The sequence below is a fragment of the Wyeomyia smithii genome, chromosome 3, assembly GCF_029784165.1.
Source record: "Wyeomyia smithii strain HCP4-BCI-WySm-NY-G18 chromosome 3, ASM2978416v1, whole genome shotgun sequence".
Taxonomy (NCBI): Eukaryota; Metazoa; Arthropoda; class Insecta; order Diptera; family Culicidae; genus Wyeomyia; species Wyeomyia smithii.
Genome location: NC_073696.1, coordinates 74,726,046 through 74,870,224, shown reverse-complemented (window position 1 = coordinate 74,870,224; position 144,179 = coordinate 74,726,046). Strand labels below are relative to the sequence as shown.

The 144,179-nt window shown below is 39.0% G+C and overlaps 2 protein-coding genes and 1 long non-coding RNA gene across 3 annotated transcripts; 2 read left to right on the top strand and 1 right to left on the bottom strand.

Annotated features, from left to right (window-relative positions):
- Positions 1 to 34,415: 34,415 nt before the first annotated feature.
- LOC129726846 (neuroguidin) lies at positions 34,416 to 116,122 on the bottom strand. The gene is made up of 4 exons (XM_055683994.1): positions 115,459 to 116,122; positions 59,666 to 59,894; positions 49,928 to 50,542; positions 34,416 to 49,790 (listed from the first exon to the last, which is right to left on the bottom strand). Exons 1-4 carry the CDS (start codon positions 115,465 to 115,467, stop codon positions 49,648 to 49,650), a joined length of 996 nt encoding a protein of 331 aa, XP_055539969.1. The 5' UTR covers positions 115,468 to 116,122; the 3' UTR covers positions 34,416 to 49,647.
- Positions 116,123 to 122,135: 6,013 nt separating this feature from the next.
- On the top strand, positions 122,136 to 126,043 carry LOC129731162 (septin-interacting protein 1). The gene is made up of 3 exons (XM_055690965.1): positions 122,136 to 122,231; positions 122,308 to 124,193; positions 124,256 to 126,043. Exons 2-3 carry the CDS (start codon positions 122,315 to 122,317, stop codon positions 124,840 to 124,842), a joined length of 2,466 nt encoding a protein of 821 aa, XP_055546940.1. The 5' UTR covers positions 122,136 to 122,231; positions 122,308 to 122,314; the 3' UTR covers positions 124,843 to 126,043.
- Positions 126,044 to 134,579: 8,536 nt separating this feature from the next.
- On the top strand, positions 134,580 to 135,211 carry LOC129731753 (uncharacterized). Its single transcript, XR_008729082.1, has 3 exons — positions 134,580 to 134,594; positions 134,649 to 134,962; positions 135,066 to 135,211. It is a non-coding gene; the product is annotated as an uncharacterized LOC129731753 (long non-coding RNA).
- The last annotated feature ends 8,968 nt before the right edge of the window (positions 135,212 to 144,179 follow it).

Genomic DNA, 144,179 nt, shown 5'->3' with positions numbered 1-144,179 from the left:
CAGTGTAGAGGAAAATTTGAGATACGGCACGAGCCACAACGGCTTTAGGCTGCTGAAATAAGTATGTAAGTTAACCCCAAAATTATTCATGATTTACTGCTATGAATTTAGCAGTTTTATTTTAGCAGAGTAGATTTGTAATAACCAACAATAAAAGTCAAATGAAATTTAATGATAAATTATGAATTTAAGCAATCAATAACTGACTTTTTCGATGATTTTTTGGCTTTTAAGGTTTTCGCAACAATCACTTGTGCATTTTCCTTTTCTTCATCGGACTTCGAACCAAAACCATCGAGGTCTTCTGCTGTCCCAAGTGCTTATTCCGCAGGATCGTTGATTACCGTGATCTCTTCATGATTTCCAGCTCCAATGGTTTTGGTTCAGAATACCAAACACTAACCGTAAAGTTTGACAAAAATTAATTGATTTTTCAGTTACATATTCAGGCAGGCGTTTATTGGCCGAGTACTTTTATCCTGACTAGAGAACTTTAACTACTCCGTTTTCTTCCACCAGCTCACACTGTTTCCGATGCTGCAAAAACGTGATCGGAATTATTTTCACCCATTGATTGATCATTGATCATTGGTTTTAGAGCAGTGTTTTCAGTAAAGTTGTTTTATTGATTATTCTCCATGTTATAGAAGTTGCAATTTTGTGGTTAATCCATTTAATAGTGAGAAACGTATTTTACTTCTCTCATTTTGGAATATAAAAATCCCCTTTATTCGGCACATCTTAAAAGAATAAAGTTGTTAGGCATCTATATTATCATACTTTAACCTAATGCAGTACATTATTGCAGCAATACTGAGCTCTCCAACAAAGTAAATGCAAAAAAGTAGGTTTTTCCAAACAAATTTTCATACGAATTTGAAATGCAATGCGCCAAGCGGAGACAAAACCAATCGAGTTCTTGTGAGTTTAGAATTATCTGGGGCCCCAAATGGAACCAAAAAACTTGGTTCTGGAAAATCGATCACTCTGTCCCACCATATCACCGGATATCACCAGATGATATCGGATATCACTTCGAGTGTTCACACTACAGTGAGATGGTATGGTTTGACATTTGCTTTGGCTATTGAAAATAAAAGAAAACAAAAACAGGTCAAAGCAAAAACAAGACAACAAGAGCAATAATTGGTTTTCGAACATGATATCCGCGATATCATGTAGCAAATATCTCAAATACCAATATAGTTCACTTACCTGAAATTATGAAGACAAATTGAAAATGACAGAAGCGTTAGTCACCTTTTCGACCGCTAGGTGCGCAACTTCTGATTTTGTTCTACACGACATGCGGAAAAGAGTAACTTTTGACAATAATATTACCCTAATTGTGAAGTGGACTCGGCCTAATATTTTATAATAATAAAGTTCGCCTATGTATGAGGCAATCCATGGGTGGTGTTTGTACGTTTGTCGACCTCCGACAACATTTTGAGTTGTAAAATGGCGACTTCCGGTGACTGGAAAACTGCCGAAAATGACCAAATAGCACCTAATATGGGTGTTTTTTTAACCAGAATGACGCTCAGAGGCCAGAAACTGTCTCCAAATGCCATTTTGAAATCCAAGATGGCGACTTACGGTTTCTGAAAAGCAGCGGCAAATGACCAAATGTGGGTATTTCCGCGATTGTTATGATGCACTGAAGCCACAAATCGACCTCAGACAACATTTTGAATTGTAAGATTTCGACTTCAGGACAGGAAAAGAGACGAAAATGACCAAATACCACCTAAAATGGATGTTTCTTTAACCAGAATAACGCTCAGAGGTCAGAAATTGTCTCTGAATACAATTTTGAAATCCAAGATGGCGACATCCGGTTTCTGAAAAACGAGATATGACCAAATACCCCCAATGTGGGTATTTCCGAAATCGTGATGATGCACTGAAACCACAAATCGACCTCAGACAACATTTTGAGTTGTAAAATGGCGACTTTTGGTGACTGGAAAACTGCCGAAAATGACCCAAAAACAACCAAATATGAGTGTTTCTTTAACCAGAATGATGCTCAGAGGCCAGAAATTGTCTCCAAATGCCATTTTGAAATCCAATATGGCGACTTACGGTTCCTAAACAACAGTGGCAAAAGACCAAATAACACTCATTATGGGTATTTCCAGGATTTTTATGATGCACTGAAGCTACAAATCGACCTCAATAGGCGGGACGAAATTTGCCAGGTCAGCTAGTAAATACATAAATATGCTGGTTAAAGCAAAGCTGCAAGTGATGAATACGAAGATTAGAACTCGAGAGCGAAAAATTCGGAGGTATAAAAAAAACAAAAAAATACTTTCAAAACGAAGAAAACTAAACATTAAATAATAGTTTTTGCATAACAGTTGTTATCACTAATTATGTTAGTTTTGTTGAATATCTTTTATATATATATATATATATATATATATATATATATATATATATATATATATATATATATATATATATATATATATATATATATATATATAAGATATTCAACAAAACTAACATAATTAGTGATAACAACTGTTATGCAAAAACTATTATTTAATGTTTAGTTTTCTTCGTTTTGAAAGTATTTTTTTGTTTTTATATATATGTATATATATATATATATATATATATATATATATATATATATATATATATATATATATATATATATATATATATATATATATATATATATATATATATATATATATATATATATATATATATATATATATATATATATATATATATATATATATATATATATATATATATATATATATATATATATATATATATATATATATATATATATATATATATATATATATATATATATATATATATATATATATATATATATATATATATATATATATAATATATAATAAAGCTTTTAAACCAATTACAACATTTTATGTATCCATACTTAAATGGCTAAATTGATAGAACATTCAAGTGTTATCTAAGCTAAAAGTTGCACAACAACCATATACGACTATTGACAACCATTGTGTGGTTTCTTCTTTTATCTTTTCCACGAGGTTATTGAAACATTCATTAAATTGTACGCTCGAGCTTGACGGCCGCACATTTCGTAGTTACTTCTCGTGATGGATCTGAGCTAGTGAAGTTACACAGGGAACCACGTATATAGCAACTTGGGATTAGTTCACCATTTACACGTCGTGACCTGATTATTTGAATATTTCTTCTTCGTGCCTCGATAAGCTACATCTATCAATATTTAACTCCCGGAATGGCGTTAGTTTTACATACAAACAATATACGCACGAAATCTGCAACATATTTTTTTCTGTGAAAGTATGAAATTGAGTCTACTAAATCTAGAATTGAGTAAATTCAGTTTCGTGTGTGAGAATGTCGGTCAAACGCTCACAGAAATTCAACAACAATGCACAGTGGTACAGTAATGCAATGTAGGCGAACATGAGTTTTTCGATGCGATTATGTGGTTTAGGGTAAAATTTTTTTCTAAGAACTTGTTTCTTATATTTAGTCTATTTTTTAAGTGCAAATGAAAATTAGGGTGGTCCTGAAACCGACTAAATAAAAAACTAACTTTTTTATTTGCAGAAATAAATGCATACATTCATCGGCACAGTTGTAGATCAACTAATTTTAAGCAGCTTTCGGTGTTTCTTCACAATATTTATACAATATTTGTTCTTTCAAATGATGCCAAAAAATATTATTTATGTTTGCCCTAAACGGAGACATAAATATATCAAAAGGGCTTTTTTTTAAATAAAAATAGTGAAAACTCTTCATCTGTACAATATATCGACAATGTTTTTTCGTCAAAATTGGCGTATTTTTGATTAAAGTTACCGAAAAAAACTATGTTTTTTAATTTGAATTGAAAAAATAGAGCGAAAAGACTGTTTTTGGAAACCAAATTTAATGTCTACAAAAAAGTTTTTTTTACAAAGTTACTTAGAATTAGTTGATCTACGAGTTTGCCAAAGAATGTTTACAATTATTTATGCAAATAAAAACAAGTTAGTTTGATTTCATTTCGTTGATTTTAGGACCACCCTAATTTTCATTTGCACATAAAGAGAGGACTATGTATAAGAAACAACTTTTTACAAAAACTATGGCTTTAAACCGCCAACCAAAACCGCGACGTGCCTTACTGTACCACTGTGCAATGAGTTTAGTTACCTTTTTCACCACAAGAGGGGGTGTTCCCTGTCTGTCTTCACGGAAATATATGGGAAATTCGAGAGTGAACTATATTGTTGTTTTAAGATATTTGCATGTAGCCAAAGTGATATCCGATAACAGCTCGATTGTATGGGATATCAGGTGTTTTGGATGGTAAAAAGGCCTCGATAGCACGAATCACTCGATATCAGGTGATATGCTGTGTAGTGTTAACGAGGTATAGTACACATATTACATAAAATGTAAAATAAATGTAAAACTCACCCACATGTTGTTAAAATATCTTTTGATCACGACTCTTTCTAGAAATTTCGAATCACTGGCCAATTAAGGGTTTGGAAGGTGAATTGTTTCATTTTACAATATTCGATCAAATCGATTGTGGAAATTCTGAGATAATAGAGCTTTGTTATTTTCACATTTTGAAAAATAATATTTAATATAATTATAAGATTATCATAAAAATTGATAGCGACATATGAGGTTGGCTCAATCATTTGACACAAAAACTGTCCTACACACGGAAGGTCCAAAATCTAGCGCGGTCCGCAGGTTTCCTCTGTTGGAAGGGTGCGAGGGGTGCGATTTAAAATCGCTGGTCGGTCCAGAACCCAGTAAATCGTTCTCTCTAAAATTCTGCATGCTAACTTTTATACGTGACTACTGAGAGTTCTTTCGATAGGCGTGTCGTTGATCACTCGAAAGAGCAAAAACAACAACAAATCGTTTATAAAGTTAAACCGCTAATATACTTTTGTGTCGGCTGTGCTGTGGTATTAAGGTAGTGTTGAATTGTTTAGTTTGATTTAGACTGATACTGGGGGTTTCGCCTGTTATTTGGCTTTGTTTTCAGCTCTGATTGCTCGAAATATGCGTTTAGTAAGACTCTACATAATTCGATAATACAACAGTTGGCGTGACATAATCACAATTTTCGGCATTCAATTGCTGTAAGAACGTAAATAATCTGTTAGAAACTGGCTGAGTTTTAACCATTTGAAAGTGTGCTTGTAAGACGTAATGCTACGTCAAAATCGCTCGAAGTGTAAACTCGTGAACCACGCATGATATGTACACTGCAAGCTGGTGAAAACTTTCGAGTATTTCGTCTGAATAGACAGGAAGCTGTTAAACTACTCAAAATATGTTCCTTACCCTACCTGTGTATTCTACAACTAGGTTTTCACGACTGATTTCGCTAGCGAAATTTATGCTTTGTCACTTCGCCCAAAACTGTAAACTATACTTAACTGATAGCAAAAGCACTCAGCTCCCTCAACTTGTTCAACTTCTACAGCAACTCAATAAATCAAACAAAAGTAAAAAGTTCCAAAAATAGTTTCCTCTAGTGACACTCCCTCGCGGTGACAGACAAACTTACAATCATCCGAACGGAACAATTGTGATTAAAATACTGAATTTAGCCACAACTCACCCATTCGTAACGCACCATTCATGCCCAATGGCAAAGAACACAACTCACACCGCTTGCGGTGATACTTTGACAGATTATAAACAAAGTCCCCGGAAGTGCTAAATAAGGAACTTTAATTGCTGTCCAATGATGTACGACCCCTTGTGCGGGTGATCTATGTTTGCCCAAAACCGGACAAAAGCGGTATCCTTTCTAGCAGTGGTTTCAAACCCCCGGTCAAATAGCCAAGCATATTGGAACAAAAAACAAACGGGACAAAAAATTGATAGCTTGAAACTGCTGACAGTTTCTGTAGGAGTATGTGTTTTATGTTTCGGTCCGACACATCCTTGCTTCCGTTGCCAGTTCAAGATAGTGACAATCTTTTGACTTACATTTCTGTCGAATGGAAAGCCGCGCTCCCTCCCCACACTGCAGTCAGTCAGTGTAGCGAGGCAACACATCATCAATCGCTCCCTCGGACACGGGACGATGAGATCCCACACAATATGTCGATTGCCAACTGAGGCGAAAAAGAAAATTCTTATGAGAGTATGAAAAAGATGACGCCAGGAAAACATTGAAAAATAACGGACTTTTCTCCTCCAAGAAAAACAAAATCAAAGGAAAGAGGGGTCAGTGGAAATGGTGGGTATGTTGTTTTTTTTGCGAAATTGATCACGAATGGGGCCGAGAGAAGTTTTGTGATGAGTAAAGCAAAGGTTCACTCGCTTCATATATCAATTCTGATGACGTGGTCAATAGTCTTATTTTCTTTTCTTGTACCGAGGTAAATCTTCTGCTCCTTTGAAGCTAAGCTGCCGAACGGTCGAGGACAGTTTTACGTTTTGATGAATTTGTTTTTGATCGGTGGATGATTTCCTCAAAGATAGCGGCATTGAAATTTTGATTGATGGAACGACGGCGGCACAATAAATGAGATGTTGCAGGAGTAGGGATACGTGCAGCGAAAAAGTTGTTTGTTGAGTGAATGTGTTCGGTTTTTTTTGCGCAGCTCACAAACTGTATTATTTAGGGGGAAATTAATGTAACGATTCTGATTGACCAAACATGGCACAATATTTACGAAGCTACTTTTCGTATTCGGTATTTATTTGCGTTACGCTCGCTGATATTTGACAGTTGTCTCCATGATGGCTGAATCTTTTTTTAAGCGTTTTTTGAACGTGACTTGCTAGACGAAAAGTGTCTTCTGCAAAACTGTGCATAACTTTATTACAAAACTGTTTGCTGAGTAACTCGAACCTCTAGGAATTAAGATTTCAGAGATACAGCACCTTTAACAAAAAAAAAAAATTAAAAACAAACCTCAATTTTTGGAGGTTCGAGGTATTCAGTAATCAGTTTTGTAATAAAATTCTACACAACTTTGCAAAAGGAACTATTTGTCTATCAAGTCACGCTCAAAAGTTAGGTGTGGCCCCCTTTATATGGTAAAAATTACAGCTGGTTTCATTGAGGCATATGAAAGACTACCGTAAACGAAAAAATTTACTAGAAGATACTGATAACATTGGTCTTCAAAATTTCTTATTTCCGTGCGGTTATAGATTTAGCCCCATTGTGGTGTCCGTTCGTTGGGCATAGAAACGGAAACATAGTGTACGCGTTGGCCTTTGTGCTATGAAGAGCGCACAAATGCATGTAAAAATCGGTTACTTCAGTTGGTCATATATTCAAAACTACAAATAACCCAGAGTAGTTTTGTGTTCTTCCGTTACTCAGAAAGGTACTCTATCGGATGGCTTCATAGAAGCTTGGATTCATTTACGCTTTTTCGAGTTTCAACTCAAATAAAAAAAGCCTCGAAAACTTTTTTTTTCAGTTTTTATTCATGAATACTGTGTATAATAACCAATATATCACTAGAAATTGTTCATCTTGATTTACCGCGTCACCTTCAATTTTATACAGTCATGTTTTAGGCCTTAGAGTTGAACATATGAATGAAAAACTGCTTTTAAAAAGCCTTTTTAGAAAACGTCTTGTAGCTGTGAAATTTCAATTTCTAGAGGTTTGAGGTATTCGGCAAACAGTTTTGTAATAAAATTTTACACAACTTTGCACAAGAAACTATTCTTCTAGCACGTCGCGTTCAATAGTTAGGTATGGCGCCTTCTATACGGCGAAATTTGTAACTTAATTCCATTGAGGCATATGAAGGACAGCAGTTAACGAAGCATTTTTCGAGAATAGGTATAGACTGTTCCGAAAATTATAAATACATCTTCTTTCTTGAATAAAACAAAAAATAAAGGATTTTTCGGGTCATTTTATTCTGAAATGTAGATAACTGTTTTCTTTCCAGTTTCAATTCAAGTTGGGATTATTTTTCGTGGGATACGCGAGTTCTCTAACTTTTCTCTTAACACTACTCATAAGCTTTTGCACAGTGTGTTCTCCGACCATTATTACCACTTTAAGCCAATCTTTTTTAAATTTTTCAACATTGTCCGCTGGTTTGACATATTTCCTCAGCTTTGCCTTGGTCGAAGCCCAAAAAGTTTCAATAGGGCGAACTTCAGGGCAGTTTGGAGGATTCATCTCCTTTGGGACTTATGTGACATTATTTGTTTTATACCACCCTAGTGCATCCTTAGAGTAATGGCAGGAAGCAAGATCGGGCCAAAAGATTGGAGGATTTTTATGCTGCGTAACCATGGCACATAAGAAGGTCCCTATATAAAAGAGTGGCCAAAATTACCAAAATGCGAATTTCATATTCAGGATGATTTGAGCACATGATTTTGTAGTATTTTATCTGTATTTTCATAATTTTTGAATGAAATCTTGATACAAAAAACGGTTCATGTTGAAAAATGCCTTCAAAGTTACCTATTTCAGAAACGGAGAAAAATAGTTTTTCTGAATATTTTGGAATATATAAAAACCTACTAAAAATATCATGGTATGTTCACATATGATTGAAAGCTTATTGAATTAGTTTCCTAAAGCAGGATGGGTAATGGATTTCAACCCTACAGAGTCAGTCGCAGGCCACATTGAAATATGCGTAATTTTCCTAATTTTGACCATCAAAAACATTAAATGTAAGCACGTGTAAGCAGAGCACCTGATAGTGTGTCTGAGAGCCCTACTTGTGCCCTTCAAGAATATGTATTAAAAGTTTGCGGAAAATTTGCGTTTTAGTAGAGCTTAAAAAAAAAGATGATTAAAAACTTTCCATTTTTTTGCAATTTTCGAATTTTTGGGTGATTTATCAACAAAGTTTTTTGTATATTATAGCAATATGGTTCAAAACACACTAAAAAAACGTGAAATTATTAGAATAATTAGTTTATAAGAAAATACGTTGTTTAAAACATATGTTAATAGTTTGAGTAAAATTTACGTTTTTGTAGAAAAAGATAATTTAAAATTTTTAATTTTTTTACGTAATTTTTTGGAGTTTTATGTTGACTTATCAACATATGTCATAGCAAAGATCATACGAGGTCATACGAGGAAGTTAATAATATCGATTTAGTGAGTTTAATCATACAACCTAGAACAGAAAATGTTATAAATGATTGCATTGAATTGATCAAGCACCGTTTTAAAACAGTTTTTTTACAAACAATACCATAGAAAACTGTATCAACATTTGGCTCTAGAATCTAGATTTGCTAAATCGTTTCGTCTTCAGTAGTTTTGTTTGAATTGAATAGATTTACAACTTTGCTGAAAAAACCATATCTCTTGGATGATCCTATCAAAAGTTAGTATCGTGCGCCATCTCTGCGGACAAATCGCGAACTAACTCTCAAAGCCATAAGAAGCGTTTTACTATTATGTGCATCTTTGCTGAAAACAGTAATCGGTTAACTCGTTTCACTAACGAGTTATTTACGTTTATTCGAAAACACAAGACATTTGTCTCAGTTTACGTGGTTTATAGACAGCCCCTTGTCAGTACAAAGCTTTTTTTTATGGCATAATCATCTGCAGTGGTAAACCAACAATTTGGCACAAAAAATGAATTTTTGCCGGAAATTTCAATTTTCCGACCATTGTGCATGGGTAACAACCTTTCTGCAAACACTCTTTCACGTAAATTTTACCATTCATTGTGTCATTCGTAATGCATGGACGAGATATTTTCCCACATTCACAAATGGCCTGCCAAACCATTACCTTCTTGCCGAATTTTTCGGTGTAAATGACTTCACTGGTCCAGGGACATCCTTTCCATTCGGTGATGTATAAAACTGCGGTCCTGGCAGAGTCTTATATGTAGTCCAGTTTTATGTAGGTTTCATCATCCATGATAACACACCCCATTTTTTTGGTCAGAAGTTTGTCATAAAGCTTCCGAGCTCTCGGTTTCACAGATTCAGCTTTCGTTTGGCTGCTTCTGCTTCCGACGGGTCTGCAGACCCACTCTTCCCTTGGCACGCATAACGTTACTCGCCGAGGTTCCAAGCTTTCTCGCCACATCTCGTACTGATACTGAAGGATGCCGCTTGTAGTATTCTTTAACCTTTTTGTCCATTGTGGGATCAACAGGCCCGGGTTTTCTACCACGTCTTAGGGCATCAGTAATTGTGCTCTCTTCACAATACTTCCGCAATGCGGTTTGAACTGCTCCGACACTTATACCTTCTTCTCTGTCTAATTTTCTTATAGAAAGACCACTCACGGTTCCCCATTTGTGCACAATTCGCTTTCTTTGCTCGGAAGAAAGGCCTCGCATTTTTAAAATTTCGCACTAAATGTTAGAAAAAATGACAGCATCTGTTTCTTTTGGATGTAAACAACAGGACGCAGCCAACGTTTGGTTGAATACTGCACGTTATTTGAAATGACGGTTGATCGTAAGTGTATTTATAATTATCGGAACGGTCTATATTAAAAAATTGGTAACCATGTACTGTTAACAATGATAAAATAAGGCTTGGATGGAAGTTTCACCTTAATCAATCATTTGATAGAATTTGCAATTGACTCCGTTCTTACTTGTGCAACAGTCGTATAAGCAGTATCTGACAGTTTTATCCTATCCTCTGGTGTGCCTCAAGGAAGCAATTTGTGCCCATTGCTGTTTGTACTATTTGTCAATGATGTGATGATACTTCTCGCGAATGGTGGAATACTCATTTATGCTGACGATTCGAAAATCTGCATACAGCTTTTTTTATCCTGTATGCCTGAAGGGCACTGGGTACTGAAATGCCACTGCGACAGTCTTGCTGATTGTCTTTTGTGGCTGGCCCCGATTGCTGTGCACAGGTTACGGTTTGCTCATACTCTATGATGGAGTAGAACTGTTTTGTTGTAAACCTGTACCCCATTTAAGTACAACAAAGTTGATGAAACTAATGACCTGGATTAGAGCTCCATAATTGGTATGGAGTTAAAAAGTAGCTTCCTAAGAAGTTATACCTAGAAGAAGCAAGATCAAAGCAAATGCTCAGAACTCTCTGGTTCAGATTTGCAGAATCGGCAGGTGTCGTTCAAAACTACACCGATTTTCTTTAAATGATAAAAAGCGGAACAGTGTGCGGTAAGGAGTCCCGTGATTATCCGTAGTTCATTACGATTAAGACTAAGTAACTTTCTGGCGGTTCCGGGGTTCGGATAGATTACCTTTTTAGCTTGTCTACAAATCTGTGCCTGTTGCTATTGGGATGCTACTTCTAGCCTTTTCCAAGTTAGTAGTTCGCTTTTGATAGCGGAATTGGACGTACCCAGAAACGACTCGGGGCCAATAAACCGCTGAGCTGATCCCTGTCTTGCTAGGTAGTCAGCTTGTTCATTACCCTCGACTCCGCAATGTCCGGGCACCCAAAACAGAAAAACTGAGTTCGGCCGGGAAAGTTCCCGTAGAGTTTCAATGCATTCCCAAACAAGTTTGGAAGCGCATTTGACGGACTTAAGTGTTTGTAGTGCTGCTTGACTCTCCGAGAATATATCGATTTTCGCATGTCTGTAGTTGCGTTTCAGACATGCTTTTGCGCAGATATATATGGCATATACCTCTGCTTGAAAAACGGTGGCCAAATGTTTCCCTGATACCGGGTCCGTATATACCGGATCCCGCTAGGGATCTCGTTTTCGAGCTATCCGTATAAAAACTGACGATGCCAGGAGGAAGATTAGGCCCTCCATTGTTCCACATACAGCGGTTTGTTTCCATCACTCTATACGTAATATCGATGTTGGTCCTAACGTCCATGCAGTCGGAGACTGTAATTAATAGCGGAGTTAGTTTGAACTTCCTAAGTATGCGAAGGTGGCCGATTTGGTCCCCTTCGAGTATAGTTTTCCTTCTTTGCAACCTTAGAGCGCCAAGCTCTGCTTCCTTTTTCACATGAAGATGTAGAGGCAGTAGGTAGAGCATTGCTTCCATGGCAGCAGTTGGAGTTGTTCGCATAGCGCTGGTAACCGAAAGACATGCAAGTCTTTGAACTTTTTTGAGTTTGGCTTGCGCAGTCACTTCGGTCACCTTAGGCCACCACACAAGGGCAGCATAGGTGATTCTTGGTCGGGCAATGGTCTTTTAAGACCAGAGTGCCAAGTCTGGTTTCAGTCCCCAGGTCTTACCGAACAGAGTTCTGCAGGCCCAGATCGCCGAGATCGCTTACTTAAGGCATGATCCAGTTGTGCAGACCAATTCAGTTTCTTATCCAGAATAATTCCGAAGTTTTTGACTTCATTGCTGAAGCCCAGTCTAACTTCATTCAGTGTTGGAGGAGTGATGGAGATTTTCCTTCGTCTACTGAATGGAATTGAGACTGTTTTTAAGGGGTTTATGTTTAGACCCTCCTGTAGACACCATAACGTGGTGGCATCCAGAGCCGCTTGCACTCGACTCGACAGAATTGCGTCATCTTTACCTCTAACGATGAGGACGAAAGCTAAATGAGAGCTCCTTGCGGGCATCTCTTGATCACTGACATTGTTAAGACGAATCTCCCAAGGTTGCTGTGATCACTCTGCTAGAGAGCATTGCGTGTATCCAGCTCCTTGAGGTGTGGTCGATTCCCTTTTTGGAGAGACCCGCATTAATTGATGCAAAGGGCGTGTTATCGAAGGCCCCTTCAATATCAAGAAATGCACACAGCGCCGTCTCCTGATAACTCAGGGAGTTTTAAATCAACCTCACGAAGCTGTGAAGAGCAGTTTCTGTTGACTTGCCGCTTTGATAGGCATGTTGGTTCCCATTCAGCGGGAAGTCTTTAAAAAACTCATCACGGATAAATTTATCCATTACTTTCTCCATCAAGTTGAGAAGTGATGAAGTCAGACTTATGGGTATGAAAGTCTTAGGTAAGGTTTTATCCTTCCTTTCAACTTTGGGGATAAAAACTACCTTCACCTTCAGCCAGTTATCCGGAATATGGCCCAGGATAAAGCTGGCTCTGAAGAGGTTTATGAGTTCGGACATGATAGCTGCGGCCGATTTTTGTAGAAAGATGGGTAGTATGCCATCTGGACCTGAAGACTTCATAGGGTCGAGTGAGCTTAGAGTCCAACCTATTGAAGCTTCCGTGAACAGTCGGCGGACCAGCAGGATGGACTCCCGAGACGCCATATGTCTTGAATTGTCCCACCGCGACATATCACTATTCAGTTCTTCGGTCTCTGTCGATCCCGGAAAGTGGGTGTTCATGTGAACCTCCAACGTTTCCTTGGTAGTGACAGTGTGGCATCCCTTTCTCTTTCCTTACTTGTCCTAAACCGTTAGTATGGTCTTTGGACATCGTCTTTTGGAGCCGCATGACTTCCGGCAGAGTTTGGATTCTTTCACAGGAACTAACTCTGGATTTCCGTTTAGCCTTTCGTAGGTCGGCGTTGTACTTAGTGAGGGACGCTCTGTAGTCGTCCCAGTTAGATGTGACTTTTGCCCTGTTGAACAACCGCCTAGTTTCCCGACGAAGGTTACTGAGTTGATCATTCCACCAGGGTACGTCACGGCATACTGATCGCTGTGTTAGTGGACAGTTTGCATTAAAAGCAACCATGATTCTGTTTTGTAGATCATTTGCTGCCGAATTCAGGTCAACTGAATTTCGAATGTTGCTGTAACTGAAGTTTGTGAATCGATCAGGTGTTCCTTAAAGGATTCCCAATCTGTTTTCTTAGAATTTCTGAACAGCTCTCTTTTCAGAGGGTTAGCCTCTATATTAAAAACAATATGTCTGTGGTCCGACAAACTTGGTTCATCGGAGACATGCCAATTTTTAATACTTTCAGAAATAGAGGCGCTAGACAGAGTGAGATCAAGGACCTCCTGTCTGATAGCGTTGATAAAAGTGGGGTTATTCCTTACATGACATACAGTGACATCGTTAAAAGTAAGGTGTTCAAGTAGGTACTCACCCCTAGTGTTGGTATCCGAGCTACCCCAGATCGTGTGGTAGGCGTTGGCATCGCAGCCGATCAGAAACGGCTTGTTGATGGCCTTGCAGTACCGCACGAGGGCAGCAACTTCGGGTGGTGGTATATCACCTTGGTCGCCCGGGAAGTAGGCCGACGCGACAACCATCTCCTGCTTTCCTCTGGTTGTCGGTACTTCAACCGTGATGGCAACGACATCGCGTTGCATAAATTCTGTAATAGGAAAATTTTTTAGTTCTCTATTTAGCAGAATTGCAGTTTGGACTGCGTATCGCAGTAGATTAACCTACCGTTAGGAGCGTTAAGTCCGAGAACTTTGGATTCGTTGATCCATGGCTCCTGGATGAATGCAGCCGGTACCTGCTCTTTGGCGAATCTCCTGCAAAGAACACCCGAGGCGCCTTTTGCGTGATGGAGATTCGCTTGCACGCAGCGAAGGCTGCTCACTTTGCAGTGAAGTTGCCGTCTTTTTCCGGATCGGAAGATGCCCAAGCAGCAAAATTTGTTTCGATTATGAACTTTGTGCATCACAACAACAAATTCTTATGCGAAACTAGGTTGCAGCTACATCAGTTTCTTATACAATGACAAAAAAAGCGCAGGAGGTGGGGCCAATGGCAACATTTTCGTTGTTTCAACACAAGTTTCAAGAATGAAACCGCAATGTGTATGAAATAATGCATGGAATTTGATAACAACATGGTAAATGCTGCATGGTAAAATTTTAGCTGCGAAGATGCATCGTAGCAGCAACTAGGGCGCAATAGAAACTTCATGGCATTGTGGTAAGATTGTAATATGGCAAATAGTCAGAATGAAAAGAGATTGTCTGTATAGCGATTTATCTTTGATTATTTCCAGAAATTTGAGGATTCGACTACAGTTATCAATTTCTATTTACTTTTCTCGTTTGTACTGTTTACGTCATTTGCTGTAGAAACACTTGCAAGTTCATGACTCAGTTTTAAATATTGCTTCCCTTATCATGGTCATTACCAGTTTTAATTTTGCTTCTTCAATTCATCAGTACCTCAGCGTGATAATGAATTCAAAGCAATTTATCACATTTCGTTTTAGAGACCCACACTTTTTGAACGACTTCTACTCCAAGTACCCAAAAGTTACAACGCAGTAAATAACCTCATCTCAAAAACAAATATAAGGCGAACGATCGAGCAAAAGTTGCTGTTACATGACTTCAGAACATGACAGCAACTTTTAGAAGTATTTTTGTGTGTTTGTTTTTTGTATCTCGCAAGCATCACGTTGGCAACCTATATGCTCCACCCACTAGATCTATTCAGTGAAGGTTAGGTTTTCAAATGCCGTTTACACGTTTTAACGACAAATCCAACCTCGCGAATTACGTTGTTGGTGTGAAGATTTTTGAAGCAGCGATGCAACTTTAGTTGTTGCTTGTTTCTTTGCAATTTCATCGTTGTAACAAAAAATGTTTCTTAAAACCTCGGAATTTCATTAGTGCAACAAATGATCATAATTAATTTTTTTATTATGTTTCAATTGTTGCTTGGGTGATCCGGGTATTGGCTGACGGCTGCCAACAGCGGCTTGGCTGGTTGATGGAAGTTGCTCTTCCTCACTGTTCGGCTTCGGTTGCAGCAGTCGACTGGCAACAGAAGTCGTCCCGCACTCTGTGGCGGTTTTTGAATCCGGGGGGTGCGACTGTTCGGTGGTTGATACTTCACACTCTTGCGAGTCTTCAGCGGAACCGTCCGACCAGCCGCGGGGTTGCGTTTGGGTGGTGACAGGGTACTCCCGGAGGAGTTACCCGCACGTACCTTCCCTGACATTGCGACGGAGTCTTTCCTGCCTGTGACGTTCGGCCTTCCGCTTACCTTTCGGATGCTACTTCGCCGAAACCGTAGTGCAGTTCATGGTTTCCACTTTCGATGAGCTTGGCGATTCTTCGTCAATATTCAGAACTAGCTCGACCAAGGTCTTTACCAATTTGCGGTTACAGACTCGCCACATTTTGGTAGAGAGATGGTCGTTCTGAATCTGGAGTGAACGAAGGATCTTCTCGTCCGGAGAGTTCGCACTGTCCGCGAAGTAACCGACATAGCGTCTGGCCTTCGACAGTGGTATACACGAAGCTGTGCTCCCTCCCACGGTGCAAGGGAAGGTACCTCCCTTTCCAACCACTGTACTGTGTCGTTGTCGGCACAGGCAAGTTGCAGAAAGCCATTTTTTAGATGGCAACCGTTAAACTTGGGCTTGGTGGTTGGATTTTCCGCGTCAGCAATGTGATCGAGGATGGAGGTCCGTCTGAAGCTGGCCTGTTGAGAGTAGGTAGCAGGGGTGGGTAGCAGAAGTAACCGCAAGGCTTATAGCTCCCGCCATGTCCCTAAATGTGGCCGTCGGGAGCGGCTTCGGACCCGATGACCCCAAACCAGTGCCGTTCCGCAGTTTTTTAGGCTGTGGACACTTAGTACTGGTGTTTGGGGACACCAAGTCGTCCGACCGCTGACGTTTGACGGCGACTTGGTTCATTTGAGCAAGCTGCTCTGTCAGAAGGAGGGCCTGCTTCCTGACTTCTTCATACGAGAGACCGGAGCGAAGATTTTTGCTCAGTCGCCGCCTTTGCGCGTTTGAAAGTCGCTTGACAAGGGGTGCCGATGATTTGGGTTTCCCTTCGTCATCGGGCCTTGTCTCTGGACCGGAAAGAAAGTCCATTTGACTTTCGTCCCTTGTGGAGAACCTAGGATTAGGGATGAAGCAGAGGGTCCTCCGTCCAGCGATTCGCTGTCGAGGTTGAAGTCGTCCTCATGCTCCATATCCTCCGTTCTGCCCGGTGCGTTTGTTTTTATGGGACTGCGCTCCGATAAGTCCATGGGTACCGGCAATGAAAGGCTGCCGGTGGCCAAATTTTGTGAATTGATGTTATCCATAAAATTCCCACGGGTCGCTGGGTAAAAAAGAGTCTGCTGCATCAGTGACCCGCGTGATGCAGTAAGGGCTAATTACTGTGAAGGTTGCCCTGGTACTCCAGGCACAATGCGAGGATTTAATTCCGTGCAGCTCTTTATTCCGTGCACTTCGTATCACAATGCGAACAAAACATCAAATATGAGAAGATGTTTCAAAAAGTATGCTTGAAGGTGATTTTTTGTTAACGTGCTTTTCGAAACATCTTCTTATATTTGAAATTTTCCACAATTTGAAACACGTACACGCAATGAGAAGCTACACAGAATTTTATTTTATTTTTTATTTTAGACGCACTGTCACAAAACATAAACTACGAAGCCATATGCAGTCATCGATCAACCCACAACCAAACCGAAACATCGAACGACCTGTCGGATAGCTCAGGCCTCGCTGCTGTAGAGTCATTCGTGAATTTTTAAGTCGCTTGATGACTAACATCCAGAAAATTCAAAATTTAGTCGATTCCACTTGAAATTTTTTTTTTTGTTCATCTATAATTAATTTGACACGGCACAAATACAATTTAATGTTTAACGGCGCCAAATATATCTGTTAGCTTACTTTCTAAAGTATCTTAATAACTAAAAGCAAATTTTTTATCCTCGCTGCCGACTACGAGCTGAAACTAAATCTAACTTAAAGCTATAATAGTTTGCATTAAAAGCACTGGTTTACTGTATGATGGTTTTCATAGGTAAGCACATGTTCCGCTGCTGGGCCAATGTATTACGGACTGGCATATTGGGTTGTCTCCCTCGGGACCTGAGAGTATCGTGCGGGTCTAGTAATTTTTGAAGCAGCCAAAACCGCTTGCCAAGATACACTTGACCGACAGACTCCAATCGGTTATGACACCGTCGATCTCCACGTCTCGTGCGGGTATATAAACGCGATACTCGCGTGTGAAAACCTCAGGGCGAGCAATAGCGTTGGCCTGTTCCAGGTCGCTGACCACGACACGGAGCTTGTTGGGTCTGACCTTGGAGATTTCGGTCACGGCCTTGTACCCCTCCGTCAGGTCTTTCGAAATCTGCAGGATGTTTAACGGTTTCGATTTCGGTCCTGCTTTTGGTCGAAAGAAAACAGTAAAACTGCCCTGAGATCCGTCCGGGTAAAGCCTGGGGCGAGGGGGGACTGGAGAATTAACAGAGGAAGGGTTGGCAGGAGGGACAGGGTCAGAGGGGTTCGGGGATGGTGGCACGGGAGGCGAGGGATCTACATCCATCGCGCTAAATCTAGTGCACTAGCGCCGACAGAACACGTACCTCTTTACTTCTCCTTTCAGCAGGGTTGGTTGTCCCAACGGTCGAAGCTGCAGCCGTTACCGCCAGCAGCACCAATACAGCAGCTCCAAACAGCCACCAGCAGCGAGCCGGGTGTGCGATCACTCAGCACAGCGACACAACTCGCTGTCAACTGTTGGCTTCTTCTTTTTCCTCCTTTGTGTAGAGATTCTCGTCCACTGCTGTAGCACAAATCACTTAGCAGCCAAATCGGCTTACGCACCAGCAAACAGCCACAATGCGAAACAGTTGCACAAAGGCGGGCGACCTTGAACCTTCACTCGACCAGGCAAACAATGCCAACACTTGCTCACGCGTCTTTTGTTTTATATTCTATCGGAGCGATCACCAAACACGTCCTATACTGATGCGTGTTCGGCACAGAATGAATAAAATTGGTTGTTCGAGCGACCACTTGAATATAATTTGGTAAAAAAAAAAAATAACAAAATTGACTTTGTTTTGAAACTACTTTATTTTTAATACTATCAATTGAGCTTTAGAGCTTGAATGACCGCACATTTCCTAGTTGCTTGAGAAGTTGCACAAAGAACTACAGCTTCCGCTTCGTATAGACCGATACCGGTGCCGGCTACGTCCTTACGGTCAGCTAGGGAAGGAGAGAAGGAGGAATTACAACCGTTGTTGCCAGAGACCGAGTTTAACTTTACAACTCTAACGGTTGTAACGGAAAGGAAGGTATTTTTATCACCGTGGAAATTGACGGATTTTTATACTTCTAGCCTTTCGTCTACACGCTTTTATTATACAGACTCTACTACTCTGCTTTACCAAGACATGTTAGTTACCCTACCAAGTACAGGCAATTATAACTGCCTGGACTGTGTGTGACTTTTTATGGAATTTCGGTCAAGGAGAGGAACGGGAGGTAGCCTGATTCTATTATGATTCGAACTCATGACCAATCGCATTTCAAAGCGGACTCTGTAACCTTGAGCCCATAGGCTTCCCTATTTTTAAAACAACTATCAATTGTTAATACAAACTAGTACCACACAATATTTAGATTTCTCGTCTTTCTCGCTGGTATAAATGTTTACTAATCTCGAACATTCGTCACGACGAACGGGAACTGGCAAAAATAACAAATGCTATACAACAACCGCTGTAAGAAAGTTATCACTCCGAAACCTGCTCGGGTGACTTTTCTGACACACATATATTCTAAATTTAATGAAATTTATGTCCGTGCCTCGTTACAGCATGTGTGGACCGCAGCAGATATTGCGATGCATTGTTGTGGGAAACATTCAAATGGCGACATGTGAAGATACATCTAGGTGTTGTACCGTGGTGGTCCGTTGATGATGATGGGTGTCATTAGGAGGCGTCCCCCAAGGAAAGGAAATGCCACATACGGTACTAAAAGATCGGATCTGTTTACGTAAACCATGAGCAGAGGAAAACATATACCCCGATTCCGGCAGCGGGGAAACTACACTCTAGAGACACAACATCAACAGTTTGGTTCTAGTAGCCTGTATTAAACAAGCGGCCATGTTTCAGTTATGGTTCTTTCGACAAGGTTTGTAGAGATGCTGGTCGCATGCATAAACCAGCTGCTTGCATCGTACACGCGGTAAAGGCGGCCACCGAGGACAGCGAAAATCTCATCTGCTCTACACATGTGTTGACTCACGGTGCCAGCGCTGGTGTTTACCCTGGGACGTGGCTCAAAACAACGAGAAAATTAAAAATTCACTGTACAATTTTGTTCTAATTTTTTTTAATATATAATTTTCGAGCGCCTTTGCGATCACAAACAAAAGTATTACCGTAGGAATACTCATGCCAAGTTTCCTCATTGGGACCGAAACCTGTAGCAGTCAATGGTGAAATCCTTGAGCTTCTGTATATGATATGATACTGTTGTCCAAAAGTCATTACCATTAATACCATACGCTAGCGCCAGATAATGCCTAAGATACAAGGATTTTTACAGGCTTATAATGAGTCCAAAACTACGCGCTAAACTTAGACGAGAAAATCTACGGCCGCAACCGTATCACCCGGAAAGAAAAGACTATGAAAGGAGCTCTCGCATTAATGGCTTAAACTTTGTCGTTATCATCCTCGGTTGGTTGCCGACAGCGGGGAATGCACATAGCCGATACTAGAGGCTAATTTTTCCAGCCTAACGTGGAAAGTTTGTTTTCCAATGTTATCGTTTCTAACGCGACTCGATGTACGCGAGATTCAGCGAGTGATATGATTCATAAAGTATGGCAGCACCTGTCCAGCATATTCGAATTTCCTGGCAGCCGCAGGATTTGTGTCGTGTTTGTCTTTCCAGTCCTGTGTGATTTGATTGTTCACCTATCTGCCATTCTGAGATTTTATTTATCGAAAGTGATTTATATTCAAATTTTGTTTTGACGAGATTTGTTGCATCCTCTTCTGTCAAAAGCTTCAAAACTCGCAGACAATCTAGTTTCTAGCATCTTATTTTGTCATATTTCGACATTTCATCTATTGCTCTCTCAAATTGATGTTATGAAATTTTTAGGGAATGTTCCATGCCTTACCATCAGGAAAAAATTCTTTCATAGAACAGTGTAATATCACGATAAAACTAGCGTAAATATAATAGATAAATTTTTATTGAGTACATAAATAATAAATAGAAATAATCTTTTGCTCTTATACACAAAAAGGTAGAGATAAGGTAGATCCCATCCACATAAATGTCAAAATTTCGAAAATGGTAAATGGGTCAACAACACAAAAATGTTATTGCCATAAACTGAAAATTATTGCATTAACACGTTAAAGTGAAATGAAATAAAGACAAGTATTACTAACGTAGCAAACTACCAATACTAAGTTTTGTATATTTTGTGTATTCTCATGTAAACAGACATCAACAAACCGCGTGAAAATTCGCAGCTGAAAAAAACGAGCACACCATTTACCATCGAACAAAACTCCACTCGATCAAACTTATTACAGCGATTATAATAATAGTTGTTTGACAATCGTTATCCATTATTAGGCAATTTAGAATGAATAAAAATGATACAATAAAATATGCTATATCAGATTCAAGGACATTTCAGAACAACCCAGCGAGCGAGTATATTTTCCCTGTAAATCAGAGCCTAGAGCACAGTTAACACCTTGTGACACACCGGTGCAGAGCCATGAAATTGTTTTCCTTGGGAACAGACAGTCCGAATGCAGTTCTGCCGTTTGCCTTGCAGCTCCTAGAGCAGTTCGGATTACGTGCGGATCGAAAAAATTTCGTTCGTTTTCTAGCGTTGGCTCCGTTTTCGCTGGCGACGATGGTGGTTCCGAAGCTCTTTTTTGACTACAGCGACCAGCTTAGTCTGATCACCCGGAACCAGTCGGAACTGGTGTTTTGGTATCATAACACGTTTCGAGTGGTAATCTTCGCCTGGAGAGCAACCGAGTTCGAAGGACTGGTGAATATTTTGCGCAAGGCTCAAAACATAAGTATGAAAGAATTCACTGAGTGAGTGGCGATGACGAATCAATTATGGCGGTGTTTATTGTTTGGATTTCAGTCCGTGATAACCGCTCTAATCAGCGATGAAACCAAATGGTTTTGGAGTCGAATGCAACTGTTAATAAGCCCATTTTACAAAATGTGATTATCTATTTCTTGAATATGCGTGGCGTTACTGATAAAGCAGAATTTATTTTTAGTAAGAAACAGGAGTAAGTGACATATATTTGAAATATTCCATTTTCATTATGAGTACCAAACTCACGAGTTTTCAGGTTTTACGGGTTGGACATCAAGTACAACTTGCTGCATGACTCTATATTCGAACTGTGTTTAAGTGTCACATACTATTGAAACGGTGCATTATTTGGTGTCGCGGATGTGGTCATGTATTCTGCCGAAAAAGATATTGTTACCCTTCTTCAGATAGCTAAGGAGAGGCTAAACAATTCACACCAATTTAAGGGGACGGAACTGCGTCGAGAGCTGTCGGAAATTGTAGATCTGCATGACGATAGCTTAAAGTAACGATATGTCTGTAGGGCATAGAATTAAAACTTAGTAACAAGCTGTTCACTTCCAGGTGCATTGGTCATTTGGAAAACTACACAACTTTTGCCATGATGCTGCAGCTTTGTGATTGTGTTGTGATTTGGATCATGATGGTTCTCAGTCTAAGTATTGTGTGTAACATACAAAATTTGTTTTCTCAAAAATTCCGAGGATAATTAATTTTCTAGAGCTTCGATTCTAATGCGGTTGGTTTGCTGGTGCTTCTTCTCTTAACAATTGGAGAAACATACACCATCTGCTCTCTAGCAACTGAGCTCAGCCACGAGTTAAAGGTTTTTTATTTTTCTAGCTGTAGTTACAACCAAAACAAGCAAGTGCGTTTGTCTATTTAATCTAGAGCAATAGCATAGCGAATGCTGCCTTTCATACGCAAAGACACGAAGGCATTGCGGCAGCCAAATTCTTTTATCTGGGTATTGAACGCTTTGCATTTCTGGTGCAAATGTCGTATTCATTTTTCATGGTGGTGTACGATCGGTTGTAAAAGACAGCTTATTTGTTCGTGTTAAAACTGTTATCATAGATCTTACCATAATGTAAAAATAGTTTCGAATGGAAGTAAAGTCAGTTCTATATATGTTGGATCATCGACAGTTTTCGGTGAAAAGTAGACATAAAAAAGCAATTATTTCCGAACGTTTCGATAGATAGGAGATAACCTAGTTTGTGTAGCAAAATCCGCTGAGGATGACCGAAAAAATTGTAATAAAGTAGGTCGAAACGTTCGGAAATAATTGCTTTTTTTAAGGCTACTTTTCACCGAAAACTGTCGATGATCCAACATATATAAAATCAAGCGGTGATGATCTCAACGGAACAAAGTCAGTTTTAGCACTTGAGCTTCTGCTTGATGACCGTACCATTCGTAGTTGCTCCTCCGTGATGGATCTGAGCTAATGAAGAACCACGTATATGACAACTTGGGATTAGTTTACCATTTTCAATGTACAACAATTCAGTAGCTTCCGCTTTGTTTAGATCCATAACAGCGCCGGGCACGTCCTTACGGTCGTTAGGATGAGGATGTTGTCGGAGACCGAGTGTACCTCTGCATCTCCACGACTGCGACGGAAAGGAGGGTTATGTCACCATGGTAAGTGACGAAATCGAACAACGCTGCGGGCGACTTTAACTCATTGTGAAGGCTTCGAGGCTCGTTGAGAGCGGCACGCGCGGAACCATCCATCACTCTAAGCTTCCAGGTGTTTCAATGTTTGTCTATTACAAACCATAGCACCCTTGAGAAAGTAAACACAATTTGGAAGACGAGGTTCTTTAGAAGGTAAACATTGAATAATCACGATATTTATCGATGGAACGAAACCTACTCCGATTTACGACACGCTTATATAAAAGCAACATGTGAGCAATCTCCGGCTGAACGGTCGGACCGAGGCCGAATTTATCGCTCGACGAGTCCGCCTATATGGTGAACGAGCTATATTTCCTATAAACGATGTTTTATTTTGAGAAGTTTGTTACCCGAATTTTTGCGCCTAATGTTTTCGCAAATCGATAGCTCATTTATAAGCACACTTCAACTTTGAGCAACTTTGTATGACGAACTTGGAAACCTCAAGCAAACCAAGACTATGCTATCGCTGCAAATCTCATATATTTGCTTCGTACATAACATCTTAATGGTCCACGGTTCTCCTGACAGATATGAAAAAGTACCGGCAAAAATTCCATTTAACTAAAAAAATGGTTGCAAGAAGAACTTTTCTCTCTTAGATTAGGAAGAGATAGCGTGATGTCATCCCCTTGGTGCAAACACTGCCGACAACTGTCAAAATAGGTGTTGGGCTATCTCGCGTTGAGTGAAAATTGGCAATCTTTTTCCGATCTCTCCGATTGTCGACACTGAAAAAACACCCAGGCTTGAGCTGTTAAAAATTAAATATCTATCAATCACTTCAATTCTTGCAACAATTGAAGCAATTTGAGTGCCCAGCTTCGAAATAGGGTGATTTTGAAAAACGGCTTTATTGAATATATTTAATTTTCAAAAATCGAGGTGGTCGATGAATTCGTGTATCTGGGCTCACTGCTAACTGCTGACAACGATACCAGCAGAGAAATTCAACGGTGCATTATGGCAGGAAATCGGGCATACTTTGGTCTCCAGAGGACGCACAGTGCAGCGTCAAAATTAAAAAAAATCTACTTTTATATTTCACTATATTAAGTACGCAGTGCTTTTTATTTATATTTGAAATATACTGCACGTGTATAAGTAGCCTCGTGATATCACTGATGCACCTGTAATATGCTTATACTGCAATATAGTTTTATCACAACATGTGCTCAATGATTTTTCTGAAAAAATATTCAGTTTCACTTATGTTTCCTCAGCTCGTGGGGGTTTTCATTGTACTAACTAAACTGGAAACTGAAAGAGCAAGTAAGTAAAAGACGTTGAGGGCAGAGTTCAAAGATTTATTGTCATACATACGAAAACAAACGCCATATCGATAAAGGAATTTTGTGTTTAAAAAAAAGATGTACAAAGTTCAATTGGACATTACAAAAGTATATATCAAAATACCACTCTGATTTTCTCACCACTCATCGTTTATAGTATCCATTAAACGCTAGCAGTGGTATAGCTGCCGAAACTTGCCTATTCAACCGCTATTCATGGTTTTTTAGACGATGTTTTGACAGTTCAAAATGCACTATGTTGTGAGTAATTGCAATCAAAAGACTTTGATGTATGATCTTGTCTCTGTCAGAAGATGCATCTGACTAAGTGACTATGTACTTGTATTTTTGTAGTAATCAAATAAATATCATAACGAAAAAAATTAAAAAAAAATGTTTTATTCTTGTTATAACTGCATTTGAGTCACTTTAGCGATTCTCGCGTAATTTTTCAAAGCGACCTATCTAACATTGAGAGACTCTCTTTGTTTACTTTCTCTTTGATCAATAATAATGTTTTTTTTTCATATTTCATAAAACTCAATGCATAGTAAGCTAGACAGTATTACTATCTCTCGATTAAGGGGAAGAAAGCTTAGAAAATATATATAATGACGACGTAATTAACGAAACAAAGTGAGAGATGAGAGAATCTGTCATTGTTACTTAGGTCCCTTTGAAAACTTACGCGAGAATTATTCAAAATTGAATAATGTATAAAAACCTCCGATTTCAATACTATGGACAACTTTTACAGAAAAAAACGGTTTCTGATATTAGATTAGGAAGTTGGCGTTTGGGACACTTTTGCCATTCAGTGAGTTTTATAAGGCTTTTATGCAAATAGTAGCTCGAAAGGTAATAAACAACTTTCCCTATTGCATCAATGTCATTAGTCGACAAAATCATTAAGTTATGATTTTTGTCCCGTCTTAACATACAATCAACGCACTGTGGGACGCTCCGATCGAGTAGAATTCGCCGCCACACCAAGTTAACCATCTATAAGACGTTGATAAACGAAAATTAATAAATAAATACACCGCTAAGGTGTGCAGCGGAGGGCTGGGCATGTTGTAAGGATGTCGGACGACAGCCCGGTTAAGATGGTTCTTGAAAACAATCCGTCAGGGACGAGACGGAGAAGTGCGTAGCGGGCAAGGTGGATCGATCAGGTGAAACTGCAGCCATGGACCGAGTGGAATGGAGACGACTCTTACGTACAGCAGAAACTACACCACGGCTTGGGACTGTTTGGTAAGGAAATTTTCAAAAATTCATTATTTCTGAAACTGTTGATCGTTTTTTGAACTTTTTGAATCAGTTTAAAGATAATTATTTCTATTTATAAGAAGAAAAAAGAGTAAATTTACACTAAGAAAAAAGAACTGCAAACAACTGAAAAATGCATATTTTACCTTTGTTTTACCTTTGTTATAATAAACAAAGGTTATAAAATCGGTCGAAAAACGCAGAACAGATCCATGATCCCGAGGGCCGAATCGTATATACCATTCGACTCAGCTCGACGAACTGAGCAATGTCTGTTCGTGTGTATGTGTTTTTTTTTTTTTTAAAGGTGGCGGGGAAATCTGCAAACAGACACCTGAGAAGAGAACTCAGGGTGTGGGGATGAGACTAGGGGAGAGATGCTGGGGTAGTTACACTCGCCAAGGCACCTACTGATCCCTGTCCCGACCCACTAAAACCCCTCCAGTCTCCAGCCCTGGTCTTCCCGGAACGACGGTAAAGTATTACGTCGGGGAGTGGCTTTTGTGCGTGATGCACCCTCTTTACTCTTATAACCTCCTAGCTAACTACCTGGAGACTGGTAATTAGCTACCACTGGCGTGTTGGTGGTTGACCCGCCACACACGTTGCAGCTCCAGAACAATCTGAGAGGCGGCCGCACAGACCGCGTTCCAGATGTCCGGGTCGTCGCACATCCTCCGGACTAGATTGTCCGGAGTAGTGCCAGGCCCGCTCACAGCCATCATGTTGCTCCTCGCTCTTACTCCGTTTCGTAAGAAGACATGCTCAGCAGTCTCCTCCTCCTCCACGCACTCGGGACACATGGGAGACACCGCGTGTCCGAACCTGTGCAGATATTGCCTGAAACAACCATGGCCTGACAGGATTTGTGTCAGGTGGAAGTTCACTTCACCATGTCGTCTCCCGACCCAGCCGGATATCTCCGGTATGAGTCGGTGCGTCCATCTGCCCTTTGTGGAGTTGGACCATTCCCGCTGCCAGCGGAGCATCGAGAATGACCTTCTGGTACCTCGTATGCCCCTTGTGTCACGTTGGTCGAAACACTCTCTGTCCTCCTTGATGGCGATGCTGATAGGCATCATGCCGGACAAGACACAGATTGCATCGTATGACACCGTACGATACGCACTCGCAACTCTCAGGCACATGAGCCTGTAGGTACTTTCCAGTTTACCACGGTAACTGTTAGTACCTAGCGCTCTGGACCACACTGGCCCACCATACCTAAGTATGGACGAAACCACGCTGGCAAGAAGTCTTCGCTTGCTGCCATAAACCGCTGAGCTATTGGACATCATACGAGATGTGTTTATGTGTGTGTATGCGTGTGTGTGTGTGTGTGTGTGTGTGTGTGTGTGTGTGTGTGTTGTCTGTATGTATGTGCCGCAAAATACTAACGCACCTTTCTTACAGAACGCAATATCCTATTTTAATGATCTTATACGCAAACGAAAGCTACTGTGCTCCCCCAGAATGCTACCGAGTGGATTTTTGATTAGTGGCTTAAATTTTGAAATATCGATCAAAGAGTATTTTTATATAAGAAATTTAATTTTTAAGGCAAAATTAACGGCACGGAGAGCCATGTGTTGTATACCAATTCACTCAGATCGACGAATTGAACAATTCTTGTATGTTTGTGTATGTGTGCCTGTACGTATGTATGTGTAAATATGTTGTTTATATGTGTAGTATATAAAAATCGACCCAAAAAAGAAAAATAACAAAAAAAACACTCTTTTTACAGAACGCTTATTCCGATTTTGATGTTCGCATGCTCAAATGAAAGCCCCAGAGCTCTTTGAAAATCATACTGAGTGTGATCTTTAATTGGTTGCTTGAACTGTAGAGTTTTGACCAAAGTATATTTTAGACGGGATATTTTACTTTCTGGATAATTTTGCTCTCTCACTGCTCTTTACTCTTCTCTATCCCTCTTTTTTCGTATCGCTATTTTTTTCTCAAAGGAAATCAACAATCATGGACAACTTTTCATAATCTTTACACTCTTCGTAGTTGCGTCTTAACTGGTGTAAATAAATTACCCTTAAGCTTTTTCTTGGAAATTTGAACCAGATTTTAGAAGAAACTGCAGTGCTTACTCAGCTCCTTTTCTTCCGAAGCTCCCGTTCTCACTTCTTATAAAATATATACTAAATTGTACGTTGAGCCAAGATTTGCGAAGAGAAAGAAACATTTACAGCTTTCGGGAGCCAAGCATTGTAGCAAAATCTGATCCCACAGTGTGCACATGTAACATTTTGAAAAGCTTTACCAAAGATGTATAGACCTATTTACGTACGAATGTGTTGTGTTGAGAAAAACACAAATGAATCGCTGTTTCGTTTGCAATGCTACGTTTTGAACAGCTGGAAAATTTTTCAGTTGAATACTTATTTTATGTTTGAAATTTGTGACCAGGAATCTAAAGTAGTTGGTGAACGTAATCGGCAAAATTAGGAAAAAGTGTTGGAGCAACTCTACATGGCTATACACGTTTACTAGTGTGCGCAGGTGAAAACTCACTTACCTCTATGAATGATATAATATGCTCATGTAAGATATAAATATTGCTTTCTAATTTAAGATTAAGTGCAAACAGAGTATCCATGTTATTCCGTTATCGTTATCGCAGCAAGATTTAAAAAAGGCTTTATTTCGGATTTTTTAATACAGCCTAGGCCTTCGAAAACAATAATGTTCTCGCCTACACTCTGAAAATCCAAAATTCTCAAAGATCGTGGAGAACCTTTATTTTCAGATAATGCATTTGAGATAGGATTAAATTGACAACTTTTTGCTATATTTTTTTCCTGTATAATTCTAAACTTTATTTCGAGAGCAGGTTTGTGAAAGTTCCAATTCGTAAAAAAACTTGATGCTGATTCATAAATCTAGGTCCTGCGATTTCTGAAAATAAAGCGAATGAGTAGAACCGCATTAAACTAACATACATGTTTGCTGTTCTAGTATGAAATCAGCATCATTGATACTATTACTGTTTCCCCACGTTCGATTATCTAAAAAAAATCAATTACTTCTAGCCAGCATTTAAAAATTGGTTTGTGATCGAAAAAATAAGACTCATGTACTCCAGTGATAACATTCATATTATTTGTAAAAACCACGTCAAGCTTTAATTCAATGATCGTCTTTGGTTAACTCTCTGAAAACTATCTTTTAAATTCATTTCATTTATAATTGAAATTGGACTTACGATGGTATACGATTTGTAAATGACTGGCCAAATATGTATAAAGTAATAGTTAGTATAACAAAGGTTTCTGCACCACTAGGTGGATTAATTTAGGTTTTTTTTATAAAAAACACTATTAATTTCGAATAGAATCGAAGACATTTACTTTATCAGCATTGCTTATTGTCTTAAAGAGCCCTAGAAGTCGTTTTTTTTTGTATGGACCTCACTGCGACCAGTAGTTTTTGGTCTTTTGTGGCATTGTCCGGACGTTTTTGCTGTTCGCACATTTTGTTTTTTTTACCCTTTCGCAGTGTTACTCATTGAGAAGTAACCTGCTCCGTTTTACAGTGCTTTATGTCTTCTCCTTCAGACTTAGTAACCTACTTCGTTCCTTATCGACCTTATCATATCCTCCTGCAATCCATCACTCTAACAGCGTATAACGTGCTATAGTGTATGTTATTATCGAAGCTTTAGACCAGTGGATATTAAGTCTGGAGAGAAGCATTTGTTTGGAAGAGCCTGAGAATAGAGCCATACCTAAAGTCTTTTGCCAAAGAATGGCTTGGTGCTCGAACCTATCACCACTCGCTTGTCAAAGCGGACTCTGTAACCTTGCGGCTACGAAGCTCTTCATAAAAGTCGTTCAAAAACAGTTTTCATGAGAAAATTTAAATAAAAAAATTACAGCAAAAAATGTTTTTTCTCAATTTAAATCGGTTATTTTCAAAGATAGAGAAAAACTTTTTTCTACAAAGTTGCTTAAAATAAACGGGGCAACAACAATGTAGACACATTTTCGATAGCGTTCGATAGCGCCAGTTGGGACTCCATGCTGCTTCGTGGAGCATCCATGTACCGGTTTTGTTGTTCAAGATTTTGGAAAATTGCTTCTAAAATCGAGTACTTCTTTACAACACGGAGTAAGGTCAGAAGTGCGTCCCAATTACCGCAAGGTTCTATCCTGGGCTCGGTGTTGTGGAACATCATGTATGACGGGGTCTACGGAGGTCTACGGAGAGTTGATCGAGGAGATCGAGTTGACGGCCGCGCAGTGTATACAAAAGGTCGAAGACTGGATGCGCTCCAGGAAACTGGAGCTATCGCATCATAAAATGGAGATCACGGTTGTGAAAAACCGCAAATCGGAGCAACAAGTGGTGGTCAGAGTCGCAGACTGCACCATCACCTCAAAGCGATCTCTGAAGCTCTTGGGAGTTATGGCCGACGACAAACTCACGTTTGGGAGCCACGTCGCCTATGCTTGTATTTAGAAGAACCTCGTCGATTATTGCGGCACTATTTCGTATGATGTCCAATAGCTCAGCGGTGTATGGCAGCAAGCAAAAACGTCTTGCCAACGTGGTTTGGTCCAGAGCTCTAGGTACTAATATTTACCGTGGCAAACTGTAAAATACCTACAGGCTCATGTGACTGAGGGTTGCGAGTGCGTACCGAACAGTGTCATATGACGCTATCTGTGCCTTGTCCGGCATAATGCTGTCATTACTGATTATGGATCTTGTTCGCCGTAACAGGTGCAACTAATTTCACAGAGCTACAATTTTGATTGTAAATTTTAATGATAAATTTCTATAAAAAAGAGTCAATCACTCTTTAGAGCATTAAAGTTCATTATTTTTCCAGCATAGCTTCCAAACATCATTGAACTATGGAATAGTGATTTAGTGTGCATAGAGATTTTTTTTACAAATTTTCTCCAACAGAATAACATAAACCAATTAACACACACGTACATAAAACTTTTATTCGCATATTTTGTAAAGGGAATATGAAATTTGTGAGTAATTTCGCAGCTGTAATCCTTTCAGATTTTTGTGCTCGCATTACAATAAACGAAAATGCCGTTATACAATCTCCATGCATGTCAGCCAAACCGGTATGCACTCAACGGTTTCACTCTGCAAGAAATCAATGAAGGTCATATAACATACAACGACAGATATTTTGAATCCGATTACGTACCGCGACACTAAGCTTCGAACGCAAATAGTACTTGGCAAGTATATCACCTGACGTGAAAATCAATATCAGATAACATTCATGTCAATGAATATTATCTGCCATTGTTGAATTTTCGCTCATATTAACTCATAATATAAAGTGGATAACATCACTCGGATACAGCAAAATCATTTAAATTAAAACATAATCACGCGTGCAAGATTATATTAAAGCTGGAAAGACGCCGCCAATCAGTACGGAGCCGTGGTTGGAAATGTACATCATATCATACTCTCGCGTATTTTAACAATTTCAAACGAAATTGTCCGAGAAATGCTGGAATGTAATGCGAACATTCTGGATTTTAATGAAGATTTGTATGTCTCCAAACGCTCATTTTAGAAATAACGTTTGTTTTGAAATAATCCAAATGGTTCTAATGAAGAGGAGAATGTGGGTATTCGGAGTAATATTAGATATTGATTTCTTGACGATTTCATAATATCCCGATAAAGGACAGAAATTTAGTAGCTCATGTAACAAGTTTCCTAGGAAAACTACTACTATCATTTGATTTTCAGCGAAACACCGATAACAGTTACTTCACATTTTATTTGCTCTTAAATCTATGTTGCAAAATAAAGTGTTCTATTCCAATTTACAGTTCAATCAGTTCAACCTCGATCAGGTGGCTGCCAGAATCTAACATCCATACCAAGGATGACGCTATTAAATATGCACTTCAAAAATAAATTTTACTGTTGAATCACAAAACGAAACAAAAATAGTCATTACGAAAAATAAATAAAGTAAAATAAATAGCCTTTTCATGACTGGCTGATAGTAAATAACCAAACTCGGTTCAATATCGTTCCCGCGCAGCAGTGAAAATCGCAAGCAATTCTGTACATTAATCATTCAAAGATGTTTACAAATGACTGAATAATTAATGAAAAGAATATTCGCACCTGCAATGTGGGCCGCGTTTTCTCCTAAGGGAACACCCACCTGTTGATTATTGCTCTCTAAAACCTTACCAACAAATTGATAGTTCAAGGTGCAGGAAATAGTTCAAGTTATCTTGGTTTATGTTTGTGTTATGCATGAATTATGTACGATTTTGTGTATCTAGAATCAAAACGTCGATACGTAAGTAATAGAGTGCCAATAAAAATCGATTTATCGAATATCGTTTAGCGGGAGGGCTAAAAAATTTTGTCTTCTCAAAAAAAATCCCCATGCAAAATTTCAACTCGATCGAACATCGGGAACACGTGCCTCAAAGCGATCAAAGTTTCAAATCATCCAGCTTAAAAAAGTCCCAGAAACTCGACTTTTTTTGTATTTTTCTCGACGTTTCTAAAACATTTGGCATCAAGAAATAATTTTTGATATCGACAAGTTCCTGAACTACTACCTGTGCATTATTTTCATCGGTCAAAAAGTTGAAACTTTGACCGCTTTGAGGTACGATTTCCCGATGTTCGATCGAGTTGAAATTTTGCATGGGGACTTTTTTCGAGAAGACGAAACTTTTGAGCCCTACAGCTAAACGATATTCGAAGGTCAATTTTTTTCATAAATCTCATTGGCACTCTAGTAAGTAGTTCTGAATGAAAAGTTGTCATCGTATTCAGTATCGTTCAAAAATTCATGCAATGTTCCTTTTTTTTAAACAAGGCTGTGATAAAATCAACTAACCAATACAGAACCCAGGCACAGTTTGCTCGAAATACCCACTTTCGTTTTTCTTGCTATTTTCTTACAAGGAAAATATACGTTGCAGATCATCGAAAACCGGACTCAAGACGAATAGTGTTATACTTCTAAATCCAGGACAAAATACTGGCCCCATCTTCTATGGCTCCCGTTTTTTGTTGTTTTTTTTTCTACTAGTGTACGCGCGCGTTTATGACACAGTAAAAGCTGTCTGAAAATTTTGATTATTCAATTTTTTGATCACTACTATAATGCATATTATAAGATCAGTCCGAATCAGTTGCACCGGTCGGTATGCGAAAAGCCAATCGGCAGGTGCCTTAGAAGATGTGGTTTACTTTAGGCTGTTACACTTTTGGGATTTTAAAATTTCGTTTCGATTTTTTTTACATGCAGCGAATAACTTTACCAATGTTTTTGTTTGTTTGTTTGTTTTTGACAAGGAGCTTTGCAGCGCTAATTGATTAGTATTCTAAGTTGCTTTCCGAAATTGTTTTTTGCAAAAATGAAAATTTTCACTGAACCGCTACAACGCTACATCGATTTTTTTTCTCTTTATTGAGTATTTTGTATCCTTTAGCCAAACATTTGATTAGATCTATTTGATTTTTACTGTTTAGTACAATCGCCGAAAAGAATGATTTTTTTTTACAATTTTAATATTTAAGGTTTCTCTACAGAGGGTTAGTTTATTCATGTTTTCATTTACACTTTTTCGTTTTGCAAGCTCGTAGTGAACAATTCTCTATACAAGTGTTTCTTTTTTTTTTACTTTAGCTCCTTCCTCCTGCTGTAATCTGGTTGATTTGACGTGTAAATAAACTGGCCAGTCTATTGTTTTCGATGGAATCAAGTGTCTGTGTGTCTGTGTATACTTATGCTCTGTACAATTATTGTTTTTTGCTATCTTGTTCTCTGTAATAGATTTAATAAAAATAGTTCTGTTCGTTTTGCTTGTATAAAAGTTAAACAATCTCCCGGTTGTGGCTGTACAATCGCCACAGGTGAACGGCAAACTAAAAAACGCGCAACTGCAAACGGCAAACGCCATCTTTGTATGACAATGAGTTGTAAAAATTCAATAGTTAGGTATATTTTAGTATTTATTTGTATGTGTGAGTGATCTTCCTGCTGCAATAATAATTAATTTAATTATTTCTTTAATAATATTGTATAATCGAAGGCAATATTTAGGTAATCCTCATCATTCATTTAGTTTACTCGATACTTTCCATTATTACTGCACACCATCCGTAGAGCATGAACAAGAGTGTAATTTTATTTAATCGACCGTAGTTCCGAATGAAGTGTATTTTTCTTTAGAAATTAGACGATGTACGTATTTTATCATATATTCATGCTGTATTTTTGCCACTGGAAACGCTGCAAAAAGCATTGTGGCGAAAGATATTCCACCATGCGAGTGAGACAAACTGACAAATACCGTTACTGTAGGCGTTAGTCCGTTGGCAGCGTTGCCAGTGATATTTTCCTACCCATAAATCCTTCACAAAACTCATAATTTAAGCTCTCTGTAGTTCCATGTAAAAAGTTGTAACAGTAGTAAGTAAGATGATATTTTCACTTGCTCGAAGCTACACGCTTAGTACAGTGATAAAAGTAATTTTGAATTTGAATGCCTTTAGTATTTTTTTTCTTGATAATTATGTGGGTAATATACATTGTTTTAAGTTCGATAAAATTTTGAATTTGGTCAAACATTACTACAGCCAAAATTCCTACTCCAAACGAAAACGCCAAAATTTACTCTGGTATTCTTTGCTAATACTATTTAATTTTAGATTGATTTTGATTATGTTATGTACTTGTATTTTTTTTGCTGGATACATCTAAACACTAGTTCCAAAATTGATTTTTTTTATACAAGACTGTTTACCAAACCTGTTATTCTGTATCGTGTCCGAAACTTATCCAAATTGCTAATAAGTTTTACCACTGTGCTGTTCTCGCTCATTATTCAAGATTTTTTTTCTCAGTTTTACCTCATCTTGTATAAAAATATAACTTTTCATTGCGACACCTAGAAGGTTGACCTCAGCTCCGGGGTGTTGTTGATAATTGTAGCTATTTACCTCTGACCTCACGATCGGGAAAAGGTTATTTTTCCTCGTTTTAGTCGACTAATACGTAAACCACCAACGTTAGCTTTAGATTTTCGTTCAATTTGATCTGTTATTCATTGTTCACCGAAAAGGTAAACACACCGTAATATAGTTTTCTATTGACTGCAACCCTTTCGATAAGAACTCACAATTTTAGTAGCACGAGAGTTACCAAAAAGGAAGGTTGAGTCGAAAACTGAATGTTTTTCTTTTATGTCGATGTGTTTTAATATTTGCTTTCAACGATTTGAGTTTATGGTCAAATTAAACCAGACTAACAAAACGTAAGATTTGCGGGATTTCTCGATTCATTAGGCTTAAGTTTATTGCAAAATCCTGAATGGTATTGAAATGCGGCAAATCAATTCATTTTGACATAACTTTCGTAAAATAGGGAAAAACGGCACCGTGAGATAAATATTATTACACAAGGATCGTAATCTGATGAAAACTTCTTCAATTATCAAATTCAAATTCTTCTAATAGAATAATACCAGAATTAATAGAAGAGTTTTGTCATGTTCATGTGTTGAAAAAAAAATATGATAGAATTAAATCAAACATTTACCATAACAAAATAAAACAGTCAAAATACTGAACGGTAAAACCAACAAAACAATCTGTGGACTTATCAATAAAATCAACTTAGACAAGAGCCGTTTAAAAAAAAATATATAAACAAATGTTGACCTATTTCATGTGGCCGTGCTAAAAGACCACAGTTTGAACGCTGCCGGAAATAATTCCGCTGTGTTACCTCATTAGCGAAAATATAGAAACGAAACGAACCGTGCCGTTGTGATTGGTTAACCGCTTTTCAGATAACATTCGTTCCGCAGTTGTCATTATCTTTCCTCGACAAACCTCCTCATCAGCGTCAGAATCCTCTGATATAAATTTAATTATTAAACATACTATACATAAATTTCACTGAATATTTTACCATGTTAATTAGATAATACGCGTACCGTGCATAATAAGGATCGCTTCGCCTACCGGACTGCCATTGGAGAAAAATTCATTGGGTCCTTCTGAATTTCACAATTTGGAATTTTACTCTGTTGGCTTCTCTTTTTTTTTGTTCAAAGTATCTAACTACATATGCCCAAATTATTATTTTCTTCGATTTCTTTTTTTTTTTTGCTTTACCAGCGGAAACTAAACAAGCAAAAATATGTTTTCAACTTTATTTTTTTAGCAATAGTTTTTACGTTTGTCCACTAATCGTAACACCCTAATTTTATCGCTCCACTAGTTGGGAACCGGTCCGGCTGGCACAATTCCATGCGGCTGACGATAATGATAATGATGAAACATGCATACCGAGTAATTAAAATTAAAGTTAGCGATTGATGCCCGATGGATCCTTTTTAAGCCGCAGCTAGTGATGCACTCGGTTGTCGGTTCGTATTCAGTGTGTGCATTTTGGTTAGAGGTTGAACAATCGATGAAGCAATAAAATGTCAGCAGCGAAATACAATTACGCCCTTTTTTCCGGTTCCTACTATAAAATTAATTTTATCAGCATCGTCGCCTATCAAAATTAGTACCTTTGAATTGACCAATTATAAAGTACATTTGGTTTGGTAATCAAGGTTGAAATTATCTACAAAGACTCCATTTGCTGCATATATTGAGCTTGTAACCAGTAAATTCGAAAAACCGATTGCTTTTGACCAGCTTGATTTGAATATGAAAACAAAAGATGATGCTTTTGATAATCGTTTTATGGAATGAATAGGAAACACATTCATGAAATGGCAAATCTGTCTTGAGATAACTAGCGTAAGTGATACTCCTTTCATATTCATAGCAGAAAAAATAACAGTCATTCATAACAGCACTCAGTAATGAGTCAATAGACACGCAAGTAATATTTCACACGAGAAAGCGTAATCCATTTAGCACTTGAACAAATTGCTTCTCCGTCTTGCTGCGTGCAAGGTTTGTACGATATACATCATCGAACAGAAACGAATCGTTCACTCTACGCAAGATGGACGATCGACACTCGAAGAGTAGTAATTGAGTGAGTTCGACGATATGCTTATCATCGCAATAAGAGAATCATTTTTTAAATTTTTCGATTAAAACAGTGAACAATTTAATAAATGCTAAATATAAATGCTTAGGAAATAAAATCTTAAAATATAATGATATTCTCAAAGACTGTAATTAAACTGAAACTAAAAGTGGGTTCACAGTGCCCCTGGGTGCACTTCAACTGCAAGTCGCTCAAGAGCACACCAAAAAAAGGTAATAATCGTTTCTTCTCAGAGAATCACCGGATATTGATATTCTCATGACAACTGCTACTTCTCATAACTACTGCTCTTACACTGATGAGTAAATCAATGCACTTGCCCGACGAGAGCAGCAAATCGTATGTAATCGGAGAGCTTGTAGAAAAGCACTGTGGTGGATTCAGAAATATCTCCCCTAAGCGATAATAAATTGAGGTGAGTTTTCTCACACGAAAGAACGTTACGCACAGAAACTACATAACAAAGTTCACTGCAGTGCTTTTAAAGTGTTTTACTCGAGCATTTATCAAATAAGGGGAACATCTAGGTAGGAACGCAGATTGCGTTTTTTATGTCGTTCGAGTTTGATCAAACTAATTTCTACTTTTACAACGACTTTTTACTCGTCAACATGCATGTTCAAGTGTGCGTAGATCAACGATATTAGAAAAATCTGCTTGTAAAACAGCCTGAAGCGATCAAATATCTTATAATCTTATATGAGTGTTTCCGGAATTGGGATGATACTTAGATACCGGCTCCAGCTGTCATTTTAATATCAAATATGAAGGCTTTCGGTTTCTGTGAAACTTACAAAATTGCCAAGCAATCATACTGGCATACCAGCCAGTATGATTATTTCCGAAAACTAAATTATATTCAAAACTGAAGGAATCAATGCCAGACGTCATTTTGAAATCCGAAAATCTTCCGGTTTCAGTAAAATTGCCAAATACATTCCAGTATGGCTTTTCTATCTGTACGTTAAAAGAAAAATTATGTTGATATTGGGGGCGTTAACAAATTCCCAGCCGCTAACGGAGCCTGTGAATATCTGGCACCATTCCACAATATTCTAGCCTTCTGCGCTAGGCTACCGTAACACGCAAAGGACCCTCTTCTTTAGGGCAAACTCTTTGGATCCAAACTGGATTCTGATATAAACATACAACAAACTTCAAACCCGAGCCCCGAGGCAACCTTACTCTGCCAGAGCAAGTAGAGTTAACAAGCTCCATGGCGTGCAACCCTAAAAGGCCGCAGGCAACAAGCAGAACCGAGGAGATGGAACTGGAGCAGGACTTCAACCTCAACAGCGAAAAGCTGGATGGACGGTTTCATCACTAATCCTTGGTTCAGAAGACCACAATTATGATCGATTATCCGAACTAAGACTTGTTCGACATTTTGCATATCGGCATTTTTTGAATTATTGAGGCTTTGAATGCATGGAACTGTGTCATTTTTATTATTTGATAGGTAATTCTTACGCCGATAATTAAGAATTGTGAATAGGGTAAATGAGTTCAAATGATACGATGCAAATTGCTCTCAAAAACAATTTACATTTGTTTAAAAAATAACAAACCAATCAAATAATGGCCAGTTTACTACCGGAAGGTATTCGGGATTACTAATAGAAATTGATATAGATACTTAGATGCTTCAGGTGGCATATGATTTTTGCACGCATCATTCGCAGACGATCGCGGTGTTTGAATCGTTCGTTCGCTTTTGTAACGAGCTAGCTTCGCGCGCAACATCGTTCAATTCCGTCAATTACCATGGAGACATGATAACAACGCTCTGTTTTCATCGCATTCGTAGTGATTCACAAATAAACTCGGTCTCGGTCTGACCGTTAAGCCTGAGATTGCTCACCCGTTGTTTTTATTTTGGCGTGTTGCAAATCGGAGTGCATTTGTCAAATTCAAGCTCAAGAGCGTGTTATAGTTTATGCCCAAAATATGCCGAATATGGCATGCCGTGGAATCACATGTGTGCCTAGCTCCTGCTATCTTTACTGTTGGAATAAAGCAGTCTAAAACCGAAAAAATCATGCATTTTAATATTTACCTACTATACAAACCAAATTCTTCTTATGTGTTGGCTTAACTCGCTTCCAAATATGAGAATAAAAACTATTGTATTCCATTCAAGTAAATTTCGCACATTTGTGTGTGTTCCCAAGAGCCTTCTAATGGTTTATTGGTTTAAATCAGATCCGCATCGTGTGATATAATGTGCCTAACTCCAATAGCATGATACTGTGTAAATCGGTTTCAAATCAGTAAATTTTAGAAATTTTGTGCTCTATTGAAATACACCATGCACACCTGTGCGCGGCCCCAAAGACATTGATAATGTCTCTTGGTCTAAACCAGTAACAAATATAAGTAGGGGAGCTGCGTAGCCGCAAGGTTACAGAGTCCGCTTTGTCAAGCGGATGGTCGTGGGTTCGAATCTTAGTAGTACCAGGCCATCCGATGTCAAAAAGGACTTAAGCATGGGTTTATTCTCAGGCTCCCCACCAGTTACCCTTCCTTTACGCTGAAATCTACAAATACCTCTGCGTGACTTCCTCTTAACAAAAAATAAGTCCCTCTTATCAATAAAACTGGCCAGAAGGACGCACGACGAAACTTCTCCAGGGAATTATAATTGGTGATATTTGGCAAGAAGAACGAGTATCGGTATAGTAGAACAGTAAGCGTGTAAGGAAGAGTAGCACATTACACACAAGCACTGATGAACAATAATAATAAGCATACCACTTCTCAATAGAGGTATTGCTATTAACAGAAGTGCGGGATACAGCAGACACCCGGGCATATCTCACAATAGATCTACGATTCTGGTCGCAGTGAGGAAGCCCATACAGGAAAAAAAACCAATATAAGTAACCTAATACTGCTTCCCCAGTCAGCCGGCTGAATGAAGAATAAATCAAAAATAGCTAAATAGAGACTCGTAGGAGTTATATGTATGATCGCATCATTTATCAAAGTGAATCCTGATCCAACGAGCCCTTCCCTACTAACAAAAGCCTCCTTCCTGTGACCTTTGTGGAGATGCAGAGGTTAACACGGTCTCCAAATAGAAACGGTTACACTAACATCCCTTCCCTCTTCCCACCTGATTGCAAGGACGTGGCCGGCGTCGTTACTGATCCTCCCAACCCCATTCAGTTGATTCATTGTGCAATTTTACTGATTCGGATCAATCACGGAGTGCATCGATTGATATGTGCAGTCAGTCAAGCTAAGATAAGCTAAACTTTGGTTCAGAAGACCACAGTTCAGAAAAAACCGCAAAGCCAAGGCCACTCACGCGGGGAGGCCGCAAACTTAGTACGTCAACCAGTCGACCAGACGAATCGAGCAGTGAAAAGCTCCGGGACTTGGCATGCCCGAAATCCCCTGCACCGCGACAAACGACAGGGATAACGTATAGGAAGATGCTGGAGGTCACAAGCATGTCAAACACATCAAACGACTACCCAGCCTCCCAACTTACCCCTGAAACTGTTCGCGACGCCATCCTGGACTGCATTGCGGACCATGAATCACCTGCCATCAGGCCCAAGTTTAGGTGCTACCGTCTAAAAAACGGAATCCTACAACGACACCGTTAGGTGGGTGGAGACTATGGCGTCTTCTCTCGAACCGAGGGAGTGTCATGTCTTGCGCACGAAGGACCTGCCAAAGACCCTAAGATTACTAGTACCCTATGACAGTGGATACCACAAATGAGAGAATTCTCCGTCTACTCCAACACAAAACGACGGTTTCTCCACACGCGCATGGCGGGTATGTCATCGCAACTTCACTGGAAAGACTGTTGAACTGATGGTGGAGCTAGATCAACAGTCTGCTAACTTAATAGCGGCACAGAGGTTTCTGCTGAACTACAAGTACGGCAAAGCACGCATGCGCCAGGTTGACAGAAAGTCTCTAACACAGGCCCGAAAGGCTCTGGTGCTAAGACAGGAAAGGTACGTCGGAAAACTCCCTCAGGGCGTACACCGCTACCACCTGCACGATGCACGTCGCCGAAAACTCGAAAGAGGGGTAAGCGTAAGCATCTGACCAGTCGTGACTCTCAAACCCAAGCAACAATTGAAACATAACAAAAATATAAATTGTGATCATTAGTTGCACTAATGAAATTCCGAGGTTTTAAGAAACATTTTTTATTACTACGATGAAATTTTAAAGAAACAAGCAACAACTAAAGTTGCATCGCTGCTTCAAAAATCTTCACACCAACAACGTAATTCGCAAGGTTGGATTTGTTGTTGAAACGTGTAAACGGCATTTGAAAACCTAACCTTCACTGAATAGATCTAGTGGGTGGAGCATATGGGTTGCCAACGTGATGCTTGCGAGATACAAAAAACAAACACACAAAAATACTTCTAAAAGTTGCTGTCATGTTCTGAAGCCATGTAACAGCAACTTTTGATTGTTTGCCTTATATTTGTTTTTGAGATGAGGTTATTTACTGCGTTGTAACTTTTGGGTACTTGGACTAGAAGTCGTTCAAAAAGTGTGGGTCTCTAAAACGAAATGTGATAAATTACTTTGAATTTCATTATCACGCTGAGGTACTGATGAATTGAAGAAGCAAAATTAAAACTGGTACGGTCCATTAGCATGATAAGGGAAGCAATATTTAGAACTGAGTCATGAACTTGCAAGTGTTTCTACAGCAAATGACGTAAACAGTACAAACGAGAAAAGTAAACAGAAATTGATAACTGGAGTTGAATCCCCAAGTTTCTGGAAATCATCAAAGATAAATCGCTATACAGACAACCTCTTTCCATTCTGACCATTGGCCATTTTACAATCTTACCACAACGCCATGAAGTTTCTATTGCGCCCTAGTTGCTGCTACGATGCATCTTCGTAGCTGAAATTTTACCATGCAGCATTTACCATGTTGTTATCAAATTCCATGCATTAGTTCATACACGTTGCGGTTTCATTCTTGAAACTTGTGTTGAAACAACGAAAATGTTGCAATTGGCTCCACCTCCTGCGCTTTTTTTGTCATTGTATAAAAAAATGAGATGTAACTGCAACTTAATTTCGCATAAGAATTTGTTGCTGTGATGCACAAAGTTCATGAGCGAAACAAATTTTGCTGCTTGGGAAGCCGCATACCGCCGCCTAAACGTGAGAGTCGCACTTCTGTCGCCTACCGTCTGCTGCAACGGGAGCCTGTTGCTTAGGTTACGCAGTCAACCCAACCCAGCATCACCGGTGATGCAACCGTCCGCCAATCGGAACTCAACTAGATCCGATGAAGGACGCATCGTGAACTTCGTGAGCAGCATACGCTGCGTTCAGGGGATTCGCCGTTCTTTGCAGGAAATTCTTCAAGGATCAGCTATCCGTAGCGCTCATCCGGGAACCATGGGTCCACGACCCATGGCTTAACCTTGGCTTAACCAACGCAAAAGGTAAGTTGATCTATTGCAGTCGAATCCCAACGACTAACGGCGCCCAAGAGATGGTCGTTGCCTCCGCTTACTTCCCGGGGGACGTGGACGACATATCGCCATCCGAAGCCACAGCGCTTGTGGGGTACTGCCGAAGCATCAACAAGCCACTCATCGTTGGATGCGATGCCAACGCGCACCACACAGTCTGGGGCAGCTCGGATATCAACACACGAGGTGAGTACCTGTTTGAAAACCTTACTTATGTTAATATATGGAATGTAGGGAACGAGCCAACATTCAAACACGAAGTATTAGATCTCACTCTATGTAGCGACTCGATAACGGAGAAAGTTGGAAACTGGCATGTCTCTGATGAACCCAGTTTAAAAGACCAAAGACACATCAGATTTGACGTCGATATAATCATCGACATAGTTTTTGGCGGTGTCATGCACTTTATATTGTGTGAAAATGTAGGGTTTTATGCCTCAAAATCATCATTTGCGAAAAGTGTGACTTTCTTATTTCATTCAAAGAAAACTGCAGCTAAAGCGCATCGAGAGTTGAAAATAGAGTACGGAAATGCTGCTCTCAGTGAAACATAATTTTAATTTTGACAACTGTCCGCGTGAAAGAAGACCGAATATCTTCAAAAACACTAAAACTAGAGTAATAAGGATCCATGCCAAACGCAGGAACAGCTTGCTTTGGTATCAGGAGTTACCCGTCAAGCCATTTCCAGGTGGTTGTATGATTTGAAACCAAGGGACGTTAAGCGTTGTTTTTTCGCTTATGAACAAATGCTTCAGCGACAAAAGGTAGGGTTTTCTTCATCGTATCTTGACGGGTGAGGGAAAATGGATTCCTTACAGCCCGGAGATGCTCCAACATGTGGTGGAACCAGGTTGGTCTTATTTATTATAAGCTGTTGAATTATTGGGATTAGCCGAGTACTACGCCACAATATGAGTAGGAACACAATACAGCGATTGTACTGCATGACAACGCTCGGTCTCATACTGTGAAGGTCGTTAAGACTTACATAGAAATGTTCGAATGAGAATTCGAACCTCCGGTTATTACGTTTTTCGTTCGATGGCACATTGTCTGGCTGATCAGCAGTTTTGCTCATGAAAAGTCTCAAAAGGCGAACACTTTTATCGTAACGACATTCGAGTTCTGCCAGAAAGATGGGACGAATTTGTAGCTATATATAACTATTTTTTCATAGTAAAGTTTTATTTTTATTAAAAAAAAAAACAGCGATAACATAGTTACGCGCCTAATATAAGATGTGGAATGACGTGAATGTGGAGTAAACTGTATTAATGAGACAGTGGAATATAAGAAATGATTTTTTATTTTGAACACCAAGCAACATCGGCAACGTTCAACTTGTTATTTACCGTAGATTACCATTCTTATACCCATCAGTTTAAATATACACTGACCGAGGCTTGTAAATGGTCAGCATTTTTATTTGATTTCGCTTCCTTAGCATGCGTCACAGTAGGCTTCCGATCTTAAATGTAAAACAACCGTCGCCTCTCAAACAAAGAACAGAATGGTCATTCGATACTCGCGCTTCGAAGAGAAGCACACTGTCATTCGTTTGGCGATGTTATTTTGGCCTGTTTCTGTCTACTTCGTTCTAGAGTAATTGTTCCATTATTCATCTCATTAAGCCGATATTCACGAAGAATGCACGGATTAAACACCAAATTTTCACGAAATCATTGAACAAACAAACAAAATACGCCTACGTGCTCTTATGGAGTCGCCCAGCATTGTATATTTAGTAAACTTAGCTAGATTTATCCTGAATTTGGTTAAACAAACCATTTTTCACAACGCTTCCATAAAAAGCAAAGCCTTGGTGCTACATTCCGATTCGGAACTTGACCTTCTGTTTACTATACACAGACTTCACAGCCAACCTTTAAGTGTACAGGACAATTGCGGGGCTAGCGCTACGTACAACGCTTCCATATCCATCTCAAAACTTGAATCACTGCTCAATAATTCATCTGACGACGCCCCCATATTCATCACACTGTTAATCATGAATGAATCACATTATCATGAATGAACCTAGCCGCAGCCCGTCGTAGTAGGTTACCTAGATATCCGCTGTAGTTGTTACGTGCAAAATTGGTAACCTAGGTAACCACTACAGTGCTGCAGATTTATGTCGATTATGTCGGAATAATTCAACATTTTCAGTATGATTTGTTCGTATAAACAGAAACTGATTCGGTAACTTTTGATTTTCTTCAACGCAGTGAAAACAGATGAAAATACATACAGTTGAAATTTGGGAATTGTAAAAATTCATCTCATATATTTCTGCTAATTCAAGCTTGTTTTAGGAAATTTGAGGTGAACATTTCAAAGATTAAAGTATTCTTAGTGTAGTGAGTGATTTTGTTTAGTGATTAAAATAAAAAGTGGTCTGCTAGTGATGAAAAAAAACTTTGGTTGGCTGCTGAACGAGTCCCGTTGTAGCCGTTTAGAGCAAAGCGCGGATTTTGTTTTCTGAGGTAGGTAATTGAAATAAATGAATTTTCGAGTGCAGATGCTCGACTATAATCTCAAATTTAGAGCTTTTGAAAGAGTTTTTGGGGATTTTACTTTATGAGAAATCTAAAGTGAACTAGAAGAATCTATTCCATGGATCAGTAGATTGGTTTAGTTAAAAATAAGCGTTTTTTCCTGTTTTCAATTGTGTTTTCATGTTGTGTTAGACGAATATATGGGCTGAGATGAATAATGGAACAGTTCTGCTATTTATATTGAGAAATATTATCACAATATCAATGATATAAATAATTTCCAAAATCTCCACACACAACGTGCGTAATTCTCATTTCTAGAAAAAATATCAAAATACGTTTGGGGAAAAAAGCGTCGTTGTAACGAGTGCTCGTTTGACATGTTTATTCAAGATACTATTTAGACAGCGAGCCCTGCAACCATCAGAGGAAAAAAGACAATTATCGCAGTGAAAAGTGGTTCTACCGTGACCATTTACAAGCCTGCCCTGACCTTCTCATACACACATACATTGATTATGGTTAGCAATTGCTCACACAATCCACAGCACCCAGCAAGGATTTATAAAACTAGGTTAAATGAAGATGTTTTTTATTTTGAAAGACCATGCACTCGCTTGGAAATGAGTTGGAGTGTAAATCTTAAAACCGAAGCGAGCTGTTCCTGAGTTTGGCATGAGTCCTCGTTAAGCAATGCCTCCGATTGTGCGTTTTCGAAGGTTTTTGATCTCTTTTCACGCGAACAGTCCTCAACATCAAAAATACCGTTTTTTAGCGGCGGAACCAATCACGGCACAGTGTCTCGCTTAGAACAGCATTTTCGTGAACTTTAATTACCTCTTGATGCGCTTCAGCCGCTGTTTTGTATGGATGAAATGCCAAGTATTTTGAACATTTTTTTATACAAATTTTTAATATTACCCGATACGTGTTTTTTATTAATGACGATTTGCCAGCAATTTGATCTAATTACATGGGTCTATCCCAGAGCTCATTCGCAAACCCCTTCGTTGTAATAGCTACCCTGCCCAAAATGCTAAAAAGTAGATTTTTGTAGATAGCATGAGTCACATAAGCTCCAACTTTATGTAACGGGTAAAACTATTTCTCAAGTTTTGTCGTATAAATATCTTAATGTCTGTACGCAAAAGTTTGAGTCTTAATCAATTATTGCTTTCTTTCAATTCGCGCAAAAATTGTGCGTAAAGCATAACAAAATGATTGTTACTATTAACACAAGTTCCAGGAGTTGCTCTCGTTAATATCAATCCTCGTATCGTCTTGATTTCCCCGTTTTTTTTACTTGTTCCTGCTTACTTATTACTAAATTGACAATTTTGTACACTTACTAACGATTTTAAATTATAGTCCATACGAACTAAAGCACAATTTTCAAAAGTACCCAAATTAAATTAACACTCGATGTTTTTAAAATGCAAATGTGTAAAACTTAAACACTGAGGCGCTTTTAAAATACCGAATTATTAACCCACCTCACAATCACCTTTACACAAAAAAGAGCTTAGCTATATTTCCGAAGCTGCTTTGTACTTCATAACTCCACTCAATACGTATCCCAGCGTTTTCGAAAAATTTCATCATAGATCCACCGGTTCTCAATGCATACCTAACATTCATAATTTCCGAAAATGTAATTCAATTTATTTTCCTAACCGAACGAAGTCCTAAACTAACTAAATATAGGATTGTTTTGAGATATTCTCAACAAATCTAAAGGTTTTTGTTTCGTTTTCTTTCTTCTGGATTGTATTCTACCCTTTATCCTGCCGCCTGCCTATTAGTTACTTAATGAGTTGAAACCATTGCAAATTGTAAAATAACCTGCAGCGAAATGATTGCTCGAATTTTGGATCTCAAAAACTTAGAGGCAAAAAATGGTACACTTAAACTATTACCCTAAATTTGCAAATTGGTCGCTTCCTTAATCTGACAAATTACCCTAATACAATCACATAATAAAATATTATTTATTGCTCCGAAGTGCGATTTCGCCCGTAATATAACCGTAATAATGTGTATCTATACTTTCCAACGCTTTTAATCCGTACGGCTTTGTGTGGCAATTAAAAAGTAGTCGCTCGTAAATGTGCGGTCAGTCCGCTTTAAATAATTTGATCATGATTTGCGATTAAAGTTAATCACAGGAAATAATCTAGTCGTCAATGGGTTTAGGGTGAGGGAATAAAAAGGGGTGACAGCATAAAAACGTTCCATGGTGTGATGGTAATTGCACCGGATTGAACTGCAATAATCTGTTGGGTGCTCTCGGAGCAATCTGATTTTCCTGACATGTTCGGTAATTCTCGAGAGCAACCATGTTTTATGTGCTCCACAATGCAATGTATGCTTCTGTAACCCAAATGAAACCCTATCGAAACAGGTGACGAACGATAATATCATTTAATTTGGTTTTAATTCAACAGTTTGGCCAGGGCGATTACGACAGGATTACCATGCAAACCAAACGGCAGGGCATGGTTACGGAAAATTCTCATTAATTAGCCTTCAAATGCAAACTGCGCTCGATATACGTGTAGTAATCGTAAATTGGTGAGTACATTCATTTATTCTTGGTTACCGTTTGCTAAATGGCAATGTAAAACGACAACAATCTGCAATTGCCGGTGATACTGGTTATTGAGCGTGTATAGCTGCAGCTGACGGTGTCAATTGAAATTGCCAATTGTCATGTTGAAGATATAGCACCTGGTAATTTTGTTATTATGTAAAACCGACAAAATATAGCGCAAAAAAATAAACTTTCAAATGTTCTTATTCAAAGAGTATATTGAAGTTTTTTAACTACTAGAAGCAAGCCAACGCGTAATTCAAATTCAAAGGTTTTAGAATTAAATCAGTGGGAAATTTGCAACGAAATGAAATTTGGTAACATTGAATTTATAAAAAATGTTGAACGGTAACCAAGCGCCTCCATTGTGATGTGCAGTAATGGAGTCGCGTGGTATTTTATTTTCTTGTAAAATACTCAAACTTCAGAACAAACCCAATTAATGCACGCTTTGAATATATTTCAATCATGAATTTATTTTAACTTTATTGCAGTCATCTGATTATGACTGAAAAATTACATGATTTTGGAGAAAAAGTTGTATCCGCAGATAACGTTCCAATCTAAATTAAATCAACCATCACACCATGGATTGTGGCCGTCAATTATTATTCATACCCGTTTATGCATAACTAAGCAAATAATAGTAATAATAAGAATAAATCGAAAAGCTGACGGTCAACTCAAAACAAGACAAATGATATTATCATAAAACGTAACGGGAGCAAACGGAACAATGATAGTATGTTAACTGAAAATCATTTATTAAAACATAAACTTAATTGTAACCAATCAAAAATTATAAGACTACACAAATCAATTTTCGAAACTTCAACTGCAGCAATAATATATTGTTATAGGGTCTGTTTTCATTTATATCTAGGTACAAAAAAACTGCAGTAGGTACGGTGCGTTACACTGCAACCCCCGTTGAACTTTATCCCTCTGCAAATGATACCGCCTTTCTCGCACCCCGATGAGTTTAATTATTTGCTTGTTTTGTTTTCTCCTAACTGCAATTTGGACGTGTAGTTCCTTTTTATATTTGTTGTAACTTTTGCTTAGTAACTCTGATAGGAATAATGATAAAGTAGTGTGTATTTGCTTGTCGTAAAAATGGTTTCTGTTTCTTCTGTTCTTTTGTTCTTCTTTTGATTATAAACTGCTTTGCAATACAACTTTGTGTACAAAATAATTCTGCTCCTCATATGAATGTGAGTGTGTTCGCTGAACCAACCCACCGGGAAGAGAATCTCTGCAGCAGCAGCTACCACTCTCATATTTGTTTGAGGTTATTCGTTAATATTTGTTGTGTTCTTTATGTGTAACACAAAACTGGTCAACTGAATTGTTTGTTTATTGTTTTGCTATTTAAGAAATAAAAGTATCAATATTAAATTCACTATTTATAAAAGGCAACAACTGTTTCCGGCACCGCCTGCAGCCGAATTCTTGCACACATGAATAACTATTTCCTGTGATACTGCTTGATACATTTGTAGCTATTGTTTTTCTGCTTAATAGCTAGTCTGTTATACATTTCTTATATATCTCTGTGTAAATTTGTAGTGAGAATGGCTTTCAACTGCTGCAAAGATACCCCTGCTATTGGTTCCAGCTTTTGTTATTATTCGGAAGAAACATGAAAATATTCTCGTATAAATATATCATAAAGGCTCTTGGTGAGTGTTTATCTTTGTATCATAAATCAATATTTCATATTTCAGCAACAGTAACTTGTTGTAAGTTAATTCTTATCATCATCTTATTTATTTTATTTCTTCAATGCGCAACGGTAAATCCACCGTAACACATACTCTTCTAAATTAGTGTCTATGATAACCATCGATTAGAAAATTTTAAACACAACAAAAACTGACAGATTCAAAAAATAAACATTTAGTTTGGAAAGAGAAAATTAAATTTAAATATTCAAAAAAAAAAGAAACAACCAACACCAAAAAAATATCGAAAACAAATGCTTCATAGTTGTATTATAATTTTTTATAGCAAAATGAAATTACTATCGCCGGAAAAAAATTGGCTGTTTGCGAAGCTTTATCGCGCTGTCTCTAACGGAAACGTCGCTTCTTACCGTGCTTTTTGTTACCCTTGGAAGCTTTGCGCTTTTTACCGCCCGCCGTTGATGCCGATGGAAGATCACCGTCCAGAGCACTGATATCACCGAAGCTGGTTACTTCGTCACCCAGTGTGCCTACGAACGAACGAGAAAAAGTTCAGATAAAAGCTTGCGACTTTTACTTCACCAAAAAGGTAAGCATGCGTATTGCACATTCACGCTGAACTTGCACAAAAGCAAAGCTTGCCGGCATGCAATATTGCAATACTCACCCAACGTAGTCAATTTCCGACTGCGATGCTTTTCCGCCTTGGTCATAGGCAGACGAGTTAGATACTTCTCCTCGTACTCTTCCCGTTCGCGTTCTTTGCGGGACAACACCCGCAGAGCTCTCGAGCTCGATGAAACCTCCAATGGCGTGTCCAAATATTCGTCCTTAAGTTCCTGTATCAGCGAAGACCCGAGCGCACGCTTTCGTGCTCGCGCCATCTGTTTCCGTTCCCGTTCCGCTTTCGATTCATCTTCGTATGGTACAGCTATGTGCTTTGGTGGCACATACACATCCCTGCTGCTGGGTTCCGTCGCGGTACTGATACCGGTTTTGGCTGCCTTTGCCTTTCGAAGTTTACTCAGCACCTTAGCCGAATCATCCGATTCGTCACCGGAAGCCTCCTCACCGTCGGCCGTTTCCGGCACCTGCGATACCAAGTTGGCGGGATTTGCCTTGAACGAAGTTGGATCATTTGCCGAGCTGACACCGGTTACAGCCGTTTTGACCAGTTTGTCGATCTGATAGCGCAGTTTATAGTCGATAGGCCGAATTTTCTCCAGCACGGTGCGTATTTCGATTAATCGATCAATGGAGGGGTCTTTTTCGATTTTGTGACCTGAAATGGAGGGAGAAAAATAAGTGAAGGTTCAATGATAAAAGGATAAAACAATGTGAGAATTATTTTGTCTTTGACACAGGGTGAGATAACTGCTTCGTCCTTGCTTTCGACATCTTCGATAACAAAATTTGTCATAGTTAAAATTTATTCAAATTCCCATCACCAAAGAAGCGCAATCTCGTAGATGATCTGTTTTAGAGGCACTATGAATGGAAATGCCACAAAAAGAAACTGTATCGCCTAGTTCATCTTGCCAAAAGTAGAAAAAAAATGTTTCGTTAAAAAAAATGATACGGCTTACAGAAATTGAATCTTTGAATCGATCGACAAAAGCTTCTGACGCTACAACGATTTGATTGTGATACGTTCAGTCATAAAATTTTGAAAAATGAAAGCAATTGCAGAAATCGAGGAATGCCTATTTCATCGGCTCTAAAACTTCAAAAGAGGAACAGTGAATAACAGTCAATTTGTTTTTTTATTGTTTTCCAAGATCCTAAATGGTTTTACTCAAACAACACGTCAACAAAAACAATAAAAATGGACGAATCTTTCCTCGGAAAGCTCAACATATTAACGGCATCGGCAACCAATCAAAAGAGACACGATTTTGATCCATGCAAACCAGACACCCGAACAAATTACGGATGTGATTTTGCAGGAATTCAGTGATATAAATGAATATGAGATTGGAATATTGGCTTCCTGAGTAAACAGCCGTAAAATTGAGCACAATATATAACATGACACGATGCGCAAAAACTTCTCGCGTATGGTTTTCACGGCATCGTATCCGTATCTTCTCCAAGCATGATTAGTTACTCATAAAAATTTTAACCATATTCGTGAAAAAACTCGGATATTCAAAAGACTTTTCGTCCGTTCGTTATTAACACAAAAACTTTACATGAAAAAAATTGTTCAGAATAGTAAATATTCTAGGCTGGAGGTACACATCAAACCCTAAAGTCCTAGAAGACTAGTAATTTTTTATCTTTTGTGTTGTGTTTGTATTTTTTGTTTTTGTTTTCCTTTTCCTTTTTGCAGTTTCACTTATTAAGAAGTTACCTGCTATACGTGTTATAGAGTTCAGACTTACTATTCTTCTTTATCAAAGTCCGCTTTGACAAGCGAGTGGTGATTGGTTCGAATCTTAGTAGAACCAAGCCATTCGTTGGCAAAAGGACTTTGAGTATGAGTTCATTCTCAGGCTCTTACACACAAAACTTCCCTCTAGACTTAATAATCACTGGTTTAAAGGTTCGATAATATCATAGACTTTAGCTCACTATACGCTGTTAGAGGATATGATAAAGTTGATAAGGAAGGAAGTAGGTTACTAAGTCTGAAGAAGAAGACAAAAAGCACTATAACATGGAGCAGGTTAGTTCTCAACAAGTAACACTGCAAAAAGTAAAAAACAAAAAAAAATGTGCGAACAGCAAAAACGTCCGGACAACGCCACAAAAGATCAAAAAACTACTGGTCGTAGTGGCGTCAATACAAAAAAAAAACTTATGTCTCTAACCACCAACTAGTCGTAGCGGACTTTGAAACATTGCGGCTATAAAGCGCCCCACGCTCCATACATATTTTCAAAATTATGTATGGATAAAAGTTTACGAGAGGTAAATAAGGGGTGTCTGCAATGGCCGAAACTGTGATTACCTGTTTTATGAAAAGCGCATCATTCGAGGAATTACCCCTCTGTCCCAAGATAACCTATATTTATAAATTTTTCGTGTACCTATTTGTAAAGCTAATTTAATCAGTTTAGCATACTCATTTATTTCAATGTTTGCTCTTCAGAAAATTTTATATTTGTTTAATTTAGTCAGTTCTCTTGAGGGTTCAAATCTACCAAAAGAACTATTTTAGCAAATTTCTTTTTTGAATAGAGCAATGCCACCAAAAAACGGGCAACCAATTTAATCCACCATTTTTGATTTGGCTGTAACTTGAGGATGTCATTTTGTGCTATTGGTTGAATTTTTTGGAAAGGATTCATTTTTGAAAAGCTATTTAAAAGTGCTATTTTGGGAAGGTATTGATGATAACGAATGATTTTAGAGCCAAAACGATTTGTTTGATCGGTCTGACGACTTCGGCACAGTTGTAGATAACAGTTTTGTCTTTCCGAAAAAAATTATACACTATAATATTTTTTTACTTAGGGCATTCTTAACAGTGCGCTTCTATACCCCGTTTGGTAGCGCTCTATCATCACTTCATACCGTACCGGTCGCTGCTAAACGCGCTAAAGAAATAGTAGCCGAGCATCCGGGGAGCATCGCGCTCTCAAATTTAGCAGCCCGATAACAGCGCTGCAAAAGGTTTATGCTGGATGAAACGTCGAACTGAGACGATAGCAACGACCGGTGTGAAAACGGGTGAGTGAGCAAAATAGCCGCGCTGTACACAGCCGCCATAACAACTCAAATGGTACCGCACTGTTAAGGATGTTTTTAGAGAGAGAAAAACTAGAAATTAATAGCGAATTTCTTTATTCCACGGGGTTAGTGCCAACTTTCGGGTGGGACGAAAAAACGATCTCGATCTACGATCCAAAGCCTTGCGTTGGTGTGCGTGAGACCAGGGGACTATAAACGTCAACATTTTGCCTACCAACCATAAATACATCACGGCGTCAATATTTCGTTTCAAATGCTTACAAAACTTCTCCTATTCATTAAAAGTGCACATTATACTGAAAACAAAAGCTGAGTCTTGTTTTTTTTTTTTCATCTCGAACGACATTTATTCGAGAATAAGTCTACCGACAAAATGTGATGTTTACTCTATTTCACTTGTTTTAGGGCAAACCAACCAAAAAGTGGGTACCAGAAACGCTTGGAACCAGAATCAATGAGTGGTAGATGGTAAATGTATGGAGTTTGACAGCCACAAGAGCCCCCTGCGTGAGACCATGTGCAATGTAAACATAAATAAGGCAATCCACGAGACAGTTGCGATCAGCTGATTTCAGTCTGTTTTCAACTTATGACAGCTTTACGTATATTCGATCGGTCGCAACTTGGATGCAACTCGGATCCAGAAGCGTGAAAAACAAATGTTATCCGATCGGTAGCTCTTGTATTGCGGATGCCAATCCTAAATACAACAATAACAAATCATTTTTGATATTATTGCCGACATTAAAAGATTTCTGTTTTGGTCGTGTTTTGGTTTTGCAGCTTGAAAAACAGCAACAATAACAAACGCATCCGTATATTTTTCCACTACGTCGATGACAAAATTCGCCACCCGACTCCGGCTTGTTTTCGATGGCTTACTGAAAATTCTGATTAAAGCACTTTCGAACTCGGAATCGGAATCGGAATCCAAATCTAAATCCGATTCCATTAATTCCATAACAAATACCTTTGCTGTAGCAATTATTTCTCTCTGCGTTCCATGATTTCACTGCACAGACGACAACACATTTTCCTTTTGTTTTCAGCATCACCCGCGTGTTTTGACCGATTTGACAGATACGATGTAATAGTATTGGTGAACCCACTCGCAAAACTGACAAAAATCACAGTGCAAACCTGCCTGTTTTGCAGGCGCTTTCAGGTCAACACTGGGTCGATATCCAACGAATAAAGAAGGGTTTTGCCGGCAGCTAGTGCGCTTTCAGGTCAGAACGAGGTGAGCTGGTGGAATAAAGAAATTCGCTATAGATATTTAAAAAAGCAACAACTTTGCAGTTATCGAACCGCAATTCGTCAAATCTGATGTCAAAGTCATATTTGACATTGAAGTGACAGATCTCGCGGAGGGATTCTAAATGCATTCGAAAATGAAAATTGTTGAATCTCTAGAAATATTTCAAAAGGACTCTCTCATTTCTCTCGATTTTTTTTCTATTTTGTTTATTTGTTGTCTCTTCATTCTAGAAGGAATATTATAGATCTTCATTATTAATCAATGAAACAAAATCAACATATTATGTGGTGCACTTTCCGTAATTATTATAAGAGAAAAAAAATATCCCTAGTGCATTGTTTGGCCAGCTTTCACTACTCAGCGAGGAAGTGCATACTAGATCAGAAACAATATTTTGTGACTTAACGTTAAATAGACCATTTAACGAACTGACAGATGTCCCGGATCCTGCTGGCATTGATGTTGCTTTTACTTGCGTTATGTCAGCGGTTCCGAGCTTTCTGTCAAAATTTCGTGCATGAATTAAGTTAAGAAACGTCTCGTAAAATGGTCAGTTGTAGTGGTGAACTTTATCTTCGTCTACATATTGGTTATGTAAGGTAGTTACTAAAACGTTATAAATTATGATGCGAAAATATGAAAATCAAATTCATTAATCGAAAAGCTTGCCGATTTTAGTTTTCTGCAAAAACGGTAGTGACGGACCCCCCTCTAAATTTTGGCATGTGTCAAGTGTTGCAGTTATCGAACGGCATTCGATAACTGCAATGTAAACATCCTGCAGTTATCGAACGACGACTGTACTGTATTTTTTTTTTTTTTGAATTATTGAAAACACTTGAACGCATTATAATGGACACATTTAAACCAGAAAGAAAAAAAGTATATAATTTTAATTGACTCAAACAAATAGAGCTCAAATTTATCACACTTAATTTATCTTATCTTAATTAATCTTAAAACTACTATCAAAAACGACGACGAGAAACTAGCGGCGCTCTGCTCCGCATATACTCTACGGTACTATTGCTTTCACCAGCATTTTTGCTTTCAAGACATCAGTTTCTAACATTTGGTTTAGAAATTGTTCAAGGGGCTATTTCAAACTTTCCGAAAAACCTGTACCTTCGAGACATCAGATTAGTCTAGGTTTATGAAAGCAAACATAAATTGACCTATTGGAACGGGTAGACTCTGTAAATGGTTTTTTTTCTATATATTAATACAGAGAATATCACAGGAAATCGTTGGTGGTGTCTATTCATGTCACCTGTGCTAGGAATGCTCGCATGTGATTGGTTAATTGTTCGCGTAAATTTGTCCTTGACACTTTTTACCGATTTTTTGGCTCGAAATGATTAAAGAACGTAACTGATGTCTAGGAAAAGCCAGCAATGGAAATAATGGTTTATGACACTTTATTCAAATAGAAAAGATTAAAATAAAATATGATTATAAATTAATTAAAAAGGGCTATAAAGCTTTTAGAAAATAGAAAACCAAATAAGGTATTCCGAACTAGTTTGCAAAAAAAAACTAAGAGAATGATCTCAAAAAAGATCATAAAGAAAATGATTTAAATTCAGTCAAATGGTTGAAGAATAGATGCGTTCTGAAAGAAAAGGGCAAAGCCGAAAATGATTCCAAATTTAGCGAAAATCGGATTGATAGATGAATCAGACTAAAGGCAAAAATTATTCCAGATTGAGCTTAGTTGAAAGTGTCCCAAAGACCTCTGCTAACGAAAGAAAATGATTGAAAAATAATATATATTAGAAGTTGAATTTATCACAAATACAGGTGATAACGACTTTAAAATTAGAACAGCTGTAGTATTTTATTGCGGGCCAATTTATCAAGTCTCCCCTGTTTTTTCCTATGCAAATGACTTACTTTTAGCTACATGAGTTTAAAGATAGAAAAAATAATTACCCAGAAACTCGAACGTGTTTCGTGGAGGCCGATTTCATAGAGGTAATGCTCATCTTGATAAAATACAATGAAAAATTAAATCAAGTCAACCAAGATCAAATCTTCCAATTCAAATTTGCTATCATCCACATAATCTCATCCTAATCCTGTTGGTATTCATTACCAAGCAAACCAGAAGTCGTATAAGGATGTTAACTCTAAGTCGCTCAAATGTGCATGTCAAGTTTGAAATTACATAAGATGCAACATTAAATTTGTTTATAACGTATAAAATTTAGATCCTATAAAACGCAATATTAGGTTATATACAAAGCCATTCAACATGTCATATAAAATTGTAAAATGCGTCAATCCTCTAAGTCGTATACAATGCAATGCAAAGTTTCAAATGAGGCCATTCAAGAGAGCATGCGAAGTTTTACAAAATCGTAACCAATTTTTTTTTTCATTTTCGTATATGGCCTCCAGATTTGTGCACATAGGCACATTTCATGCATCTTATATGGTCATTTTTTACCAAATAAGGGTTCACTTAACAGAGTTGAGCGCGAGTTATATGAACCAATTTGTTTGCTGGATATACTCCTGTTAGCTCCAAAAATAACCTCTCATTCCATCGTGTAACTTCGAGAACAAGGGTAAAGTAATTATTTCAAGATTTTAAACACAAGATTTTGGAGGGCCTGTTCACCCCACTAGCCTCATTACCGAAAATCTCAAATTCTGTAAACTATTGCATTACTACATAAATTAACAGAACCTGAAAATTACAGCCCAATTGAAGAACATCGACACACAACGGAGTTACGCTTCTCGCACAATGTGTTCGATATGATGGTCAAAAATATGTTATAGAAAAATTGGATTTTCTCACGTATCTTAATAACGGCACATTTTTTTGAATATATCAAATGAAGGGAGAAAAACAGCAGTAAAAGACATCATTTTTTAGAAAAATGCGAATTTCTCATCATGTGTTTACGACAGCCACTTACAATAATTCTCATTTTGTACTCTTTATAGAGTAGAGCACACTTGCCAATTTTCAGGAAAACCGATTCAGTTTACTTAAAGTTATAGCTTATTATATATATATATATATTTTAGCGGTTCTTTAACAACCATTTTTTGTGAGCTTTTTTTACCCCACTTACCCCTGAGCAATTCCACAAAAAACGGGCAACCAATTGATTCGACCATTTTAGATTTGGCTGAAACTATGCATAGACGTTTCTATAGGCAAAAGATGTCATTTTGTGCTATTGGTTTAATTTTTTGGAGCAAGACTCATTTTCGAGAAGCTATTGAAAAATGCTATTTTGGGAAGGTATTGATGATTACAAATATTTTTAGGGCCAAAACGGTTTGTTTGATCGGTGTGACGTCTTCAGTAAAGTTTTATGATTATCTAAAACTTATGATTATCTTTCTGAAAAAATATACACTATTATTTTTTTGAAGGAAAACTGAAAAATTAATTATGTAAAAAAGCTCATTTTTACAAATCTTATTTTATTTATCTGAGATTACGCAAAACATTGCTCTATTATATAGATAAACAAACCCTGAAAGTTTTGGCCCAGTCGGAGAACCTCGAAACAACCTGCCTTCTAAAGGTGGTTGCGGTTCTCGCGAACTGGTTCTTAATTGCCATAACGCCGAATTCTATGCTCCGTTAATTAATTGAAAAATGCTCTGTTCTGCTAGCTTAGGAAAATAACTAGCAAAAAATTATACGAAAATATCATTTTAGGCCAACAAACAGTTCTAAAACGGTCGAAATAATTTAATGCTCAATTAAAGCTCTTGAGAACAGATTTTTATAATAATTTTACTGATTTCAAAAACAAACTGAAAATATATTTATACATGCATAGTTTTTTTTTATTTTTTTCAAATATTTCCCTGTAAAACGATCAGAATCCTTTAGATAGAATAAGATGGCAATTAAATGCTTTCATACGCAAATAGTTTCGATGAATTAGGTGCAAATTTTGTTTTTTCAAAACATTGTTCTCTGTTGGCTTTAGAAAAAAAGGTCAAAGGTCTACCAAAACCCGTTATAATTTTTAACACCTAGACAATATTTTTTTTTATTTCTTTGAACATCAGTGCATAATTATTATAACTTTTTCATATTCTTATCTTGATAGAATTTAACGATTTGAAACACTTAGTGTAACTTCAAAGATTCGTTTAGCCAATTGCAAAAAAACACCAAACCTGAAGCACTTCACAATCTTTCGTAATCCACTTCACTAACGATAAGTCGAGCATGAAAGCATTGTTTTTCATTATAAAAATAACAGTTCTTTGCTTCATGGAATGTCATTTGATTTAGAAGTCAAGAAAGAATAAAGAAATGTGTTTCGCTCTTCAATCCTTCTGCATAAGTTTTCGTAGTCTTTCACAAACTTCCCGCCTTTTTTAAAAAAACACGTTTCTAATACACAAACGACTCCCAAAGAATTCAAATTCCAAAAAATGTATGGTTTCGGTAAGGAAATTCGAAAGCATTTAACAAATTGAAGAAAGCATTATTGAAAAGTTACAATTAATAGATAATGAGCATTCACTTATTTCCATCCGAAGTCTCAATAAGGGAGACGCTATTTGCTACACCACATTCTCATATTCATAGAAAAACCTTCAACAACAGCATTTAAAAGCGCAAAAATATGAGTCCTGTTCAAAGGTTGGCTGAAATTCACGATTCTTCGATATCATCAATCACACTTTCGATTTTAAAGGGCAGGATGGCTTGGTGTTGTGGCAATATTGTTCGAGAAGACAAAAATAGGATGCTATCAATTTTGCCAAAATATCAAGGTATCCGAACAGGCCTCTATGGCCAATGAATTGGGTCCTAAAGCTATACCAGTTTTTATATATCATTCGATAAAGCCACGTTTTCTGAGCAAAACGTGATTTTTAAAAAATGTTTATCGTTTTCCTTCGATTTTTAAATGAAGAGTAAAAAAACTGCTCGAAAGGTCTTAGTTGACGTTTCGCCCAGGTACGGTATATGAGAGAACTGACATTTAAGGCATTTCGAGCAGAACTTTAGGATCCAATTTATGGATTTCCCGTGAAAATGAAATCATCGACATTTGGTGTGTGTTTGATGTTCATCTCGATTTTTTATGTTCAGCAAAATATTCCAATCCAATATCGAAATATTATTCGAGAAGATTCTCCAAGGTTCAGGGCGTCTCTTACAATTTTTTGGCAATAATGGTCGCAACGTTAACTCAAAAGCGCTAGACAGAATGTTTCTTTTTTTCTGTAGATTCGGAAATGTAAGGATGATACGATAGAAGATGGAGATTTATTGTAAAACAAATAGAATAGGAAAACAAAAAAAACTAGAACAACTGAGCATTATGAGCTTGCCAAGTAAAACAATATATTTTTGGAAAACACGACTGAAATACAAGTGAAAATAACGATGTTCAAAGTCAAAATAATATTCTCACAGTGGCTGTCCCGCATGCAAAAGAACTAAGTCATAAATCTTACCAGAACACTTCCGCAGGACAACGTACGTCAGGTTAATCAGATAGTTGAGCAGCATGTGGTACTTGATTTCTAGAAAGTTGAGACCATACTCTGTGGACAGCTCACCCGTCTTGACGCGCTGCAGCATATTGCCGACATGATCGGAAACCTGTTTGAAATTGTTGTTCATCTCGTCCAACAGCCGCAAAGCCTGTGGAAGATCCGGCTGTATATCATACTCATCGAGTGCCTGTCGGAAATGAACAATAATAAAAAATATTCCATGAGAATCGAACCAAAATCCGGACGTCAAAAAAAATCTTTCCATTTTGCTGTCTGACTTTTCGACTGGTCGGTATCGGTCGGTATCGGTCGGTTCGTCACTGTCTGACAGGTTCTGGCAATAGGCTTGTATTTATAAAGTGCATTTCATAAATGAAGAAACTCGCATTCACGTTCCCGGAAACAATGCCCGGGATTTTGAGCTCAGCTCAAAATAGTCAGCGAGCACAAAAACCAGCATCAGGATGAAAACCCGACCGTCGAATGACGGGAAAACCGATGGTGCAGCGAACATAAAAAAAGCCTTGATATTAATATCAATATCAATCAAACAGTTTTTTCCCCGAAAGTCCCTATAGCAACGAGCATAAAAGCGCACCACACTCCGAACTCCGTCCACCATCGCACAGGCAGGTACATATGCACGAAGGTGGCAGAGGCCGCGCAAAGAATGACCAATATGCAGACGCGGCGGAAAATTGCGCGCGAAGCGGGATGAAAAAATAATGAAATGCACCCTACGAACGGACAGCTCACGACAAACCGCGCCAATCGACCGACCAGCAGTGGGCTAGGGTGCAATCAATTTAAACAATAAGCAATTAGTACGAGACTGATTAGAAAACAGATTTTGCCTTTCGAAACTGTTTCAAGCAACCGAAAAAACACTGGGAAGTGGGGACGCTCCCACTATTTCTGCTTTTTAACGAGAAGTGATCATGGTAATAATAATTGTGACGCAAATAAAAATTAATTAAACTGAGGTATGATTTTTTTCTTCCAAATTTTAATTTGTACGAAATTCATATGTATCATCAAACTCGGTCTTCAACGTTAAAAAAATATTTACCCATGAGCAATTCAGAAAAAAATGTGCTCCCATGCATAATTCAATTTAATAAATAATATGTAACGAAAATGCAAAATACTTATGTCGAAACGAACTGCAGCCCGTTGTACATCGTTTGTATATGATGCATAAATACACACAGAAGCGGATTCGTCAGCCTCCGCTATAACCCGTCCCACTGCAATTGTTCACAAATTCAACGAACCAATCAACCTGGCACAAACAGCACTGTGGATGCTGAATCAGGTCGGGTACGAGAGTTTCTGTACATTCGGTGAACCGTAGCATTTCATATCCCAGCCCTGAATATCTAGGATCAAGTTGAAATGCCTGCCCAAAAAAAAGTATAGTACCAAACGTTCACGTCGACGTCCACTCCATCCAAACACACTGAGCAAACGAGGATGCAAAAAAAAACAGGGAAAAAACTTAACAATCCTCTCAACGTGCGAGCGCCGCGAATAAAGCCAGTAAAAATATTACGATTCCAATTTTAAAATATAAATTGAACTCCCGAAAAAATCCTGATCCTTCCCTGCGCTTGCATCCTCTCCCACTTCGAAAGACCCTCCGATCAGTTCGCATTTCCAGCATTATTGATTTATTTCCATTCATTTCATGTTATTTTTTTATTTTGCTTTTTTTTCTGTTGAGCTGATGCTGCTGCATGCCCTAGCTCGCATTTCCTCCCGGCAGGCACACATTTTTCCAAGCGGTTCTGCTCCCGATTCCCGATAAAAGCGTGCACCTTCCTATACACAAACACAAAGCATCATTTGCATCGGCTTCGCTAACCGACCAGTAGCAGCACAACTCGATGGCGGTCTGGCAGAACAACAGTTAGCAGCACTCGGTCGGCCATTCAACCAAACCAAGTACTCAGGACCATCCGCAGGATCGAAGTGACCATTACGGTGGGGTGGTGCGTAACGTGTATACTACCAATGTTGAAAGATGGAACATAACAAAGCGTCCAAGATGGTTCTAAGTATAGGAAACACTCAGATAATACACCCAAGTATGAAGAGGAAACTCGATGAAAAATCCTAAGATTTGAATCAAAAATATTCTGAGGTTTTGTGATTCTAAATTTCGGTAGTAATTCTCCTTTTCAATTCTATATTCGGCTATCTATTGATAATACTGCACGGTGCTCCCACAGATCGTTATTATAAAAAAAATGCACCAAATAATCTGAGTACGTCCAGAATCTCTGGTAAAAATTTTAAAATCATCGTACGGTACATTTTTGAGTAATGCCCTTGTGAAGGTCGTAAAGTACAAAAAGTGATATTAAAACGACAAAATACTCAGTGTAAAGCAAGTTTTTCAGCCACAATTTTATGAAACAACTTCCAAAATAGTTTCTACACATTCCAAGTATTATATTTCAAGACATTTACAATTGGTGGAAAGATTTATTCAAAAATCCCACAGTGCACAGTGGTCCAAATTCGAAAAATCGTGATCGTTCTAGATTTGACTATGAAAAATTGATTTTATGTACTCAATGTCTTCAGCAAAATTGTTTCATAGAACAAGGCCTTACTTTTGGCGTTTTTGGTTTTTCAATCAATCCACCTAACAGTTAAATAAAAAAATATTTTTTCTAATTTTCAATATACCGGATTACTTCCTTCAGTAAAGTAGTGGAAAATTTTAAAAGAAAAACAATTGCTGAACACTGCGATGTCCTATCTGTACGTTGAACACGACAAAGTTGATTTTTTTGTGGAACACCCCTCCTTAATCAGTTTTTTCTCTATTAATTTTTTCTGTGATTGTCAAAACAATAAATTTTACGAATTCTTGAGGAAAGCTTAGTTGAATGCATAAATTTTTAGAACATTTTGCATTGTTTTGACCATTACAGACGAAATTATAGACAAAGAACTGATTTTAAGGAGGGGTGTTCCACAAAACCCTCTATTTTGTCGTGTTCAACGTACAGATAGGACATCGCAGTATTCAGCAATTGTTTTTCTTCTGAATGGCTCCGGCTTCTGAATGGCTTCTGACATGGCTCCGCGGTTCAGTGTCAATAAAACAAATTGATTCAACGATAATTTTTTTTCACATTTTTTCACATTCAACATATAACAATTTCATTCCGCGTCGAACACTCGACAGAAACGGACGTGCAAAGTGGTCGTTCTATTACAATCCGGTCCGTGTGTACGAATAGCCAAACAAAAGAGTGTATTATTCGCGCTAAATGCCAACTAGATTGTGAGTTGTGTCGCTACGTTCTGTACCCGGCTCGCAACTTTGGCTGTATTGGTGCAAAATACCAGCTGCAGTTTTGATCTGTGCACAGTGAATAGATCTTTCTAATTCAATGCCATCAGTTGACAGTCGAGTGTGCTGAGTGATCTCACACCCGGCTCACTGCTGCTGGCTGTATTGGTGCTGCTGTACCGGTGCTGCTGGCTGCTTTGGGTGCAGCTTCGAACGATCGGACAACCACTGCTGGAAGGAAGAAGTAAAAAGGTACGTGTTCTTGTCGGCGCTAGTGCGCTAGTGCGCTACATTTAGCGCGATGGATATAGATCCCTCGCCTCCCGTGCCACCATCCCCGAACCCCCCTGACCCTGACCCTTCTGTTACCCCCTCCCCTGTTCATTCTCCAGTCCCCCCTCGCCCCAGGCTTTACCCGGACGGATGTCAACAGGGCAGCTATACTGTTTTTTTTCGTCCAAAGGCAGGAGTGAATTCAAAGCGATTAAACATACTGCAAATTTCTAAAGACCTGACGAAGGGGTACAAGGCCGAGACCGAAATGTCCAAGGTCCGACCTAACAAGCTCCGTGTCGTGGTCAGTGATCTGGCACAGGCCAATGCTATCGCTTGCTCTGAGCTCTTCACACGCGAGTATCGCGTTTACATACCCGCACGAGACGTGGAGATCGACGGTGTCATAACCGATTCGAGTCTGTCTGTCGAGTGTATCCTAAAAAGCGCAACCGGTTGCTTCAAAAATACCGAAACACAGGCGAAGATTTTGGATTGTAAGCAATTGCGGTCCATGTCTCTCGTCGGCGGTAAAAAAGTTTACACTCCGTCAGACTCGTTTCGCGTTACGTTTGCCGGATCTGCACTCCCTAGCCACGTCTCGATCGACCGGGTTCGTCTGCCTGTGCGATTGTATGTACCCTGTGTTATGAATTGCACCAATTGCAAGCAGTTAGGCCACACAGCCGCCTACTGCTGCAATAAGGCACGATGTAGCAAGTGTGGGCTCATGCGGTAGCAAGGGAGACTCATGCGGAAGATTCTTGCAGTGTTAATGCTGAAAAATGTATTCACTGTGGGGAAAACCAGCATGAGCTCTCCACATGCCCGGTGTACATGCAGCGCAGAGATAAAATCAAGCGGTCACTTAAGGAGCGTTCAAAGCGTTCTTATGCTGAGATGCTGAAGAAGACCGTGACCACTTCTACCATAACATCGAACCCCTTTGATCTGTTGTCCTCTGATGAAACCAATTCTGACGATTCATCAGCGGGAACATCTTATGCCAATCCTGGGGAGTCTAGGAAGAGGAAAAATGTTTCTTCTCCTAAACTTCCCCGTAAAGGTCCTAAGATTTCCCAAAGTGTAATGAAAAGTACGAACAAACCAAACAGTGCTGCGGAAAAACCGAAGCAAACTCCTCCTGGGCTTGCAAATTTAAAGTCCCAGAAGGAGTTCCCAGCACTGCCAGGAACATCTAAAACCCCAGTTGTTCCTTTTGCACATCCAGTTGATGAAACAAACTCTGGATTAGTGAAATTTTCTGACATTGTGGACTGGATTTTTGAAAATTTCAATGTACCCGATCCAATTAAAATTTTTCTTACAGCATTCCTCCCAACAGTTAGATCATTTTTGAAGCAGTTGACTGCCCAATGGCCCCTCCTTGCAGCGATTGTATCCTTCGATGCCTAACTCAACCGCGTATATGAAGGATTCTATCTCTGTCTCACAGTGGAATTGTAGAAGTATTTTACCAAAAATTGATTCGTTTAAAGTTTTGATAAATAAAAACAAATGCTATGCATTTTCCCTTTGTGAAACTTGGCTTACTTCAAATATTGATCTCAACTTCCATGATTTAAATATTATTCGCCTTGATCGAGACACCCCATATGGAGGAGTACTTTTAGGGATTAAAAAGTGCTATTCTTTCTATCGTATTAACCTCCCCTCGATTCCAGGCATAAAGAGCTTTGTATTGCCTCAATATATATTCCTCCCAGAGCACAGGTTGGGCAACGGCTGCTCTTTGATTTAATAGAACTTCTTCCCTCGCCACGTTTGATTTTGGGAGACTTCAACTCTCATGGTGTGGCTTGGGGTTCCCCTTACAATGATAACCGCTCCTCTTTAATCTATAACCTTTGCGATGACTTCGACATGACTATTTTAAACAACGGTGAAATGACACGTATCCCGAAACCTCCAGCGCGCCCAAGCGCTTTGGATCTATCCTTATGTTCGACGTCGCTACGGTTGGATTGCACATGGAAGGTAATCCTCGATCCTCACGGTAGCGACCATCTGCCTATTCTTATTTCAATTACAAACGGGTCAACTCGCATGCGACCAATTGACATTCCGTACGACCTCACACGGAATGTCGATTGGAAGTTATACGAGGAAATGATTTCAAAAGCGGTCGAGTCGATTCAACATCATCCACCACTTGAAGAATACAAACTCCTCGCGGGCTTGATTCTCGACGCCGCGTTGCAAGCCCAAACGAAGAAATATCCCGGCGTAACGATCAAAGAACGGCCTCCCACTCCGTGGTGGGACCAAGAGTGCTCCGATGTCTACACGCAAAGATCCGACGCGTTTTTGGCCTTCCAGAAGGGAGGTATACCCGACGACTATATACGGTATTCGGAGCTTAATACCAAGCTTAAAAGCCTGGCTAAAGCAAAGAAACGCGGATATTGGCGTCGGTTCGTGAACGAGACGTCGAGGGAGACATCGATGAGCACTCTTTGGAACACAGCCCGAAGAATGCGGAATCGCGTAACGGTCAACGAAAGCGAGGAGTCTTCAAGTCGGTGGATATTTGATTTTGCCAGGAAAGTATGCCCGGACTCCGGGTCACGACGCGATAGAATCACCTTTTACGATGGCAGAATTTTCAGTTGCCCTCCTGTCCTGTAACAATAACGCGCCTGGGTTAGATAGAATCAAATTCAACTTGTTGAAGAATCTACCCGGCAATGCCAAGAGGCGCTTGTTGAACTTGTTCAATAAGTTCCTGGAGCAAAACATTGTACCGCAGGATTGGAGGCAAGTGAAGGTGATCGCCATCCAAAAACCAGGGAAACCAGCTTCTGATCACAACTCTTATAGGCCGATTGCAATGCTATCCTGTATCCGGAAATTGATGGAAAAAATGATACTCCGTCGTTTAGACCATTGGGTCGAATCTACTATCAGATACTCAATTTGGCTTCCGCCGCGCCAAAGGGACGAATGATTGTCTTGCGTTGCTTTCAACAGATATTCAGCTGGCGTATGCTCGCAAAGAACAAATGGCGTCTGCGTTCTTGGACATTAAGGGGGCTTTTGATTCCGTTTCTATTGACATTCTTTCGGGTAAACTTCACCGACAAGGATTTTCTCCAATTTTGAACATTTTTTTGCACAATTTGTTGTCCGAAAAGCACATGCATTTTACGCACGGCGATTTGGCAACTTTTCGCATTAGCTACATGGGTCTTCCCCAGGGCTCATGTTTAAGCCCCCTTCTTTACAACTTTTATGTAAATGACATCGACGAATGTCTGGCAAATTCATGCACGATAAGAAAACTTGCAGACGACAGTGTAATCTCTGTTACAGGAGCCAAAGCTGCCGATTTGCAAGGACCATTGCAAGATACCTTGGGCTTTACAGCTAGGTATCGAATTCTCTCCGGAGAAGACTGAGATAGTAGTTTTTTCTAGGAAGCATGAACCTGCTCAGCTTCAAACACAATTAATGGGTAAAACGATTTCTCAGGTTTTGGTACACAAATATCTTGGTGTCTGGTTCGACTCTGGGTTGCATGCAGTCGACCCATACGATGAGTTTGGAGGTCTTAGCTGGAGTACTACCATTGAAAAACCGCTTCTGGAGCCTGTCTTCTCGTATTCTTATCAAATGTGAGGTCTTGAACCGTCCCGTGATTGAAAATTTTGAAAGGTTAATCGAACTTAATTCTCAAACCCGTTTTATGACATTGTATTTCAATCACATGTCCCAAAATATTAACCCTTCTTCGAATATTCCAAATCGTGTCGACTTATCAAATACTTCTGATTCTACTGTGTTTTTCGATACATCCATGATAGAAGAAACTCGTGGAATCCCGGATCATTTACGCGTGCAGCAGATCCCTAAAATTTTTTACAATAAATATCGAAACATCAACTGCGACAATATGTACTACACTGACGGATCACTTCTTGATGGGTCCACTGGCTTCGGTATCTTCAATAACAATTTAACCGTCTCCCATAAGCTCGATAATCCTGCTTCTGTTTACGTCGCAGAATTAGCTGCAATTCAGTACACCCTAGGGATTATCGAAAAAATGCCCACGGACCATTATTTCATCTTTACGGACAGTCTCAGTTCCATTGAGGCTCTCCGATCGATGAAAGATGTTAAGCACTCTCCGTATTTCCTGGGGAAAATACGGGAACATCTGAGTGCTTTATCCGAAAAATCTACTCAGATTACCTTAGCGTGGGTCCCTTCTCACTGTTCGATACCGGGTAATGAGAAAGCGGACTCTTTGGCTAAGGTGGGCGCAACAAACGGTGATATTTATGAAAGACCAATTGCCTTTAATGAATTTTTCGCATTTGTACGTCAGAATACGATCATCAGTTGGCAAAATTCTTGGACCAAGGGGGAACTGGGAAGGTGGTTACATTCCATAATCCCCAAGGTCTCGACGAACCCGTGGTTCAAGGGGTTGGATGTAGGACGGGATTTCATTTGCGTGATGTCCCGGCTTATGTCCAATCACTATAGATTTGACGCGCATCTCCGTCGTGTTGGGCTCGGGGAAAGTGGTATCTGTGCCTGTGGTGAAGGTTATCACGACATAGAGCACGTTGTTTGGTCATGCCCTGTACACCGTGACGCCAGGTCTAGATTAATAGCTTCCCTGCAGGCCGAAGGTAGGCAGCCGGCTGTTCCTGTTCGTGATGTCTTGGCGAGCCGTGACCTATCCTACATGTCCCTTATATACGTTTTCCTGAAATCCATCCACGCCCCAGTTTAGTCCTATCCCCTTCCGCCTACATCCAACCAAACGACAAGAACACGTTAAGACCCCGGATCCGGAAACAGCAATCAGACCCGCACGATATTCTCAAGGCCCGATGAAAACAACCCAAAATGCCAGTCCGTAATATCTTGGCCCAGCAGCGGAACAAATTTAATATGCTGCTTAATGTGCTTTTAATGCAAAATATTCTAGCTTTAAGTTAGATTTAGTTTCAGCTCGTAGTCGGCAGCGAGGATAAAAAATTTGCTTTTAGTTATTAAGATACTTTAGAAAGTAAGCTACCAGATATAATTGGCGCCGTTAAACATTGAATTGTATTTGTGCCGTGTCAAATAAACTATAGATGAGGAAAAAAAAATATAACAATTTCATAGAAAACAAAAGCTCAAACGACTACTTTGTACTGGTAAGAAGCAAAAAGGATTTTGAAAAACTCCAACAGCGATTTATTGATCCAGTCGGGGGCACAACAGACAATATTCAAATTTATAGTAAAATATCACATACAAACTGCAATTTTTCCCTGCTATGCTTCGAAAGCTATGCTCTTTTTCGTTAACAGCATAAATGCAAGTAAATGTACACGAAGTTTTTCGGAAAGTAACGTTTATCAGCAACATCGAGGATAAACTCGGAGATTTTATTGAAAAGTACGTAATTGGAAAATAAATTGAAAAAGATATTTTAATTAAAAATTGAAGAGCCACGAGTCTTTTTTTCATTATTTATACCTTTGTTTTTCTGTATAAACCCCACTGCGACCAGTAAATTTGATCTTGTAACCGCACGGTTGCAATTTTAACATCGAGTGGAAAATTTCTCTAATTTTGTGTACCTCTGCAAGAGCGTGTACTAGTAAGAATAGCCATGATTTGGCTACAGCTGTAAGAGCGTGTACCCAACATGACAACTCTCGCCACTTGCGCCTTATATCGTTGACGAAAATTAGTTTGAATTTGTTCGTTTTTTCGTTTTTAAACGAGTTTATTGTCGTGTTTGTCAGGATCAATAGTATTTTTTGTCATGTTTGTGAGTTAATTGTTGGTTGGCGAATCACTGGATCAAAGGCGCAATATAGTTCCCACATACCAAGCCTTCCAGCTACCGAACCCCTACCTGTTCGTTGGTGCAAGACTGTTGACGGTTACTCAAAGATACGCGAAAACCTATTTCCCATCACCCAATAGTATTTTTTAACCTTTCTTATGCCCATTTAGAGAAAATTTCAACAAGCAAAAAAAATTTTTTTTTCTAATTGATGCAAGACTGTGAATTGTTACTGAAGGATGCGTGAAAACCTATTTTCCATCACCTTTTAGTATTTTTAAACCTTTTTTATGCCCATTTATGACAATTTTCGCATTAGTTTCATCAATTTTAAAACTTACTTCAAACACTTTTTTGAAGCAATTTATACCCCGAAAACAGTTGCTGTAGCATTTATTTTCAATTTCAATACATTTTCAAAGTTACGTTATATCGAGGTAAAAGTTACGTTATATCGAGTTACGTTATATCGAGGTTGCCTTATAGCGAGGTTGCCTTATATCGAGGTATGACTGTATTAGTATTTTTCAAAAATCAGCTCTTTAAAATGTTTAATTTAGAATATTTTTAATACAAAACTACTGCCAACAAGTTTGCCGGAAACATCGCATCAATCAAACAAATCGTTCTGGTTTCGAAAAAAAAACCTTCAGAAATTTTAACTTCTTTCGTGTTCATATAATCAACGTTGTAACATTTGGCAACTCAAAATTCAAAAAATAACCTTTTTAAGATATTCAATCAATTTTTAAACAGAATTACCATCTACAGCCTTGCCGGAAACATCTCACCAATCAAGTAATTTATTTTGGCTTTAGAAATATTTCAAGTATTTTTGTTTATCTGTGGCCAGATTCAGCAGCCAACTGTTCAATGCAAAAGGCTAGCGCTACGATCCTGCAGACACTAACAGTCTCTCTCGAGCCGAGACACGAACCTACGACGACTGACTAGTTAGGCCAGCATCGTATCCTAAGACCAGTTACAAAACAAAAAGCATGTAAAAAGTTGTATGCAGAAACAAAAAAAAAAAAATGTTTTCTTGAAAAACCTCGAAAACGATTATGCTGTTTTCTAAGAGCATTTCTGATTGTATTTACATCAAAAATAGTTTTTTTACAGTCAAATTGTATAGTGTACAGAAAAAATACGAATTTGAAATATGTACAAAAGTTAGTTTTTTTAAAAATTACAAAATAATGTTTGCTCTATTTTGTGGCAAGTTTTAAATGTTTTTTTAATTAACTGCTCCACATAGCAGCAAACCCAAATTTTCACCAGCATTGAGTTTCTAAGCGGAAATGGTAGCTAGTTTCGCTAGAGTTCGCCAAATATCTCTTCTGAAAGACTAACTGAAACAAAAATCTATTCGAAAAACTGGAGAATCAGAACTGTGTGCCACTTATTTTATCCTCAAATTGTTTATTCAAATAACTAGCAATGTTAGTAAGATTGTACAGTGAAACTTATTTTGCATTGCTCTTAGAAAATTGAAACAGTTTCTATTGTAGAGGAAGGGGTGATAAAATGGACACCCTAAGCCATTTCCCAATTTCCTCCACAGTTTAACACTACAACTATGAGTCGATAGCGCACATTAACTGAGTCATTAACGGTTGATACAAAAAATAAGAAGAAGTACTCAAATATAGTATTTTACGTAGTTTTCATGAGCATTTTCGAAAGCAGTTGTTTGGGGGTCAAATGGACACGTGTGGGTAAAATGAACATAGGGAGGTGGTAATATGAACACCTTGGGCGTGAACATTAATTATCCCTTTACAGATAGTAAAATGTTGTTCCATAGCACGTGACACACTTATGCATTCACCAACAGTTCAATTTTCACCATTTGCCGTAGAATTAATAACAAAATATGACCTTATCCGCAAGAAACTGAGAAATGGCAGAATAATTTTTACGGACATTCCGCATTCAACGGTACGTTTAGCCGCGGTCATCTGTTCATCGGTCCGAGTTTACCTTTGCGTTTTTCTGATATAAGCACAAAGCATCTAGATTTTTCAATGGAAATTAACACAATTTTTTCCCCATCACCATGGGCTGTCTATTTTACCCGCACATACATATTATTGAAAATTCCTTAATATATCGAGAAAATCATTTAAACAATTACTAACCTTTGATGATTTCTGCTGGTTAGTAGTCTGAGTCCAGATCATTGCAGAAAAATCGTTATAAAATACTGTTTTACACTTGAAAAAACCTTAATTTATGTAGGCCAAAAATAACATCACAACCACGAATGTACACGTGTTTTTTGTTTTCGTTTATTATTTCGACTGTTTGACTGTTACATGTCGCCTACTTTGTCTCAAATAGCTCCTAGTGCCTCTAAGATAAGGTGCCAAAGAAGTTTGTACTATTTTTCAACGTAATAGTCGAAATTTAAACGGGTGTCCATTTTACCACCCCTGTTCATTTTACCCACAGTTCCCCTACATATGAGAATGTGTGTATATGAGAAGTCCCACAGTGTCCCTTCATTTTTCTTTAGATAACACCATATTTCGACGTTTTATGCTATTCTAAGACATTTGATGTCAATATTTATTTCATTTGAAAAGCAGGACTGACAAAAGTAGCCAGCTGATCAGCGGGTCAAAAAAAGTAAATTTAGTGACTTTTTGGTTAAAAAACTGACTGCTGAAGAAAAATGTGACTTTTGAGGGACCAACTTGCAGTCCTGTACTTCCAACTTCCCCAATATTTTTAATTTCATCATACACAATACTTTGAAAAAATCTTGGTAACAAAATCCCGATAAAATAAAAAAACTCCCGGCTTTTTCCCGCATTTTTCCCGATGTAATTTGATTCCCGACTTTTTCTCGCATTTCCCGTTTTTCCGAATGAGTGGCCACCCTGCGAATGGTAGGTGTCTGATCTACGTAAAATGTCAGCAAAATGTCGATTTTGCCCATATTCCCCTACAATACAAAAATAGGTTTATCTGTTGACATTTTATTTAGATCAGACACCTACCATTCGATTTCTGAGACTTTTTCACTCAAAATGTGATGTAATTTGACTACCACTTTAAGATATTGACGAGTTACCATTAATGCGCAGAAAGAATCGATATTATTTTGCCTTGTGAAATATACTAAAACTATGCCAAAACCGGTTTCGTAGAATCACCGTTTTGAGCTCAGTTTTTGTCCGATTCAAGATCTGTTTTTTTTTTCAAAAGATGGGTAAAAAGATGCTAATATGTGGACAAACTCTTAGAATTTTGATATTTGGTCTTAAAACAAAATGGCGTCGAAAAAAAGTCAAAAATTACCGGTGCCTTAAAAATTCAAAATGGCGCCATTGTTGCCCCTTAAGTTGAAACATGCTCAAACTCGGGGATATTTAGTATTGCATAAAAATACACAAAAAATATATATATAGAAGCAGAGGCAGAAAAAAAGTCAATTTTTTGTTGCACTGTGTAATATTTATCTACCTTTTTTCTAACAAATATGAAAAAAGGGGAAAAATGGATCAAATGATAACAGTTTTTTTAGGACACGCCCCCGATTCCTCTATTACAATAGTGGTATTGACAAAATAAAGACAAACGAAAGAAAAAATGTTTTGCAACTATAACGTTGCCGTCTAGTTTCCCAACTACGAATGTTTTTTCCTTGCTGTTCACCTAATTCCTATGTCGACGATGCACGGTTGTATGGCATGTATAGTTGCTGTATGAGGAGCTCCGTAGCCGCAAGGTTACAGAGTCAGCTTTGGTAAGCAGGTGGTCGTGGGTTCGAATCTTAGTAGAATCAGGCCATTTGGTTGTCGAAGGACTTAAGCATGAGTTTATTCTCAGGCTCCCCACCACGTACCCTTCCTTCAATCTGAATTCTACAGTACCCCTGTTGACTCTCCTTCTAACAAAAATAAGTCCCTATTATAATAAAACTGGTGTGAGTAACGTATGAAAATTCTCTACAGGAAATTGTAATTAGGCGATATTGTTAGGATGGACGGAAGCTGGGTATAGTAGAGCAGTAAGCTTGAAACGGAAAGGTAGAATTTACACACAAGCACGGATATGAAAGATAAGCGTATCACTTACTTCAATAGTGATACTGCCCGTAATATGAAGTGCGGAGTATAGAAAACACCTGGGCAATATCACAATAGATCTAAGCTCTGGTCGCAGTAATGAGTCCACACAGAAAAAAAATGGTTGCTGTATGGCATGTATGGTATGCTCTGTTGCAAATACGTTCTCAATATGATTACCCGACTGCTAGGGTAGGTATCACGAACAAACAGCAACAGAAAAAATATTATGAGAACGCAGAAAAAAAGGCTGTACTCTTGGAATGCCTGACGAGAATACACGTGGCCGATAAAAGAACTGAGGTAGCAATTTTTTACAATTAAATTTAAATGCTCAGTTTGATATTTCGTAAATTTTTTTCATGATAATAGTAAGATTAACAATGGAGGCATCACATATGTGTGTGTGTGAATGAGAAGGATACAGAGAACAAAAGAGAAAGAGGAAGAGAGAATTGGAAAGATAGAGAGATAGAAACAGAGAGGAAGAGGGAGAAAGAGAGGAAGAGGAAGAGAGATGAAATTAGAGAGAGAAAGAGTAAGAAAGAGAAAATAAAAGAGAGAGAAAGAATAAGACAAAGAAAGAAAAAAGGAATGAGTATGAGAATGAGAGAGAGAAAGAATAAGAAAACAAAGAGAAAGAGAATGAGAAAGAGTGAGAGAATAAAAAAGAGTGAGAATGAGAATGAGAAGAGAGAGAGAGAGAGAGAGAGAGAGAGAGAGAGAGAGAGAGAGAGAGAGAGAGAGAGAGAGAGAGAGAGAGGGGGGGAACAAATCACCCTAGTGTGAAGATCCTGAAGTCTGTCATAACACGCATATGGCAGTCGATGCCGGAGGACTACGTTCGAAAGGCGAGTTCCAGCTTCCAACGCCGTTCTGAGGATGTTATTGATAAAATTGGAGAACATACATTTAACCTAACAAAGACAACTGAACTGGAAAATGTTGATATTACTGCTTAAATTAACTGTCAATTTGAAAGAAAAACCATAAATTTATCGCATTCTTTATTCATTTATTCGCGAAATCAATTGATTCAATGTGAAGCTACGTATTCAGTTGATTTAGAAAGTTAAAATATCAACTTATGATAGGAAATTGCAGCTGATTGCATACAAATAAAATGAGAAAACTTATTTTCCTTTGAGTTCAAAGTTTATGGTTTTGTGCCGTGTCAAATAAATGATTTGTGAAGAAAAAAAAAAGTTTATGGTCCCTATTTTATTTTTTTATGCAAAACAATCATTTGACCCCAATATCACCGGCAAAAGGAACAGATATTCGATTAACTACTAATCAACTTGATGTAGTGCAAGTATTTCTATTTTTTCGACTCACCTATCTGTGGCATATTTACATTAACACATCTGCCTTCTCGGTAGTCACTGCTTAAAAACGTAATTATTGCATAAAAAATGTAACCTTCAAAAGAAACACCCTACGGGCGTCCGCGTGTTGTGAACATTACCTACTCAGCGATCTATCGGGGATTCGTCGAAAGTACATTCTATCCATTCCTCGCAGCTACACGGTACATAGTATACCTACTGACACACGTTAGTGGACTTGGAGAAATGACTAAGACCTCGTCGGAAACGGAGGAGGCGTGAAGCCAACGTTCAGTTTGAGGAAAGAAAAAAAAACGCTGGCCCCTTGTTAGTGCGAAAGCAAACTCACTCGATTCCGTTTCGTCGATATCTACGACTAGACGCGGGAAAACCCGGCAACGGAAGGCAACGGCGAACAGCTAGTGCAGGTCAGGCTGGAACGCGGCATCAAGTGGAAACAGATTCGACGATGATGCGGCTTCTCGTACTATTCTCGCCTATGCTACCATAGCGGCCAATCTGCGTAGGTCTAGAATAAGCTATGTACCTATATATGTTTCGTAGTGGTATGATGACCACTATACGGGCCACCGGCTACGAATAGATCTGCATCCTCGTTTGATTCGTGAATCGTGAACGAGGCTCGGTGAAGCAGAGCGGAAGCTGAACAATGTGTGTTTGCAATAAAACTCGACCAGGCGAAAAAGCGCTCGTGTTGGCCGAAATGGTGTTCAAACTCTGAACCAAAGCGGGCTAAGGTCCCAGTGAACCTGTTGGTAATTGGTTGTGCTTTATGGTAACCAAACTCTTAAGGTTATAGCACTACCAGAATGCGGGTTTTCGTCTCGTTTCACCGCTGATAGCGGTGCAAGGCTCAAAGGTGTGAAGGTCAAACGTGATTAAATGCATTGTAGCGAATGCATTTATGAAATTGAAAGTTCACGATACCAAATAAAGTGAGCCAGTGCAATGACTTAGGGTGTGCGAAATCACTAAAATGAAATTTAAAATCGTTTGCCTTCCATTACGACACTTTTTTAAAAGCCTATAAATCCTGCATAAACTTAGAGTTGGTTTCCCATCATCCTCCCAGCCGAGTTATTCAGATCGATGCTCTACATAACGTAGAGCTGGACCGAAAGAACATGGAAGCATGTACAAACATACAACGTGGCACATCATATAGTGACCATACTTTTCGGACTAAAGTTATAGTCGCTCAAAATGACTAAAACAGCAAAGATACATCATTCAACGGTAGAACACGAAAGTGTACACCACCATTTCAGTGAAAAGCATCTCATTCTCATCACACAGCACATTTCAGTTTTAAAAGGGTTGCTTTTTTTTGTTCTACCTTGGGCGAAAAGAAAGCACGATGACACGGTTCTTCACGCACCCTGTCGATCGTCCCATATTGCAACTGACCATCGCCAACATGCCGCGCTACTCCACTGCCAGACAGGTTCACGGGATGAAAAAAAACTGCTGAAGCAATTTGTAAGATGAAGGACAGATTTGTATAGCAGGACAAAGTATAGTCGTCAGCACTGTAAAAAGTTCGATTATGCAATTTGCCGAAGCTCGACTAACAGTTTTCCATATCCCTAAGGAAAAAAGCGAGATTATTTTCGAATCGCGATTATTCATCGAAATAAAACATCGTTTTGCTAAGAAATTAACAGTACTGTGAAACGATTGTAGTAGCAATGAACCAATGTTAACCACTTTAGACATCCTCGATGCCTTAAATTATGGTATTGGCGATTACAGGTTAGGCTAACCGGATTGATAGAACGATACACTTAGTGAAAATTAGTTCCATTGGAGATGTTTCGGTTCGAAAAGATATTTTTAGTTGGAAGGAGGGTAATTTTTCTTCATTAACTAGAATAAATACTGCAGTTTTGCTGCATATTCTGCTAAAAAAAATGTCATTATAACGCTATTTTGTATATCTATGAATTTCATCATATTACGGAATTTTATTTGCGCAGTAGGTGGAAATGCAATCAAATTCATAACTATTTGTTTTGTTTGTGGATAAAAAAAAATATAGATACCTAATGTCTAAATTGATGTATGAATTATTTTAGCTACTCTAAGTAACTGATGGGTACGGGAGCTTCGTAGCCGTAAGTATACAGAGCACGCTTTGACAAGCGGGTGGTCGTGGGTCGACAAATACCTTTTGACAAAAATAAATCGCTCTCAATATAAAACTGGTCCCATTCTGTTGAAACCTCTCCAGGGAATTATAATTGGCGATAATATTGGCCGGAGGCAACGAGGCTCGGAATAGTAATCATAAAAAAGGAAGGGCATACACACAAGCACGAATTATAATCATGTCCCTTACTCTCAATTGTGATATTGGTTATAATATAAGTGCAATATACAGCAAACACCCGGGCGATATCACAAAAGATCAATGTTTCTGGTCGCAGTGATAAGTTATACAAGAATAAAAAAAACTTATGAGTAATTGAAAGCCCATGGAAAAAACCAAATGACTTATCGCAAATTGAATTCTCATTAATATCTATCAATATTCTATTGAAAATTATTTGTTCAAAAAGTTACTTTGATGAAAAAAAAAATTGCTCGACAACTTGAGGCCTGAACTGGATTCCTTCCGTTTTTGACGTGTGACTACGTATTTGTTTTCTATACTTTTATATTTCATTACTCACAGGTCAAAATTGATAAAAAGTTTCAAGGACAAATTTACGCGAACAATAAACCAATCATATGCGAGCATACCTAGTACAAACGACATGAATAGACACAATTTACTGGCATTCTCTATATCAGTATAAAAAAAAATGACAGAGTCTCCCCATCCCACCAGGTCAATTGATGTTTGCTTTCATGAACTTAGACTAAATTGATGTCTCGGTGGTAAAGGTCTTTCGAAAAGTTTGAAACAGACCTTTTACAGAAACAATTTGTTAACCTGCTATTAGTACTTAGTAAAAAGACTTGAAAGAAAACATGCTGGTAGAAGCAACAGTACAGGTGGAGCAGAGCGCCGCGGGTCAATTACTGAAGTGGTACACGATTTCTATTCGTGAGCGACAAGGAAAAACTGCAAAGCTGCTGCTGAAGATGAACTATAGTTTATCCACAGACAAACAGACGTGCCTCTTCGAAGTAAAATCCTGAATAATCTTCGTCCTTATTCGAAACGTTACACTCATGCGCCACCATGTGAGCTTATTGCCTACTAACTTATACTCGTAAAACGGTTTTTGTCTTTGCCAATGGGTGCGCGCGATTGCTTAAATCAACACCAGCGGAATTACTGACGGTTTTTGTCGTTGATAAAAAAGTGCACGCTTGCTTATAGCGACACAAGCGGCATTACTGTCCTCTAAGCAAAATTTCAAAATAATCGTTATTTTTCTGGTCGATGAAATCGTCATCGAGTGGCACGTCTGTTTGTCTGTGGTTTATCTCATGAACACGGTTATCATAAATTACTCAGCAAGAATTGAACATTTTTGCAACGGTTATAAGTTATTTTTATTTTATTCAATGTTCACACTGACTGGCATAATTTCGAAAGAGAAAATTCTTAAAAATGCAATTTTATAGAAGAGTAAGAGCTGGCGAATGCTCGTGAATTTTTTATCCGTTACTTAAGAGTAGTAATGAAAGAAAAAAATACGCAACCACTTGCTCACTAAGAAATGACCTGATCCAGATCTACGACAAGACAATCGTGGAAGAGCCATTAATAATAACAGGGCTACTCCGTAGAACCCCAGTATATTGCAAAATAGGAGGAGTCGGAGGCGGGCGATTTCATGGTCGGGTGTCGACGGTCAAAAAATGTTGAGAGCAATACTAGAGTGAAATAAAATTTTAACGGTAACTACAAGAAAGGCGAATCGACGTAGCTCCTGGTCGAGCCAGACTCGAGGGACTATATATGACGAAGGCAATTCCACCATAAATTCAACGCGAGAACACCTCAAAACGAAAAATCACACGGTTAAACTAGTAAGCGAAATAACACGGATCAGTGGTCAACACATGTTCACTCCAAGACCTCAAACCGTAAAAAAATGAAAGATTGTAGCTATTCAACCATTCCTGTGAATGTTGGTGTCCCTAGCCATTATCGACTTAAATGAGTTTCCTCGTAAACGTTAAAGCGACAAACCCGGCGAGCAATTTCTAGACGACAATCTCAGGCGAATTGACGCGTTTTGGTAATGGCTAGGGTCACCAAAATTCATAGGAATAGTTGAATAGCTATAATCTTTCATTTCGGTTTGAGCTTTTGGAATGCATTTTTTTTTTTCAGTCAAGTGCACTGACTCGGTTATCTAACGGAACCACGAAGCTCTTTATCAAGATAGTCTATAGGGACGAAGGGCAAATAACCAGGAGCGCGATAAAATGCTATCCACATCAGCTGACGAGAACCTCCGACGACACGGTACGCCGGCGGAGTCGTGATATTTCACGACAAATATCTGTAAGTCGGGAACCATTAGAGCATGAAGTTTCATGTCTTCTAAAAAATTTTCTACTAAGAAGGATCTATTTTTTGGTATGACTGGTTACTAGAGTACCCGTAATGTACACAAAATAAAAATTGAAACCTTTTTTTCTTACGACATAAAGCAGTGTTGTTTTCTATAAAGTTATAGATAATTTGATTTTATAAAACGATGCATGAAAAATATTGCTCTATCTTGTTTTTTTTTTCACTGTTCCAGGGCAATTTTTCCAAAATTCAATTGAAGTGGGTAAAAAACACTATTTTTACTGAAGTATTTTGAGCTTTATTTCATTTTTTTTATTTTTAAAAAAATTATATATTGACTCTACCAGATAATTGTTAACTTTCCGAGAAAGTTAACAGGTTATTTTTTGGTTCTAAAATAACAGTTTTTGGAGGCATCCTACTCCAATACTGGCACATATTTGCAGGTTTCGGGAAAATACTGCGGTGCAACACTATACGACGACTGAGCTCTCTTTTTACTATAACAGCCTCATGAATATGCTATTCATGAGAGCTCCATTGATAGAAGTTTGTTCGTTTGAGGATGGCTTGTTGGTGCGCTGTTGACAGGCTGTTATCAATGATATTGGACTCGTACTTCTTCGTTTCTTTTTTTTTTTCTTTGGCCGATGTCATGATGAATACGAAGCAAACCGTTTCATAGATTTCCCCGTTGTTGATATTATTCCCCACGTGAGAAAAAACATGACTCGCACCGCCTCGTTCTCATTATAGCATCGGCCTTAATCTCGTAAATCAAAGTTTTAGGGTGCTTTTTCGCCGCGTGCCGATAGCAATGCTTTAACTCTTATGCCTGAAGCGGGAGAGCCCATTATCAGTGCAATACTTACTTACTTACTTCACTTTTACGGTGACAGACCGATTATCGATCCAATGCCGAATCCAGAACACGTCGCCATGTGACTCGGTCTTGGGCTGCTTTCCTCCAATCTCCTCTAACACCTATTTCACGGGCATCCTCGTCGACAGCACACATCCATCGAGTGCGGGGCCTACCTCCAGGTAGACGGCCTCTATTGGGATTTCTGCTAAATATAGTCGTTTTTCCGGCATTCTAGCTACAGCCCCGGCCCACTGCAACCTTCCGTGTTTTATCCGCCTAACTGTATCCGCCGATTTGTACACCTGGTACACTTCATGGTTCATGCGTCTGCGCCAAACACCATTTTCTAGTTTGCCGCCAAGGATTAAACGCAAAATCCTACGCTCAAGCACACCAAGAGTTTGCCGATCGGCCTCTTTCAACGTCCACGGGAACAACAAGTGTTTTGTAGAGTGCAAGTTTAGTACGGGTTTGCAGACTACAGGACCTCAGCTAGTTACGCAATCCGTAGAAAGCCCTGTCTGCAGCTGCTATCAGCCTTTTTATCTTACGGTAATCTCGTTGTCACATGTCAGTAATGTACCCAGGTAAATAAATTCGTCGACTACTTCAAAAGTTTCCCCATCTAACACCACCTCAGCACCAACATCCGCCGGACTACCACGTTCTCTACAAGTTCAAAAGCATCTTACTATTTCAAATTGATTTTAATTTTGAAACTGTGTTAAAGTGACCCGTAGGGCGTAAAAAGATGCATATTTTGACGCAATAAATAGCTTTTAACATTTGTTAAAAAAAAGTTTTAGGTGTTTTTATATTATAAAAAGAGAATTTTTACACAGTTTCATAAACTTGAATTATCTATAACTTTGGATTATCCACAACATTATTAAAGAATATAATGATAACCGTAGGAAACCGTAGAAAAAAGTTTAAGGTAATAAACGAAACTCGAGAGCTCATGAACTGTTACAAGTATGGACAACTAAGTTCTCGGAAAAGATGTCGCCTATTGGTAATGTTCTTTTTAAAAAAAATATCAGAAAAATTTGTCAAAAAACAAATTTTTGCAGGGGGTCGTGTCCCTCCTCCATTATGATAAGGCTATCTGTTTTATTCTCGATCAACAGGAATCAACCACTTATCCATTACCACAAGGGATCAAAATAATAGTCGCAGTGGGTCAAATTTTACAAAAAAAAATCGCTTATCATAGTTCATGGGTATGCTGCTGGGCTCTATTAAATTTGTGACGTTATAATGCAGTTGGTTGAGAAGATTTCTAGTTTTCACTCATTTTCACTCACTCAATCAGTGATGGTGTGACAAATCTACCAATATTATTGTGTCAAATGAAAGGTTTAGTTGCTTCGTAGGTTACTATTGAATTTCATTATAATTGAACAGTGAGTTCACCTATTATGTGCCAAAATGTAAAAAAAGCAATTAGAATAAACAAAGTTTATCGTTCCATTCGCAAGTAACTTACGCTTAAGTACATGTTTCAAAAACCGACCAAGTACGTTTTGTTGATTGACCCTGTGCCAAATTTCAGCTCAATTTTAAACCAACTAAAATCTGCCAAAGGGCAAGTACATGAAATTGGGAAAATCGAAAAAAAATGATGTCAAATGGGTTAAAAATACAGAAAATGTCGAAAAAAAAATTTCGCCAGGAAATCGGCTTTCTGGGACTTAGTCGTTTTTTGGGCAACCGAGGGTTTAATATGGGATATTTTAGAATGGACTTTTCAAATTACTCGCAACTCACCCCAAACCACATGTAAATTATTCAGGTATCAGATTTACCAGCCATCTCTAACTTAATTTTCATTAGGGCGGTCGTTTATTTATTGCAATGTTGAGCTAAAAACAACTGAAATGAAATTCATGGTGGTGGAGTTGGCAAAATGCTATTTATCTGCCTGTTTAACATATCCGGAGTGATTCGCGATTAGGGCGCAACTAACAAAATGTAAACAAATCGTTTTATTACACCATTACACCATTGGTTCCGGAAAGACTTACAAAATTCATGGCAAGAATCCTTTTCTTTTGTATAAATGAATAAAATTATTTAAATCAAGTTTTTAGTGAAGGGCGACAAAACAGTTTACCCAAAACAAAAGATACTTTGGAACTAGGCCCTTTACATTGTTTTGAAGCAACGGGCTTATTTGCAAAATATTTCGTAAACAGGCGACAGTAAAGGGCGGATCAACATTGTTTTCAAAGTAAAGGTGCATTTAAAGGGGCGCAACTGAAGAATAAATAAAAACAAGGTGGGCGGTCTCGTTGTCAGAATGCTTTAAGGTTTTTGAAAAGGATTAGAAGAAAAGTGCAGATTTTAGCCATAAATGCACAAATTTAATGTGAAACACAGGTTTATTTTACGTCGATTTTTGGTATTGATGTTAATGTTAGTCACTTCCTTTGAAATTACGATTTGAAAATGTACTTGCAAATTTTCAAACTGATATTTCCCAATGTTTATCTTGTGCCAGTTGCGCCCTTATCGCAAATCATTCCGGATATTATACTTGATGTACCACAAAGATGGACCATTTGAATATTTATTGCTATTAACAGTAACAAACGTTTTGTTTGAGAAAGATTTATCTTCTTGCTTGGCATGTGAAACATGATATTCTAATACATTAATTTTCTGTAAGGTGGTTCCAAATCAATGTTTGGACATTTAATTGAAAAAAAAGCAATCGTACTGGGAATTGCTCACTCGTTTCCAACTGCTTGCTGAAAATGCTTGACGCAAATTATATGCCTTTATGAAATTGGTTGGTTCAATCGAGTTAAATGTCTGCAAGACTTGGAAGTCATGTTGCGTCCAGCAGTTTGTCGCTAATTTTTGAAAAAAATCCCATTTCACTCCTTTTCTTTTATTTTTGCGAAATATTAGAATATTTAGAATTACACCAAACAAGAACTTAGTAAAGTACAAAGTATTAAATATAGAAGATAAATAGAATTTTAATACCCTTAGGAACTGTTAGTGCTAACATTTCGTGAAAGTATATAGGATTTTTGAATCTGGTGCCAACATTCCGCTGTCGGAATTAGACCTTTCTGTTCATTGTACACCGACTTTACAGCGAACCATTAACAAACAGGACAATCGTGAGCGCTACGATCTTACTGAAATTAAAAGTCTGTCTCTCGGAATACGAACATACGACGACTGACTTATTAGATCAGTACCGTACTTCGAAAACAGGGAAGCTTTCCATTATTTATTATCACGATTACATAAAACTTAATATCAACATTTACATAATTTTTATGTAATGTTGAGTGAGCTCTTTCGAACTGCAATGGTGTATTTATTTATAACATAAGACAATTATCTTATACGATAAATTTATAAATTATTTTAAATACAGTAATATGATTACTTGGGATGAGAATGTAAAATGTATGTGTGAGAAAGCTCCTGAGGTCAAGCCACAAGGAGTATATATGGTTTCTCACTGTTTCCATGGCCATAGTATATCTGAGTAGAATTTACATATCCATATTATTCACGCTGCCGTTGTATCGATACTTGATATGCATTACTTTTTGCCTGCGTAAATATACATATTCAATAAATAAAAAAGACAATATCCGTTTTTTCTGTTATTTGTTGAAAACTCAACTCATCATATGAAACCAATCAGTGCAGTTGCATTTCGATAAAACTGATCACCTTCAAAGAGAGTCACAGAGATGATTTTTTTAAAGCATTATGTTTTACTTTACACCGAATCAACTACATTATGTACGACAGCCGCATTCAGTGTCCCGTGGCCGGCGTGTGCGATGTTTACTTTATCACGTCGCGATAAAACTCGCGGACATTGTCAACCACCATTCCAGCGTGCGGGTGTGTAGAACAGTGAAACATGCAGTAGGTTGGAGCGAACATCGTGAGCCTCCCGCTGTCCAGAACCTGACAGGGTCCAGCTCTCCCCACACCACAACGGATGGTAACTTTTTTCCGCGCTAGGACGCGAAACCATTCTAGCATTTCATTTTTCCCACACTCCTGCTGCCGACCATGTGATGGACCATCCCGCCCCGTCCGTCTGCGGTGTCCAAATGGAGTACAACAGTGACAGCTAGCCAGGCGCGTGGTGACGGTGGATAGAGAGAAAAAATCGCGAGTATACCTCGCGCAGGACATCGCGAACGATCGTTGTCATTCGCGCGTTCGACGCCGGAATCCATCAGCGACTAGCATTTAATTTAGCCGTAGGGTATGGTGAGGGGGCAGCAGTTCACCATTCAACCCCCATCATCAGTGTTGTCCTGATGGCTAGGTAAGCTCAACTGGCACCCGGATGCAAAGGATGAGGAAGAATTCCGCGACGTCCGGAACCCGCGAAACTGACTGACTGATGGTGGATTTCGTTGCTCGTTGGCACTTTGGCCACGTGTGTGGGTGTGTACCATTTCGTCCACCCAACAAGCGATGGCTCATCCGACTGTTGTATTTCTGCGCTGTTTCTGTTTCATACGATCGAAAGGAGTGAGGGAAAAAAGGTTGCTCTAAATCAATAACATGATTGGATGGTTCGACTGGTAACTTTGAACTTTCCATCGCTCGGCTATCCTGATGCCGACATACACAAAGCACATCGCCATCGGGACCACCATCCGGCTCAACTGCTAGGATACGGCGTAGGTAACTACAGGATACTATTCGCAATACACTATTACGCTAGTTGGGTTTATATACCTGCCATCGTCAGGGTGAGCGAAAATTCTGGCATAAATACTGCGAGCTTGAAATGTTGCTCTGTAATTCGTGTGTGTGTTTTTTTTTGTGTCATTTGTTGCCCCCCGATATCGATCAGCATTTACTTTGTTACGGCGAAATTTCATTTTTGGAAAGCTTTTACGCTTTTAACCAATTATGCGGATGTAATGTAATGGAAAGTCCGCAGAAATGATGCCATCAGTTTGCATTTCGACAAATTATGTTTCCTACCCTCGGTCCCATTGAAATCCCTATAATGCAGGAGTTTTTTTTCTGCAGCGACTTCCGATTTTATAATGTTAAAAATACTGCATTCGATTACTGCTCATGCTACGGTGAACGCAGTCACCATAGGGTCCTGTATAGATTGACGGAATATCAGAAAGCCATTGCTGATTGAATTGGAGGACATTTTTGGTGGGTTATGCAACAATTCTGGCCAATTCGATTCACGCTTTTTTTCTGAAGCAATAAGAGGTATAGCTAGTAATATAAGGCTACAGCGATAGTTGACACCATTGAACACTATTCTAATCAATTTATCACTCCAACTATGAGTAACAAATTCGCACAGGATGAGTACTGTTTTTGTGAGAACCTGAGAAGTTGCCTTAATATACTTACCGACAAGTTAAAGTCAAATGAGGCTGCAACGGTGTTGAAACTTGCTGACATGAAGCCAATGAAATCGTGTAGTCTATAAGATGCATTACGCTGGGGCAGAGAAAGAAAATTCCTTCGTCTTAATGATCGTTCCGGAGCTGTAAAATTCTAATCGCTGTAAAATTCTTGGGTGTCATTCTCAGCAATCAAAATTTTAAATACGAAGCAAACGACTTTTAAGCAGTGTTGCCATGCCTAAAAATTGGCAACGATTAGAATACTCTACATTATTTGCGCAGAGCCAAAGATCGTTGTCTCTTAAGCAGCCGTAAACGAGAGTTAGACCACATTTCAGGTGGATGGCTTGGTGTCTTATTGACTATATATTCAGTATTGAACATTTCGCCTTCCGAATTAAGCTTCAAAAAAAATTTTTTTTTCAATGCAATGGACGTTCATAAGAACAAAAAATCTAACTTAAAGGTAGATATGAGTGTCCTGAAACACGTCTACAAAAAAATTGCGCATGTTTACGCGTTTATGATGTATCATAATTTTATTCCTGTCATTATATGGGTCATCCATTCGAAGTGACTAAGAAAGAGCACAAACTTGACTCGACCGTTACCGATTTTTTTCAAAGTTGTGGGAATTATTCCTTCGGGATCATTTTGAAAAAATCCTAATTTCGATGTCGATTGAGATACTCTCCGCTCTGTGGGACCCTTTCTTTGTTGAAAAATAACACAAACCTTGTCTTTTTGCACAATTTGTAAATGTAGGATGTCCGAAAAACAGTGATAGGTGATTTTCAAATGAAATAAGAGATTCAGAAGAAAAAACCAATTATTGACCGGAAGTGTTGCCAGATAGATTATTTTCGTATTTTAAAACTAAATTTGCATTTTTCTGCAAATCTCTTTTACATTTGATACTTTCATCATGTTCCTCTGCGATATAGCATGGTAAAGAAAGCAGTTTTAAATTTCTGAATTTTCATGAAACAGTCATATTTATTTGTAAATGTCTATTAACTGTTTACTCTAAACACTTCACTAAACATGCTTCTTCAAAATTATAACTCCTCAAAAACTCAAGCAGATACAGAGTTGGTATCAAATATCGATTTAAAAAACGCATTGCCATTTAACATACTTGCTTCCAAAATGTTATTTTTTACATATACTTGGATATGTAAAGATTATATTCAGTAGGAAACTTCTTTGAAAAAAAGCAATAAAATTGTGGTAATAAGTGGTTTATTTATTTATTTATTTATTTATTTATTTCGTCAAGCAAATGTAGACTACAGTTATAATAATACAATGTTTTCTTATATTCTATACATTATTTCCAGTAGTTAGTCGTTTTTTTATTTGATTTCTGCCCATGGTGATGTCGATATTTTCGCAGTGCTGATTATAGTGACGCATCATGCGATTTATTGGGCCATTTTTTGAGTAGTTTGTTCTGTGAGAATTTTCCGAAAATATTTTACGATTTCTTAATTGACGACTGGGTGCATAAAAATTTAGTTGTGATAATAATTGAGTAGATTGCACGCGTTGAGAAATAATGTCATTGATAAAATAAAGCATTGAGAGATCCCGGCGTTCTTTAAGTGCTTGTATGTCTATAAGCATGCAGCGTGCTTCATATGATGGTAAGGGAAATGATGTCCATTTTAGCTTACGAAGCGCGTACAAAAGAAATTGTTTTTGGACAGATTCAATGCGTTCTTCATGTGTGGCAATATAGGGATTCCATACAATGCTACAGTATTGCAGAATTGGTCGGACGTATGTAATATATAATAGTTTGATTGTATATGGGTCTTGAAAATTGTGGCCGAAGCGTTTTATAAAGCCCAGCATACTATTTGCTTTGTTGATAATTGTATTATAATGTTCTATGAATGTAATTTTGGAGTCTAAGATTACGCCTAGGTCCCTTACGATTTTGCATTTTTCTACTGGTTGGTTTCCTAAGAAAATGTTTGTAGGTGGTGTTTTTCTGCTAAAGGCTATTGAATTACATTTTTTAATGTTGAGTTGTAATAGGCTTTTGTTGCACCAAGTGTAGAAAACATTAAGTTCATTCTGGAATATTTCGAAGTCTTCTGCATTGGTTATTTCTATAAAGAGCTTCATGTCATCAGCATATACAAGCACATGTATTGACTTAAGAAGAAAGGAAATGTCATTTACGTATAATATAAAACGGGTTTGAGAATGAAGTTCGATTAACCTTTCAAAATTTTCAATCACGGGACGGTTCAAGACCTCACATTTGATTAGAATACGAGAAGACAGGCTCCAGAAGCGGTTTTTCAATGGTAGTACTCCAGCTAAAACCTCCAAACTCATCGTATGGGTCGACTGCATGCAACCTAAGGCGATACGCAAACAACGATATTGTATTCGCTCCAGTTTGATCAAATGTGTGTTTGCTGCGGAGCGGAAGCAGAAACACCCGTATTCAATAACAGACAATATCGTTGTTTGGTAAAGCCTTATAAGGTCTCCTGGATGGGCTCCCCACCATTGTCCGGTTATTGTACGAAGAAAATTCACTCTTTGTTGACATTTTTTCATCAGATACCTCACGTGACAACCCCAGGTGCCTTTAGAGTCGAACCAGACACCAAGATATTTGTGTACCAAAACCTGAGAAATCGATTTACCCATTAATTGTGTTTGAAGCTGAGCAGGTTCATGCTTCCTAGAAAAAACTACTATCTCAGTCTTCTCCGGAGAGAATTCGATACCTAGCTGTAAAGCCCAAGCAGACAAATTGTCCAAGGTATCTTGCAATGGTCCTTGCAAATCGGCAGCTTTGGCTCCTGTAACAGAGATTACACTGTCGTCTGCAAGTTGTCTTATCGTGCATGAATTTGCCAGACATTCGTCGATGTCTTTTACATAAAAGTTGTAAAGAAGGGGGCTTAAACATGAGCCCTGGGGAAGACCCATGTAGCTAATGCGAAAAGTTGCCAAATCGCCATGCGTAAAATGCATGTGCTTTTCGGACAACAAATTGTGCAAAAAATTGTTCAAAATTGGAGAAAATCCTTGTCGGTGAAGTTTACCCGAAAGAATGTCAATAGAAACGGAATCAAAAGCCCCCTTAATGTCCAAGAACGCAGACGCCATTTGTTCTTTACGAGCATACGCCAGCTGAATATCTGTTGAAAGCAACGCAAGACAATCATTCGTCCCTTTGGCACGGCGGAAGCCAAATTGAGTTTCTGATAGTAGACCATTTGATTCGACCCAGTGGTCTAAACGACGGGGTATCATTTTTTCCATCAATTTCCGGATACAGGATAGCATTGCAATCGGCCTATAAGAGTTGTGATTAGAAGCTGGTTTCCCTGGTTTTTGGATGGCGATCACCTTCACTTGCCTCCAATCCTGCGGTACAATGTTTTGCTCCAGGAACTTATTGAACAAGTTCAACAAGCGCCTCTTGGCATTGCCGGGTAGATTCTTCAACAAGTTGAATTTGATTCTATCTAACCCAGGCGCGTTATTGTTACAGGACAGGAGGGCAACTGAAAATTCTGCCATCGTAAAAGGTGATTCTATCGCGTCGTGGCCCGGAGACGCATCGCGAACAATATTTTGCTCAGGAACAGAGTCCGGACATACTTTCCTGGCAAAATCAAATATCCACCTACTTGAAGACTCCTCGCTTTCGTTGACCGTAACGCGATTCCGCATTCTTCGGGCTGTGTTCCAAAGAGTGCTCATCGATGTCTCCCTCGACGTCTCGTTCACGAACCGACGCCAATATCCACGTTTCTTTGCTTTAGCCAAGCTTTCAAGCTTGGTATCAAGCTCCGAATACCGTAAATAGTCGCCAGGTATACCTCCCGTCTGGTAGGCCTTAAACGCGTCGGATCTTTGCGTGTAGACATCGGAGCACTCTTGGTCCCACCACGGAGTGGGAGGCCGTTAAGGGTGTAGATAGTTCTTCTGCCAAGTTTTTGAGAAAAATTGGAGCTATTCTGTCAGGTCCAGGACCTTTCGTAGCTTTGATTGACAGATAAAGAATTCGAAAATTCAGGAAAATACGAGAAGTATTCGCGGTCGCGATCTGTTTCTTCATATGTGGTGTAAATTTCTTGAAAAAAAGTGGCAAAAAGACTACATATTTCATTACTAGTTTGTCCTACATTACTGTCAAGATGCATTCGTGATGGAAAGTTGAAAGATGCATTCGTGATGGATTTGCCAAAAAGATACTGCAGTGTTTCGTTTTCGCCTGCGACTGGGAGTAAGATAGATTCATTTTCAATGTCTACAATAAAGTCTGCATTACGTTGGTTGAAGTCGCTATAAACATGCAGTTTTACTTCTGGTTTCATGTTAGACATAATAGATTCTAGAGTTTTGAAAAATAATTCATACGAATGTTTATGAGCATGTTCCGGTGGAAAGTACACGGAACAGAAGAAGGCCAGCAATAAATGCTTTGGCCCATACGTGTTCAAATTCTATATATTTGTCGGATATTATTTCTTCAGAAGTAAAGTCTACATTAATGGCAATGAGGACTCCACCGCCTGACTTTTTTTGACTGGTAGACAAATTCCGATCGTGCCGGAATACATTATAATTGTTTCCAAATACTTCTTCGCTTCTTACGCTTTCGTCCCAGCTACTTTCAGTTCCTAAAATTATTTTAAAAGATGACAATAGATTTTGTTGAATTTCTTTCATTTTGCTTGGGCTTTTCATGCGATTGAAATTCTGACAATAGATAAGAATTTCAGTCGCATTCTGTCGAGGAAGCGAAGAAGTGTTAGTCAAGTTATTACTTATGTTAAAATATAATGGTTCTGCCTCAGAAGAGGGCGTCCTTACTTGCGAAAATTTGTACTAAATTTATTTACACTTTCGCGAAGTTGTTGAAGACGGTGCGTGCGTTCATTTGATAAAAAATGACGATATGATTAAAGGTCGGCTACTGCTTCGGCTGGCGTGAGTCCATATTCCTGATGGACTTCAATAAAGACGCGTTGGAGTTGTTCTGGAGATGTCGGCAGTCCTTCGGATGCGAGAAGCATTCTTATACTGGTTGGTGTCATTCCTTCTACGCATACAGATGATGGTTGGTCCTTCATGTATGCGAGATATAGGCGTGTAATATGCATTACTTTTGGGTCGCGGAGTCTAGCCTTCAAAAAGCGCTCGTCGCCATTCGATGATTGCTGCGTAAGTCGGACGATTGGTGGACCCATGGGGTCAAGTTCAAATTGGCTGTCTTGCGGTGCTGATTGTGTGCTGGCGTTGCTGGCAGGAGCCGGTGCAGAATTTTCATTGTTAGTTGCATTTTTTTCTGTCCGATATGGGTTGATAGTTTCGCCTTTTTGGAAATTTATAAATTTTGATGTTATGTCTGAATTCGGCGGCCCAGCAAATTGAACGCGTGCAGCTGCCAGGAGGTCTTTGTCCGAGGGTAGTGGTTGTTTTGGCATTTCAGCAATTTGAGTTTTTTTTTTTGAGTTGCAGGCGAAATAGTTTATTCCGTGTTTATAGGTGTTGTTACTTATGCTGATAGGGTTTGAGTTTTCCTGCTGACGTTTGCGTTGCTGCATACGTTTACGAGCGGCCTTTTCTGCTTGCTTTTCCTGCATGCGTCTTTTACGCTGTCTTGCGTCATATTCAGTCCAGTCGCGTTTCCATACTTTTTTATTGCCAATTAGGCGCCAGCCTGATGTGAAATTTGGAGTACGGTGTTCTTCTGAGTCCGATTCTGGAAGTGGCAATGAAAGGCGAAGTCCTTCAGCCAGACTGGGATGATTGTCTGTTTTTGGCTGGAGTGAATTCGATTCTTTGAGCGCTTTTAATTCATTGATTAGTTCCTGCGCCGTTGTACTGCAGTTTGTTTTCTTATTTTGTATAGCTTCTAATTGGTGTTCCATATTGTCAATTTTTTATTCTATATTAGTAAATGCTTTTTCCAGGTGCTGTTGTATGTTCTTTGTGTGCTGCCGATTTTCTTTGATAATGTCCGATATGTCCGATATGGAGTCATGGCCAAGTTCGCCGAACAGCGTCGAAATGCGATTTATGGTTTTTGCCGACGCATTGTTTGTGTTGATATTTAACTTTTTGATTTCCGTCTTCAATTCAGAAAGCAGTGTATTGATACTGTCCAGTGTGTCGTGCGTTACAGTCAGTTTAGGAAGTTGACTGATTATTGAATGATTTGATTTGATCTGTGATTCAATACTTTCTGTTAAAATTTTCTGGTGCTGGATGAGCTTCTTCAGTTGGAGTTGGTCCATGAATTGTTCCTGGCATTCTATGCATAAGGGCAGCATAAATGAACGCAGTAGTTCTTCTTGGTTTCTACGGGTTCCTACGCAGGCAGCGTGGAAGTGCCTTTTGCATATTCCTTCGCATTTTCACAGGAAACGGTTGTCGGTCGAAGTACAGTTGGTTATGCCACACTTTTCCATAGCACTGATTACAAATTGTTACGCGGCGAGTACGAATTGTCGAGAAAAGGTTAGATACACGCGGTAGCGCGACGGTCAAAGATTGTTTATAAATAAATAAATTGTTGCTTACGTGCACTCGCGACGCCGTCAAGGTGTAAAAAAAAAAAAAAATACAAGTTAATTGCGGAGCGAAATGAAAACGCGTCCGCGCCCGATGACTGTTCGTGGCGAAAAACTTTTACTTTTAGAGTTAGAGCCACTCTACAGAAAAATATTCAAGAAATTCAAAAATGGAATAACTTTGAGTAGATTAACGTTAGGTCATATGCCTAGAAAAGTTTTTTCTTCGAACTTTTCTCCTAAAATACCCCTATGTGCGCTGGTACCTATTCAACATTTGTTATTGCATACCCGGACGAACACTTATGTTTCCATAAAAGTTGAACGAAATATTTATTTTAATCCTTAAAAACATACAGATAATCGGTTAAATTAGCAAAAAAAAAATTCTGCCCAACTTCATATGCCTTTGCAAAGTATTTACTTGTTACTTCCAGAGCAATAACGAAAAATTCTCCTTTTTGTAACAAATTTGTTACTTAAAAAGCAATACGATTCATTCAGTCAGGTAAAAACACCTACTGTTGAATGTTTCGCACATGTTACTACCCTTACTAACACGTAAAGAATCCTGAGTAAGAATCCCCAGGATACCGATTAACATGGTGACGGAATCGTGGAAGAAATCGCAAACACGATCCGGAGGATTCCCACTCAGAATTCTTATTCAAGAATCTTAGAGCCATATACAGGGAATTCCTGAGGATTCTTTTTTCAGAAATCCTTTCCAAGGACGCTCACGAACCCAATGTGAGGAATCCTAGAGAATCTATGCGAATCGTATGTGTTCGTCCGGGTAGTTTCTTCCATCTTCAATTCATCCGGTTTACGTATCGAGGCTACTGTGGGGAGGCATTCTTTCGCCAGTAGGACCATTGGCCAGTAGGAACGAAGCTACTCTATACTGGATGCCCGGCCATTGTGTCATTGAAGTCAACGAAAAAGCCGAGCTCTGTGGTCCGGAACCCCTTTGTAGAGTCGCTAGATGTTCTCTGAGAAGTAATCTTAGAATTTGGAAAATGTCCATGATTGAATAGAGCTGGAACGAGACGAATAAATGCAGTAAACCAAAAGATTTTTCAAACCGAGTGCAGGAAAAGCTCGAATCTTACTCAATCTCACTAAAACAGATCTTTGGATAATATCGGGTCTGTTGACCGGTCACTGCTCGGGTAGGTATTACATGTACTCTACGATTATGGAGCATTGTTTAGTCAAAGGAAGTCAATATTGGGAAAAGGACTACTAGAGCCCCTCGTAATATGGTATTGGGACCATAGTAAGGTATTAGACGGCATAAAACACGAGTCGATCCTATTTGGGATCGGGTATTATTACAAACAATGTCCATCCCACCTTAATTGTGACAGAATACTTGACTAATAAAAATCAAATACGGAACATACAACAATAGTTCTAATTATTGGACGCAGTGTTCTGACTCTATAGAGAGAAAAAAAAACAATCTGATGTACGGGTATTAGGGTAGGGAACATATTTTAAGCAGCTTTAGGAACCGCCTCTGTATTCAGACGAAATACTCGAAATGTGTTGGGTGAAACTTAAACAGTAGTATATCAATCTGTTCTCTATCGTTTTCTCTGTCAGAACTTGTTTTCAGAAGTAAAACTAAGTTAGCAAACTTTAACAATAATCAATCAAAGTTACCAATCGAAGGACACTATTCCAATCACCCCGAACCTATTTTAAGCAGTTTCCATCTGTTTTGCAGGCGTTTTTTTTCAGCACCCGAGAAGTGGTTCCTGAAAGGCTGCAATATAGGTCGATTTGTTTCAATTGCAATTGTTCACAGATTTCTTTGTGATTAACGGTATTTCAGCTAGACAATCAAAGTTTTCGTTTCCATCATTGAAATTGTCGATATTGATCAAAATGCAGGAGTTTGAGGCCTGTTTTCTTCGACTGATCAAAATAGGCGCTACTGCTTAAGCCGTTCCCTACCCTAGTTTATTCGCACACGGGATAGGAAAAGAATGTGACAAGAACTGAAACGTATATCTTTAAATATTTAGACATATTTTATTTTATTGATTTAAAGCTTCATATGCTTCTTCAAATAAAATCACGATCTGTAAACTACGTTAGAAAGAAAAAAATTGATTTAAAGTAGCACAGTGTTAGTAAAAGTGCAATATTTTAAATTATATTTATCTTCATGCATCTCTACGGAATGAAATAATCATTTTTTTGTTGGATAGCTAAAATATATACAATTCTAATGACATGCTAATTTCCACCACCGCACAGTGGGGAATCGCTGGCCATCGACTCAAAATTGAAAATCAGAATTTACTTTAAATTATATTTTTCCAACTATTGAAGTTCCAGAATCCAAATTTTTAGAACATTACGACAAAATTTGAATTTTCTATGCTTTTTTAAAGTATACTGAGTCAGCGTTTTTGTTGAAAAAAATGCAATGTTACGAAATTTGCTAAAGCCTCAAGAGTAACTTGAATCTTGATGAAGTCTAAGAAAATATTGTCTGCCATTCAGAGGAGAATATATCCTTATCATTAGATAACATATGATCTTATCGTAATATATTACGAGAATAAACGCAGTATCAAAAACTAATCATTGTTTGTGTTTTGGATCGCCAGCACTGAGTACCAAAATCTAAATATTTTAAGTTTGTATTATACCATTTACACGTAAAAACAATTGTTTAAACAAAAACTATGGCATAACAAATAGCCAGGTAATTGCTGCAGACCAAATAATGAATTATTATTTTGACATTAGAAACGGCAACTTGGAAACTCTCCCTGAAGATATTAAAACTTCATTGAAAATGAACACAACAGAGATGATACATTTTATTTTCTAAAAATTTCCTCATATAATCTATAAAAGCATTAAAATTCCTCTGGCGTCAAAAATATGCATTTTCATGCAAAAATAATGCCAAATTCGGGCTGAGCGTCCCAAAATTATGTTGACACCATGTATTCTCCTTGATTTGGAGACATTTTTCTGCTTGGCCAGCGTTTGTTTGGAGTCGCCCCATTATGCACCGTTTTCTCATTACGAGATCAAAATTGAGTAAAAATCATACGGTCGACACATTTTCCATAAGATTGACTTATTTCGGCAGCACCGTTATCCCGTACAGTTGTAAACATCCATTGTTATAAACAGCGCTTCGCGAAGTGAATGTTAGATAGTGTTAAAAATCTGAGTTGAATATGATTTACAGTAACATCACCCGTAGTCTCACATCAAACCCGCTTATGTGCACAAAGAATCGAGCTAAGCATGTGACTTAAACAACAAACAACAGCAATACTTCTAACGCAGAACATTTGAAATATTTACTCAACAGAAACAATCTAAACATACAAAATGCAGCCCTGTTTATCTGTCTGTCTGATCCATAGAGTAGTGAGGGGCAAAAGTACGCACCTTATTGTTTTTGCAACAGAACTATTGCAAACAATTATCATAAGATTCGATTTTGTTTCTGAGCGGTACATGAACCTTTCGCCTTCAAAATGTATTGCCAGAGTTTTTCGAATTTTGTTTGTAGCATGAGAATTTCACTTTTTAGAAAAAATACTCAGATGCGAACCCAGCATGCGGGGTACGCAGCTTACGGGGCAAAAGTTCGCACTGTATGAACAGTGGATTTATTACACTATTCTTAAAAAAGTTAATTGTTTTTCGCTGGCTTTGCCCTGATTCTTTCTAGCTGCGTTAGAGCGGTGCTCCGAAATATTTTTTTTACTTCCGGAAATTCGATTTTCTGGGGATATGTTTGGGTGTTTTGATGATATATCCAAAAATGGATCTTCCAGAAGAGATTCCACTGGGGCTTCTAGAGGCCATATAAACAAATTAACAAAATTTATTTTCGGAACCGGGGTGATAAACAGAGACCCGAAAACGACACCAGATGCCATATTAGATTCAAAAAAGGGACTTCCGGTTTCCGAAAAACAACCAAAAATGGTTGAATACCACCCAATCGTATTGATGCTCTGAGATCAAAAATCAACTTCAGACGTTATTTTTGAACTAAAGATGGTGACTTCCGGTTTGCGGTAAACAGTAAAAATTGACCAAATACCACCCCATATGAGTTATTTCGGAATCGAAATGATGCCAAGAGACCTGAAAACGATCCCAGCCGCCATCTTGAATTCCAAGATGGTAACTCCCGGTTTCCGGAACACAACCTAAAATGGACGAATACCAATATGAGTATTTCAAGGATCGGGATGATGCGCAGACAACAGAAATAAACTCCAAACGCGATTTTTTATTTCAAGATGGTGACTTCCGGTTTCTGGAAACATCCAAAATTGACCAAATACCATCGCATATGAGTATGATGCCAAGAAACCTGAATGCGACACCAGACGAACCAGAAGTCACCATCTAGAATTTGAAAATGGCGTCTGCAGTCGATTTCCAGTCTCAGGGCGTCATTTGATTTTAAGATATACTCATATTGGGGGGTACTCGACCATTCTGGGTTGTTTCCTAGAAACTGGAAGTTGACATCTTGGGATCCAAAATGGCGTCTGGAGTCATTTAAAGGTCTCAGAGCATCATCCCAATTCTGAAAATACTCATATTACCCAGTATTTGATCAAATTTTGTTGTTTTCCAGGAACCGGAAGTCGCCTTTTGCAATCAAAAATGGTGTCTGGGGTCGTTATCCAGTCTCTGGACATCATCTCGATTACGGAAATACACATATTGGAGGGTATTCGACCATCTTAGGTTGCTTTCTATAAGCCGGAAGTCGCCATCTTGAAATTCAAAATGGCGTCTGGGTCATTTTCCGATCTGTGGACATCATCCCAGTTGCAAAAATAAATATTGGATGGTATTAAGCCTTGTATCTTTCATCGTTTCTTTGGCTTCTAGAAGCCCCTATCTATTCCGGAAGGACCATTTTGAAAACATATCAACAAAACTATTGAAAAGGTTTTAAGATTCCATTTAAAAAACCATGAAACCATAATATTCTTCAGTTTCGGAGCAGGCCCGCATATTACTAGTTATTTTTGAGTAATTTCTGTACAAAAACATCGTTATTAAATACATTTTTTCATTACGGTTAATGGCACTTAGTGTGTGCTTTTGCCCCGCGGTTTATGCGTACTTTTGCCCCACAATGAGTTTTCCAACTGGTTTGAGTTTTATGACAAATATCAAAATATTTCCGGCAAAACAAATTCACCCTACAAACCACAATTATACAAGAGTTTTTTGGGCTCTGTTGTTTTCGAGTTTCTGTAGTTTCCGAATAGGTCAATCATAGTTCCCAAAACTAAGAAAATTAGATCAAAACAGCTCAAAACACAACTTTCCTCATAGCTTCGCCCCATTGAAACGGAATCTTATGTGTTTACATGTGTGATTAACTGACGTTATAATACTGCAAATTAATACAATGTTGCCAGTTTATTTTGCTCGTATGCTTCGAAAAGGCCAATGCGTACTTATACCCCCTGCGTACTTTTGCCCCTCACTACTCTATAGGCTCAGAAACTACTGAACCGATCAGTATGAAATTTTGTAAACAAGATTTTTAGGGGCCGGGAAAGGTTCCTAAGATAGTTCGAGACCTCTCCCTATTCTGGAAGGGAGGGGTCCCATACAAATGTAACAGAAATTTCTGCACATCTCGAGAACTAATCAAGTAAATACAACCAAATTTGGCATGTGAATGTTTTTGGAGGTAACAAATATGTCCATAGTGGTTCAACCCCCCTCCCTCTTCCGTAAGGAAGGGGTCTCATACAAATGAAACACAAAACTCTACAATAAAGTAAATGGAGCCAAATTTTGCATGAAAAAGTTTTTAAAGTCTAAAAATTATTCCATGGTAGTTTGACACCCTCCCTCTTCTGAAAAAGAAGCTCCCATACAAATGAAACACAAATTTCACACAACTCGTGAACCAATCTAGCAAGTACAACCAAATTCGGCATGTTAAGGTGAGACACCCCTCCCTTTTCTCAAAGGAAGGGCTCTTATACAAATCGTACATAAATTTCTATGTCGGTTTGTCACTCTGGAAGGGGGGAGGTCTCAATTTAAACAGATATTTCAACCAGTTTTCCCGGGAAATAGCTTAAAATGATCGCGATGATGCACAGGAGCCAAAAGTGGACTCCAGACGCCATTTTTTAATTTAACATGGAAACTTTCGGTTTTTGGTGAACAGCTGAACATGAACGAATAACACCCAATATGGGTGTTTTCGGAACCAGAATGAAGCTCAGAGGTCAAAAATTGTCTCCAAATGCCATTCTTAAATCCAAGATGGTGACTTCCGGTTTTTGAAAAAAAGCCGAAAGTGACCAAATACCACCCAACATGTAAATTTCTGGAATCGTTATAATGCACTGAAGCCACAAATCGACCTCAGACACCATTTTGAATTGGAAATTATTTTTCGGTGTGTGATGGTTCACAAGAGCAAGAAATATTTCTGTTGTTGATCTACACCCCTCCCTTTCCTAAAAGGGAGGAGCTCCCATACAAATGAAACACAAATTTCTGCATAATTCATAATCTAATCAAGTGAATAGAACCAAACTAGCTAGGGTAACCGCTCCTTTATTCATCTCATCACGCCTTTTTGATCAATTTATCGTCGAACTTTACCATATTTTCAACGTGAAACTTCTAGCCACTTAAGAAAATCGAGAAGCAAATATTCAAAAATTTGTAGGAATTTGACGGTAAATTGGACAAATGAGAAAAATAAGATGAATATAGGTGCACCAAGCTGTTGAGATGAATAATGGAGCGATTACCCTATGTGGAGGATTTTGAGGGTAAGAAATGTTTTTATGGTGCTTTGATACCCCTCTCTTCTCTGGAAATGGGAGCTTCCATACATATGAAACACAAATTTCTGTATGAATCCAGAATAAATGATGCAGATGCAAACAAATTTGGCATGGTTTTGAGGAGAATATATTTTCATGTTAGTTCGACACTCCTCCCTCTCCTAGAAGGGAGAGTTACAACAACAATATCGCACGCTTAGCCTTGGGGCTAATAGCGGTCCCGATCAACTAGATTAGTTGAGAGAATTCGTTATCGATATTGTTTTTGGCACATTTTGTATGTGTAGGATAAGTATAACGATACACCGTGCCCCAGTGCTGAGTCGAGAAAATTTCCAGCTCGAAAAGATCCTCGACTCGATCGGGAATCGAACCCGATAACACAACCGTGCGGGAGAGCTAGCCGACCGACATCGCTAACCACAGAGCCACGGGGACCACAAGGAAGGGAGAGTTCCCATACAAATAAAACACAAATTTCCGCACAACTCAAGAACTAATCAAGCAAATGGAACCAAAATTGGCATGAGAAGATTTTTGGGGGAAAAAAATACTTTCATGATAGTTACACGGCGGGATGTCGAACTATTTTGGCATGTGCAGGTTTTTGGGGATGAAATATATGTCTTTGATGGTTTGACACCCCTCCCTACTTTGGAAGGAGGGGGGTTGCAAAACACCCGAAAGTGGCCAAATATGGGTATTTCCGTAATCGTGATGCACGGAAGCTAAAATTCAACCTCGGATACTATTTTGAATTCTAAGATGGCGACTTCCGGTTTTTGGGAAACAGCCCCCAAAGTAACCGAATATCACCCAATATGGATGTTTTCGGAACCAGAAAAACGCTCAGAGTCCAGATGCCATTTTGAAATCCAAAGTGACGTGTTTTTTTGGAAATCAGCCAAAAATGACCTAATGTCATCCAATATGGGTATTTTTAGAATCGAGGTGATGTACAAAAGCTGAAAGGCAGGGATGTTCTTATTTCGATAAAACCAATCATTTTAAACCATTTTTCTTTTGAGTTTGAACGTATCTAATGTCCGATTCGTTATACATTTGCAGACTATAAACAAATCGGAAGTTGAATCTTTGGATGTAGATAAAATCAATTTAGAGTGGTTGAAATCATTTAATAAAAAGGTTCCCGGGACAGCTTGTTAAATATATATAGAGATCGAAAACTGATATTTCAGAAGTGAAATATCAAGATTAAGATGCCAGTACAAAATATTTGTCCGGAATATATTTTCGGCAACCAGGATTGATCATTTCGAAATGACATTGAATTGTCACTAAAAAGCTTCGCACACTAACCAATAACATTTCTTTGCAATAAAATCATGAGCGAGCACGCAAGCACTTCCAAATTACATTTTTATTTCATATACTTCTCCTAGTATATGTGCTGTACTGGGCGGTACACTCCAGGTATATGCGAGTTTCACATCGTTAAAGTGATTATCAGCGAAAAAATCCATTATTAAAATCAAATTGAAAAGATTCCATCGCCATCGCTGACCAAATACATTTTATTCGCAAGAAAAAAAACTCGTTATGCAATTCGCAACCGAGCCTGGTACGACCCGTTTCAAAATAAAATATTCCATGAAAATTTATTATTGAACTACGCAAACATTCCAACTGCGCGGAAAGATTGAAAAAAAATAAATTAAAATTGAATGATGGACAAAAAATGTATGCATACAATGCTTCGCACAAACACACATACACACATACTTACACATATCCTCACGGTCGCGCATCCTTCTGGCAACAACGGGTGGCATATAACGAAACGCAAACAAAAATGCATATTTCCCATTCTACCGCGGAATGAAAAAAGCGAGCGGATTTCGTCAGGATCTACCGGACCAAGTGAACTGAACAGGAAGAAAAAAATTATAAATATTGATCGCATAATAAAATAACACAGCCCGAAACTGCCACCCTAGAACGTAAAACGATTCGCGATGCAACGACCGTGCACTCAGTCCCAGCCGATGACGCGTGGTCTGGCGTTCGTGTGACTTCCTCGTCGCTGCACGGTGTACATTTTCGCCGGTAACAACCAAAACTAAGGATAAACCAATGGCTCCCGCTTCTCGCATTGAAACTTCTTGAAGATAGTTCATTCATAAAATTGAAAGCATCTTCTATGCGAACTCCCCATTTCTACGGTTTCATTCCACACGCGGATGCTCGCGTAGAATCCTGCAAAACGTAAAACTAGAGCGTGATGCTTGTTAGAAAGTGTACCGTTTCATCGGTTTGCCTGTATACAGGCGTTCGAGCAAGTGGTCTACAGTGTTGCCGGCAATTTCTAGAACACGCGTTTGAAACAAATTTTCAAGATATGTTTCAAAACTCGAAATGATCGTTACAATGGACGCGGTTGCTTTTTGCTACTAAACTTTTTGCACGCTAGCAACACTGGATTGCATCTCGTTAGCGTCTAACCCGTCAACGAAGAGCGAACCCCATTCCTATCTCAATTTGGCGCACCGTATAGCAACCACGTGGCTACCGTATAGGCATATTAGCAGAACAACTCGCGGAAGTTGAAACGCGTGGGTGAAGAAGAGACCTGAATAGTGCGAGTGGAAAGTAAAAAACAAAATCATCACTAATCCACCTAACAGCGAACGCGTAAACCTTTCTCACCGTGCCCAATGTAATGTCAAGTCGTTTCAAGAGGAATAAAACATTTGTTTCATTAATGTTACATCTAATAAAATAGGCTTTCAAGTTGTTTTTTCAACAACCTTAAAAACCAACGAATGTACACATACTTTATTTCAAATCAAACAGCGAAAAAACCTCGCTGTGATGTCTTTCTCACCAGTAGTTATACAATACATAGGCCTTAATAACACACCATTTTTCAATTTCGACGAAATAACATCAATGCTGCACGCGGCTTCCCGAATGTTCTGATCAAAAAGTCGACTTTCGGAATAATTATATACCATTTCCGAACGCGAAAGGCAAAAACTCAGAATTTGAGCGCAAAAACAACATCAACAGAAGCAGTAGCAGCATTGGCGGAAAAAGGTAGAAAAAAAAACTTTTCATCATCTGCAACGGCCAGCAGCAGTAGCATCCTCTCATCTCTATCGCGTTCGTCCTTTATTCACGAAATGTCGCTGGATGATGGCCGATGCGACGGCGATGGTGAGTGTGCGCCGCCGTTGCAGCCATAGCACAGTATAAGTTCAGAGGACGAATAAATCCTTTCCATTTGATGTGATATTTTCGATCCCTCGTTGGCTATATACCAAAACGCGGGATTCGGCATCGAACTCGGTTTTTTTTGCTGCTATCCGTCTAGTGTCCCGATGGTGCGAGCGCATCGGGCTGGGTTCGACCGGGGAAAAGTATTATAATATTTTAATATGAATTTAAAACTGTTTTATCCACTGAAAACTGGCAAGATTAGCCCATTTCTGATAATCAGACTAACATTCCATAATTCATTACTTACTTACAGCTACCAAACGAATAAACATGCGAAAATCGTCGTCTGAGAAACGATTATAAAGAAAAGTTGGACTAGTTTTGGCTTTAAACGCAGGACGAAATTCCAATAATAGGTATGGAAATGAAGTCCATATTATTCAATGACATAATACATGTGAAATTACAGGAACAATGAGCCTGAATGAGCTAATAGCTTATAATAACAGAGTTCAACTAACGCATTATAAGTACTTAAAATGTAATGAAAAACTGATCATACACCGTGAAAGTTACTTCCAAAAACTTTTAGGTAGTATTATTGTTATCCAACGCAAGTCGTGGTTTATTCACCTTCTCCACGTTTCATTGTTCATCTGCACTTACCACAGATGTTACGAAACGCCTTTCGTTGGTCCGGTTGATCCAATAAGAGTGGCAGTAGAGGACCAGTTAATAAGTTTAATCACTCTTGTTAATAGTTTAATCAATGTCTTGTGGATAATGAACTTGGTACGGAGACAAATTCTACGCAATCGGAGCGTTCTCCAGAGTCTGATATAACGCGATTTCCTGCCTTAATATGAGGTTTTGACTGTTGTCGTTTGTAAGCGGTTACTAGTGATCATGAACTTGTCGGCCACCTCGATTTTATCACTGCCAATTTGAACGGGGGAGATTAGCACTCTCTGCTCCTGAATCTCTCATGTACTTCGTCTTCGATGGATACCTTTGCGGTGCAAGATAGTACTTCGGACTACCATACCATGGAACGCTGCGAAGTACACGCACTCTTGGCAGTTATCAGCACCGTGCCCCAAGGCCGGCTCGAAGGAATTAATGTGTATGGATGGACTAATGACGCCCAAGATCTCGGACAGTACAATATCTAGAGAATATGGCCCCATCGTTTTGATGTAAGTTTCAACGACTTTGGCAGTATGAGGCCGACCGTTTTCATGCAGTAGTATCACCTTCATGTGCCTCTGCACGTATTGTGGACGTCTTTCACGAAGAACTCAGCTTAATCGGCTCAGTTGGAAACAATACCGACCGTTTTTCAGTGATATTGAACAAGAATTTCTTGAAAGTTTCAATAGTGTGACCATTCGTTCTTCCAATTTTACCCAGCATGTATTCCCATGCAATATTATCCGAAGGATTAAGTTGATGAGGCAGGCCACTCTTCTGATGATATAAAATGGGGCAAATACTGGCGACACTACACTCCTGAGAAGAAGAGAGTCGCACTTCTGTCACCTACCGTCTGCTGCAACGGGAGCTTGTTGCTGAGGGTACGCAGACAATCCTACCCAGGTCACGGCTGATGACAACCGTCCGCCAATTGGAACTTAACTAGATTCGATGTAGGACGCGGCGTCAACATCGTGAGCAGCATACGCTGCGTCATCTCCATCACGCAAAAAGCGCTTCTAGTGTTCTTTGCAGGAGATTCACCAAGGATCAGCTATCCGTAGCATGGATCCAGGAATCATGGGTCCACGACATCATGATCTTTGGCTTAACCAATGCAAACGGTAAGTTATAATATTGCAACCAACAGTCAAATTCTAGGACTGCAATTCTGTTGAACAAAATATTAAATTTATTTCCATTACAGAATTCGTCCAACGGGATTTGGTTGCCATTGCAGTGGAAGTCCCAGCGACTAACAGCACACAAGAGATGGTCGCTCCCTCCGCTTACTTCCCGGAGGACGTGGATAACATACTGTCATCCGAAGTCACAGCGCTACTGCCGATGCATCAACAAGCGATGTCAACGCGCACCACGCAGTCTCGGGCAGCTCAGATGTCAACACACAAGCTAGACGCTTGTTCAACAGGGCTGGAATCACATTCAACTGGGAAGCCTATAAAAAGAGCATCACAAAATATGACGCTGAGGTACGCAAAGCCAAAAGGAGGGCCAGGGGTCGATTATGTGAAGACATTTCAATTCTGCCTGAGGCGACGCGGCTGTAAAAAGCGATGTCCGAAAATCGTACGAATGGTGTTGGGCAATTGAAAAATGAAGATGGAAGTAAGACTGTCACAGCCAAAGAAACACTGAATGTTCTTATGAACATTGACGAGTCGAACGTTGAAGAGATACAGATTGTATTCAGACGCATAACGTCACGTGATTCCGCAGTGCTCGATCGTCGACTGTTCACGGAGACTTCTATCAACTGGGCACTAAGCTCTTTTGAGCTTGGGAAGTCTCCAGGACCGGATGGCATTTTACCAATCTTTCTGCATGAATCAAACGGGCTCATCATGTCCAAACTAATAAGCCTTTTTCGAGTCAGCTTTACTTTGGGACATAACCCGGTAAACTGCGCGACAAAACATTGCCCAAAACCTTTAGACCTAAGTCTGACTTCAACTCTCCTAAAGTTGGTGGGAAAAATTACGGATAACTATATCCGCAGCGATTTTCTAAAGAAGTTACCCCTGCATAAGCATCAATATGCTTATTTACAAAGTAAACCCACTGAAACCGGAGAAGTCACTGAATATAAAAAGACAGCGGGCTGCGTTTTTCTTGATATTGAGAGACCTTTCGATAACAGGTCCTTTGCATCAATTTACACGGATCTACAACATAAAGGAGTTGGATCCAAGAAATGATTTCGAGGAGGAAGATTGGGAGATACGTCTCTTATAGTTAAGGCGATAGCTTGGCTCAAAAATTGGATCCCAGACTGGATCAAGGAGCTACGGACCAAGTATAAAGCAGAAGTATACGCGGGTCTCCTACGAAAGGCAGAAAATCAAAAGGCAGAATCACGAAAGGCAGAATATTTAATAAGGCAGAATAACGAATGGCAGAATCACAAAGAGCACGAATGGCAGAAAAAAAAATGGTCTATCTTCTTTTTAACAACACACACCCGCGGTTTTTGGCCGACTCTATTGTCCAAGTGTATGCTGTCCTTACTCGCTACCGCTCGTTCGGACTTAACTAAGGGGAAGTAAATCTGTTTGAATAATCCTAGAAAACCAGTAGATCAGTCGTTTGTATGCGATAGGCCGCAGCTTCCGACGGCGGGTTGGCGGCCGTCTTGGACCGCGGAAACCACGGCGGCTTTGTGCTGCCTCGGTTCCTTGCTTTTGATTATGCGTCTTCGCCGCATGAATTGTTTTATGTTAATTATAACCAACAAGCCGTTGAGATTAGTGTAATTATACCTAACATCGAGTAATGACTTCCCGCGATGTCGTGAGAGTCTTAAGGACCTGAGCCAAACCAGTTTGCGCGTTTCGGATCTAATAATTAGGCTTGATTTGCACCTCCCATCAAAACTAGTCATTGCTTGCGTTACTTAATAATATTAAATAATAAATGTAGAGCAGCAGCTTTGATACCGTGACGAGGTTTCGCACCAATTTGCCATCATGCACTTGGCTATCGTGAGTCAGGTTTTGCTACCAGTGATTCTGCCTTCCGTGCCCTTCGAAATTCTGCCTTTTGAAATATTTTGCCTTGTGTGTACGGTCATAGAGTTCTGTTTTCAATGATTCTGCCTTTCGTGCTTCTGCCTTTTGTGATTCTGCCTTCTGTGGCGAACCCGTATACGTAATATGCATATTAGCTATGATATTTCTAAAGCGCAACTTTTCAGACAGTCTGGGTGCACTAATGGTATAAAAGTCTGCCACATATGTTACCAGACTAGTCTGAGAGTGCATTGCAACACTCAGAGAACTTTCCCACCTCAACAAAGTAAGGGTACTTTGACCCCGACAAAGCCAATTAGGCAAAACAAAGACCTGAACCGTTTCTGGGTACCTCCACATCCACCATTGAAGGCGAACTAAATACATGGGAAATGCTAGAAATAGCATCTCATTGGTAACATGCGCAGGGTTGCAGACAAGCTGAACAGTTTATCTACCCCAATCTTGCGGTTACTAAAAAGCTACTTAGTTCAACTCGTGATGAACTTCTTAGTTCAACTCGTGATGAACTTCTTCGGAATTTACTTCTGAGCTCCACACCAGGTATAGACCAATCCCAAAACGGTCACTGGTTCCATCAACAAGGTAGTTCCGATTAGGGGCTCAGGCTTACAATTGACTAGCTCAACTCCATCGATGAGTTCGAGTATTTTGTAAACTGTGTAAAGCAATCGGAGCCAGCTACAAAAGACAAACATTCCTGTCGTAGTGGCACTTTCGCCCAATGCTGAAAAATCTAAAAAAATAGTTGAAGAGGTTGTTCATAAGACACGACCGCAGAGTTAACGTAGAATACGACAGCCTGTCTCATGTCAATGTATTTTTTGCAATATGTTTGGGAATACACTCAATGGGGTTAATCAATGTAATGGTCTCTCTGCTCCAGATGACGTTTACCTCTATAGCCGGCACCGGTAACGGCAATGAACAACAGCAGAAGCTATGTGCAGCTATGCGGTTTCACTTGCTGCTGTATCCAAAACAAGAATAAAATTGAATTATTTTGAAGTTGTCTTTTGTATCAAGTTGTACTAAGTTATCTTAATTAAGGCAGTAGTGGCTACGAACAGGTTATAGACGAGGGCAAAAAGTGCATTCCCGGATAACTAGGTTTAATACGAACATTTTTCTGCATTTTGCGGTAGTGTACAACTGATGTCACAACTGATTACTGCAGGCCCTGATTTGAGGAGGGGGCAAAGGGGCAAATGCCCCGGGCCTCCCGACTCGAGAGGCCCCCTAGACGAAGTGAAGACCTTTTTTTTGTTCGTCACCTTCCAGCGCACACTGGGAAAAAATGAACCCAAATTCCCACTAATTAGAAGTCGCTGGACTGGCAACCTCAAATATAGCATTTCTCATGTAAAATTGGTCAATAAATATCGATTGGGGATATTTTCATTCAAAGCAGGGCACGGGAAAGGGTCTATGTTTCAGAAAATACGCGAATATAGGGTAAAAAGGGGCAAAATAGACCATTTCTAGTCCCCTGCCCAAAATGAAACCATCACCAATCGATTTGTTGACCAATTTTTCATAAGAAATGCTAAATTTCAGATTGCTAGTCTAGCGGCGATTATTTAGCGAAAAATCTGAAATCCACATTTCCACTAAATAATCACCGCTGGGCTAACGACCTGAAATACAGCGTTTCTTATGTAAAATTAGTCAACAAATCGATTGAACATGGTTTCATTTTTAGTAGGGCACGAGAAACGGTCTACTCTGCTCCATTCCACCCTATTTTTGCGTATATTGAGAAATATAGACCCTTTCACGTGCCCTGCACAGAATGAAAATATTACCAATCGCTTTATCGACCAATTTCACATTAGAAATGCTATATTTCAGGTTGCCAGCCCAGCGGCTTCTAGTTAGTGGGAATTCGGATTTATTTTTTCCCAGTGTGCAGCGGTTGTGAAGGCGTAGTACAAATTTTCGTCGAAACTTTTTGAACAAAAAGGGCCCCACGTAAAAATCTGCCCCGGGCCCCCCAACGCCCAAATCCGGCCCTGAATTACTGCAAATAGTAGGACTTTAGCGGAAAATTATGTCATTCAGGCTCACTGGTTCAAAATTTCTTTAAATAAATGTTTAAATGCACTCAGTAAACTTTGAGGCTTAGCTGAAGTCAAATAAGGTTAATTATGTTTGGCAATGCCATTTATTGACAACTGAACTTTGTTTTTTCAACATGGCAAATCTTTGATTTAGTTCTGAATGATTTTTTGTGATATTTAAATTTAACATGAGGTGATTTATTTGAAATCAACTATAAATGAAAATTTGATTCGCTTTACTGCTAGCCACGCACGCTCTAGATATGCATACAAATGCTTTATAGCTAGCCAAACACGCTCTAGACATCTAGCCACACACGCTATATAGCAAGCCACTCATGCTATAGACATGCACACACACGCTATAGACATACCACGCACATTATATAGCTAACACAAAAAACAAATTTCTGCACAACTTGAGAACTAATCAAGCAAATGGTACCAAATTTGTCATGAGAAGGTTTTTGAGGGCAAGAAATATTTCCACCCTTTCTATTTCTGGGAGAGAGGGCTCCCATACAATTGAAACACAGATTTCTGTACAAGTCTATTATCCACTAATCGAACTAATTGAACCAAACTTGGCGTGTTAGTTTTTGGGAGCAAAAAATATTCCCATGATGGTTTGACAACCCTCTCTACCCTTTATCCCATACGAATGAAACAAATAATTCAACCATTTTTTTCGGAAAACACCTTAAAATCGGTCGGATCGGGATCATGCACAGAAGCTGAAAATCAACTCCAGACGTCATTTTTAAATTCAGGAAGGAAAATGCTAGTTTCTGGAACACAGCAAAAAATGTAAATCGCCGAAACCAGAACTTTGCTCGGAGTTCAGAAATTGACTCCACACGCCATTTCGAAATAAATGATGACGACTTCCAGTTTCTCGAAAACAGCCTAAAGTGACCAAATACTTCCCAACACGAGTACTGTCAAAACCCGGGTTGATGCACAGCAACCGAGAATTGACCCCAGACACCATTTTAAATTCTATGATGGCGACTTCAGGTTCCTAGCCAAATACCACCAATATGGCTATTTCCGGAACCAAAATTTCGCTTAGAGACCAGAAATTGACTCCGCATGCCATCTTGAACTCCAAGCAAACTTCCGGTTTCTGGATAACAGCCGAACATGACCGAATATCACCCAATACAGGTGTTTCCAGGATCGAGATGATGAACAGAAACCAAAAGTTTACCACCATATTATCTGCTTAGAGTTATTTCATCAGCTCTAGATAAATGTTTTTGACGTATACGGGAGATAATCAAAATAAGTAGGATAGGCAAATTTTTGATTCAATTCGAAAGCTGTAGCATTGCCAAATATCATTCGATTTCAATGACTCTAACACCATCAAACTGGAAAACTCATAAAGTTAGATTTTCTGACCACAAATGTGACATAAGTCACCGGATGTAGGCATGTCAAACCTGCTAATATTTCAATAGATTTGGTATTGGGTTACATGATGAAAATGCTTTTTTGCGTCATTGGCATAGATGACGAAACCATTTCTGAAGCGAATGGTTCATCTAGATCCGGAATCGGCCAAGAACTTTTCGAGAAATGGCTATTTTCCATCAGGAAGTTTTCAGAGGAACCTGTAGTAGGGGACATTTACATTTTTGCATAAAAATAAGGCGTGCGACATTTTCAGGATTGCGACAGCTTTAGGATTTTTCATCAGGAATCTTTTAAAAGACATATTTCTGAATATTGACTCCATTGGCCATTTCCGGAGCAACTTGGATGCCCTGAAGGAACCCGTAGTCGGAAAACTTACATTTTTGGATCAAAATATACCATGCGATACCTCTATCTCCAGAATTTTTAATCAGGAATCATACAAAAGACATATTTCTGAATACAGACTGCATTGGCCACTACCAGAACAATCTAAATGCCGCAGAGAAACATGGAATAAGGACATTTACACTTCTGCATCAAATATAGCATGCGACCTCTATCAGGAAATCTATCTGATTTTGAATTCAGAAAGGTAAAAAACTGCAAGCGATAGAACAACTAAAAGGCAGTAGAAATCAGGGATTCCAGATTTACATATTTGTCTGTGAGATGCAGACTTTCCGTGGGCAATTTTGTTTTTTCAATTTATAAATATTTGTTGTTACCGTCTGCCGGGGTGAGATTGTGCCAAAAGAGGATACGTTTTTGTTCCTTAGCTTGTAATGCCCACATTTAGGCAATGAGTTTGATCCAAATCACTTCAATGCACACTTAAATGTTAAGTTAACGACTGCCGCAAATATTATCAAGTTACAATAAACTATAATTCTGCTAAAATTAAATGAACTTTGGCCTAATCTCACCCCTTCTATGGGGTGAGATTGTACCAAAAACAAAATTTTGAATTTAAAACCTGTTTAATGAACAGTAGTGTATCTACGAATAATTCACATGAATAACATGATAAAACAGTAAGTATAGGGACGACCATAAACAACGTGGACTATTAAGAGGCTGTAGGGGGTTGACCAGAAACTACGTTTCATATGAATTATAGAAAAATGTATGACTGGATCAAATTGATATCAGGAGTAACCAGTTATAAGAACGTGGCTTATAGACAGTCTCTATACACATAGTGGCGTCTCCAGGTAGCTTAGAAAGGGAAAACGTCAGGACATAAAGCCTGAGAAAACTTTTCGTTTCAACTATTATGTGTCATTGACCCCTATATATTCCAATGGAGATCTCGAAACCGCTGGAAACGTACCCACAACCCTCCTTCCTCGCTTTAAAAGTCATCAGTTTATAAAGAATTGGTGTACAAAATTTTGTTACATTCCATAAGCAATAATTGTAAATTTCCATCTAACAGTTACTGTTACTGTTCTCAAGCTTTTAGTCATTATTTCAAATAGACAACACACCCTATGTAAACAATGCAAGTGTTTGATGTATACTGATATTATTTTGTCGTGAATATTTGAATTCCGCACACTGTACCGTTCATTGTAGCTTGGCACAATCTCACCCCAAAAGGGCTCGAATAGTGTACAGTTTGGAAAAACATTATTTTCTGAACCAACACAGGTTCAATACATCATATTTCCTCAATACATTGGAGACGACATCCTAACGTACCAACTGAGCAGTAAGTTGATATGATTTCGTGATCGGGTTGGTTTGCCTGGGACATTTTTGGATAACGTTATTTGCGCATGTTTTTCACCCTGTACTTTGAAACATTATTCAGATGAAACAGTTCACTGATATTATCTATATTCCATTTGAAGTTGTGAATAAATATTTTTTTTTATTCTCGCTTATTTTCCGTCGGTCTAGTTCCGCCACTGTTGTTGTGCCAATCACCGACGCCCAGGGAGACGACTCCACCCAGGACCCTAACTTACGACCCGTTGATTAACGGACCGGCGCCAACGGCTTTACATCCTCATGCGATGGAAGGCGTGATCCCAGAGATTTTTCGCCTCAGAAAATCTCCCGGTGTCGGCTAGGATTGAATCTAGACCAGCTGGGTTGGTTGTGAGTGGATCACGCCACCTCACAACCATCGACACCTATGTCGGCGGTGGGATTCGAACCCAGGCGTCGAGCGTGGTTAGCGGAGACGTTACCAACCACTCTAGGCCCCCGCTTGTGAATAAATATGTCATGTTTCATAAAAAATTGAATTTGAGGTATTAAGTTCTAGAATTCTCAAGTAATGTAACATACAAACATTTCCCGTTTTGGCTCAATCTCACCCCCGTGGCTTAATCTCACCCCGGCAGACGGTACTTTTTGCATAACTTGTAAACATTTTTCGAATCTATTTGAATTTGCGAAATTTTTCTAAAATGTGTGCAGATGTTTTTCAAAAATCATAACTTTTTTCCCTGATTTCTCTATGATTGGACCGGTTCCATTGTTTAGGTAATCTTTTGTAGTTTTTATTTAAAAAAATAGATTTTTGAAAAATTAGCTTTTTTAAATAATTCATTTTTAATTTATCTTTTAACTTTAGAAAAAAAGAATATTTTTTTCGAAAAGAAAAAAATATTACCTACAACTCTGCCGAAGACGTCACACCGAACGAACAAACCGTTTTGGCTAGAAAATATTTGTAATCATCAATACCTTCCCAGAATAACATTTTTCAATAGCATTTTTTCAATTGCATTTTTCAATTGCTCGTGTTCCAAAAAATCAAACCAATAGCATCTTTTACCCAAAGAAACTTCTATACCAAGTTTCAGCCAAATTAAAAATGACAGTTAAAAAAAATATTAAAACTGGAACAATTTTTATGGAACGAGAGCAACAGTCACTCTCGAATACAACGAGGCATTTATTGCAACAAATATTGTAGTTCTACGTCAATCATTTTTTAACAAACATAATCTTTTTCTAATTGTTATTGTTTCCATGATGTTCCTAAATGACTTAAATCATGAAAGTATCGAAAACTGCATCGAAATTAAGCATTTCTATATAGAATCGATATAAAAACAAACATCACAAATATAAACAAAATTCTTAATTGAAAAGAAATATATGACTCAGGATAATCGAATCATTTTCTCTAGATAATCCAGTCCGACCTGTACCAATAGCAGCAGGGCCGGATTAAGGCGCTGGAGGGCCCGGGGCAAATTTGTTTGTGAGGCCCTGTTTTCTTAAAACATTTAAGGGTAACGTTCTGGAAGTTGACGAGCAAAAAAAAAGGTCGCCCCAGGTCTAGGGGGGGGCCCTTGAACCGGGAGGCCCGGGGCATTTGCCCCCTTTGCCCCCCCCCCCTCAAATCCAGGCCTGAATAGCAGTACAAATCATCATGACGATACTAACACCTGGTTGAAAATTTTTATGTGTAGAACTTGAGAGCTGTCAAATATATTCAAATACGCTATTTCCAACACACATTCGTTGTACTGATTTCAAACTTAATCAACAGTTGCACTTATTTCGCACAATATAGATGTGGTTCCGCACCATCCAAAAACGAAGATAAAATTTTTAAAATTAGGATCGTCAATTCTCTCCCACTAATAACAATACTATTAGAGTACTATTACAGTAGAGCTTTGTAGCCACAAGGTTACAGAGTCCGCTTGACAAGCGGGTGGTGATAGGTTCGAATCCTAGTAGAACCAAGCAAGTTGTTGGCAAAAGGCCTTTTAAGTATGGGTTTATTCTCAAGCTCTTCCACACAAAACTTTCCTCTAGACTTAATAACCATTGGTCTAAAGCTCCGATAATATCATAGACTGTAGCACGTTAGACGCTGTTAGAGTGATAGCTTGCAAGAGGATATGATATGGTCGATAAGGCAGGAAGTAGGTCTAAGTTTGAAGAAGAAGACAAAAGCACTGTAACTGACACGCAAGTTAGTTCTCAATAAGTAACACTACAAAAAGGTAAAAAAACAAAAATATGTGCGAACAGCAAAAATGTCCGGACAATGCCCAAAGGATCAAAATATTACTGGTCGCTGTGGGGTCCATACAAAAAAAAAAAAAAAAAAAAAAAAAACAATACTATTAGTACAGTCAGAATGATATAAATACTACCTAGCATCACGATATTGTATAAAGATTACATTATGATATTGTACAAAGGTTACATTATATAAATTTTGACCGAAGATAATAGCCTCAATAATATCAAATTGTTTTGTATTAGGACGAAGTAAACCACATACAGATGCTCCCTTGCAAAGCAAAGTTTTTTCTCATCTATAGGAAGTTTTCCAAAGTGAAAAAACTTCACCACAGAAATGATCACACAAACAATGAATTTGTTAACCAAATAGAACAATGCTTTTCTAATTACTCCTTGAACCTGTCAGAAAGCTTAGCAGATATTTGAACACAGAATAACTTGTTGAACTAGCGTGTTTCAAGCTCAACAAGGAAAGTTAAAGTTCCTATTGAACTTTAAAACCACAAAAAATGAACCCTCAACGCACTGGTAGCAGAATTGATTCGAAAGCCAGCTTTTTTTTCTCCGGTCAATCCCGTGTGCTGCTGTGTCCTTGTCAGAGGCCGGCCGGATTCAGTCGCTTTGACGATTTCCAATTTTTTTACCCCATCCCGGACTATATAGCGCATAACGCTACACGATGGTAGTGCGCGCTCGATGTATCCTGGTTGGCACTTTCAAAATCATCCCACTCTCTCTCTCTCTCACTCTATCCCGTGCAATCCCATTCTTCCTGGTACCCTCCCTCCTGGCCGGATGCTGTACACCACCCGCCCGTATTCGGTGGTCAAGTGAAGTGGATCAGCACATTGAGGAATCCAAATCCAAACAGTAGCAACATCGACGACGGGCGAAGCGAAAATGTATTCCGCGCTGCTTGCTGGTCGGATGCAAATTGCAGGGTTGGAGAGAATGGTACCGGTCCTGTTGGCGTGTTTAAATAAAAATTCTGTCAGGCAGGACCCACCCACCGGCCGAATCGCGAAGCGGGGCCATAATGGAAAGGTTGGCTGTTTGGCAAAAAAGGCAGAAGAAAAAAACGATTTTGGATAACGGGGCTAAGGTAGCCCCCCTTTGCGTTGTCCATTTGTGGACCGACTGTGTCGCGGTATTGTGTACGGTTCTGACATGTTCCATCAGCGTTGCTAAGGGAAATGCAGGCGAATGTAGGTGAAAATCAGAAAAAAAAAAACAACTACCAGTACTTTTGGAAAAAATGTCCTCTGATGTAAAATTTATTGATTGATACTTTACTGCGATTTCTTCCGGTTCATCATTCCATATAGTAACAGTAGCACACAGAGTATATAGGCACATATGAGGCAGGTACATATATAGAATTTGTATAATATAAATGTTAATTTTTATTTGTTCATCTATTATAAATAATATTTCTCCTCATAGCTACATTCTGAGCATTTTAAACAATCATTTTGTATCTAATAGCGTTAGATTCTATTGGAGAACATAACAGTATTCCTTCTTTATTCACCAGAAAATAGTCATATTGCTTGAACTACTGTATTCCTATCGTCACGAAGAAATATTACCAAATTTAACTTAAATTCTTGCTTCTCATTTAGAGCAAGCACAATCGTTATAAACCAAATTTCAAATGGAATACCGATCTAACCGTTCCACATACATGGTTCAACATTTTGAACAATTTTTAATAATAAAACACACACAAAATCTTGCAGATCTAGGCCTTTTTAGATTTAGTCACTGAGTTTTTTTTAGGGACCAAACGTGTCGTTTCATCAGATCAACAAATTTTATGCACTCCGGGTTTCTCAGACGGTATTTTTGAAAACCAAATTTGATGCGGAATTTGATTTGATGAAAAGAATGGTCATTAGCAATTTTGATATATCCACAACATTTTTGGTTATCAGTTTAATACCAATGAAGGATGAATATTATTACAACTAGTTGTTTTAAAAACCAGTCAAATATTTTTAGGAGAAAACATTGCAAAAGCCTAAGGTCCAATATCTAATAAACAATTGTGAATCGTAAATAATCGTCAGCATATTTAAAAAAAACCCTAGAAATCAAACAATACAGCAAGGATAATATAAGCATTTAAAGTCGTAAAAAAACTCGTCCTATTCTGCCAATTCCCCCTGTTTCCAAGCAAACCGTTTTGATTGCAGAGACAATTCCCCGACCCCTCTTTGACTGACTCATTGCTAGAACTCGTCGCAGCAATACATACACGTACACAATCTTGCTCCTTCAGCTGCCGGTCCTTCGGAATCCATCACGCGCTATTATTAATGAGCACCGGTATAAACCCGCAACAAGCATTGGAAGTGGAAGACAGCCGTACGAAAGGAAGCAGGAAAACTCGCGGCATTAACAACCTGAGTGCAACTTACCTGTACCATTTTCTGGCCTTTCCCGTTTGTACTTGGCTGCTGCTTTTGAATCCGCCGCTGTTGCGTTTTGTTTACTTTTCCCCCTTTTGCAGCGAGAACTTTATGCTCTCTTTGGCTCACAGGCACTGTCTTGCCACTTTCCACACACACTCGATCCCGTGGGCAGCCACTCTAATGCATTCACGATCCGCAGGAATAAGAAGCTCTATTCCGCAACAGAGTTTCCGGCTGAGCCAAACGTAGGCAAATCTTTCACTAATCCCTTCACAGAGCAAGTCACAGTCACGCACTTTCGATTACTGCCTCAAGCACTGGCAATATTTGGATAAAAAACAACGCGATAGCGGTACTCGCGAAATTTCGCGTCTAGCTTCCACATGAACTTTACAGCAATTGAAACGACGGCCGATGCTAGCCACGGATTGTTCCCCCTAGTTGGAAATATACAATCTCGGCGTGTATGGCGTGTGCATATAAGCGCGACAATTGCATACATACACAGCGAAACCGAGTCCTGACGGTTACCAATACTCACAGGCTACTCGCCAGCAGGAATATAAATAGCTAAATGCACGCACGCCGAAAGGATGCAGGATGCGACCGATTTCACGTTACATGCGACGAACCACGCTGCTGCTAAATCCACGAACCACCGGGTACAAAAACAAAAATAACATAATGCTCGGATGTTTGACAGCTGTCTACGTACCGTACAGTACTCGCATGATAAAACGAACATTGGTGAAATTACTACTTGAAAGATTTCAAAGGTGAAATAAAGCTCTTCCTTAGGGCATCCTTAACAGTGCGCTTCTATACCCCGTTTGGTAGCGCTCTATCATCACTTCATACCGTACCGTACCGGTCGCTGCTAAACGCGCTAGAGAAATAGTAGCCGGGCCTCCGGGAAGCATAGTGCTCACAAATTTGGCTGCCCGGTAACAGCGCTGCTAAAGGTTTATGCTGAACGAAACGTCAAACAGAGACGATAGCAACGGCCAGTGTGAAAACGGGTGAGTGCGTAAAATAGCCGCGCTGTACACAGTCGCCATAACAACTTAAATAGTAGCGCACTGTTAAGGATGCCCTTAATTTTAAATAATAACAGCTGCTTATACATTTGTATAGTAAAATTGATCGAAGCGTCATTTAGAAAAATACTTTTACTACCTGATATTATTGAATTCTCATCGTGATTTAAAGACCGAAGGACAACGATATAAATTTTTTCAAAATCTGGTTTTGCTTATAAAATGCAGCTCTTTCAGATGGTATAAAAACTTTAATATAGCTAAACAACCCCTTTTTAGAACTATGATGATTGATTGCATTTTTAAACAAGGCTGATCTACACAGAAACCTTTTTTTCTTGCGAGTTTTGCGTAAAATATAGATGTTCTCAGCGTCAAAAACAATGCAACTGGTTAAAAATTTTATGCAGCATGTAGTAGATTAGGGGCCATCTGCATTCCACGTGGACAATTTTTGAGAGAGGAGGGGGGGTTTGTATAATGTCCACGGTCCATACATTTTTCTAGAATTTATATGGGCAGTTGTCCGTGGAAGGGGAGGGGGGTGTCAAAATCGTCAATAATCTGTCCACGTGGAATGTGGATGGCCTCTTAATTACTGTCAAGAATATACATATGAAATACGAAATATATTAGATCCGGGTTTGTTTTCGGTGTGATCATATTCCTACAGGAGCTGGTAGGTATTTAGCATGTTGAGGTTGCATTTCACTTAGTTTAAACTTGCTGTCTAGTGAAAAAAAATCTAAGTATCCAAATTTTTCCGCGACGCAAAATCTAAACACAATTTTCCTAAACACAATGGATACGTTGCGGCTGACTTTGCGGCAATTTGGCAGTTATCCCATACATTTTCTGTCAAATTAACGTCAACGCAACGCAAACGTATCCACTGTGTGTGGGCCTTCACTGCAAAAAAATCTTAATAGGTAAAATACTACCAGTAAATCATCATCATCTTTATAGACCATTTTACGAACTGACAGGTGTCACGCATCCTGCTGATGATGATGTTGCTTTTACGTGCGTTATTTCAGCAGTTCCGAGCTTTCTGTCAAAATTTCATTCATGAATTGAGTTCAGCAACGTCTCGTAAATTGGTCTATTTGCTGCAGCACCAGCTGTCAGTCGAACAGTCATTTTCATCGCCTATTATTTTTGGAAAAAATGAATATTGTATGTACGTGTTAAAATTTTCTTAATTTAAAATTAAATTTAAAAATTACTCATAAAGGTTTATGGTAGCTTCTCCCATTTTACAAAACAAAAAATCTCCAGGACACACACACATACACACACATACATACAAATAAAGGGAAATAGTGCACGACCAAAGCGGACAATTCTTTTACCCGACACACGATGAACGTCAATTTTTCAATGCTAATGGTATGAAAACAAAAACATTTTGACAACTACTTATCATGAAATCACTGAGTTCAAGTTCGAAAGTAGAAAACAATGTCAATGATGTTTACAAATATTCAGCTTTTTACGTACCATAACGGCGGACGCTATAATGCAAAGTTCGTCATAAATTACCCATCCTTTTGACAACTCTGCCTACGTCAGTTTGAAGTCTTCATATATTTTATCGAAAGAAAAATATATCTGGCAACATTTGTGTTGCTAATTTTTCAGAAATCGCAAATCTGACGTAAGCAGAGAGATTCGCATATTACGAACACGCATGATAGCGACCGCCATTATGGTACGTAGAAAGCTGGATACAAAGAAACATCCAATAGAAAATTGAGAATAGGATAACAGCAAATATATACTTTTTTATTTGAAGAATTGGGTTGTTTAGCTATATCAGTTTTTATATCATCTGAAAGATCAGCGTTTTCTGAGTAAAACGTGATCTAAAAATTTTTTCTATCGTTGTTCTTCGCTTTTTAAATCAAGATTTAAAACTACTCGAAATCTGCTTGAAATCGCTACAATGACAGTTCGCCCATATAGGGGTACTGGGGGTAAGCCCGGCCACTTAAGGAAAATGACTCTTTAGTAGCACTTGATGGCGAATATTGTTATATTCCTTTCACAGAATCATTGCCCAGATTGTTTTATATAAGATATGAAGGTTTTCAGTACTTTCAAACTGTTATTTTACAAGGAATAGTGAAGTTTTGAAACTAAGATAAAAACGACGTTTAGCAATCAGTGCGGGTGAAACCGGCACCCCTTGGGGGTAACACCGGCACCTAAGTTTGTTTATGAATTTACTCGAATTGACTGAACCAATTTGAATTCGGAAACCGCCAAATGAGAGAAGTTACATTTCTGTGTGTTACTGTTGAATTAGGTTGGTGTCGGTTAGCTGGTTCTGGGGAGATTGCCGGAACAAGTTCCGGTGAACATTATGTATAAACAATGAAAGAATTTGATACTCGGCAAGCCCATCATGTGGCACTTTAAATCATATTATTAACTAGTTTAACCGAAGCCAGGAGCATATTGACCACACCGGAGCATATTCCAAACACCACCGGGAAAACGGTCGGTTTTGTGATTTGATTCAGTACATTTGACACCTCTAATAACCCTTGGAATCGAACATAAATCACAGAAGAACTTGAGTGCATGGTTCTAAGTCGATTAATCAATTTGTTTAGCAGCGAACCATCGGTAATAGATGAGAAATATGTGTCAGTAACATCCAACTAGCCTCAGACAATGTCGGGCTTATCCCACTCACTTGGTGACGGTGTTACCCCGACAGCACACATTTTTTTAAAAAGAGTATTTCTACAAATTTATCGCTTCAATTTACCTTAGATCGATTTCCTGTAGGATCGAAGCAAGCTGTGATCAAGAACGGACGTGAAAATGTTTCTCGTCGGATTTTTTCATCGTTTTTTCAAGTTTTTATAAGTTATATATTTTCTATCTGGAAAAGTGATGTGTCTACGTTTATTGAATGAAGGCCGCTGTTGTTTCGGTGTGAATTCCGAGTGTTTGATTTGAATCGCGATGAAGTGTTCCGAGGGTTGTCGAGTACGGTTGGAGATAGTGCAATAATGTCGACGTATTTTATTTAGCCTTCCCGTCGCGTAATCGTTATATTTTAAGTGCAAAGGGTGGAGTAAAAGGTAATACGAAATGTGGCGGTTTCGTATTATCGGTGAGAGTGACGTCAATGTTGAAATCCGTGAAAGATTCGTGCAATTTTGTGGCTAATTTGTGAGAGCTGCATTTCGTTTTCGGTGGCGGAGCACGTTTCCCGCTAGCCCTTGCCTTGTCATAAGTGTGTGTGAGTAAGTGCAATGTGAACAAGGAAAAGCGAGAGAAGTGCGAGTGCAGGATGACCGTTGCTCTTGCGTGCGGAACGCTCCCGCACTAGCATGATAGTTCAGAGAGGACGCGGGAATTAAAGGATAAGTATTAGTGTTGATGACGTTTTGCCTGTGTTTTTTGTTTGATTTGCATGGCAAAAGGGAAGCAATGTTTTTTTTTGTTTTTTTTTTGTTTTTTTTTTCTCTGCTTTCATTTTGAGCAGTTTTATGCCCTTGTTTTATGATTTTTCTAGCTTTTGAGTAAATACTGAAACACATAGACAGTTTTTAATTTAATTAAGTAGAAATCTTGTCGGTTAGCATGGCAAATAAATTTTGATTGCGATTGTTTTGGCATTTTCTTGAATCTAATTAGTACTCGGTCTTGTTAGATATGCATATTTGCATTTTGTAAAAATTTCTAGCTATGAATGCATGGAACTTTGCCAGTTTTTCATACTCAGTAGGTATCTTCGCTTCGTTATTCAAGAAGTAAGTGGTAATCAACGCGAAATACCGTGTCTCCGCGTATGCGTCGGTAAGAGGGAATAGAGCGGTCGCGCAGAACTTTCCGAGGTAAACGTGTTTTCGGCCCAGGTGAGCTTTGCTCAACTATGGATTTTCGGTGTTTTGTGACTTCCGAGGTGTACCAAACCATTTATTCGCAGACTGTCCACCCGTAGGTTCTATTTCAGCACGCAGTGATTCGGAGTAGGTTCCGTTCGTTCGATTAATATCGTAAATAATTAATCGCGACAAAACATCGTAATTAATCGCCACCAAATATCGCAATTATTTGCAATTAATATCAGGATTATACGCGACTCGTCTGTCAACGCACACATCCTTTTTTTCTTTTTCTTTCTTTTTTCGTTCGTTTCAAACGGCAATGGCCAAGCAAATAGGCCGTTTTTGAAGTTCTCTTGCTGACCGCTTGCAGTATGTGTTGAGGGCCTATATAATTACTTTTTTCTTGTTTTTGGTTAATGCATATCTGGTTGCTTCGTAACATTGTGTAGTCAGCTGAGATAAATCATTGAGAGATACGTTTCGGTAGTTGCATAATGACTTCATAAACAGATTTCCGAATATTTGAGTCTGTCTTGATTAGGTTATAGGTCCGGTATCCTTGCGTGCGCTTTATTTTTGCGGTGTTACATCATCAACCGGAATGAGTTCGGATCGCGTTATGATTTCCGTTAAGGATATAATGAACTCGTACGCGCGAGATTTGGTATTATGAACCTGGTATTAGAACTCAGCGCATCGTTTACCAAAACGAAATCTGCTGCAAACCTTACCCTTTTCTCCAACATCCCAGTGATTTCTCGTGGAAGTGCAGAGGTGTTCTAGGCTTCCAATAAAGCGAGTATCACGTCAACATATTCCTATACACACTCCTTCTTTGACCTGCATTCGGATGCGGCCGGCGCTGGTATTGCCTAATATAAAGATTAAGGTCACCAGTTTTTACACATTGAGGATGAATGTTAATCCCAAGCAGCATCCATTGGTTCTCTGTGTAATCACAGCTGATCTGGCAATGACGGAGTAGCAACCGCGGGCGGTCAATCATGCTCATGCTCATGCTCAAATTTATCGCTTCAATTTACCTTAGATCGATTTCCTGTAGTTGCTAACAATACAGACAATAAACTGTAGAGCAACGAAAAATTATTTAAGTCTTTACAAATGAATAAAAGCTTAAGTTCCACTCACGAAAAATTACATCCGTTTACGCATCAGCTGCAGTAGCGTATGTTTTGTCTATTATTTTGACGTTTAACGTTTCACGGTGGCTTTGATGTGTCTTAAAATGTCTAAAATATTAGATACTAACACTTCACATATTCCAAAACACAGTTAATTACCGTTTTCTAGTTAAATCCCAGGGGTGACGGTCTTACCCTCAGAGCCGGGCTTACCCCCAGTACCCCTACCAACTGTCATTGTAGCGATTTGGAGCGAATTTTAATTCTTCATTTAAAAATCGAAGGATAATGATATAAAGTTTTAAAAAATCACGTTTTGCTCAGAAAATTACACTCTTTTAGATGATATATAAAAATCGGAAATCCGTGAATAGCTAAACAACCCAATTATTCAAAGTCCATGTTTTGCATATATGGATTCAGTAAAACAATTGTTCATCTGTCCATGTCATTCTATTAAAAATCTTACTTGATTTATTCTGGAGCAGCACGCAATCCATTTGGTTATTGATTACGCGGGTTGCGCTTCTGTTTGTAACTGGACTGAGAACCACTCAACTTTGTCGGTTGGCAGTTTGGTTTGAGGTAAAATTGAAGACCGTATATTTTTTTTCGCTGCAGCATTTTGAAATATTTCAGCATCTGAAAGATTGGAATGACAAGTGAAAGTAAACAAGTTTCGAGGCTGTAAGGTTATAGAACGTTTGTGAGCTTGAAACATTGTTTTAGGTTTCTTTTAAAAACAAAAACTGGTTGGTCGAAACATCTTGTTGTTATAATCCTTCTATATTACACAATATATTAATATTTTTCATGCTTGAATCTCAGCACCAGGATGGCCGATGAAGAATATGAGCGCTTCGAGATTACCGATTACGACTTGGACAATGAGTTCAATCCAAATCGTCAGCGGCGCCGGCCAACAAAGCATCAACAAATATACGGAATTTGGGCCGACGAAGATTCCGACAACGAAGGCGACGAGGATGGAGCTGGACCTTCACGGCGAGGACGAACTCGCACTGGTAAGAAACCAAAGGATTATTCCGCCCCGATTGGATTTGTCGCTGGTGGTATACAGCAGGCTGGCAAAAAGAAAGAAGAAAAAAAGGAAAGTGACCCGGATGACGACGATGGTGAAGAAGATGAAAAGAGGCCACGCTTCGGAACAGCGATCGCCAGTGGTACTAGTTCCGAGTCGGAGTCGGAAGTAGCGGCAAAAGCAAACGATTTCCGGTCGATGGCTGGATTTCGTCGATTTACGGCGCAAAGCGCTGCCGGTAATGTTGGCAAAGGAGTTGGAGGATGGGAACAGCACACTAGAGGCATAGGAGCGAAGCTTCTACTACAGATGGGTTATCAACCGGGAAAAGGTTTGGGAAAAGATTTGCAAGGTATTTCCGCTCCCATCGAGGCCCACTTGAGAAAGGGTCGCGGTGCAATCGGTGCCTACGGCCCAGAGAAGAAAATAGTTGTTAAAGATCAAAAGCAAAAGGCAGTTAAGGAAGAACTAAAAGAAATCTCGGAAGCAGAAGCTGGCTCACAATGGAAAAAGGATAAGCATAAAGGTCGCTATTTCTACAAAAGCGTTGAAGATGTTATCGAAAAAGGGAAACGATCTTATGCACTCTTCGATAAAAGTTCGAAACTGGGTAACGTGAAGGTGATTGATATGACGGGTCCCGAGAGTCGAGTTCTAAGTGGCTACCATGCACTTGGACAGGCTAAGATTGTAGATGAGGATCTTTATGATACTAAACCTTCTAAAGAAACAAGTAATTTTGCTTTGCCGGAATTGATGCACAATTTGAACCTAATTGTTGAACTTTGTGAGCAAGACATTATCGCTATCGATAAACAGAAATGTTCAGCAAAGGATCGGGAAGAGCAACTGGAGATCGAAAAGGAAAATCTAATACGGATTACCCAGCTTGAAGAGGACTATATCCAAACTTTAGAGGGAGCGTTAGAATTGGTGAAAGCGCTTGTGGAACCCGAGAGTGGATCAATTTCGTTGGAAGAGTGTGAACGTATTTTTATTCGCATGCAATCCGAATATCCATCTGAGTACAAAGAATTCGGTTTAGCTGATTTGGCAACCGGTGTGGTGGCTCCTTTAATTGCCAACCGACTTAAAGAATGGAATCCCTTCGTCGAACCAACGGCGCATTTAGACCTATTCAAACGGTGGCGATCTATTCTTGGCTCGTCCGACACTGAGAAGCGAAACCTTCTGGATCCATACTCTGGCCTAATTTGGTCTGGGTTAATTCCAAGCATACGCACAACTGCAACGACATGGGATCCAAGAATACACCAACCAATGATTGCTTTGCTTGATGCTTGGGCGCCACTGCTGCCGTCTTGGATATTGGATAATGTTTTAGAACAAATAATTATGAACAAGCTCAGTGCAGCTGTCACCAAGTGGGACCCGCTTACTGATACTATTCCGATTCACGTTTGGATCCAACCGTGGGCTGGCATTCTTGGCGCTAAGATGGAGGAAACTATATACCCAACCATAAGGGAGAAGCTAAGTAAGGCGTTGAAAGCTTGGAATCCGGAGGATAGATCAGCGCGTGCCATGATCACTCCCTGGAAAGGTGTCATGGCGGAAGAAGATTTGCAGGTTTTCCTTACGAAGCATATTATTCCCAAGTTGGAACTGCGACTAACTGAGCTGGTAATTAATCCGTTACAGCAGGATTTAGGTAAGCTTTGAATTTCTGATAAATACCTATATATTGATACTAATGAATATATTACTTTGCAGAAATCTTCAATCAAGTGTGGGAATGGAATGAACTCATTTCAACTCTTCAAATGGCGTCCATGCTCGACAAATACTTTTTCCCCAAATGGATCCAGACATTGGTACTGTGGCTGAACCAATCGCCAAACTTCGATCAAGTAACACGTTGGTACCAGGGCTGGAAGTCCCAATTTACGGACGACATCATTCGACAAACCAATATCAAGGAAAACTTCCGCAAAGCATTGGAGCTAATGCAGCGTTCAATCGGCATTTCAACCGGATCTTCATCATCCAGTGCGCCGGATCCCATGGATACGACCCCGACAGCACCGTCCACCTCCTCCAAACTACCTTCGCTTATGGAGGTCCACGTGGATGTTTCACCGGCTTTGGAGTTCAAAGAACTTGTATCGCAAAAGTGTGCCGAAAGAGGAATCATATTTGCCCCGATGCCAGGTCGACGTGAATCCGGTAAGCAGGTCTATCGAGCTGGAAAACTGTTTTGCTACATTGATCGGTCGGTTTGTGTGGTCAGCCTGGACGGAGGCGTTAATTGGACACCGATTTCTCTGTCCGCTATGCTGGAACGGGCCGTGAATGGTTAGAGAGTGCATGCCTACTACCGATGTTAAGATTGTTTAACAACAATTGTAAAAGTATAATCTGTCAGGTTGAATTAAGTCTTTTTACTTTTACTTGTTGAATACTAGCTAGCGCCAGTTCAGTGCTTGATAACACTCAGACTGTTTCTTTTAAGTCTCGCGACGATAAGAATGTGAGGTAATAGGAGACGTGTTTGCAAGGTGGTCAGCATTTCGTTTCTCATGAGTGATGTGTTGCGACGCACGAGCTAATCTGAATACTAGGAGGTCAAAAGATTCGGTTGGTTCTAACAAATAAAACTCGCGAGATGATTTGTATTATCATATTGTAGTCGGTTTCTACTTGGCAACACGCGTTATCGCCAATGACCCAGAAAATTATGTTGCTTCAATTTTTCGACTGTACTGAACCTAGCTTAAAATTGTATTGATGAATTCTCATTGCATAAGGGAAAATCCATAAAAACGTAGCTTTATTTTTTGGTATTTTGACCCCCTCCCCCCATCGTAGCATTTCGTTACAAGTCAGACCTATAAACACTATATATATTAGGGTGGGGAATCGTTATATGGAAAAAACGAAATTTGATAGCAGAAAGCCAGAACCAAGTTTTTTTGTTCTATTCGGGGCCTCAAACAATCCTAAGTTTATCGGAAGTCGATTGGTTTTGTCTTCGCTTGGCGCATTGCATTTTAAATTTATATGGAGATTTGTATGAAAAAACCAACTTTTTTGTATTTTCCATTCTAAAGAGCTCTAAATGGCCCAAACCATAGGTTTCATGACTTCAGATGGTAGGTTTTTTGATGCCTAACAACTTGGCCGAAGACACTAAAGAGCTAGGGTGAGCCAAAAAATACTAGAGCTGTTCAAAGTTGAGTATGTCGAAATTTATGTTGCAAACCATTTTTCTGCCAACACTGCCAGTGTACCGGCGTCAGTCAGATTTCCATCTTAAGTAACCTCTGAAACACGCTGTAGATTCTACCTACGCCTAGAATATTGACCTGAATTTGTTTGTTTGATCCAGCTGAGTGTATAATTTCGTTACGACAGGTTATTTCTGATGGGAATACTATTGGCGCCGGTACATTGGTAATGTTGGCAGAAAACAAGATTTTCTGCATTTAAATCGACATACTCAACTTTGAACAGCTATAGCTCTTTTTAGGGACATCCTAGCTCTTCAGTGTCTTCTGCAAAGTTGTTCGGCATCTAAAATACTATACTTTAACATAATGTAGTGCATTATTAGAGCATTGTTGAGCTTTCTAGAAAGGTAAATGCTAAGAGTGGGTTTTCCCATATACATTTTCATACAAATTTGAAATGCAATGCGCCAAGCGGAGACAAAACCAATCGACTCCCGGTAAGTTTAGGGTTGTGTGGGGCCCCAAAAAGAACCAAAAAAACTTGATTCTGGAAAATCGATCATTTTTCCCCACCCTAATATATATAGACCTGCGGAGTGGAAGGCAGCAACCCTAGCAACGCTGGTTTTCTATATTGTTGTTATTTGTTTGATACACATTTTTCATTATGTTCATTTTGGCTCGCTCGTTTGACAGTTGTTTTGGCTCGCTGCGATTCAGTTCGCAGGTTTATATATATAGTGTCTATAGTCAGACCCCCCTTGCAAGTTTTATTATCGGTACATACCTTGTGTTATGAATCAACAAGAAAAGATAAAAAAGTAATAAAACATACAAAACAGTGATAAAAAAGAACAATTAGAAAAAACCAAATTTTTTTCTTAGTTGCATATTTGCTACGTAACTTGGCTTGCCCCTTCATCCTCCCCATCGTCAAATTTCTTGACAAAACTGCAAACCCCCCTTCCCCCTCACCTCTCGAATGCTACGTCATTTATGAATGTTCCCCAATGTTTTCGCAAATGTTAATATGTTTTATGTTTTTGGTGTTTTATGTAATGTTTTTTTACGTCGGGTCTGTCTCTGTATACTACTATACCGAGATAAATCACGTGAAAATGAATATGAATGTGTTATTATAGAGAAATGTGTTGCTATTTTATTGGTAACTTTAATTAATTCAAGATTTGAAGACAATGAAGCAAAATTTTTGTGATGCCAAAGGGGATGCACACCTTCAAGTATTTTTGAGAAATGCAAATTTTTTACGTGTTGAATAACACATAATTTGTTAGACACTCAGGTGAAAAGCTCTAGATTGTATTCAGGCATCTTCAAAAGAGGTTTTCAACAAAATGTAAAATGAGTCGTGCTTAAACGCACAAACGTGGGATTGACGGAAGAGTACAGACAGGGCCTCCACCACAAGACTTTCGAGATTGAAAAAAAACCTCTCCAACAAAATTGTCAATTTCGTAAAAAATTACGAAAGCTCCGGTTTTGGGCTTGAACTCTTCCAACGAAATGCGCATTACGTTATTAAGATGCAGAAAGGACAACGCGTAGGCAGGTGCACTATCTTCACCGGACCGTGTTTCCAGTGAGATTATTAGAGCATCAAGGTAAGAAACTGTCAAAGCTCGGTTCGAATACTCTAAGCTAGTTGATGCAGGCGGATTTGCCCGGTACTTTTGCCGCGGCAATGTCCTTAGTGGCTCAACTGAAAAAATTGTGCAATTCCACGCAACATAGGGCAAGCATTTCAATCAATTATTTTTGATCTGGCTGATACTTTATACGAATGTTTCCATGGGTTAAAAACGTCGTTTTGTGCTAACGTATGCGTTAAAAAATGGATTTTTTTTCGGATGGTGGTAACAAATAAGTAAGACAGCTAATTGAGTTTGATAAATTTCCTATGGAAGGTTATTATGTCAGGTTACTTGCAAAAAAAATCTACGATCTTGCATGCGGCCTTCCGGCAGTTAACCGTAACATGAGCGAGCACAAGCGTGTAGGCATGTTTCTTATTTTTTTTCGTTTTATTTATCAATTTCTCCTCAAATTTCGCGAAAAAATTGTTGGAGTAGATCAAAGAGCATAAAATAGAGGTGAGGAGGAGAGTGCATTTTTCTAGTATTAGTAAATGCTTCATATGTAAACAACTAGACGAACTCAATGGTAAAACCAAATAGCTACGTCACTATTTGGCATCAGCTCTGGGCAGAGGTAAAGGCCTAGAGTTAAAGTTTGGCCGACTGAATTTCCGTCGATCTGGCAGCCATTCTAAAATTTCAAAGAACCAGCAACATTGCAAAAAATAAAAGTCATTACATGACTACTCGTATTTTCAGTTTCATAGTTTTTTGTTTCAGTTTGTTTTGCTACATATAGTAGTGAAAAAAATGAAGTGCTGTTTTCTATTCTGTTCAAATCGAACATCACGAAATTTTGAAAACATAAGCTATTTTCGATTCCCCACCAATAAAAATCATCGCCGAAAATGGCCGAAAATTTTAATTACCGAAGGATATTATCAACAGAAACGACACGTCTTTGTAGCGTAAGTTTGGCGTTTTGAAAATATCAATCCGAATAAAAAATGTTTTGCAGTTCCACTTTAATCACGATGATTTATGCTTCGCGTCGGAGAATGGAAAAGCACTAAAAGTTACCGGGACCTGTGTATAAGTTTGTGGCTCAGTGAGACACCGGATAATATGTCGATTGATTACGCTTACTCCAAACAAGCTACCCAATGTCCGTTGAAAATTCCATCCTAGCAAACAATTTTGTTGGTTTGCAGTTTAATAAGCTATTATTCAGTGGAATTCGGCTGAACTATAGCGTAACAAGCCGTTATCCAACAAAACTGTTTGTTGGAATGTATCACCAACAGCCGTAGTAACTCAGAATCTCAACCAGTTATCAACAGTGAGGAAAAACAGAATTAAAAATTAATCAGAAGCAAAAAATCAGACAATAGAAAGAAGGTCTATGGCGTTATGATTTTTGTAACCATTTGAAAAATAAAATATCGTGAAGATATTTGGAATTCAATGTTTTGTTTTTATTATATTCGAGTTTCATCTCTTTTTTTCGCATTTTGCTATTGCTAAATCACAATACTTCCCATTTACTAAGACAAACTTGACATGTCAAACGTTCTTATGTTCGATTGGAACGAGTTTTGACAGTCCGATTGGAACTTTTCAGTGACACTCGTCCAAACTTTAACTCTAGGGCTTTAGGCAGAGGGGGGTGAGCAGAGAGGCGCGTGCAAGTGTTAGTAAGTTTCCTCCTCACCTCGCTTTTATACTCATTGGGAGTAGATCTTACGCTTCAGGCTTGCCAGAAATACTCGATGACATGCAACTTGGGGACGTTGGGTGGGATCGCCAACTTGGGTACCACATCAACATTTAGCCGTTCCATTTCCTCAAACGATCGCCTCGAATAGTGAGCCGACTCCAGATCCAGCCAAAACACCGTGTCTTCGGCCTTATGGTATTTTTTGGTGAAAGACATCCCCTTCTCGCTGATTGTCAGCCACAGCAGCACCGTATTGGGGAACTTGGTGTGTGAAAGAAATTTCACCTTAGTGCTTACTTCTTTCGTGGGGGAAGTAAAATACATAGTGCCCTACCATGCGTTGTCATCCAGGGTGAGACAGGTCTCGTCGTCCATCACCACAGCCACGTCGTGAATTGCCGGGAAAAACGATTTGACCATCTTATTCAGGCGCTGCCGCTGCGTCATTGCCTGCAGCTCCGAGAGTAGTGAACAGGACTGCTTTCTGACATGTATGTCCGTGTTCGCCAAGCACTGTTTGGTCGGTTGCATCGACTTCGAGGCCAAGCGCACGCAGCCACTTTCCCTCGGTCTTCCTCTTTAGTATCCTTCAGAGCTTCTTGTCGCTCAGGGTCGTCGGCCGTCCGGAACCGGGCTTTCTTTCAATGCTCTGATTGTTGTCCAATAGTGCCAAGATGTTGAAGATGCCGGAACGAGCGTATCCGGTGTCCTCGAACTGCCGAACGATGTCTTTTTTCAACGCGGCGGTGTACCGTTATTTAAACGCGCAAATCAAATTCAAATATCATTGATGCTGCATGCGTAGTTTCGTCAGTGCATGCAAAGGTAAACCCATGAAAAATTGGCAACTGTTGTCCATTTTTTCTAGCGCAAACGTTATTAGAGTTATTGAAAACAAAATTCTGCACCAATTAAAACAACTATTTGGTATTTGGTCAAAGCCGAATGAACGGGAGAAGTCATCGCCGTAAATAGACGTTCTCACTCAAATGAACCAGATTGGTCTTTCGAGCGCATGTGTTGCTAGTCCATCAACCGATTGGAAACTTAAGCATCGGATTTTGGGTCACCTAAACGTAGACAGCGTTGAATGACTGCCTTTCCCGTTTTCAATTGGTGACCGGAATGAAGATGAGTTAGTCCATTCGGATTTGTGAGGAGTAATGGTGAAGTCTTCATCGGTGGGAACAAATATTTCGTCACTTTTATCGCGGCCAGAATGACATTCGTAGATTTCCTGAAGTTCAAGAAGGATGCATTTGAGGAATTCAAGAAGTTCAAGACATGCACCGAAACTCAGACCGGAAAAAACTATCTGTATCTGCGAATTGAATCTGATTCTGATTGGATATTCGGCAAATTGGAAAAATTTCAATCTGCCCTGCATTATTTGGTGAGAAAGAGGTGAAAGCTTTATGTAAGCCGATCCCGGATCGTCTACTGCTACAACACTGCCACTCTCCAAAAGTGTAACAAAATTACCAACAAAAACGGATGTTTCTTGGATGTATGTTTCGCTACTGTAAGCTGCTAAGCCAAGCCAAGTGGCTTCTTCTCCACTCGTTAAACATGTTCCTCATCAGTCGGCCGGCGGCAGTCCAGAGAGTCTCTCACAACACGACTTCGGTACTGATAACTGTTTACTACGATTTCGCCCGTGCTGATTTTGACAATATCAACGTGTTGCTAACAGGAATTGATTGGGATGCCTTCTTGGAGGTAAATACTGTCGCCTTCACTCTCTCGCACATTTTAAACCTCGTCATAAATCGACACGTCCCAGAAAGGACCATCTCTGCCCAATAGAAATTGCCCTGGCTGAGCCCGACATTACGACGCCTCAAATCGGAGGGAAAAGTGGCCCTGAGTAGGTTCTCAAGATACAGAACTTTACCTCTAGGGAACCGCTAGTTATCGATCAATATCCGCTACAAATAGTTAAGTCGCAACTGTTTTCAAAGCTTCCTTCGTAATGTCGAGTGTAGGCTTAAACGTAACCCCAAATCGTTTTGGAAATCTGTTAGCGAACAGCGTAGAGATGACGGCCTTCTCTCGAGTATGCACTTAGACGGTGACATTGCGAACACTGTCGAACAAATCTGGCAATTGTTTTCGCGAAAATTTTTCGCGGTTTTTTTTTGGACGAAGTTTAACGATGGAGGAAATTGCTGCCGCGAAAGAACTTACCTCCTTTGTCGGTCGTGCACTAATTAACCTCTCCATTGACGATAATGCAGTAACTTTAGCTGCCCCGAAACTCAGGTCTTGTATGTCCGCTGTACCAGACGGCATACTCTCCTGAAAAAATGCATTAGTAGTCTGACTTTTGCAATGAGTCGTCTATTCACTAAAACTATTAGCTCTGACGTCTTTCCCTCGGTCTGGAAATCGGCGTACAAGTTTCCAGTACATAAGAAAGGAAACAGAAGTAACATCACCAACTACAGTGGAATCTCCGCTCTTTGCTCCATACCGAAACTCTTCAGGCTCGTCGTGTTTGAACAACACGGGTTCATACCTAAGCAAACAACGACCACAAATCTCCTAACGCTCACATCCGTAATGGACAGCTTTGACGATCAGCTTTAGACGGACGTCATTTACACAGATCTAACCGCTGCTTTCGATAGACTGAACCACCGAATCGCTGTGGCGAAACTCGAAAAACTTGGCATCAGAGGCCCACTGCTTCACTGGTTCCGGTCGTATTTTTCTTTCTCCGCTCACTGCGAAATTCAGCAAGGCAGCCATCTCGGGCCTTCAATAATTCTGATCTACTTGAATAACGTCAATTTTCGATTCAAAGGTCCTCGACTGTCATTCGCTGACGACCTAAAGCTGTTCGCAAAAGTAAAAACTTCGTCAGATGCCGCACCAGTTACTGTATTGCGCTTCGGTGCGCTCGAACTTAAAATAAATACGGCGCTTCAGTGTGAAATCCCTACTATCTGAATGGAGTGAGCAGAATTGAGTCAGTATAACGAAGATTTGTTCTATTTGCTCTCCGAAGATTTCCGTGGAACGACCCTTTTCGAATACTTAGCTACCTACCAACTCTATCTGATATCTTATCAAGTTCAATTCGTACAGAGTGAAAGAAAAATATTGACTTGAGCTTACTTTTGAGCGAATTCAAATTACCGGACCTTTCTATTGGCTCCTTCCATTAAGTTTGGTACAGCCTTCTTGGTCACTTTATTCGCCGCAGAACGTCAGTTGGCCTTGAACAGCATCTTGTTAGCAACTGTCTTCCATGTCTTCTTGAGGGTGCACTTGACGATAGCCCAATATTTTTCTAGAGGGCGGAGCTCTAGTGTGTTGGAAAGGTTCATGTCCTTTGACACCGCCTGGACGTTGCTCTCGGCTTACCACTCAATGGCTTTTTTCCGTAATGGCAAGATGCCAAATCCGGTCAAAACAAAATGGAACAACTGTGTTGCTTGAGGAAAGCCAACAGACATTTGTTCAAGCACTCCTGCACATAAATTTCCTGGTTGACGGAACTAGTTGACTTCAAAGCTGAAAAAAAGAAATAAATACTTTACTATCTCCAAAAAAATTGTAGAAGTTCAACAAGCTTGTGAAAGTATATGATTGGAAAGATTACAAATGATGGAAAAATTGGCTATACATATTTATTTACCGCTAGCGGATCACCGGACGACTACTGATAACGATGCTTGATCGCTAATAAACATCTCGTGACGCATCCAGCCATTCATGTGATAATGTGTACTCTAAAAGGAAGACCAGCCTCCGTGTTTACTATTTTTACGTTATGTCCGAATGTGGAAAATATACTCACAGTCGGATGATCTATGTTATTGCTGTCATTGCGTAAGTGATTCATGATTGATCTAGAATATCGCTGCTATACGCTGAAATTGGATAAAGAAATTCCTACCAACAATTAACATTATTTAGGCATCATTAGCCTAGGTTTTTTCAAAATATCGTAACTGACAAGAACTTGTAAGTAGAATGCAGCTATTCTTATGTAAATAATTGTGGCAAACAACTTGTTTTTCACGATTGTGTCTCAAGAAACCGGCGCTTCCGATGTGTGTTCTGAAAAAATAAAAACAAATCCGGGGATCAACGGTCACTTACCGGACGAACCCCTTGGAAGGGTATAAAATCATCGCCCGGTTCACAATTGAACATCATTCCGCCTGAGGTGAATAAATCAACAGCACACGCAAGTTCTTAATCAACAGCTAAAATGAAAACAGTTTTAATTTTCATCACCGTGATAACCCTCGCCAGATGCGCGGTGATAATTCGGCAACCGGTCAACGACATCCACTCCACATCGCCTAAGCACCGAATCATTTCGGTGCTTCCCAGTAAGGACAAATTCCCCCGAAAACGTGGTAGCCCGGATCCTAAGCTGCCACTGGAGATCGAACCAAAACTGACGAAAGATGAAACGAAGCGGACCACTTTCTCGATCAATCAGCGCAGACCGTGCACGTTTTGCAAGTTCTTCACGACAGCTGCGCCGGCTATGAAACGGAAGATGAACCTTAGCTATATTCGTGTCTGAGGTGTTCGTGCGTAGAGATTGTGGGCTGAGCAGTATTACGTTTTCTTTTTTTTTCGAAGAGACTGCAAAAATTAAGTGCATTTATTAGTTTTAATATAATATATTTAAAATATACAGACTCAAGATTGAGACAACCACCTTCATACTTTTAACCTCAAAAATAGTTTGAAAGAAAATTATTATTCGTTGACTAGGTACGCGATGTCATAAACATAATGGACAAATGGATCAGCATTTTCTTAGACTTCATTTAGAACTACTATTCAAAATTCAATCGTTCGAATATTTATTTGCGAGTGTATAATCACAAACTTTGCTACTAAATATTGATGTGGATGAACTATTTTTTTTTAAAGATGGAATTTGAACCAATATGGTGGGATTGAAAGCAGGATTGTTCAGCGTTTATTTAAAACTTTTGATACATAGGCCATTGGTTTTATTAAAAGACCGTATTTATTAGAAACTTCATAATTATGTGACTGCAATTGAAAACGACATAAATTCAACGAACGCAGTCTGACGTGAATGAGGTCCACCACTTAACTTGTTCATAAAACGAACACGCAATTTTTAAGTTGATTCTAATTACCAACTCTGTATGCTATTAATCGTGATATTTAAAAGAAAACCTATGGTGAGTAAATTATTTTTCTATTTAATGAGAAATAGATGATAATACGCTTAGATAGTCTTCGACTACTTGCACTTCATGGCAAAGTCTGTTTGGGAAGCTCTTGATTCAGAGCACATCGTGTTTGATAAGATAAGCTAATTGTCGTGTTTGTTCATGAAATAATCCTCCTATAAAATGCACCCAAAAGGTTGTTATTTAGAACATCTACAAAGTTAGAGATGAACTAATTTGTGGAACCATCAAACTTTTCCCACCACTACAAAGCCTAGCATAACGTGGCTTCTTTAAATATAAAACATCAACATGGGTAGAACAATTGAGTGCTTCGAGTAATGGATATTCATCTGGAAAAATAATTAAATATAACCACAAGTTAAATTCTTGGGTGTACAAAGCTAAGGTAAACACATATATAAAAGTATGTATTGTAATATCTTGTAGGGATTCAATGGTCAATCGTGGGAATCGCTATCTCTACTGTTATTCAAGAAGTCACAGTCTACATCACAGGTTCTATTACCAATCGGTCACCAGTAGTAGCTAATCGATTCGTGTCTCATTTGAGTTTGCTAGAAACACTAGAAACGAACAAAATGAAAATTTGGTTCTCCTTTTTGGGACTTGTATTGTTGTGCTTAACTGTCCAGGGTCAAGTTTGCGATGAGTGTGACGTGGAACTACCCCTAGAAGCTCCTGAAGATGTTGTTGAAGCCTTTCCGATACAAAATACACCAGATGAGTCAGACGCACAAATGGTGAGTCATAGTTGGTAATCTTTAAATAGCGAGGTTTTTCTAATCTAGACGTTCAAATTTAAACGCAGGTCTTACTAACGAGTTCACTTAATTAAAATTTCAGAAAAACGTAATTGATGCCCCAGTGGTTTGCCCGGAAGGTCAGAAACCTGACCACAAAGGAAAATGTCGAGTTGTTTGGAGTAGGACAGCACCAATCAAGCAGCAATACGTACCTTAGGAGTATTCAATAAATAAGATCACAACGTATTATCTCGTCTGTAAAAAAAACCTAAATTAATCCACCTAGCGGTCAGACCCAGCCTTTCTCATTCAAACTTTTATTTGTAAAAATAGATTTACATGAACGCTTCAATTCAATAAATGTATATTCACTCTTAAAAAATATTGATGTTGTAATCTATACATATAAAAATGCAATCCGGTCTGTCTGTCTGTCTGATCCATATAGGCTCGAAAATTACCGAACCGATCGGCGTGAAAATTTGTATGTAGGGGTTTTTGGTGCCGATAAAGGTTCCCATGATAGTTTGAGACCCCTCCCTTTTCTGGAAGGGAGGGGTCCCATACAAATGAAACATAAATTTTTGCACAACTCAAGAACAAACCAAGCAAATGAAACCAAAATTGGCATGTAGATGTTTTAAGGGGTAAAAAATATGTCCATAATGTTTCGGCACCCCCCCTTCTTTTGGAAGATGGGGATGCCATACAAATGAAACACAAATTTCTGCACATCTCGAGAGCTAACCAACTAAATGGAACCAAATTTGGCAGGTGGATGTTTTAGTGGTAAAAAACATGTTCCATAATCGACCTTAGGCAACATTTTGGATTGTAAGATAGCAACTTCCGGTTTCTGGAAATCAGCCTAAAATGGACGATTCCCATTAAATATGAGTATCTCCGGAACCAGAAAGATGCACAGAAGCTAAAAATTGATTACAGGCACAATCTTGAATTTTAAGATGGTGACTTCCGGTGTCTGGCGAACAGCCGGAAATGACCAAATACCATTCAATATGAATGTTTTCGGAGCCAGAATTACGCCCAGATGACAGAAACTGATTTCACAGGCAATTTTAAAGTTCAAAATGACGACTTTTGGTTTCTGAAAAACAGCCCAAAGTGACCAAATACCACCCAATATGAGTATCTCCGGAGCCAGAATGTTGCAAGAGCACCACTATGAATAGTAGGATGGCAACTTCTGGTTTCTGGAAAACAGCCAAAAATGGTCGATTTCCGTCTGACATGAGTATCTCCGGATCTGGAATGATACACAGCAGCTGAAATCGACCACACATCCCATTTTGGATTCTAGGTTGGCGACTTCCGGTTCCTGGGAAACAGCCGTAAATGATCGAATAACACCCAATATGGGTGTTTCTTCAACCAGAATGACGCTCAGAGGCTAGAAATTATCTCAAATACCATTTTGAAATACAAGATGGCGACTTCCGGTTTGTGAAAAACAGCCTAAAATAACCAAATACCATCCAATATGAGTATATCTGGAATTAGAATGATGCAATGAGCTAACAATTGACCTCAGGCACCATTTTGAATTGCTAAAAGGCAACTTTCAGGAAACAATCGAAAATGACCGAATAATACTCAATATGAATATTTATGTAATCGAGATGATGCATAGAAACCAAACATTGACCCTGGACACAATTTTGAATTTAAAGATGACCACTTTTAGTTTCTGGAAAACAACCAAAATAACCAAATATCTCCCAATATGGGTATTTCCGGTGTCAGATTGATGCCAGAAAATCTGCTAAAAATGACCGAATACCACCCAATATGAGTATATTCAGACTTAAGGCGATGTACAGAAGCCAAAAGTCGAGCATATTGTCATTTCGATAAACCCAATCATTTCAAACGATTTGTTATTTGACTTTGATCTTATCCTATGGCCGATTCGTCGTGCATTTGCAGACTTTTAACACATCGCAAGGAATCAATTAAATTGGAACGTTCAAATAGTACGATACCACATTTAAATTATGTTGAGGCCACATATATCGATCAAAGCAGGTATAGTTTTAAATAGTCTTTGAATTTCTTCGCTTTCCATAACTTTTGAGCCACATATCAAATTGTTATGAAGTTTGTTATTTGTAAGTTCGAGAGATGACTCGTTCGTATGACACTAGTTATGTTCAAATAAGTCATGTAATCTATGAGATAATAGACTTCCGTTGTTTTATTAACAATTTAATACATAACGGTTGCTTAAGTTCGATTATAATTAAATGAAATGGAAACGTGTAGGGCAGCCAAACTTTTAAACCACGTGTTCAATCATAATTCATCAGTTACCCCTTAACTAGCTCGTTCATTTCATATCGATATTGTTCAAATCGGTTGTGTAGTTTCTGAGATAATGAAGTTTCGTGATTTCCACATGTCGATACATTACAGACGAAGTTACAGTCCGCTTACAGTAAAACTCAATAGGGTGTTATGAGGCAGCTATACATTTCATTTGACACTAATTTTGCGGAAATCGGGTCAGCCATCTTTGAGAAAAGTGAGTGAGTCCAAGTAGTCTTTGAAATATGTTCCTTTTAATAGCCTGATTTCACATTTTTAAACATAACAGGCAAAGTAATAGTCCGATTGCAAAACAAATCAATAGGGTGTTATGGGGCAACTAGACCTTCCATTTGACACTGATTTTATGAAAATCGGTCCAGCCATCTCTGAGAAACATGAGTGAGATTAAACAGTCTTCAGAACACGTTTCTTTTCATAACTTTTGAACCGCAAGTTCAATCTTCATAAAATTGAAAAGTTAAGGTAGCCCGTTCATTTGAAATCAATTTTGTTCAAATCGGTTGTTTAGTTTTCGAGATAATGATGTTTCGTGATTTTCACATTTTGATACATAACCTCTAAACTAAAAATCCGATTACAATAAAATTAAATAGGGTCTTATGGGACAACAAGACCTTTTATTTGCAATTAATTTCATGAAAATCGGTACAGCCATCTCTGAGAAAAGTGAGTGAGAATAAAAATCTGCACATACACACACACACACACACACATACACACACACACATACAGAAAATGCTCAGCTCGTCGAGCTGAGTCGAGTGATATATGCCATTCGGCCCTTTGGATCACTTTTATACTTTCGGTTTTTCAAGTGATTGCTATACCTTTCTAGGAGAAAGGCAAAAACTATATATAAATATGAAAATTAAGTGAATTTTAATTATTTTTTTTTAGTGTTTACCCACCCATCAAAACGAATGAAAGAACCCCGTAGCTTCATTGGTTGAATGTATTTTGTGTTAAATAAGACAATTTTTATCATATTTTATAGTATTTTATCTTCGAATACTTTTACATAATCTATGATAGGTACCAATAAAATCACGCTGCCTTTCAAGCTAAACTCCAGTATCATTCGCCTCTGTTCAACAAAAATATGTCATGGCAGTTAGTTTGAAACTGATTCTTTTGGTAGCCCTGCTGCTTCTGAGTGTGCAATGTAGCTGTCCAAATTCCATCGATACTTCGGAGGAGGCAAAAGATTTGTTGGGTCCTGCTAATACTGATTTGATGGTTGATAGAAAACCCATAATTGTTGTCTCCATTTTGTGTTCAAAAGGACAAAAAGTGTATCAGACGGGAGTTGGCGCCAGGTTTGGTTTTTCTAATACGAAACATATGAATACGAAATAAAAGATAGTTTTGGAAGAATACATTAGCTTTTATTTTGATTTAATATTAAACCAGTTCTACCTAGACCACTATTACACTGGTCATTAGCAAAGCCTATGAAAAAACTGCTAATATAATCGAATCAATAAAAATCTACACACGGACTCTAAAAATCTGCGTTTGGCAGATAAATCTACACATCTGGTATCCCTGATGTATAACGCTTCTGATGTGCTTTATTTTCGATGTTAGATGAATATAATGTACGGTATGAGTATAAAAATCGGTTGCCGCTGGTCGTGAAATTTGGTTTTCAACTGGGGCGACAAAACTAGACTGAATGTAAATTTTAATCATTCAACCTTCGCCTAGTTTTTACCTTACTCTGAAAAGTCGAAAAATAATGAAATTAACAATAGACTGCCGGTTGAAACATGGATACAACTCGTTGGTGTTGCCTGGGCAATGTTGTCATCATTAGCGCGAAAACCTTATTCCGGCGGTAGAGGAAATGCTTCGCCCACCCGAGCGTCTGTTTACCAAGATGGTACGGCTAAAAACAGCATCTGATCTTCATGTTAGAAGAGGCTGATTAACGTCCTGGTAACAGCGTTGTACTCTAAACAGAGCTGAAACGATGATCTCCCGGTGAGACAGAGGGTTGGGGAAGGCCCAACGAGCCGCCCCAGAAAACAACATGTTACAAACAACGTAAGAGATAATACGGATCGGAGCAATCGGCATGAACCTAGGCAGCGAAATAAGGACTACAATTGGAAACTTGGGATATGGAACTGCGAATCGCAGCAACGACAGAGTTGTGGCATCACCAGCGAGCTGGAAACCGGCTTCATAGTACTGGGCAAGATGCCCCCGTGATGGGGTGGCAGCCTCGAGAACTGGCGCAGCTACTCTTGAAGATGGCTGGAGGAGCATCCGATCCATCATAGGAAGCACTGCTGTAGAGCTACTAGGCACAGTGGCTCCGAATCATAGAACTGACTGGTTCGACGGCGAATGCAAACGGTTAAGGGGTTATATCTACCAAAAAAATTTTTTTCTTGTAATTTTTTTATTGGTTAAAATCATGATAAAACTATCCTAGAATCAAAATCTACATCGCCCAGGTACTGATCTAAGCTCAAAATTCGTCTAAATCAATTTTTACCCAACAACTTTCATGTACCAAAAAACATTTTTCATTTAGTTTGGCGATGCTCGTTTTTGTTTTTAATTCCGAGGCTTTGTAAACTAGTAGAAGTTACCTATGATCGATATCGTGTTTCAGATTTGTAGTATAGAGGTCGTTGCATCAAGTGTCGACCGTTACAGCGTCTGTACAGCACGTGTTTACTCACGAATTCCATTTATTTAGTCTATCAGCTGTTTTCGTTGTTTACGTTCTTTGTTTGAGTTTTTTGATACTTTTTAACTGTGAGTTATACTCAAAAGTACTTAAATATGAGTGACAAGTTCCTTAAGCAGACAGTATGTGAAGTAGAGAAAGAACGAAAAATAAGCGAACTGGAAATATGATACAGATTTAGAAAAATATACCGCATCCCGACGGGAATGTGATACGATATAGATTGTGGAACAGTACCACCGTCCCCCGTAGTTTAATTGGTCAAAACACCATGCCGGAGACAGGGAGATTGCGGGTTCAAGTCCCGTCGGGATGCGGTATATTTTTCCAAATCTGTATCATATTTCCAGTTCGCTTATTTTTCGTTCTTTCTCTACTTCACATACTGTCTGCTTAATGAACTTGCGTGTTAATGGGAAAAAGCCGTTGTTAAAAATAGAAATTCAGTTCGAAAAATATGAGTGACAAGTTTGAGTTTTGCGTGGGACCGGACGCCAACCGCGTCAAAGTCACTGAGCGTCGCATGTCTGATACCGCGAAAGAGGGTAGGCGCAGCCTTAGATCAGATAAAAAAAAGGAAGAAGAGGAAGATAAAGCCCAGAAAGGACAACTTTACGACTCAGGGGTAGCTGACTGAATGTAAAAAAATTATTAGGGACTTTACTGTTGCGAATCCTAAGATTTATAGCATTTTGAAACTTTAAACGCGTTTTTCTCAAAACCATGTTTTCAAAATCGACGAGCAGTAGAACTGAAAAAGTTTACATCCGATTGACTTGAAATTTTAACTGTAGCTTCTTCATTAGATTATCTCGCGAAGTACACACGATTTTAGCGATTGATTAACAACAACTGAAGTTATAAACAATCAAAGTTGATTTTTTGACGTAGAACTACGTTTTTCTTTAGCCTACCACATAGGGATGTAAATAGGAAAACTATAAACGAAAAGGGGACGAAAAATGTCCCTTTTTGAATGCCTGTAAATCGGTTCGTTTTTCAACCAATTTCCTTGAATCTTGCAGCAATTGATTGGAAAATTAAACACGCAGCCACCCAAATGTAGAAAAGTGTTGATTGATTATGCGAACTATTGTACTATTGAAAACTGTCAAGCTTTGTTGAAACGAAAATTACGTCCTCTGATTGGTCGCTTGCTCCCTTTCCCTAAAAAGGTCGACAGAATAGTATAACTAGTTAACCGCATCGTAGCGTATTGCGGAAGTAACAGCAGCGGGTTGCGCCAGTAAACAAATCACATCACGTATCTAAGCAGCAGCGAGGTAGCACTAAACGTCTCGATATGCCAGTTAAGAGCTTCGGCCCGCGTTCCGCAATAAAGTTTTGCTTTATCTTGGCAACAACACATTCTGTGCTGAACCCAAGAAAACATAATCTGTCGCGGCCGTCTTATTTACTGAATGCGAAAACAGAATTTGCAGATTTTGAACATCAAAATGCCTTTTTCAAAGCAAATAAACAAGTAATTGAAGGTTAATATTTTGTTGGCAATAACACAAGCATTCTGTGCTAAATCCTAGCAATCAAATTCTGTCGCGATCAATAAATTTACTTTATTTATTTACCTAATCCCCCCCACCGTTGGGGCAGCACAAAGGCTGCGATCAGCATAACCGTTTTATAACAACAAACTGCCCTGTTCTGTTGGAACGCCTTAACAAAGGTGATTGATTCGACTAAATTGAAGTCGATTCAATCAATCAGCATGAACGGAATTTGCCTCCCAGCCGCTCAGTTGCAACATGATGCAACACGCAACAGCGAGCAAACGAAATCGCTTGATATTACTAACCACAACACGATACGGGTTAAAATCGTTGCGTGTGTGAGAGCACCATCGGTGTTTGGGCGTCGTACACAAATTACGAAACGCATGAAGGGGAGGAAGGGGGGGAAAGTCTGCGTTACTTATTGTTACATATGGGGGAGGGGGAGTGGTAGAGACAGTTACGTAACTGTGATGTTTGCTTGAAATTGAAAATTTCGGATGGGGGTCAGAATGTTCAGCGTTACGTAATATTAGGGGGGGGGGGAGTTATATCGGACGTTACCTATCGTTACATAGAGGGGGAGGGGGTCTGAAATCTAGATTTTTAGCGTTATGTAATTTGTGTACGACGCCTCATTCGCTGTATACAAAAATCAAATGCGTATTGTCGAATAATTCGTCCAAAGAACATTAGAGAATGGTAAAACTGAACAGAAAGGCGTGGACTATTTCGTAGCAACCTTCGGCTATAGAAGAGTGTTTCTGGTAAAATCAGCTACATTCATTAGTTGGAAGGTGAGCTGGCTGGACCGTCCAAAACGTTGACAGCAGTAGCAGCAGATATTAGCACTCAGCAGTTACAGCGGATTACAGCGGGTTGCGCCTGTGGCTGTCACCATGCCTCAGGAACAGCGCGGTTCTTCTCAGCGTGTGTCGCCAGACTGCCACTATTCCCCCACTGTTGGGGCAAATTTCCATCAGCAAATCCAATTTTGAACAGCAAAATGCCTTTTTCCAGGCAAATGAACAAGTCATTGAAAGTTAATAATTTTTTACAACGCAAGAAAGCATTCTGTGCTGGATCCTAGCAATTTAAATCTGTCGCGGCCGAATAATTTACTGAAAGTGAAATAGCTTCCACAGTGCATGTTGTCCGTGTATCTTAATTCCCCCACTGTGAGGGCAGCACAAAGGTTGCGATCAGCAACCGATTTTGAACAGCAAAATGCCGTTTTCAAGGCAAATAAACAAGTAATTGAAGGCTGAAAATTTTCTGGCATCAACACAAGCAATCAAATTCTATTGTAGTTGTCTAATTTTAACTTTATTTAGTAAATACCCCAACTATTGGAACAGCGCAAAGGATGCAATCAGCATAACCGATTTTGAATAACAAAGTGCCCTGTTAGAACGCATTCACAAAGGCAGTTAGTTCGATCATGCAGAACTGACATGAAGTCGATTCTATCAAACAGCATGAACAGAATTTTGTCGTCTCCCTGCTGCTCAGTTGCAACATGATGCAAAACGCAACAGCGAGCAAACGGAATCGATTGATGTTACAAACCGCAACACGATACGGGTTGAAATCGTTGCGTGTGTGAGAGCACCATCGGTGTTTATTTGCTGGATACAAAAATCAAATTCGAATTGTGGAATAATTCGTCTAAAGAACATTAGAGAATGGCAAAATTGAACAAAAAGGTGTGGCCTATTTCGAAGCACCCTTCAGTTATAAAAGAGTGTTCTTGGAAAAACTAGCTACATTCACTAGTCGGAAGGTGAGCTGGCTAGACCGTCCACAACGTTGACAGCAGTAGCGGCAGATATCAGCACTCAGCAGTAACAGCGGATTGCAGCGGGTTGCGCCTGTGGCTGCCTTTAAATCAAACAAATCACTTGCCCTGTGGTTGGTCACCATGTCTCAAGAGCAGCGCGGTTCTTCTCGCCTCACAGCGTGTGTCGTCAGACTGCCGTTATTGTCCCACTGCTAAGGCAGCATAAAGGTTACCACCAGCAAATCCAATTTTGAGCAGCAAAATGCCTTCTTACAGGTAAATAAACAAGTATTTGAAGGTTGATAATTTTTTGACAACTCAAGGGAGCAATCTGTGCTGGATACTAGCAATTTAAATCTGTAGCGGCCGTCTAATTAACTGAATGTGAAACAGCTTTTACAGCTCGTGTTTTCAGTGTCTTTATTCCCCCACTGTTGAGGCAGCACTAAGCAAGCATTAGTAGGCTTTATGAAATATTAATGAAACACTTACAACAATGCATTTGTTAATAGTGTGTGTAGTTCTACGTCAGTTATGCGGTCGTGTCTTGGATACAACCTCCTACTTTTCTGTCGAAACAGAACTTTTTTTTTCAAACCGTTGCCATTTTGTGAAGAAAATTTCTAAAAATATAATCATGTGTACTTCACTAGCGAGTTGGGCACGACTTCTACTGCTCGCCGCGGAACAACTTTTAAAAAAGCGGTTCACAGCAATCGCTGCACAGCCGCCATTTTGTAACAAATATAACAATAAAAATACTTTTTCTATTCTGCAAGAGTTGCTCAATTCAATGATATTTTATTCATATACCTTACATTTCAAATGTGCTGTAAAAAAATTCATGGAAAAAGCCTTGTTTTTTGAGCATTTGGT

Bases quoted from the DNA above. Each gene is read 5' to 3' on its own strand.
- LOC129731162 (XM_055690965.1), top strand. From the start codon at position 122,315: ATGGCCGATGAAGAATATGAGCGCTTCGAGATTACCGATTACGACTTG. The intron at 124,194-124,255 runs GTAAGCTTTGAA...ATTACTTTGCAG, and splicing joins TCCGTTACAGCAGGATTTAG to AAATCTTCAATCAAGTGTGG.
- LOC129726846 (XM_055683994.1), bottom strand. The intron at 50,543-59,665 runs GTAAGATTTATG...CCTCCATTTCAG, and splicing joins TGTCCTGCGGAAGTGTTCTG to GTCACAAAATCGAAAAAGAC. The intron at 49,791-49,927 runs GTGAGTATTGCA...GTTCGTTCGTAG, and splicing joins TCGGAAATTGACTACGTTGG to GCACACTGGGTGACGAAGTA.